Below are 130518 nucleotides of genomic sequence, written 5' to 3' on the forward strand. Positions count from 1 at the left end.
GATTTAATACATTGCCTAAAAATTTGAATTTTTTTTTGCGACAACTTTGCCATCAACTTTCACTACGGGACTTTCCCGTTGTAGATCCACAACGAGGAAGCGATGTTTTCGTACGAAAGTTTGCGTTGTCTTGTTCTTGTTTTCCCACTTGGATTAGTGACCCAAGTAACAAAAAAAAAACGTTTAACGCACCATCAAAAAGCATCTTTTTGTTCTATGTAAGTTATATAATTTGGTTGTGTGATATATGGTGAAAATTCCTGTGGTTATTTGAAAAATTGTGGGAAATGTTTGTGTTTCTTAATCGATGGTGCTATTGTTTACAAAAACACAATACTCTGCTGTAGAAGCAAATATTAGATTTTATCCCTCCTTTGGTTAGTACTTACAAGTGGTGACCCAAAATAGATATATTAGTGTGTTCATGTTCATCTTGTGCATGTTTGTTATAATAACTATAAAGATTAAGTAACAGCAATTAGCTGCCACTTGTTTTGGGATAATCTTTATTTTTGTAAACTTCCATTGCTTCAACATTAAATTTACTAAGTCGGTGGATTGATATAAAAGTAGTTTTTTAAACTGCCAGTCATAAAACACCAGTGAGTTGTGTCAACCACCAACACCAAGTATCTTACTTGTTTCCGCGTTAAAAACAGTCACTGTCAAGGTGTACATACATTTATAAGCAGTAGTTGTGGTATCAATTAGTGTCTGACCAAAATGTCATATTTGACTGGTTGGAAACAGTAAAAAAAATAATTATCCAACATTTAAAGGTGTTTGCATGGACAGATACTAGAGACAAGTATTAAGAAAAATGTATTTTATGCTTGTAATATGCATTACAAATTGCAACTCATGGTAAGTTTAACACATGATGATTTGTAATGAAAGGTTTTCTAAAGCTGATATGTAACCTACTGGTTTAGTGAGTAGTGAGTACCACTGCAACGATTTGTAGAATTTTAATAGTGCTTGTTTCCTACTTTTGTTTTTCTCATTCATTTAAGTGCAATTCCATACTACAATACAATGTCGCAAACACTGGAGTTATAAGCACTTCATCCTGCATTAAGAAAGTTTTCTGACATAACTTATGAATTACTGTATTTTATTTATTTTAATATTTTATGAAGTGCAATGCACTACAATTATTTTTCCTTATTTTCCTTCCATATAACTCTATCCAACATTTGCAGCATGTTTTACATTAACATGCAAATGTACATAACTATACATTTCACTGTATAGTAGTCTATGAATTACAATAGACAATGATGTTGAAACATCATGTTCTATACAAATATATTGTATATATTGGGTTGTTTGTTTTATTGTTAGAATCTTTAAAACCCGGAATTGTGTATGTAAGTAAATTATATTTTTCACATTTATTTTTAAAACACTTTAGATCTGAGAATAAATTTAGAAAAGTCTAAAAATGTATGCATAAATAAGATCTGAAAAAAGATGAACGCATCCACGCAACCTTGTTTCATGCTTACTGGGTTTGAAAAGACTGAAAGACTTGAACTTGTAAATATCATAAAGCAGATGAATGGACTTTTCATATATGATCCTGCTGACCAACAGGTAGGATATATATATATATAATAAGAACAGTTTTGTTAACTGATACATTGCTTGCAATGTTTTGGGGAAACTTTGTCAATAGGAACAGAAAATTGTAGGAAATACTGAATTACTGATGTTTGGTAGTGTTCACAGATTAATATTGTTTAACATTTTCCTTTTTGAGCAGAAAAATCAAAGCCAGTATATTTGTGTAAAACATAACGACGCTTGGACAAGTGCTATTGTCATCACCAGGTGTTAAGAACTCTTTTATTCATGATCAACATGTATTCAGATTATTGAAGCAGATTCCCTATTGATTTTTTGGTATTTGTAGGCATTTCTTCCTGGCTGTACTCATATGATTGCTAAGAAACCATGTAAAAGTTTAAAGTTTCTTTCTGCTCTTGCAACGGGTAAGTACTATTTTGAATGTTTTTTTTGCTGAAATAAATCCACACAATGAAAAGATTTTGCTGCCAGTGTGCAGGGCATTCAATCAATAAATGTGTTGTCAAAAAGCTTTGTGTCAAAGTGAAAAATTACACAAATCTGAAATTTTAAATGATGTGGTAAATTAAAAATATTACCACAAAAATTTGCCTAAAATATTTGCAAAAAAATGATCCTCATTTGTTTTTTATTGATTACCCATGCATATGCCCTTTTAGTCTTGTGTAAATACACCCTGTTTGCCCCCTGTCAAAGTAACATGCATATCCATTGCAAAATATGGCATGTTCTCAGTCTACACAAACATGAAGATTGGATTGGAGACAGACAGGGTCAACATTCTGTCAGCTGTGCAAATAAACCATAAGCATTCACTCAGCAGGCTGTAGGAAGTGCTTTAACATATTTGTCAGGTTTGGGTTCCTCAAAAAGTAGGTGGTGTATTTGAACCAGTGTAGGTATAGGGGCACTTCCCCAGAGGGAACACAGGTCTTATGTCCCTATATGATTTACATTAGTTGTTTGTTTGTTTTTTGGACAAAACTTTATAGGGGTAGATAAGGTCAAGATGGTGTGCCAGTACATAAATTTGATAAAGTTTGATATTAAAAACATTTTTTTTTGTTAGAAATATGTTGGACATTTAATACTTATAGCTGTTTTAATAACTTTGCTAAGATGCATTGACTAACTAGAATTTATATTTCCTGTGTTACATTGCTAATTTGAAGAAATTTGTCTAAGCCACTAAAGAGGCTATTTGTGATTGTTAATTTTTTTCCTTATCCTACATTAAAACAAACAATTATTTCAAAAAACTATGCCACCCTAGCAATGCTCCTATGGCAATAGATAACACTCATTCCAGCAGAGTGACAAATCCCCTGTCTACAGAACAAGGTACTTCAACAGACAGGCTGTAGGGGTTGCTGAAAGGCAAGGTTAATCCCACCCTTGAACCAAAACGCTTAACCATGGCGCTATACCCCATACTTGCCTCTGTCATGGCCAATTAGGATAACTTCCAGTGACTTACTGATGTTGGTTGGCAGGCAAATGGATTCTGAAACAGGAGTTTTTACGCCAGAGTTTAAAGTCTAAGTCTTGGTTGAATGAACAAGATTATGAATGGACAGATAAGGACAGCGGCACCAATGACATGGTTGAACTGTTTAAGGCAAGGGTTTGTGACTTTAGTTTGGTGTTGATGTTTGTAGTTGATTTATTTAAAGAAATAGACAAAATTACTATTGGACGAAGGGCATGTAAAAAGAGGTTGTTTGTCTTTGCAAAAACTTACACACATCAATTTCAGAATATAAGTTTGCTGCTAAATGTTAAAGTTGCTTGTTTTGGATTTAATGTAGCTTCGAGTTTTGCCTTGGTTGTTGTACACTTGTGCGAATTAACCGGTTTTTATCTCATTTTTCACGAACTTTGTGCATTTAGCAAAATCGTTTTTTTTTTTTTGTTTATTTGAAAGGAGATCAATTATGTGCCAAATATATATTACATATTTTTGTCCACAGTTTTAACTAGACAGGTTATAGTGTAACGTCGCCTTTCTAAAAAACAACAGCACAAAGGCGATTAACGCGAACGCCCATTTTTACATTACGTTTTACCTCCTAACTATTGTCGACGAATATGACAATTTACTTTCTTCAGCGACAAATGCATCCATTTTATGTTATTCTAGTTTTTAAAATTCAAGGTTGTGTTTTCAGGCGCCAAGGCGTTGGCGAACCAAGATTGCTACGCAGAACCAGAGGCCGCCATTTTGTGGCTGGAGAGTTGGTTTCGAAGTACCAAAGAAATATTTCTCCACTTACAAAAAGTAGGCAAATTGGTAATTCTTATGCACTGTAAAATCTATGCCAAGTCTCCAACTTATTTATTCCATAATCCAGTTTCGCAGAACTAAAGAGCAATTTCCGTGTTTCTAACATTTTTTTCGGTTTATTTAGTATTCAGCATGAGTCTAGGAATTTCAGGATGACTTGACAACGCGTGAAAATGTTTTTGATCGCTTCATATCGTTTTTCTGTCCTTTGTTGACAGCATTTATGTATTCCCAAAAGTTTAAGTTAATATTTTACGTCGGCTTGACACCAAGTTCAGCTGCAAACTCAAGCTTATGCAGAATGCCTGCGGCCAACCAAAAAAGCAATTTCTGTTGTGTAACGGTAGAGTTAAAACACAGGTCAAGCGCAGGTCACTAGAGTTGCGTTTAAGTGACAAGGGGTTCGCTTTATAATCCCCTCACCTTAAAAGCCTCTTCGTGCTTTGAAACATAGCGCTGTGAGAAGGAAAGTGACTTCGATTTCAAATGTGCACGTTTTTATTCCATCCAAAACCGTGGACAAAAATGGTGGTTCCGCAATTGCCATTTGTGAACTTGCAACACGGCTGATTGGTTCTAAGGGTAACTGTTTTTGTTGAAGTACGATTTTAAATGCTGTTGACCAAACAGGGAGAGTTAGAAAACTTTTTTTGTGGAGATATAGAGCTTTTTTGCATTTGTTTTTTTGCACGTAGAGATAGTAGGTAGACACAAGAAAGGTTATGTTTTAATTTAGGAATGTAGAGCAAATAACAAGGAGTGGAATAAAACACCTGATAACTGGATTGACTCTGTATAGGTCCGGTAGAAGCATGTTTATTGTACTTTTCAGAGAAGAAATATTCTGTAAATGTTAACATTAACTTGCTGACTGACCCGGTATTTACCAAAAGTGTACTACAACCACCGCTAGACCACTAAATATGTGTTCTGGTAATAGCCTTCAAACTCTCATAGAATCCATTGTTAGAAGCTTCGATTGCTAGAGCTCAACAGATCAAGTTAGTTTTTTCAGCTAATCCCACCCAAAGTCAATGACAGACCCAAGTAATCTTAAGCTGATGTGTTGTAAGATAACGGCACAGGCCTAGGTGCAGTTCCAAATGCATGAGTGCCTGTTTGACGAACCGTTGTGTTTTTCCTTAGGTTTTTATATTACAAAACTATTTAGGTTGCATGCATGTTTATAAAATCGATAATAATTTTTTGTATTTTGTAGTTTTATTGCTTGTCGCGGTTTTAAATCGTGACAGTCTTGCTATGCTTGTGTGCAGTTTGATATTTCAGTTTGTAAGGGTGTGATGTGTAGAAAGTGGTAAATTATTACGTTATATCAGCACCAATGTGTTTAATTGGATGCGTGAGAAAAACAGAAAATCGAATATTCCAAGTTATGATGATTTGCAGAAATCTATCTTGCTCTTCTATATTTTAGCCCTTGCTGTTTGTAGATTTTGTAGTGACTGACGGGGCCTTTACAGCTAATGGGCACATATAGGTTTTGAAACATTTTCGTTTAATGCTTTTGAATCCAATGCATTGCTTCTTTTTTATCACTTTGATATCACGGACGGTTAAAAACGATACACTCGATTGTGCCTTAACAAGCATTCGAGTAGGTAATGCACGTTTTACGGTCATGTGCTATTTCGAAGGCAATATGAAAACGTTTTCCAGGTTATTAATCTTTTAGGGATTGGAATTTAAAACCAGTTATTTGCTGCCAAATTCTCAGGTTGAACTTGCCATGTCTAAATACCTTCCTACCGCTGTACAATACCCACTGTGACAAACCTCCAATATCACAGAACTTTGTAGCACCTGCTCGCCTAAATCCTACTTGAATCCGAATTGAGCCAGGGATAATCCGAAATCGACATTCTAGTACCCAGATGTCTGCTTGATGCCGAGCCTCGAGCTTTGGATCGCGTTGTAATTTTTCATCCAACCACTAAGTCCCTGTCAAACGTAGGCTTTGCTCAGCCAATACTTTGACCTCTCGTTAACCTACTCGTTAATCAAAGGCTGGTTTGTACTACACCGGTTCGGCCGCAGCATTCTTGTTTTAGGTCAATTTCGACTTATGTTGCTGTGTGTGGTTTTCCTGTCTGGTCTTTGCGTGCAATCGTTTGTACATTTTTGTTTTACTGTCTTGACGAAGGCCGCCTGCATAGAATGTCGAAGCAATGCAGCTGCCAAAAAGAAATATTATAAGTGTTACAGTATTAGTTTGTTGGTTATGTTCTTTTTACATTTTCGGCATTTTTAGCAGTGGAAAATCATCATGAGTGGTTTGAAAATATTATTCAGAGTAAACCCGTTCTCATTGGTCCGAGAGCAACCAATCATAAAGTATGGATCAAAGTTCAAATATTTCTTGGGATGTTTTCCGATAACGATATTAGCGCTCTGTAGTATTACATCATCAGTGGCCTGGATTCGAGTCATGTCATATTGAACCAAACACACTTTTGAGGTGAAGTGTAAACTTGTCCCATCGTTTCTTATCGTATCTTGTTGGCGTTTACTTGATGTTACTTCGTAGTGGTACATGAATGTAACATACACTCTTGTCTGGTTGTTACGTGTAAGTTATGCATCAGCAACATTTTATGGCCAGCTTCGAAAAACTCATCTGTTCTTTGACAAGTATATTTTAAACTTTTTTTGTTTTGGTTTTGGCTTACAATTTGACAAAATAGTTTTTTTGCCGAACAGACAGTATAAACGATCGCCATGTAGAAAATATTTGAAATGTTATGCTTGGAAATACTGTATAGGACTGTTTCATTACAAACATTTTAATTTTTTGTGTCTTGTTTCTTTTTCATCTGAAATGGTTAACCATATTACAAGAGTTTGAAGCTAACTAATTGTGAATAGACACCTTTTAAATGTGACTATTATTTACAAAAATGATACAAAGAAAACCGTTTTTAAACGTTTTAATTTTATGTATCAGCTGGATTTAAATTCAGCAATTTTAATTTCACCTTAAAATTATTACAATTTTTTTAAATGATTTATTTTGTTAACCAGGTCGAATTGTTCAGTAGTCAAATTGCAAGATGCCAACGTCGATATTTTTCGATCACAGGTTGTTGGAAACTGGCGGAGGCTCTGCGAACCAAGTACAAAACAGCACTTCAGAGTCTTACACTCACATACTCGTTCATCCAAGTACGTCATTTGTTACGTCAGACTTGTGACACGATCATTTAAATCTAGAATTCTACATGTAATGTTGAACCAGTGTGGCAAACACTGTTAGTCTGCCACAGTATAATGGCTAAATGTTTTTGCGTATATTTTCTTATGAGACCCTTTTTCACAGGACTAACAAAGAATGTGCAGCGATTCCACAACCGGGGAATTCCCTGTCTAATCTATGAATATTTGGCGCAGTATTTGATCAAGGTAAATGGAGTTTTTATTCAAATGGCAGTCATTCTTTTTTCCTGGAACAGAATGTAAATCATTTTCTGCTGAGACCCCATGCCATGATTTGTGGCTGTAGAATTTAGTTTTTGCGGGAGGTAGTTTACTTGCAAAGCTGTTGTAAAAGGCAATTGAAATTATGTTGCAGTTGCTATTGCGACAACCGTTTTACACTCAAATGCATATGTGAACCTAACGGTTGTTTTTTTTTGTAACATGCGTCTGAAAGTCATAGCGTACCCAGCTGTTCCAGTGCTATGGATCAAAAGAATCAGTTGGCATTTTGTAAATGTCAAGGAAAAACAACGTTTCACATGCGGTAATCCCCCGATAAGTTAGAGTTGTTAGTTTAAATACCACCGTGGAGAAATTCTTGCTAGTCATAACTGACTACTAAATGTCCAGTGGTAGTTGTAGAGTTTTACTAAATAACGTAAATTAAAAATGCACATTAGAATTTTCTTCAAACTGCTTATTGCGTAATAAAGTAAATGCCATGACAACCGGTTGGTAGTGGAAACGCCGTTAGACCTGACCACGTGATGAATAATTTACTGGCGGGTATTTATCGACAATATTCCGTTAAATAATTTAACGTCACCTTTTTACGACCTATCCCGTTCGATCTGGTTTGTTTAACTCTAATGTACGCAACTTTTTGTCTTGTATTTATGGAGTGCCATTTTTTGGCTCTTATGAGTGCCCAAAATGGTATGTGGACTCGAAACTTTTTCATTATGATATCTTATTTTTTTAATTGTGGGGTTCTTACTAATGTTTTCAGATATTTAACTCACGAGAATGCTTGCTTGTCCTTTTTACGCATTAATAAGAACCATTGCATCTACAAACAAATCTTTTCCAATTTTGAAATAACAACGGTCCTGCAGAAATTTCGTTAACAACAACTGCTTTAATGCGACTTTGTTTTGGGGCAATCTCGAGTTTTGGCATCAGTCCTGTTCTGTTTAGTGTCGAGATATTGTTGTCGCCAGATGGCGCACAGGATAACTTTTTAAATTCAATTGATTTGGATCAATTGTTGTAGCAAGGGGGTTGAAAGTGATCCTCAAACAACCCTTTGTGGTTTTAAACAAAATTAGTTACATTGTCTCAAACACCTACACGTCGATATAAATAATAATTTAAATCGACAGAGAGATTAAATTAAGTTACAATATAAACTCTTTCAGTTTAAAACTTCAAGAAATAATACCTGAAATGAAGAGACTGCACTTAGGCAGGCATCAGAGCCGAACTTGAATTCATTGGTTGCATATCCAACTTTGATTTGCTCAGTTAAATGGGAAGAAAATGATAGAAACAGAATGTTTTCCCATTACATCATTACTTAGAGAGAGCTGTAGTCACAATACAGTACCACAACACCAGTTTCCATTACACTTCTTACATAATGGCGCGAAACTTACAATTGGCGGCATGTAGCTCGTCTAGACCAAGATACGTGACACTGCTGAATGCCTGACCCGTCGATCAGTTTGAAAACTCACTGATCAAGTTTCAATTAAGGCAGATCCACAGACGAGTTTATTAGCAGTCGCTTAAAACGTGCTTTGGCTGTTATTTTTAATTAAACTCACAACGACTGGTCGTGTTATGGTGGCCAAACTGGTCTTTTAACTCGTTTGTTGTTTTTATTGTGTGGCTGTTTACTGCACTCCTTATGCCGTCAAAAATCTGAATTTGCTCAGTCAAAATCCGGGAAATCCCCGAATTTGCGACTATCTAAACCTTTGAGTTGACAGAACGGTCACGTGACCTGTCAACGACTCGGGGTCATAAATCAAAGCTTTCCACCACTTCCAATTCGCCGCAATGTCGCGGTCGTTCTTCACGGGGATTAACTTCCCCTATTGTCCATGATGTCAACACCCGAATTTTGTACTTTTTGTTGTTGCCCCGATGGCGGCTTGAAAAGGGTGTGGGTTTTGGCTCGAATTTGATTGTCGGAACAAATTAAACCCGGGTTCTGGATTTACTGAGATTTTTACCATTTTAGAAATATACATTGGTTAGGTTTTAATGTAGTTCTGTCAAATATAACGCCCTGAAAAAAAAACTGAATGTTTTGAATGTTTTCTGAAAAGCGATCTATAGTATTGGTACATTAGCATAGAATCGTCAAGCTCTAAAGGTTGTCCAATCAATTGACCCACATTAAGTTTAGCACACCGATTTGTGAATGTTGGCAACTTTTTATTCACTTTACATGTATATAGTACATCTTATATTTAGTGTGGAAATCCGTACCTAAAAATTTAAATTTAATATCTTCGTGCAACAGTTAAAAGTTGGTTAAAATTCAGGTTTATTCAACAAAAAAATCATTTTTTTATCCACGTAGAACAAAATATCAGTTACGATGCTACAATTTAATAAATCAAGTTAAACGTTCATTAACTTCACTTTGTAGAACTTTATTTACTCGAGACGCCATTTTATCGGCTTTTAAAGAACTGTAATATTTTTGGCGTTTGTTCGATATATGTTCACCAGCTCTTGATTTTTTCCACTTTTTGAACAATAACCCTGGAAACCTCCTTCGAACTTTCAAATAGTTTATTCGCAACAAACACAATGAAATCGTTTATTTGATAACAATAGGCGTGACACCGAGGCAAGTATTTAAAGAAGGATAATTTGAAAATTAAGTATGTCCCAGCCGACTTTAATAAAGTTAATTTGTTTTACCGATTTAAAGCATTATTTCTATTGCTCCGTCAGTTTAAACCTAACACCTCACTATAAAATGATATTATTGCATGTTAGAATTTACGATTTACTGTCACTTATCCAACCACCTATTTGCCAGCACTTAAGTTTTATTCATAACACATCAGTTATCCTATGATTATCATTTTTGCGCCGTGAAAAAACAATTTAAGCTATCACATAAACACTTTTAGTTTTACACACATAATTTTGGCGATTGATTTAGTTAATTATCCGTGTATACCTCTCAATAATACTGTACAACATAACAAAACCTTGATATGTTTTCCAAGAAAATGTGTTTCACCACTGCTTTGGAGAAATATTGGCTAGTTTCTCTCCACATTTTTTTGGTGAATTGGTTGGGTACCGAGTGTGTCTTTGAATGTTGAGACGGATTGACGTCAATTTAGGGAAATGTATTCGCTTTGACAGACACAGATGACAATAACGAAACGGCAATTGATTTTAAAAAAACTATGTGACATCTGTAAGCTGCAGACAGTGCATACTGTTTCGGCCTATAAGGTCCCATCAGTGCAGCTGGTGACAAGACATAAGCCGTGTTGGCTAGTGTGATCATCTAACGGAACTTCAGTTTGCTGGGACTATGTTTTTCACCCTAACACATTACACACTTTTATTTGAGATCTAATTTGTAGAGGGCAAGAAGCATTGCTAAAGCTGCAGTACTCGCAACATTCGTTAGTGGGGCTTGAGCAGTATTCACTTAAGCACAGCTCGTACTGCTATACAACACTTATCTAAGTCATGTTCCGCTTAAAACCACCAGATAAGCAAGCAAAAGGAGCTGTACGCAGAAGTTTGCGGTTTGATTGCGACTCACCGCTAAATGTAGTTTGCCTTCATGTTACAACTCCCATTTGTTTAAAGTGTTCTCTGGGAGAAATACAGACGTTTCATCGATCTGTTGTTTTTCTTTAAATTTGCACCGACTCCTAAATGATGTTTGTTGTGTCTGTTGTTAAACCCGCCAGTCGTTTGCACGTCATAATACTCATCGATCAATCGTCGAATAGCTCGAAACAAAATGGCTGACTCTTCAAGGAAGTACCAGCACTGTGTGGTCTCCCTTACAATGCAATGGAAACTGTGCTTTAATAGTTTCAAAACGCTAACCCTTTTTATCCGCTTTCGGAAGAGGCTTCCACTACTTCTTGCAGTTTGTTGTTGGAATCTTTTCTGCATTTCTTGCCTAAATAAACCTGTGTTTGTTAGTTAGTAGATAGTCGGTACACCGATTAGATCAAAACAAATACTCTTGACAAGTTATGCTTTGAATATTCACTACAGTGATGAATTCTTTCAGGGTTTAAAGTGGAGAATTAGATGTTGTCAATGTAATCCATGTTACATCTCTGATTTAGGACATCTGTGTTGTAGCTTGAAGTCTTGTGTTTTGGTTAGATTGTGCTTCGTGTCCGTTTGGTTTCATTTGGCAGCTATATTACCGGTATTAACAAGTGGAAAGTATCAAACGGAACGGAATAAAAGCAAGCTTTTCCCAACCAGGTATACCCACCAAAAAAAAAAGATTTTATGGCAATTTTACGACGCAACGCCATTACATCACTTTTAATAAAGGTCACATAAGTTCGTCAATTCAGGCAACTACAAAACAATTTCAACCTTTTCTGAAACCCCCGTGAACTTGTTTTGATTCAAAACCGGTAACAGTTGCTCGCTTGCGGTGTGCGCATGCGTCATAGGCTGTCACGGTTCGTTGATTTTCACTTCAAGGTCGCCCGCCCTGAACCAGCTGGTTGTAACACAGGCATGGATGCATGTCCGTGAGTCTATTGTCCAGGAAACGGGTTTCCACGCTTCGCTCATTGGGTTTTGGGATCTTGTGTGGCAAGAAATGTGAATAATTTATGTTTGTTTGTTATTTACTTTTTAAATCAATTTGTCGATGTGTTTACGCTGTTCAGGATACCAATGCTTCCAACCTAAAGAGTTTTCCTGCCACGAAGCACAGCCTTTTTGCCCGTCAGTCGTGCACAATTCTAAGAAATGTGTAAAACTTTTGCTTTTTGTAAAGCGGCAAAGTTTGTTGAATTAATGAATATACTTGTGTGTCTAACTCTGTACGTCGAACTGTAAAGTGGAGACGGCGATCAGGCTGTCCAAACATTAACATATAATATGGTAAACGCTCGAAAAACGCATTTAGCAGTTGGATTCGAACCCACAACTACAACTTTGGCTACATCGCGCTTCTCGCAGACCTGATGTTCAGAGGTATTTTTCGGGTAACGTTCAAACCAGTCCTCCTTTCACTTTTCTCACAACACTGCGTCGATTGTTGCATCCTACTCAGACCAATAATCATTTCGACAATAGAAAACTCATTGCCAATACCGCAGTCGCCACACAACGGTTCACACTCCTTTCTACACAGTGGCTTATAAGGGGTGAGTGAATCGATGTCGATTTTGCGAGTAACTGATTTCCGATAACCGCTCTTGACCTGCCATGATCTGAAACTGTAGTCTAGCCACCCTGGTCAATTTACTTTTCAAAAATTTATCTGTAGGAGAGTAGATTTCTGATGTGATACACCGTTTATAGGTTAGTAGATAGGGTACTTGTTGCATTTTAGAGGTATTTTTTAGAGCTATGTGAATGAAATGAGTAATATTTGACTTGGGGGTGACTTTGTGAAACAAATCGGATCGACCAGGTTTCAATTAACAAGCGCGTCGATTTTACAATACTGACCTATTTGTGTTTGTCTTTGACGTCGTTTGGATTTATAACCTAAGTTACTTTAGTCACTCGCAGCAAATGTTTTGTTTTGAGTACTTCGATAACAAAGAAATCAGATACTTCCATACAAGATAACAATCGTTTACCATTCTCAAGAAACCAAAAGTAACGTTTTTAATTTTTACTACATTTCTTGATGAAATATTTCATGTTGTAATTGTTATTGGTGGTAAGAGACATTGCTTGTGAATCCTAGTGCCGCCATTTTATGTCTTGTTTCCTGGGTCACATCGTGGATGGTGCAGCATTTGACCTATCATATCATTTGCGTAAGATTTTACAATGCACAAAGCAAATTTAAACACAGCTAAGTGCTAGGAATGAGACTGTAACAATGTTTTTACTTTACTTTGTGCAAGAGACATATTACTAATTCACGCAGTGTGTTTGTGTGGTTTTTATTTTTGTGTTAAAAGGCAAACTAAATAATGAACTAATGTAAATAAAACTTTATTTTTGGAATACATTCTTTTTATTAGAACGTTTATAGGATTCGTATAGATCAGGGGTTCCCAACCGGTGGTACGCGTACCACTAGTGGTACGCGAAGGTTTTTTAAGTGGTACGCGAGTAGCTTTCGTTTTTTTTTCACAAAAATTTGGATTCACAACTTTCTATTTTGTTTATCTGGTTTTGTTTGCAAAAAAAATTCCCCAAGCCTCTTCTTATTGTTACGTAACTATTTCTGTTGTTTCGTATCATTGCGATTTACAAACTACAGGTCATGTCAATTGCCAACAAGAAGCACAGTTGCTTTGAAAAGTTGTACAACGCTGTGGGACAGTGGGCGTTGATTACGGCAAATGATTGCTCAGCCAATTGGTGGACAGTAAACAAAAGCAAAAATATCATTAAATTTGCTTTAGTGTTATTTTAGTAGGCCAATATTATTATTCTTAATAAAATATGATTCGATTAAATAAGTTGTTCTGCAAGAAGTGGTACGCGTGGCAGTACAAAGCGTTGAAGTGGTACGAGATCGAAAAAAGGTTGGGAACCCCTGGTATAGATGATATAGAAAAACTCTTACAGGTGATAAAACCGTTTGTACAGAACTAAAGACAGAAAAAAACCACAAAGCCAAAACTACAGCTTGAGCGTTTAAATTTGTTTCAGCTGATTTATGCGGTTTTCATAAGCACATGTAGTCTATCCACGTGATCTTGTCTTCCAGATCCGATTTAATTTTACTTCTTAAATCAAAATGTGGCTGAGTATGCAACTTTTCTCAAACCAAACCGGCATGAAAATACAATAGGGTAATTTTACTTTCACCAGTAAATGTAACTTCAAAGTCTTGGCATGTGTTTTTGCCGGCATGACCCGGTGTTCACTTTTCGCTGTCTCGCCGTCGGCGATTGTTGACTTGACTTGTGTGTTGTCCGACCCAGCTCAGCAAGGCACCGAGCACTTGTACAACCCTGCAATTATGTCTGTACATTTCAATGTGGCTAAATGACTCATCGTTATGTGGCCGCACAAAATTGCTTTTAAGACATCGACTGCGGTTTATGTGTCAATTTTTTTTAATAAAGTCGTTTGCTGTTTGTTTGTATTGCTACTACATCTTGCTCCTGGTATGGTTTAATTCTTGAAAAATGCATTTGAATACGCTTTGTTTGGTTGTTTATTCTTCAATATTCACCCAAAGGCCTCACCCCCATAGCCAAAAGCGTGTTAACTTTTGAACAAAACGCAATCCGCAAAAACGGAGGAACTGTTGTTTTGCAAGGCGATCTTTCAACAGTAATTGACACATAAAGACGATGTAATGCTAAAAATGAGTGTATAATTATCAATAGTCCTTCCCAGTTAAAACTAATAAATTGTACAATTCTTTCGCAAGGCATTATAACTGTGATTCTTAGAACTGTACCATATAGCAAATTTTCGTTGTGTCGATGTTTTTGTGTTCCTGCAGAAGGTGTTTCGTGGAAAGCGTGATTTGGCAATACAGTATTTTGTTTAGGAACTACGATTCACTTCTGCATTGAGTTGCAATTGTTTTTAATTAGTTTTGAAGTGTGGTATGTACTGCAATACAGGTCTATGAATAAATCGTGGGTTTGGTCCTCGAGTTTAGAGAAAATCGTTATAAAGATGCAACATTTTGTTTATATCCGTTAAAGATGCAACCATTTTTATGAGTGTAGTTCATGTTCTGGTCTTAATGCATGATAAAAAAATTACCAAGAAACAGCTATAGTACGCTTTGCCAATTAATATTCACTGCCCAGTTGGAAGATTATCTCCAAATCACGCACTTGTAATGTTTCAGTACATATTTGTATCACGTACGATTTTCTGGTCACAATCAAAGATAGGCTATATTTGTTCGTTTTTATCGAAAAGTTTATATCGGATCATACGTGACGCTAGGGTAAAGATCTTACATGATTTGTTGAGAATATACTCGCATAACAAGTACATGTAGTCCAGTGTTTTTTTAAGGTGTTTTGGGCAAATTTCTCCAGCGGTTTCCCAAAATTTGGAAATGGCTATTTTTTGGTATTTAAATGAAACACTTGCGGTCTCTTAAAACTACTTAGCGGTCACCCAAACCAAACCTTAAAAAAAACCTGCATGTACCTGTGGTTTTCCGCTATTAAACCATGATAAACCTATCTATGAAACTATGAAAACGGGGCCAATACATTGAATTTTATGAAACGTTTTTGGCTTGTATAGTTTTCGAGATACGTTTTTGCGTTTAGAGTTGTGCACATGGTAGTTCCCTAAAAGTTGTTTACGCACAAATTCTCACGCTCCTTCGGACCAAGACATAACTCAAGTCCAAGCCATGACGACCTTGTCATACGAGACTTACTGATTTCGTCATCACATGTGCATTTGACACTTCCACAGCAAACATGCATTGTCGCAGAGCCCTTATTAACTTGCACAGCTTTACTGTAATCTGATACGTTTGCTTTGCATTCAACTTTCACATTATATACTTACTAAACATGTGTTAAGATTTATCCAGGGCAACATCTGTCCCGATTTGTGAAGTAGAAAGCCTATCTCGGCGTACGAAATAAGTAACTCTTTATACGTGTGCCCCTACCATGACGACATTTAACCTAAACTTAATCCTTGTATGAATTTCCCTTTAAACTGCATTTAAAATGTTCAGTAATTGTAGTGAAAGAATAATTAATTAAACTCTGATTTTCAAACAGTGAGTAATGGTGATTTTAATCAAATGTAATAGCAAGTATAAGTATATTTCCTTGTAAATATCATTTTGGCATTACCCGCAAAAGTTGTTTACACTTTCAAAACACATCTTTACCGCATTCGACAGCTCCTCTAAATGCCATATCAGTATAATAAATGTGCGGTACATCGTATTTATTTCCGGCAGGTTATTCGCTTACAGCCCTAACTACCCCTTTGTAACCACTATCTGAAACAAAGTTGGTAAAACAACATTTTAAAGTGTTGTTCCGACAAAGTGTGTGTGTACACAAAGTGCTATGTTTTTATCTCTGTTGAATTTGATCATTATGCATTTTATTAATTATAGGAGATATGCATTTGACTATGAACTTCGGTGGCGTTTTCATGAGAATCGCATTACTTTAGCAATGCGCCAATGCCCTTTGGCCTATAGTTTTCCAGGGGCGGATACGTTTGACGGAATCATCACAAACTGTGTGACAAATGTACATGAGGCGTAAAACTCAAATTTCCTCGACCTTTCCCACATTACACAAAGCAAATAGGCAAGCTCAATTGAGTCGTGTCATTTGTCAGGTTCGGTGCAATCATTTTTCCTTTATGAGCTACTCACAACACACGTTAGATGTAAACGTTCAACGTTGCATGTTGGCTTTTGTCCCTTGTATTTTGTTTGAATTGGAATTCATATCGGCATTACGCTTAAATAGTTGCGCAATAGGAACTAAATTAAAGTAAATGCCTTAAAAATATGGACAAAATTATCTACCGGAAATACAATAATGCTTTTGCGCTATAGCAAAGGAAATCGAGTAAAGTTAAAACACAATCAATCAAGGTTTTGTGTCGCCTGGTTGAAATAGGAAAACACTTAAACCACAACCCGATTTACGCTTTGCATCGTTGATAAAAGCGGGTGCGACGATACAAGATCCACGGTTCACGTTAATTTGCCCCACACTCAATCTGCACTGTAACACGATCCACGCTTGTGTTTCAACCGTCCTCAGAGCCTTAAGTGTCGTGCGAAGGCGCTCAATTAATCCCCCATGTCCGTGGCGCGACTGTTGCAAGGTGCGTGGCGTTCATTGTGATTTCAAGCACGCCGCCGTCGCCTCGCCTCAGCACGACAAAGCCAACCTGACTTGTGAACCTGAAACGGCCGAGCAATTCATCTTCTGTATTTTGTCTGCAAAAGGGCGTGGGGGACTGGTTGTTTTTTTAGCCCCCTTTTTACGCTCGTCAATGGCGGCTAATGGCGCGAGTTTTGACCCGCTTCAATCGGTGTGCGGATATCGGACCAGACGCCACAACAAAACTGCAGCGGCGCTTAAATTACGTGATCACGTTGAAAAGTATTTGTTTCGTCTGTAGTAAGGCGATACTCGGTACTCTGAGGTTGGTATTGCTTGAAAAGAGCGAGTCAGGAGAGAGTGAGAGAAAAAAAGAGCTAAAAAGAGCAAGTGTGGCTGCGGAACCAGCGGTTATTGACGCTCATTCTAGGAAGCTAACTTCTTCATTAAAGTGACTGTCAGGCGTCGGTGCGACCATTTTTCGTCGCGCTCCGTGGAAGAAGGGAGCAGACTGATAAACCGAGCCGCAAATCGGATTACCACAGCTAGTGTGTGCAGTATTTTGCAGTGTGGAAGGGTGCACCTGCTTGCTAAGTGGCAATAAGACGAGTTGACCAATACGCCGAATTTATTTATGGCGTGGTGCTTTAACTTAGTTAATGCGCGCTGGCAACAAATGAGTTTTTACATGTTGATCGACCAGGCGCCAGAGAGTGTTGATTATTCGCTGTTCGTCAGATAAATGATCCGTTACTTCATTTTGTCACAGACGTAGTAACATGCGGTTTCCCAATTAGGGTTTTTGCAATACTGTGAATGTGTTTGTGCCCCTGAACGAAGACGCCAAGAAGCTTCAAGTATGTTTTGGATCCAAGAAGAATGAACTGCTGAAAAACATGGACGTTTTGCTTGCAACGTGGGAACTCACCACACATTGCTATGCATTGTTTCTGCCGTGATGCTGATTGGGTATTACCTGTATAACGCCTTATTAATTCTTTCACACGTGATAATGGACTATAGAAACTCGGGTAAAGTTATGTTAAAGTCAGTCCGAAATTGGCATGCCTTTTTTACATCTTATAACGCGAAAAAGTTAGTAGAAAAGTAAGTAGACAATTAGTTGATTCAGTGGGACAGAGAAAGAAAAGCAAGGTAAAGTTTATTTTTATTGATGCAAAAAAACGAAGCTAGAGCTAAACCAGTCGTGAGTTATCTGTTTTCGTTGTAGAGATGTTTGGATAGCAGTATAAGGAGTTTTTTTGGTTTCAATGTTTAATGGAATGTTTAAACGTTTGTGGGTGCACTCCGGTTCATTGACATCAAGTAACCCGTACATGGGCGCGAACAGGTCGTCTTTCTGCATATGGTTGTTTACTAGTCGTTACTCATGGAGATAAACAACCAAATGGGGAAGTCGATTCTATTCGAAGCTAAATATCTTCACTACTTTGACGAAGTAATAAGAGTTTAGGATTTAAGGAAAGGATTAGGATTTAAAGCAGGTGTAGTAAGATCTGTGCTCTCAACCGGAGGTAAAATGTTCTAAAAATGCTCAAACGAGGAAAAATTGTGAACAGTATAACCGTTTGTATTATTTGTTGATATTTTTAAGTCTACTTTGGACGATTAGACACCATTTTTATTGCAGTATGGTTTATCAGACAAAGCTGGTTAAAAAACGCGTTTCGTGCGAGTCATATCGAACTTGTGCTGATCGCTACTTCGGTTACGTCACTGTCAACCAGAGAGGCTTTTCATTATTTCTGTACTAGTGTACACCCTTGCGACACTTTATTGCAGACTCTTTATTAATGCAATATGATCCAGTTAATATTGTCAGGCAAATGTGAGAACTAAACCCCGGGAGGCAGATCGGCAAACCACAAGAACCAGGCAATAATTCATCTGCAATATTAATTCCACCAGCCAAAAGTCAGATGAGAGAGACAATTATAGAGCTAGACTTCCATGTTATAGTATAAAAAAGGCGATTTATTTTGAACCCACATTATCGTGTCGCAATGTAAAAAAGTCATGTTCTAAATGTGATTTTCTGTGTACTTATTTATCATTTTCGTGTCCATATTTTACGTATAATGCCACTATGTTTTGTATTCAATAACGTGTGAAATTGGTAGCAATCCCAGCCACGTTTCCCATTCAAGCGCGCCACCAGACCACGTGTTATAATCTCCTTGGCGCAGGGCAAAAAATGGCGGCCTGTTGTCTGGGTGTGATTGGTCTGACACCTGGTGTCTCGGTCACATTTCCGGCCGGTTACCATGCACAGGTCACGTGATTACAAAGTACAAATCGCGTGAAATAAATTTTGCAAAACTTTTTTTCCAATTATTAAGGTATGTGACTTGTTGATATGTTGCAATAAACACACATGAACCGCATCTTATTGTTTTATATTTTTCTGTGTCATTTTTGTGACAGGTTTTGTGCCGTTGTTGGCATAAATGTTTTTTGCTTGCTGTGACATTTGTGGTTGCGACAAATTTCATTATGTTACCGTTGCTGCATTGTAACAAACGACCATCATTCCCAGTTTTTCATAGCCTGTTAAAGCTTTTCTTTGCATTGATTTACTTGCTTTTTGTGTCTTACTTTTGATGCCATGTGTCTTTATCACAATAAAAGATTTTGCATGAATATGAGAGCAACACGTTTTTGGATAAAAGGTTAATAAGTCCTGTATTACAGTGTAACTGCCTTCCTCCATAAACTGAACCGGCACACACAACATGTATGTATAAATGTGACGGAGTATTTACAGGTTACATTCATGTATACATACATAGTAACGATACGAAATACTACTTCAGTATAGATCACACATTAACAATTTTGACATATTGTTACAACACCTACATGTGTATAATTATTTACAAACAATTACAACACAACACGCCAGTGCATTAAAACGATTTCTTGCCCAGTGAGATTTGAAACCCAAAGCAGTTTATCTTGGACGGTACAATTTCTTAAAACGAAATTCGCCAAGGACAAAAAAATGCCTAAACCTTTGTTTGAAAAAGAGTGTTTATTGAAGTGTTTGTTACATTTATAAAGAAAGTCGCCTGTTTGGTTTAATACTCAATGATTACATAATGTGTTGAGTATGTTTTAAGCTTATTGGTCAGGCCTTACAACTTTGCCAATGAACAGAGTTGCCCCGGTAGGCTCATGTCGTATAAAGTACAAAAAAGGTTTGTTGATCACCACCTCGTGTGCAGTATTACGTGACGATACAGTAATGAAAGACGCCGCTACTGCTTTAACTCCGTATTCATCCAACTCCAAAACTGCCTCGTGGCCAGCGTTGCTTACAAATGCGTTTGGAAAAGAGGTCATCGGAGACAAATCGGCCTGTTCAGGAGAGAATATGTCCCTTATTCCCATTTCCTGCAGTGTGTTTTCCATGTCGGCGATTTTGTGTCTTGCAGTGAAGTTAGGCATCCTTATGTCGCACTTCCAGAGACGCGACAGTGGTTTAGCGGCGTATGAGGCACGCAAATACCGCCGAATCTCATCCCGTGCTGCGGGACCCGACAATCGGCTAAAATCACCCGCGACACGAGGCATTATCACGATCATGCTGAGTTGTAGACCTGTAGAAACACATGTTTGCTTGGTAATTTTGTTTCTTTGCAAAACAGTAGGCACAGGGTTTAGGTTCATCTGACAATTGCTTTTTACATACGTCATTTTCACTTCAGTTGTCCAATCCGTTAACCCACAGGCCCCAAAGCGTAGAATTATAAAGACGGATAAAAGCTGCATTTTGTAACTGGTGGTTGGATTACCCGAAGTTAACTCCTTTACCCCAAAATATTGTGATATACCTTCACAAATCGTACGTTATCTTAATCATAACGTATATAATGTACTCTGCGTTGCATGACGTAATATGACGCTTATTTCCGGTGCAATGCGCCATAAACCTGAGGTTGTTGGTGTGTTTTGTAAGTTATGGTGTTATGTAAGCTAGTGGTTGTAACTTGACCATTTCTGCTGTTATTCTTGTGCCTGATGGTGGCGATAGGTAGAACTTTTTTTCAAATAGCAAGAACAAAATGGTTATTATGGATATTTGTTCTTTTGGTTTTGCCACACAACCCAAAATCGTGTTTAAATGGTGACTGTTTTACCAGACAAGACGCATAGAGAGTACACAGCGGCTGCTTTTGGACAGTTGCTTTGCACTTAACCTGGTGTGCTGCTCAGCGAGTGAATACTGGTTTCATTAGGCTGTAAATGCGTAACGATAACCTCTATAACTCTATTGTGTTTTGTGTGTTAAAATGACGACAGGCACATCCTGTAGCGATCGGTAGCAGACGTTTGGAGCGAATACGTCATACATTTGTCGCATTGTTGATAATAATTGCGCTGAGCGGAATCAAACCGTGAAACTCAGTGTTTAACGATTACGTTTTTGTTTGGAAAATATTGCTGTTAGCTGTTGCTGGATTTTAAGAATATTGTGTAGACGTTTATTTTCCATGGCAAAGGAGCGATCAACTAAAAAATACCGACAGCATAAAAGAAAGCTAATTCCAGGAAAGCGGAAAACCCAACTTAAAGTATGTGCTAAACTTTTACTTGTTTACCTAATATTGCTTCATAAAACGTAGCGGAGTCAAATGTATAAAATCCAAAACCTGTGTTTGATGTCCGTTGATGCGGTTTGAATTGAGTTGGGTAAGCCCACGTTTTGCCCTTTAGCATATATTGTCAAACAGGGTATTTTTTTATTCTTTTTGACTATTTCTGCATCACATTGTCAAAAATCGCGTCGTCATGGTCAAACGCGACTTGTTGACGTCAGCGTTTCCTAATGCAGGTGTACGACGTTGGACTGAGACGGATAATTACATTAGCTCGTTTGTCAAATGTGCCTGGTGTTTTTACAGCAAAGTCGCTGTTTGACAGGTCGTGTTTTGTCCGCGCTTGTGTGATTGATATCAAAATTCGCTTTGTTCCATATTACAGGCTGTTTGCCAATATTTAGTGACGACGTGCACTTAAAACGTCTCTCTATTAGTTTTTGTATTTTACAAACCAAACTGTCCCGGTTCTAAGGACTGATTTTTTTTAAGAGCCAGGTTGGTTTTAGAGCGGGTTTACGCACTAACTTTGTACTTTCAGCAAGAATGTATTTTTTATTTTTTCTTAAGGGGTAAATTTGTCGATAAAATGTTGAGCAAAGTGTATACACATTTATATATGTTGCAGTCTTAACACCGAAAAAACTTTCACAGTGGCTAGTATCATGACCAATTACCCCTGTTTTGCTAACAAGCAATGTTGCAAGACCACCAACATTGTTGTCTTATACTTTACCTTTGAAGGGTAGCAAAACCACTTGGGCGTCCAAGGTATCAAGGTCTTCAAATCTGCATTTGCTCGCTCTATGGGGATCAGAACGCATCATCGAAACAGTGACTTGATTGGTTGGTGACACCATGAAAGGGCCCGGCCGGGTTAGGTGCTTTGCAAAGGGCACAGACCACGCTGCCTGAAAGTAAAAAAGGTTGTAGTTGTAAAATTTTAAACTACATATATTTGGAATTAGAATCCCTTATGTGTTATATTCCCAAAAACTTGCTGGTTATGTGTTTTGATCTCTTTGCGGTCTAATTAGGTACACTAAAGTGTTCACTGAAGATGACAAACACAAATATACTTTTTAATAAACACCTGTGTATGTATAAATCATTCATATAAAACAGCGTATTTTACATCCATCAATGGGCAAAAACTGACAACAGTTGATTTATAAAACACACAAAATACAACGGACTTTTTGATTTGGAAACAATCATTTTAAAAGTGCACATGGCCACTTGACAGTTTGCTAACAGACTGGGTGTTTCTTTTATGTAAGAAAAACGTGGCAACGCCGTCTACATACCACTAAAACTTAGCGCTATACAAATATCACAAAACCGCAGTTTGACATTAATCTGTATGAACAGCGCCACCTCAAAATACTTTGCTTTTACTGGCCTCCCAGTCCGACTTTTGTGGTTTGTTTTTAACGTGCCCAGGTTCTTTTTGCTATTTGTCATTTGGTAAGTTTAGTGTGCTGGTGTGTCTGTGACAGGGTTTAAAAGATCCGCCCTTTGGTTAAGCTGATAAGGTTCGTTTAGCGCCCCTGAAACTTGATAGCCATGTGATTTGTGTCATACAGTTTCTTGTGCTAAAATATTATTGTGATTTTAAAGACTGTCGATGGGTGCTCAAACTGTGATTGACATTGGCAAATTATATCGTGGGTTTTCCTAGTTCAATGCATCAGTTTCTTTTAAACTGCGCAATAGTTTGTTTATCAACGTTTTCTACCCTTTTGTTGTTTTATTTATTGTTAGTGGTAACCGTTTTGTTCAGATTTAACCACTCGTTAACGATTTAAACATGCTACCGACACAGACACGTTGGTATTGTTGCCGCTAGACTGCGCTATTTAGTCGAATCGAAATGTATGAAAACTGTAGAATTTTAAATGAGGATTTAAAAACTTGCCCATTTTTCGATTTTGGTTAAAATACACATTAAACTTTAAAAACTGTACTTATACAGAAATCGACCTAAACCAAAGCGCGCTCAATACAGACGAAATTACAGACACATTAAACTAGTTTAAAACATCAAGTTTATAGAGCTCGTTATGCATATAGCTTATATATAGTTTAAAACATACTAACAACCCCCAAAATACTATGGTGTCTTGCATCTTACCTTCATCGATACGGCATTGACCAGAAAAATTTTCGTGAAAGTCGTCACTGCCTCTTCCGGTATAAGCTCGGGAATTTCGTTGTGGGTTTCCTTTGCCACGAATCTGTTCATCTTGCTGCGGGACTGACGAGGTTTGGTCGAGAAGTCAAGTCGCTTCACAGGAGCCTTGTGAAATCTGTTTCAAAAAACAATGTTTGTGTGTGTGCGTTTTGTTTGCCTGGTATGAATTGTTCTATGTGTTTGTTCATGACAGACGAATATTTGAGTTTTGAGTTCAGTTTATTGAAGAATACAACGGCCCAATTAGACTTAAAAGCGACATGCTTTGTTATTCAAACGTTTCAGCAAATGCTTATGCCATCATCGGTGATATGAGGGGCAACATTGGTTTAGTTTAACTACAAAAAGTAAAAGTTACAAAATAAGCATTTTTGCACTTAAAACGTACCTTTTTGTCGATTCCTTAAAAGTTTTTAATATCACCACATGATTATCGGCAAAAATTCGGTTCGCTCTTCTCAAGGTGTAGTGCGAGTTATTGGCGAAAACTCGCAGGCACATTTGTGCCTCTATATCAGCCGGATTTTCGAACTCCGATAGTCGAAGAGCCTTAACAACTTCTTGGTATGAGTTTCCTCCCAAACCTAAAATTAAAAAAAATGTTTTTGTCTATTAATGTAGAAAAAACACGTTAATGTTACAAAGGTAACGTTAATGTTACAAAGGCTCGAAGCTTTGTTCTAATTTTGTATCTCACCTGGGGTTAAAATCGAAAGGACTGCAAACACAGAAATCGGCGACACAACCACGTTTGCATCGGCGTCACTAGATTGCGCTGTTCGGTCAAACACATCAAATCCGAATTCGTAGAGGGATCGGGCTGCTGGCTCCGGAAACGCTGACGTAGGTCGGAAAACTGCACACGTGGCTGCAACGAAAGTTACGCTGTTTTAAGATTTATTATCAAAAATATCAATTTGTAATTTAGAATATTAAAAGTGTTTTCAATATTTTTTAATTACTTTACGAAATGTACCAACCCATTCCAAGTAATGCCAATTCTCACTACTGTATGTTAGTAAAATGATGACGTCACTCACCTGACGTCAACAGATAGGCGACGACAGCGATAACACACGCCACATTGAAAGCGGCCATTTTTGGTTTGTTAACCTTTAAGTAATTGTAACGGCTGAAAAAGGCGGTTTATTAAGGTAAAAAAGCGAGCACGGACATGAAGAGTTTTCTGACAATTCTCTTTACTGCGATTTAACTTTAAAAAACACTGTGTTTTCCCACTTTTTGCATGATGACTCATTATTTCACGCACTGCAAATTCGCCAGTGTAGTTTTTTAGTGTAGACTGTAGTAGCGCAATGACGTCATCCGGCTCCTATTGACGTCATGCTTGGCAATAGCGACGGTGGTCATATATCTGAACTGAAATTATTGTTTTGTGGTTTTTGAGTATTTACCAGTCCACCTAAATTTTCGGTAAGCACACAACTTTAAGCACTAAAATTAAACTACACTGCAACTGTCTGCTTGCACATTTTTATCCAAACGATGCATTTTAAATAAAAACTGTTCGGTCTTCGTCTTGTCGCATTCTAGCTGTCTTCACGAAACTAGTTCTGTTTCCATCCAATGTTAAGTCATCAATTATTCAAAACTGATTCAGAATCGCGGTCGATATTTAGTCACGTGGGTTTTAATTTGGTGGTGTTTTTATTCCCGTGAAGTTTGTGCTTGTATACGCGCCAAGCTGTTCAACATTCATACAGTACACAGATGTTCATCTTGACGGGGCTCATTCTTTTCTCCAAACGTATTCCAGTTTCTGGCTGTTTGAAATCGAAATGCATTAATGCAACCTTTTAAGTCACACAAGCGTCTAAAATGCATTGACTGAAACGCAGTTGAGTCCAATTTTGCAGTGACCTAATTTGGAACTCGAAAAACCTTAAAGTTGTAGCGACTTTTTTATCAATAAATTGCGGTCTCAAGTTCAAATGTTTTCTTACTTTTCCACTATCACTAACTAAGTTGGCAACACGCAAGCAACTTTACGTACAAACGAACATTTATGAACTCCTAACCTTATACCACAATCCTTAAGCTTTTCGACTGGCCTACTTTTGCTGCCACATTTGGTTTGCATTCAATATCGGTTTTAATAACTTCCCTTTCGGCACCGCTGGGCGATACGTTTTTATAACTCCAGGCGGGGATGCAAAGAAGGGCGGTATGAATCGACGGTTCTAGTGACGTTATCGCTAGTTTGTTTGAATTGAAACCGAGGAAATGGTGACTTTTTAACGCACGCGTCAAGGAACCGTGCTTTAGGAGAAACGCCCTATTTGGGTTTTTGCATGTGGCGTTTCGACGTTGCGTCCATATTGGGCGGGTTACACCTGCGTGAAAATTTCGCCGACACGACTTTTTGAAAAGTGATTCTTGAAACACTTGGCTGTTTATTTGTTTGTTTTTTTGTCCCTTGGGGTGGAGGAGCAACGACTGAAGGCACTGTGCTCACAAAGAGTCCGTCTTTGAATTTTCTGATTCATTGTTAGCCCGTCCGATATGTGTTGTTGAAGTTTTTATTACTTTTTTTTAGATTCAACCGACCAGTTTTTTTATAGGTGCACTGTCTCTTAAGTCTCATATTAATGGCAACAGAAATGGTCGGGACAGGATTAGAACCAGCAACCACAGGACCGACATTTTGATATGTATTTCTAATTGTTATTTGCCGTGTTTGTAAGCCTTCCATCTCGTTGACGTATAAACTCTCCTGCGTCATTTTGTTTCCACTTGACGTTGTTGTTTTTATATTGTGTATGCTTCATAAGGAAATCGGGCACTAACGACGTACATCCGAGCTAGGATGTTTCCTGTCAGTCTAAATCCAATTATCGAGCTTTATTTGGAAGACTCAACTTCTTCCCATGCGAAATTTAGATCCCAGATGCAGTGAAGTGGTGTCAAAACTGGATGACCTATACAAGGACTAGGCTTGGTTTAACATGTTGTTGTGAATAAAAGATCAGGATTACGTAATATTAAAAAAAACAGGTTGTTGTGTCTACCGGCAAATACATAACAATTGGTCTGTTTCTATCATTTCTTTTCGTATTACATTTTGTCTTATTTTGGATTGGCAAAACTGTTGCCAAATTCTCCAATCTAATTTCTACCATTAAGTTGTCTGCTCTACCGCAAATCTATTTACAACGGCACTCTTACTTTTCTTTGTTTAATTAGAACCAAAATCGCAGCAAAATTTACAGACACTATCAACATTTTTATTGAGTCTGTACAGAAATAAATAAAACCCACGAAAAATATACAGTTTGTGTTCGGTACAAAATAAAGAACGACATAAAACAGCAACAAAATGGACAACAACTGGAACTTTCAAAATTATCAAGCGTTCGTATTTCCGCGTGGTGGCACTCGGGAGGCAATCTAGTACGCAATGTCCTCTAGCGTGATGTCACAAACCTTTTACAGAATGCTAAAAGTGTTTGCGTTTTAACAGCCAAAATGAAAACTGGAATATCGTGCACACTTAGCATTAAAGAATTGCTTAAGATCACACCATAGGACATGTTCCATGTGAGAGTTTTTATGTAGCGATCGGATTTACGACTTTGCCGGCAAACAGCAATGCTCCTGTGGAATCGTGTCGTATAAAGTACATGAACGGTTTGTTGATGGGCCTAAAGTTGTTAACTGCAGATCGCGTCATAATTCCTATAGACGTAGCAGCCGCAGCCTCGACACCATCTTCTGCCACGTTGAACGATGTTTTGTGACGTACATCGTTGACGTAGAGGCCACCGGAATTAGTCAAGCGTGACAGATCAGCTGATTGGCGGTTGAATATATCTTGGATACCCATGCGGCTTAAAACTGACTTCAGATCGTCGATCGAATGATCAATGTTAAATTTCGGGAGCGTGATTGCGCAGAGTCCGATGTCACGTGATCCTCGGCGTTCTTCTGCAATTAATAAGAAGTAAATGTAACGGAGTTATGTTCACCAAATGGCAGAAACTGTACTGCGGTGTCAAACATTTGCACTATTTAAGATTTTTCGTAGATTTCACTCGATTTCAGTTAAAAGTTTTTATGAAAGCAAATCTCACATAGCAACATTTTTTTTACATGACCAAACTCTTCAAAATTACATAACTCAAATTTGTAATGCGTTTTTTCACGCGTCTCTATGTTAATAATTTGACTGAAAAGTATTTTACAAATTGATAGTTTCCACCAACCTCGCCATATTGATCGTACAATGTTGTCGAGTTTTTCCCTTGTACTTCCTTGCTCGTTGTCATAGAAACGAGTAAAGTTTCCTGCCTGTTTTGGCATCACTAGCAGCATGCTGACGCCCTCTGGAGAGAACAAGTCATATTTGACATTTATGTTTGTTAAAATTTAGTCAAATAAACGCAGACTTTAGTAGCTGTATCAAGTGGGTTTCCCAGTGCGGAGGTATATGTGCGTATATGCGTCTATAACGGCTTTCAGGTAAGCTTATATACACAACTATAGGATGGGTACAACGTTATTGTGACCAATCCGTATGTTTTTTCTCCACTTTACCGATTAAGTTTTGTTTTACGAATGTAAGCAGAACGTAAACGCTCAATTGCTGCGTTTACATTAAAAATGCCTGTCTGCAGTAAAGACTGGTTAATGTGTCCAAAAAACGCATTTCCTTTTCGGTAGTCGTTACACGCTGCTCACAACATTAAATCGACCAGTTCCAGGTACTATAGTCGTACACAAGTCTATGTTGTATTGTTTACACAACATGTCTGCCTTTTGTACAACAGTGCATGTCAGGCCCACACATATACATATTTCCGCATTTCATTCCATTGCGCTGCTTTGTTGGAAATCATTTACATAGACATATGCTCTGTAGTGTGTTTTTAAAGGAAGTAGTACAGTGGTATCTGCTACATATGTTTTGTGTGCACGTCTATCTTATTTGTTTTAGTGGTTAAAAGCATTTTCGATGTGTTGGCGTTGGTACAATAGTGCACCAGCTGCAAAGTATAGCAATGTTTCACATAAGGCGAGATATTACCCCGCCACGTGCAGTCATTTGTGGCGGTTCGCACAAAACAAAGTGATAAAATATGTTTACAAATATTTATAGGTCTTAAAACTAGCTTTACCTTCCAGTGTTAGGACAGTAATGTCGCTATCCGTGATTTCATCGCCGTGCGTTGTGCAGAAATACTGTTTATGGAACATGGTTGGCACTTGAATGGCAGTAGACTCACTCAGCCAGAATTTTCGCATTTTGGTGCCTTCCGGTTCGAACTTGGCTTGCCATGGCGCCTAATGACAAATCAAAAAAGTTTACGATCAGCAAGTTTTGCTTTGTTTCTGGGTTAATTTAACTTGGCTGACAGACGGTCTTTCTTGTAGCGCAGTGTTAGCTGCAAGGTTTTTGCGACTGTCTGCAGATTGAGATAAGGCAGCACGCAAGGTCTGCTTAAAGTTGAACAAGATATAGCCGTCCACGCATTTAAATGCAGTTGAGCGTAGTCTGCTTAAGCTTCTGTTTTACTAACTTACCTTCATGTAAAGTGCGTTGACGAGTATGAGTTTTGTAGACTGGTCAACAGCGCCCTCAGGCAGCATTTCAGGAATCAGGTTTCGTGTTTTCTTCTTAACATAGCGGTTGATCTTTTGCCGACATTGTTCAAGTTTGTTTGTGAAATCCATTCGGCGAACTTGTGTTGTGTTAAGACTGAAAAATTGTTGACGTGATTTTAAACGCTTGCAGCATGTTGGGTGTTTCGAAGAACCACATGATTTGTTATGTAAGATTCCTAGTCTACACCGCAGCATGCTCGAACCGGAAATACAAGCGCATAAGCCCGGTACTCACCTCATTTGTTTCCAGAGTTAGGCCCAAACATTAGATTAACCAATGAAGTTGGGACACTCATGTGACTGAAAGCAAAGTCCCAAACCTAACTTGATAAGGTCAGCCCGATGTACATAAATTTATAAGACAAGATGCTTTTCATATAATGTTTAAGCCATAAAGACTTCGGTGCCTACAGTTACCAAATGCCAATAAGCGAAATACAAAATAGACTTTGGTTACATTGAATCTTGTTGCTTTTTTGTGATAAAGCAAAGTTGTACGAATTAGTTGCAACTTACCTCCGCTTCAGGTCGGTCCTGTATTGCCTTTTCAGCTTAACGCTCTTGTCGGCATAAATCCGGTTCGCATATCTCAATCGAAGTTTCTTGTTGGGTTTGAACACTTTGTCGTACATTTCGCAAATTTCCTCTTCATCCAAACCTTCCGTGTGCATGGCTGCGTTTACTTGCACCAATGACTCGCCTCCAAGACCTGCAAGATAATTTATATTACACAAAATGCAAAAATATTCGAACCCTATAACACAGGCTATAGATTATTCTATCCTACGCTTTGCCACATGGGAAAGCTTGGTGACCGGCTGATTCGGTATAACAACGCCTGTAATAGACCTGGCGTACTATAATTCAAACTGCAAATGTTTTCTGTTTTCTTAAAACGATAAAAAGTAGTTAAACGACGGAAAATTGCTTTAGCCCGATCTCTAAAGTCAAAATAGAAATGTGGAAAAATAACAAAAAAAAGAAATAACAGCAGACATGTGGGCGGTAGGACCAGACGTTTATACATCCAACTAGAATAACCTAACTGAATAAACAACGCTTCCGTTTTATGCAAACGCCATAGGAAACTTTGGAAACACTGTTTACAGTTTACACAATTCAAGAGGAGGTTTTACGTTTGTCGGCATGCTCACCTGGTCTCAGCATAGCCAGTGCTGTATACATAGATAGTGGCGATACGGCTGTGTTGCCTGGCAACTGGTCAGCTGCCATGCTGTTCATGAGGTCACAGGCGAAGTCTTGAACTGATTTAGCGGCTGGCAATGTGATTGGTCGTCTTTTTACGACTGTTTCTGGCTTTTGCTGATGTTGGTGTCCTGGTATCACCTGGGAAAAAATGTTTTTAGTTTTGATGTTAACGAAAAGTTTTTAAATTTGGATTATAGACTAAAAAGTTTTTAGTTTTAATACAAAATTGTGTTAGCTGCGTCTCTGGTTGTTATTCATTGTCAATGCTAAGGAGTGCACTTTTTCTTATCTTTGATCTTTGCGAAATTATGCGAAAAGCTAAATTAAGCATTTGGCTAATGTGTGGTGTCTAGGCTAAGTTGTATTAAATATTTAGATACTCGTGCAGCGATACAGGATCTTGTAGACTAAACACTGAACGTGTTTACGTCCTATCTTATATTTAGATTTTATTCAAAAGGAGCATGAAATTGAATTGACTGTAATGTCTAAAATCAATTTTCGATCGATTTAAAATAGCTTTTATGGAGTAGAGCTAAAAATTCCGCATGTCATAAATGTCCGCGAATCGATTCCATTACACATGTGTATAAATAAGCGTAACATGTCATGTCAGCAAATTCTCCTTACCTGTGGGTCGGTGCTGTAGTCGTAGAGGTCGTAACCTAGTAAACAAACCACGTGATAAAATTTTTGCCAGTCCACTATAATGCAATGCCATTCAAATTTGAACATGGAATAATCGCGAACTAATACCGAGATTGGCTAAAACAAAATTAAAATATAAAAACAAATATGGCAGCTCTAAGAATGTAAGTTATATTATTCAATCACTTGTTCTTACTAGTTTTTCTTGTAAAAAGGCAACTAGCATTTCTTGAAATCTTATTGTAATTTACTTACCACCTTCGGTGTACAAAGTCTCGTAGTCGAATGCGTTGACGAAGGAAAAGACTGTACAGAAAATTGTGAGATGTTTCCAGTCCATTCTTCTTGAAATTTGCAGCAAAAATCTGGTTATAAGACTAAATAATCTACAAATGTATTCTGCAAAAATATAGCATGGTTAGGTTTAGGTTAGACTGTGGAATAATTCTAATCTTATAAAATCTTAACCTTGTTCCCCTGAACTGTTGGATTTTCATTTCAAAACATTAATTTTTATTAGAAAACTTTAACCACAAAGCTTCAAAACTGTTTTAATTTTTTTTTCAATCCTGCTCAGATAAAAACACGATGTCAGGACTTGACTTTTCAAGTGACAATGGCACTGTTTAGAAAAATGTCAACGCAACAAAAAATGTTTCGTCAAACTGCCCGCGAAAATCAATAAATTGGCTGCAAAATATTTCCAGATATATGCAGTCACGCATGGGCCAGAGTTAAGAGAGAAAATTCACGTCTCGCGAATCCGATACCCACCCTCTTGAAACCTTTTCACGCCTTCCGAGGGTTTACATCCGAATCAGATGCGATTCAAGCATCAGGCATTTAAGCACCCAATAATTTAGGCAATGAAGCTACGGAAATACGTACTTTGCTGGCCGCCAATTCAACTTTACATTCAATAGGTTTGTTTTACAATACCTGTCTCTACCCATGATTTGTCAAAATAAACTATATTTGGCTTCGTTTCATGTTCGTTTCCACGAACTGTGGTGTATTGAATCGGGTTGCATGTCCCATGCTACAACGCCTAACCCCAAGCTGACTTTAATGAACTTTTGCTACTGTGCAGAAGTAGGTCACTTTGAACTGCACGTGTGCTAAAATTCCCTATATTTTCTTGTAGGATTAATATTTCTAACTTAAGTTGTAAAATTGTCCAGTTGTTTTTCCTTTTCTTTTACACACAGCAACTTTTCTTCTATACGGTAGACCGTTACCACTTTAAGGTTGTTGGTCAAAACGCAACCGTTAATTTAGTATTTTAGTTGGTAGCATAAGACGCAAACCACTCAAAAATTCAAAAGTCCAGTAGTGTACAATTTCCATTTTAACATCTTGCTCTCCTGTCTGTCTGACTGATTTTAATGGTTGCAAAATTCTTCTACGTTTGTAACAAAATGTTCGCTATTTATATTATCCAGTTGCTGATTTTTTAGGTTAAAAAATGTCGGATTAAGATGTTCTCCACACGCTACATCGTAATTGCCGCCGTACAGACCACACACCTCTTAATAACGACCACCGCAGTTCGCAATGTACGCAACGTTTTTAAGTGGCCCAAGGTGATTTCCTTATTGTCATCTTTATCTCTGCTTACGAGTAATCAACAACCGAACGAGCGCGATTCTCGGTGTTGATGGTTTAAGTCTTAAGTTGACCTTGCTGCTTTTATTCTGCAAGTAACTGCGGTTTACCAACATTAAAACAATTCAATCGGTAAACTCATCGTTTATAAAACTTTATACGCTTTATAAAACTACCTGACGTTGCCTTAAGATTGCATTCAATACTGAAAATCTACAACCTTGTTTGTGCGAGCAAGGACAGATAAAACAAAATATTTTCCATACTTTGCGGCAATATTTTTCGTCTTAAATTAGACTAGAAGAGCGGTTTATCTTCAGAAATCAAATTTATCCGTTGATATGTTTACACCTCGTCGGATATACCGGATATTGAACGAATCAACAGGCGTTAATCTTCGAACACACAAACACATTGAAAGGCTTTTGACATACCTTGGGCAAATTTTGTGGCTTTTGTTTCGAGATAACTGCATAGGAATTTCATTTTCACGTAAATGCGATCGTTTCATACAAACATGTCTGTGAGTTAAGCGCGCGAAGAATTTGACATTTTTGCAATTTGAGTTTACAGTTCTACAATCGTTACCAAAAATGCAAAAACTATGAACGAAAGAACCTGCCAACAAAACAAAAATACCACTGAAGTCATAATGCAAAAGCCCATCCTTTGAGGCGACGTTTTTAAACCAACCACAAAAATTACAAAACTTCCAAGATTTTCCAAGACAACATTTTAAAGAACCTTCGCCTTTACCTACCTGATGCAAATTTGACTGGTTGGTTTACACTGTGCCCCTGTCTTGAATAGCAGTAATACATTTTCCTTACCGCCACTCCCCCTCTCTACCTTTCAACTAAACCGCTTAGGCAAAACACCTGTGCCTTCTTAACAGTCAATCAAATTAATCCCAAAATTACATCCTAATCTTACAAATTGGCAAAAAAAACGTTAGTAGTTATCGCGTTGCGAAGAATACCTACAAATTGACCGTTTAGTGCGCTACTGGGCGATATAATGACTTTAATTTGATTGTCACTAGACCAATTTGGCGAAACTACAACTTTGTGACATAAAACTGCCGTGTACCAGCACCTGTTAAATTTTTGGACGGTTTTCAAACTTTCAAAAATCATCCCAAAATTCACAAAGTTGTTCAAAAATCACCACAATTTTAAAAACATTTTGATTTTAAGGACCGTAGCAACTAGCAACGTTTACATTTGACAAACAACGACATGAAAGCAAGCTGCATGAAACTCATTTGAAACCAACTTTATTCGCATACAAATTGATAACCATCCCAACAAAAACTCCTTCAAGTTTAAGCGCCGACTTTTTTGTTGTCTCAACCCTCTTGTCTGTTGCAGTTTATATGGCTCAGCTTATCATACCACCCCACGCCGCTTTTGCGTCACCAGTCAACACTAGAAAATCTCGACAAATAACTTAAATTTCATTCACTCCCACACGCCGAGCTCCTATGAAGTTCCCTCGAAACCTGGTGAAGTTCTCCCTGCGTCATGAGGCCTTGTGACGTCACATTGGGTTTGCAAACAACTTTTATGAATGAAGACATGCGCGGTGGCTGACGTCTTGACGATAGCGGGACACATTTTTCGCTTCCTAATCTTTGCTGAATTTGTCTAACTTATCTTGTGCACCTTAAGCAAAGGCCTGACCTTCCTACAATCAAGATAAGACACGAAATACTTTACTCTAATACACAAGTGTTGACATTGTAAGACCGGTTTCTAAGTCGGATTCAAGAACAGCTTTTCAGAATTTTTAAATATTTATAGTACACTTATCTTACAGTGACGTCATAAGTTTGCTATGATGTCACAGACGGGCAAAATCCAATACTTTTTTAAACTGAAAGAAAGTAAACCTTATTAGAACAATAACAGCACGAAGTTATTAAAACCTATTGCGGTCATAAATGTCACTATATTCTAAGAAACCTCCCACGGAGTTCATTACGGATCGTAAGGGGAAATGTGACCTTAAGTACCCCGCTTTATGACGCATTGTATTCTCACGGTTAGCGTCAAAGTCTAAAATAAATTTGAATTCACACGGTTATCTTTCCGCGTTTGAAGCACTATACAGTTGAAATAGAGGTTTTCTTTAGGTTTTTGATTTTTTTATTGCTGTAATTCTTTGGGGAGATGTAGTGCAAATTTGCTAACCGGCTATTTTTGTATAAATTGAGATGGCTTTATTGTTTTCCTTCCAGCGATGTGCCATATTTTCGTTCTGTCTTCAATTCGGCCGAGATTGGGCATTTTTATAGTTTTTCGGTTTCGTTGCAAAAGCCGAAAAACTACCCTTTAAATAACATAGCGTTACATGAGTGGTTTGTAGGAATTCCAGCACAACTCTTTTTTACTAAATTGTTTTACGTAGTCCCTGTCTATGCAACACCAAGACGATTCTAAAAATACGCACAAAATAATATAATATAGTTGTAAGTCGTAGCTACAGTTATGATATTTCGGAATATAAAAACAAATGTACGCTGTCAAAACATCTACATAAAAATATCCTAATTTAATTATATCTGTCCACATACACTCAAGCATTTTTTTAGCTAGATGCATAGCTCATGTCAATGCTCTGTTTTAAAAGCATAACTATGCCTACTGTCTAAAGTTTTTCCAACATCGGTTTACAATTTAGACTACTCTGTGATGGTCGCGTAAACATGCTGGACACAAACAGAGAACCAGGGCAATGACGTGGCACTCTGTCTACATCACGTGTACGACACTTATTTATTGCACCCAGTGTTATAGGAACAAACTGTTTACAAGCTAATGCAATTGCTCGTGGGTAGAAATGCTAAGTTGGGACCACCATGCGTTCACGCTTGTGATCACCTTGATGATGGCAGCATAGACCTAAGGAGGAAACCGTTTTCACCCACAAAACAACAGACAGACTTAGTTTACCAGCTGTTGTTTTTGGCCCAACACTTGATCTCCCGTAAGTAGCATACCAAGATAAAACGATGCTATCTGTCACCAGCACATATGGCGGCCTGAACTTAAAACCTCCTGGGAGGCGGACGCATATGGATGATATTGATTTTAAGCTGTCGATTTCTGCCGACTTTTTACGGCTGTTTATCATCTTTTACCACACTAGATGCGTCTGTTAAATTTCAATTCAAGTTTGACCTTTTTAAGTTCAAGTAGAAGACTTGTGCACAAAACCCGCGTGACTTTACGAAAACATATTTGTGCGTTTCAAGTTTAAGTTTTAAAATTGGTTGGATTTTGCTTTATTTATTTGCTACAGATTGCTTTTTAATTAATTTAATATTTGCTCTGATGTACATTTGAGTCCTGGAGACAAATTCTTATCTACACAGACAATCCTAGCCCGGCGTTTTAAATGTTTAACATTTTTTTCGAAACAGTGGTGGTGCGTTGCTAATTAATGTGTACATGCGTATGTGGAGCGCCAGGCCTCACAGAAGATGTCGTCATAAGTGTTTATGTCGTCTTGAGATGCGTTTTTGTGTCTTGTCGATACGTTTACGAAGCCCTATGCCTTGTAGTATATAGAAGAGTAGTGGTTAAATTAAGTTGGTTCTTTGTATGTGCAACCGTCTTTTTCTTTCCCCAAAATTGATTCCATACAAATCTTGACTTCGTTTTGACTTGATTCAACATACCAAATAATCACGCTATTTTTTTAGGATCCACCTCCTTCTATTGGCGAGTATAGCGCATTTCCATCTGCGACCCAAGCATCTGCACCCGCTCCCACCTTGTCTGTTGACACAAAGTGTTTTGTTCAACTGAGTAAATGTGACGATCTTTTAAGTCCAAACTCCTACAACTCTCTTATTTCGGGGAAAAGATCCCAGAAGGAAGCATTCCAATCTGCAGAGAAAAAAGAGCAACTGGAAAAGATTTCCCCACACCAGAATGAGGACCGCCTATCTCCGAATAGCGAAATCTACCCCAGTCAGGAGATACTTACTCCGCTAAGAAAACCCACATTACAAATTAAACGCCTGGAGGAAACTTTTGGGGACGGAGAAATTGAACCACCTGTCCGTGTTATCCCAGTTGACCCCGATAGTTCGTCGGATTCTGAAAAAAGTTTAGATTCGCCAAATTCACCGAGTGACAAGAAAGAGGGGATGACGTCATATATGAAAATGACGTCATCTGACGCGACGCCTAATCTGTTTGAGAAGCTGCGTTCGACACATCCGACGGTTGAGGTTTCGAATCCCGTCCCAGCCGAGACTTCGTCGGCAATTCGTCAGCTTTTTCCCGAACCAATTGAGACAAAATTCGAAATCCTAGCTGATGACGTGCACATGACGTACCGCCATGTCACAACTAAGCCAACACGCATGTCCGAAATCACCGTTCCTGCTGCGCTGAAGGCCAAACACGAACAAATTAAACGGTTTTTAAAGTTATTGAGGTAATAAATAATTTTAGAAGTTGTCAACTAAAAACGTTACGGTTGACCGCACAAAGCTCGTTATGCTAAACCGCTTTGAATTTTAAACACAAATTTCCACAGCCCCGTTACTGACAAGAGAAAGCCAAAAAATGATGACGTCGTAATCGATTGTGACGCAATTGATGACGAAGAAGTTGCCTCCCGATTTGGTAAGACGGAAATGTCGATGGTGGAAAGGTTTGCAGAAGCGGAGCACACAAGATCAGTCATCTTTATCTGTAACAACTTCCTTTCAGCTGAATCTTATCCTCCACCTGACCTTATCTATCTGCTCATGAAAAAATATATCCTGGTAAAAAAAACTTTTTTAAATAAACTTCTCAATCAGGATTCATATATTTTAACAAATAACGACTGATATTATTTGTGCAACACAGGTGACCAAGACGATTGGCAAACTTGTTTTTAACGCATTGTCTACAGTCAAATTATAATCGCCTAAATTAAAACAACCTGACTAACAGCATACAACACTGCAAAACAAAACTATAGTGTCGCGACAAACTTTTCTAACCTATGAAGATTTTTCAGCAGCGCTAATGCAACTTTGCCAAGAAACTGGCTTCAAACCCTCATTCATCTAAATATTTTGCTCCTTAGGATTCCAACGACCTCAATGAATCTTTTCAGGCACTGGCCTTCCTTCACACAACCTTACTTCTTCACCCACCCTCTGCACCCTACATTCGTCATGATGACGTATATCAAAAGGTATGTGCATGACGTCATCATGTCTTTCTGATGTCTGCAGACTAGACACGCCCTTAGACTATATTGTTTGCATTTTTGATTTCAGTCTCGTTTTTGGCATCGGAGTTTGATAAATCTAATTGAAATAGACGTAGTGATTCAACGTTATAACAACAGCGGTTTATTCACTGCCCAGGGAGTAATGAGTAGGTGGTTATTAAACCTAGTTGAAACCTGCACTCGTATTGTTCCACCGGTCAAGCACGTCCGGTCGTATGTCGTGATTCATTTTCATTGAATAGAACTTTTTACGCCCAAAAGAGTGGGTTTGTTTCTTTTTCTTGAAAAATGATACATCGCTGTATGTTGCCGTTTTTCAGATTGAAATAAAAGCAACTGCGTTCGTTTGTTTTTACTATTGCGCACTTGCTAAAATCCAAAACTGTGTGACTTTAAATGAACGTTAGGGTCATTATAGCATTTTAGATGTACTGCATATATTTTTGCGTGATATTTGACACTAAATCTTCACAAATTATACACAGGGACATAGGAGTTTGACTGCAAAAAGAAAATGCTTCTTGCCACTTAGAGCAATTTTAAACGAGTAAAAATTAAAAGCAAGTGTAATTTTAACTGTTTAGTTATCAGATTTACTAATTGCACGCGGTTTTTTAAAGGCATTGGGTATGTCATCTTCAACTGATTCAAGTCTCCTCAGCGCCACCAAGTTGAACCTGCACGGGTCAAAGTTCATATGGAATCAGCCGCGGGAAGAATCTCATGAGTGGAGCTTTGTTTCTACGACCATAAAGTATAAACAGTTCTTCTTTCCCTGACGCAGAAAATAAACTTACGACTTTTATATGTTTAGACAAGCTATAAACTGCAGTGATCCTAAGCGTCGGAAGATAGCAGTAAGTTTGTTTTCGTATCTCGCCAACGTTTTGGAACAGGACAGTCGATTATTACGTCAAATGCTATGGCCGCGGTCTCGATCTGTCCGTCAGTCGACTGCTTTGCGAGAATTGTTGAATTTGTACCGTGACGTCATCGATATCACGGCTCCTACGACACCATCGTTAGAGGTAACTTCAAATATGCTGTTGTAGTTTTTTCTATCTCAAGTTGCCTGTTGTCGTTGCAGAATTTTACCCAAGCTGAAGATGACGATATTATTGTACAAGACATCCCCGACGATGATTTTGAGGATAAAACACAAGGTATAATAAGTAAGGTGTATATTTAGTTTTATGAGGAACACATCTAGTGTATTTTCTTGCACCTCAGGAAGTATCCGCCCTAAACGTATTTGGCGATTGATTACTCTTCTCATTAACCGTTAAACATCAGTTAGTGTACACAAAATGGAAATTTTTTGTTCGTTTACCTGTTATATCAGAATGTCGTCTAAAAACATTCATGCAACCTGTTGATAAATTAAAATTATCGCCACGTCAACAACCTATACAAGCTGTCGTCATTGCGTCTGGATAGATAACGTAGCTTCAGGAGATGATTTTGAGGACACAAGTTCACTGTCCACGGAAACTTGCTTTAGCTTGGGAAAGGTAGTGAATGCGATTTGCGACATGGTCTTACAAGGTAACTGTTTATCCTCTTTGTGGTTTCGGGCCCGCTGTTTGCAATTTTTTCATTAAATTACTTTTTGTTACGTATCAATCGTTGCCAACTGCAAATCATTTGTTAACAAAGCTTATCATGTAAAAAAGTTTTTTAGTCGTTTTCTGATACAAACACTGATTCGAACTGAAGGAGCAGAAACTTGCCATTTATGACTCATGTAGTTGTTTTCCAAGATAAAATCTGTGCCTGTATTGTTTTACTGAATGTTGAACGCCTATACACATGTTTGTCACTTTTTTCAGTTAATTTAAATAAATGCTGCTTTACATAAAGGAAGTCGAGAAACATTTTATTTCAATTTATCTAGAAAACCCCGAATCTATCGACGTTATAATTCAGTGTTTGTCCGAATCGTTTAAGGAGGCGAACCCTTTAACCCTGGGTTGGTTATTTCGTGAACTTCAGCCGTTGATTTTCGTCCGCATGGCCCGTTTAATGTTGTATCAGATGTGTAAAGAAGAAAGGACACAATCCACCCGAAATGGTAAAAGGTGTTTGTAAATAAGAGGTGTTTGTAATTATTATATTTACTTATTTTTCTGTGTCGTTTTGGTGTGTTTTGTAGCTTTAGAAACACTTAATGGTGTCTTTTAACCAATTGAAACGATGTCCCTAGAAATTGCATTTTGACTTAAGCTTTGTATTAAAAGGCATGCACTATAATTGAACCATTTTCACGTTACTTTTTTTCATCACAGTGTTACCTATATTATTTCAGATCAATTATCGCTTCAACAAATTGTCAACGAATTTATGATTTCGGTCCCGAAACCACCTAAACTGATTGCTAAAGAATGGACACCATCAAAGCAAAACTCGTGAGTATCATTACTCGTCAGGTTGAGAGTTCAAATGCCGGCTTGGATTCCTTTGAAACCATTAAGAAACTCATAAATGGAATTATAGCCTAAATACATTAAAAGCAAAACCTACAAAACAAACAGCTGTTGGAATGTTAGTGAGTCCTAATTCTAGTTTGATTACATGTGTTTTGGAAGGCATCTTAACATTCACTAAACCCATACCGGGAAATGTTAAATACTGTAATGAACATATATTAAAATTAAGTTTGTTTAATATTGGTGAATAATTTTTCGCTGTATTTGCAGTGTGCAATCTTTGCCAGCAGCCTCGCATTTTTCCGACCACAATTCTTCAGACAAAGAAAACTTCCAAGTTGACCAGGTTAGTGTTTGGCAAAGGAATAAGTCAAGTTAAAACTATTTTTCGTATCTTTTCGTAGCTCAATCACATACATATCTATTTAACTGGTGTCACCGTCCAAGATGTACTAACCGGCGACCACAATTTTTTCTACCTTGATACGCTTTTCCTTGTTCTATACCCAGCAGTCATCCTCTCCGCCGACCGGCAATAATTCTGGTCACCACGTGACAAGTACGAACGTCAACAAACGCAACCCAAAAGGCGAAACCCTTTTACACCGGGCCTGCATTCAAAACCAGCCTGCACGTGTTGTCCAACTTCTGAGTGTGGTTGGAGTTGACCCGAATGCACGTGATCACGCCGGTTGGACGCCGCTCAGTGAAGCTTGTAATCTCGGCCACTTGGAATGCACCAAAGAGCTACTAAAACTTCCTGTCGCTACGCGCTCTGTGGCGACGCCAAGCGGGGGTAAGATAATATCTATTTCTGTGGGAAGATTGGGTTAATTTTGTATTTGCTACTTTAGCCTTGTTTAGTTAAAGTTTAAGTTTAATCGTTTAACATTTGAAATCTTGGTTGTTATTTTTCCTTGTTGAGCGATCTCACTGACTGGGTCATACATAAATCCATCTTCTATTAATTTGCGTATAGCTCTGTGAGATCATCACAAAACAAGACTTTACAGTTAAGCAAGTACAAGACAGCGGAACTAAACAATCATCTGCCGTAGTTGACCATGGGGTTGTACGTTTCTTTTTTGATAATGCACTTAGTTACAGAGTCTGAAGGTGAAGTGAGCAGCCGGATACCAGCGCTTGAAATCGACCTCTTGGCATGTCCAGAAGAGGGAATTACCCCTTTACACGACGCACTGAGTAATGCTCATATCGAGGTGGCCCGTCTCCTACTTGAAAAGGGAGGAATTGAACTTCTGTATGTCGTTGATAAACAGGTATCATTGCACATACAAGTCCGCTTCCCTGGTGTTTTACGTTTGAATTTATGCAAGATGAAGAATTCCTATTTGACACAAGCCATTTGAGTTTTTGCTACAATATTTTTGCATTGCTGAATTGTTTCAAGTTGACCACGTTGAGCACTTGCATGTACCGCACCGTTCAAACCTGAAATTTATGATCAGGGAACAACACCACTTGACGTATGCATGAACGATGATGTACGTAGTTTAGTTTTGGAGATCGCCTGCCACATTGCTGCTAATAATTGTGGAACTCAGGAACTCAAAAATCCACGATCTCCTCAACCCTCCCCTGTTGATACAACTGATCAGAAATTGTTGTGTCTTCCAACTGATGAAGAATATATGAAGGTATTCTTTGATTTGTTAAGGTAGATTTTAAACTGATGCGTTTCCTTGCAACTTTTATGCACACATGGCGTACCTGGCTGGTATTGCGATAAGAATCCTGTAAGAATTTCGAAAACGTGGTTTTATTTTTGATGAATCACATTTTGTGGAATAATATGTAACGAAATTTGTGACTTAGGTTTTGCCGCCGGCTTCACTCATGGCAACCGATGCTTGGCAACAAACTTGTTCCAGCTGGTTGGCATTATTACGTCATTTGATCATTGCTTACGTCACCGAAATGGGACTTACAAGTGTCATGGCGCATGTTGCGGAAATCCACAATCATTGTGGACATAATGGAAGCGAGTTTACGTTCCAAGATACGTTTATGACGTCATGTTTTCATGGCGATGACGTCACGGATAGGCACGTCATGCGAGTACTATCGGACCTTGCTTGTGTGCTAAAATGGGCTGAGATTGAAAAGTTCTTTTTGCAACATGTGCGCAAGGTTTTTGGGAGAAGTGACTTTACATTAAACGTAGAATACGAAGTTTTTGGCGAAGAACAGTTGAAGCGGTTTAACGAAGCCTTAGGAGCGACGTAAAGACAATTTTTTTATGGATATCATATTTAACTGCGTGCCTTCGTTTGTTTCAAGCTTCGATTTGTTGCGCCAGCGCATTTCTTTTGAAATCGTTTCACAAACGTTGTGTTTATGTTTCGTAGTAGTAAACAAATTTATAATTTCTTGGCAACTTTCTTTCCATTAGCCTATCCGAAGTGAACTATACTCTGAGTTAACTTGGATATTTCCTTAGAATGTTAACATAATAACACACAAAGACAACTTAAATATTCGAATCAAGGCTTTTATTACACAATATTTGTTTACACTTTTCACTACAATTAAAACGGTCTTTTGCGATATTGAACTGGCATTGAAGAGAGGAGACTCATTACGACAATTCATTCATTCTTGCGAATCACTTAAAAGCTCTCACCGATATTTTGGTGTGCCCACAGTCGTATTCAAATCGACAATAGATGCAAAGAACTGAAAAATAAAAAGTTCAACTTGATACAGAAATGTTATGTTCTGGTTTTACCACCACTTGTTACATACCAAGGCTTAAGGCATACGTTTTTTCACAAACGGGCTTGAATTTACATTCTGTGTCCGTAATTTTTTTAATGTAAATTACCTAGCTAGGTGCTGGACTTAACCTAATGCCCAAAAGCACTAAAATGTCGGGTTTAAGTTATTGTTTTTTATTTTTAAGACATCATTGTGTATGTCTTTACATAATATATAGGCCTGTCAAACAAACATTCGGGCCTAAACTGTCTTCGCAAAAACAATTTGGGTTTCGGGTCTATACTTTCAGGCCGGCTTTGGCCTCGAAATTGTGTACCGCTTACAACTCTGTACCAGGCACTTTCATGCTGATTGGTGTAAGTGAGTAATTAAATTAATTTTACCAAAATTTATTGTTGTTTACTCACGTGGACGTTTCTCTAGGATGCATAATTTGTGCCTCGAATCTGTACAAAAGCTGTGGCAAATGTAACTTAATATAAGTTAACATTTAGAAAAAAAAAACATAATAATATAAGCAGTATACTATACTTCCATAGAAACACATATAGGCTATGTTGAATTTATTATTAGTCCAACAATATGCATATTTAAAGCTGTAGCTGCTGCGTTTCAACATTGACACATTTAATGCAAGTAAAATGCCACGTGACAAATTTCCGTCCCTAATTTTTAAAACTGCAGAAGACTGTATGCTGTTTGTTAAAAGAAGAAACTAAAATTAAAGTTCCTACCGCATTGACTGAAATCCTTAGAACAGGTTCCCTAGACTTTCCCGCAAACGTGGTAGCATTTGTGGCTAATGTAGCATTTTCCACTGCGGTGGCATTCCTTTCAAAATTTGTGGCACCCTGTAACATTTCTGTACCTGCCACTATCTGTCATCGAGAAGGAATTATTACCACCGTCTTTTCCGTGAGCTTAAATACTATTTGGGGCAGTATAGGATGGTGTGACATCAGTACTTTTTTTCTGTGTGACATTAGCACCTTCGGTGAAGTTACTGCCGTCTGGCACAGTGCCAGTATGGTCGACACCTGTCACCGACAAACCTTCGTTGACAATTTCAACCACATCACCTTTTAAATATAACGAACACGTCTAAAATAACATAGGCAAGCTGAACTACTTTTTGAAAGTAATGTAAAAACTTACTTGTCCAAACCGCTCCAAATAATCCAAAAAGCACAAGACATAACATGGAATATTTATGCGACATGGCAAACGTTTTGTTGAACTTACGTCTACGAGGTCACATAATCTTTCACTGAAGTCAGTGTTGGGTAAAGGCTACACTTTTATGAACGGCTCATTTTTCCTTTCGATTTCCCGACTAGATAAATCTGTTCGCCCAGCCCCATATGTTTGATGAAATTTGTGTTTTCCACGTTTTTTACAGATCCCACTTTCAAAACACATGACCGATAAAAAAGGATTTTTCCTTCTTGAAAGTAATACAATTTCGCGAGGATTGAGCGTTTAGCAGGTCTTGCTGTTGTTTGAACCACTAACCACGTAGAAACCAGGGCTCGGTGCATATACCCTGCGAAAAATGTAACTAGCCCATTCTATCCAAAAACTGAATCAAGACACCCTGAGATAATTGTATTTTAGGTTTCCTGGCATAAACATTTCAAACACAGCGAAACAAACAATTGTTGACAATGTTGCTGTTTTGAAGTCTTGAAACGAATATTGCGGGGGCGAAGTGTCTTACCCAGCCATCACTTGTCGTCTTCGGGCTGTAAAAAATGACACAATCATAGAGCAGAAAAATTATCGTAAACAAAGAGCAGGAATTCGGCATTGGGTTATACCTTTTCTTGTATTTAAGTCTTCCAAAAATATTCTTTCAACAGAAAATACATCTTAATGTTTAAATGTTGTTCAATCAACAATAAAATTTTTTGTTTAATAATAGCAGCATTTCTTGTCATTATTTTATAACCCGATACTGTTATTTTACGATTTACGATATTTTATTGGTATTTTATATTTGATTTTGGATTTACGATAGTATTGAAATATGTTCTCAACCAGATTGCTTTACCTGTTCAAGCCCAAATTTTATTTTTTTTACCTGCAGGTGATGGCTAAAAGTAATGTTAATATTTCAGTACTCGCCTCTTTCGCATTGTTGGCGAAATAGTCGTAAATCTGAACGTTCCTTTTCATTCAAGTTTAACAAAATCTTTGCTCCTTTGCGATTCAGGCAATCAAATATTTTTTTGTTTTCCGACACGTAAGTTGTGGCTACAATATCATATCCCCCTCTGTTCTTGCACTTCACTTGTCTCACGTGGCTGTAGAAATTTCCTGCAAAAGGTTATAATTTAAGCGTCAAAAAACAAAATTATACATTACCAACTTATGGTGCGTGTAACACTTTCAATTAAAGGTTGCAAAAACTGAAACAATACATTACCTTTAGCCTCGTTTTTTCTTAAATCTGTCACATAAGCAGTATACTCGTTAAAGCAAGATGGTATTGTCACATTTACACTGCAAAATAAAAACAGCTTTACAGTATCTCAGATTTTTTTACATACAGGTCCAGAGTTGCAAAAAGGGCCCGAAATTGGAGCCCGAACCCGAAAACACAAGCACGAAACCCCGCCCGAACCCAAATCGTTTTTGAGAAGCCCGTTTAGGCCTGAAAGTTTGATTAACAGGCCTATACATTAAAGAGTCAGGAAAAACCAGTAGACAATTGGTGTTGAATGAGGCGTGTAAGGGCTGTTTGACATTAGGTCAGGTCCAACAACTGGTAACTTATAGCTATCTAAATTACTTCAAAAAAATACTGACTCAGAGTGTAAAGTCAGCCCCGAATCAAGCCCGTTTTTTTCAAGAAACCCAAGCCCAAACCTGGCCCAGCCCCAGCCTGGCCCGACTTACAACTCTGCATAGGCCTACATCATTATTTCTATTTCCTGTTTCACCAATCCAAACAATTTTAAACTAAAACGGTAATGTCTCCAATTGCCCGTCGCACTCTTTGATTTAGAGTACCTTGGCACGTTGTAGGGACAGAACAGTTTATCGCGTTGACCGTGATAGCAATCAATTTTGTCATCGCAAATCTTTTCTCTCCTTAGGCATTTGTCTTTACCTCTAATTCTGCAAAACATTCCATCGCAATCTGTGCAAAAAAACACAACATACAACCCTGATAAGTGGATAAGATACATCAATACGATACATTTCAGCACGATCTGTGTTAGATAAAACATTTTGGGCCTTTATACACATTACAGCAAAACGAGATCGAGGCAATTTTAGTTAGATTTGACCTTTTTTATTCACCTTTGGCGACAAAAGATGTAACCCCGCTTTCAATTCGAGTCTCGTTGCTAAACGATGTAACTTGAACTTGATATTTTCTGGAAGTTTCCATTTCAGGGAACGCAACCTTCAACTCTGCCATGTCAGGCTCTCCAGTGAAGCTAACATATTTAACTCTCTGAAGGGAAGGGGATTAGGAATGTTAGAACATTAAATATATTTTTTAAAAGAGGTTATTTAATTGGTTATCGGCCGTTACCTCAAGTGTTAGGCCAAAAACTTTGCTGATTTCAACATAGTATCTTTGGGCTTGAGAAACTTCGTTAAATTTAATTGTAAAGTCGTTTCGTCCAATCTGAAAATGAAAACGCAAAATGGTAAAATTTCACATGCGAGCAGTAGAAATATGAATGGAGTGTATTACAAAACTTGATTTAAATCTAATTCAAAATGGCCTTCATTTGCTTGGTTTAGATAATTTTCGGACACTCACATTTTAAACGCCTAAAGATTTAAAATTTATCAAAAAGGTTTCAAAATTATCAACAGAATTTAGGAACTACAGTCCACTTACGTGAGGAACAGTTACTGCCAAATCAGAATAACCCCTGGAAAGACAGCAACTTAACGTCACCAATGAAAGAACAAATCTCGTTGAACCGATCATCTTTTCTGAAACACCTTGTTCTAGTTATGGATACTACATCCAGTTGTTAACTCGCTTTATATAGAGCAGCTTTTTTCTCGAATCTGCATTCTATTGCTTTAAATGCATACAGATTCGTGCATTGCACAAGCCGGTGTCATTTTACAGGAATTGATCAGCTTTTGTAGTCAAACATAGGCCTATAACATGCACATAGATGCATGCCTTAACCTGATTACGACACTCTTATCTGCAAATTTAAAGTGACCTATATTTTCTGTTTTACCACAAAGCGACTTCGAACATAAGCATGACATTTGGAAAGTTTATTGCTGGATCTTACACAACTAGACGCACTACAGAATAAATAAAAAAGTAAAATGTATTGATCAAGGTAATGGCTAAAAAGCTTTAAATCAAGTCTGTATTTGGAGTTTTGGTCAATTCATTGCACTCATAAATTGTTGACTCTGTTGTTTCAAAGAATACATGGGCTTTGTATTGAGTCACATCATCGGTTGAATCTCAAGTGATGATTAAACAATTAAATCACAAGCCATAACGATATATCATAGTATCTTTTACTTTCTTTCAAAATTTATGAAGTGGTCTGGTAACTTTTGTGTACGTCATTCACGTGTGTACGTCATTTGTTTTTTAGGTTTCGCTTCTATATGTTCTGATGTCAGGCCATGATTAATTCAATGATGAATTAGATATCACATTTTGCAATGCTTGTTTGTGTGCATTTTCGGCCTTGACCACTTTCCTTCGAATGCTGGTTCGTCTCATATTGCGGTCCCTGGCTTCCAGTTTTACATCAACGCCATTCTGCTTTTCCTCAACATCGCACTCGTCTGATGAGTCGTACATAACGTCGGTGGCACGCAATCCTAAAGGTCCTGGCAAAATATGAAACAGAATTGAAATAAGATCTTCTTGATTAAGGGTCCAGAGAACAAATAGTGACCACAGCTTGGTTCATAGCATTTAGGTTGCTGCAGAAACACTTCAGCGTGAAAATCGGGGCAACTAACCTGGACGATGCAAACGTAACTCGGCTTTCACTGTCTTATCAGGGTGGTTGAATGCGTCCGTGAGATAACGAGTCTCCTCTGATCTTGGTTTTCGTGGTTGACAGTCTTCAACATCAATTGCAGCTGCAACGAAAATTTATTTGCACGAAATATTGTTTGCAAATCATACATGTATCTGGTCATAAGCTTAATGAGGAAAATAACAGCAAGGGCAGATGCTAGTTATTGTTTTGTTACATATTTTGTTTTCAGACGATTCACAATATACAGTTAAACCTAAATTGTGAGTTGCACCATATTCATGATCACACCAAATGTGTTACCTTTAAGCCCTGATATAATGGCTTGTCCCACGCACACTTTGTCTTGGCGTGTTTTTCCCATTACCACAAACTTAATGTACTTGTTTGCCATCTCTTCAGCACTGTATCCACGAAACACAAAAGTGGTTTCCCACCTGGAAAAATATCCAAGCGAATTACAACAGAAGAAATATGTTTTGGGCTATACATAGACCTATACTATCTGCTTCCACACTATAAGTCGGTGTATCGTTTAGTTTTATTGTGACGTTATGAATTCAGTTTTCAGAGCTTTGACTGCTTGAATGACTCTTTGCATGAATCCGAAAAACACCAGGGATGCAGTGGTAAACTTTTTCCTGCCAAATCGCGCCCATTACCAACTTGAAAATTATAATGTATTTTTACCCTTAGGAGTCCCTATTTTTTCGAACGTATTTATGCAATCCATGCTTAATCCAGAAAACATCTCTTTGTTATAAACTTACCTCACTTGACCTAAAAGGTTCATGTTCGAATTTTCGCTTTTCATTTGGGTCACGGTAGGTTTTGTCCCTGCACTAGGAAGCAGTGTTGCCGAGACCCAACTTTTTTCATATCTTTCTGCCGTATCACCCAAACCGTTGAAAAGGCAATCTCCCGATACGACGTGCGCAATAAGTTCGCATGTATTCGAACTTCGACGTGGATTGGAGATTGTTAGAAAATGATTGTCAGCTTTTGGTTGCATTGCCCCGAAACTGACACTAGAACAGATTTTAACAAATATATCTTTCAGTTTTTTAAATGGTTTTAGCCAGGCACGGCTTGCCTATAGTTAGCGTAGTCAAATCGAAAGTACCAAAAGGCTTGCGTATACTGTTTACATTGAATGTCTATAGATGTATATCTATAGATAAAGCTTGATTTAACTGTTTGACGCTTCCTACTGTTGGGGACGAGAGCATTTGTTGCAACCATAAGCTATTTGGCAGTTTTGTTTTGTAATATATAAAAAAAAAATCCATATTTGTCATGTAAAGGCTTGCTATTGGAGGCACGTGCCTCATTTAACATATAACGTGTAGAGCCGGACATTAAACTGAATGTATCAAAGTCGTAGGCAAGATAACAACTAGTATATTTCTAAAAAAAAACAATCTTTACAGTGCAATGCCATTTTTCCACTTAAAAGAACATGCGCATGTTTAAAGTACCTCCTGGGCTTGTGAATTACTTCTGTAGCAGTTTTACTCTCCTGTTCGAACTTAATTTCGACTGATATGATTCGGGGCTGCAATAAATGTTTACATGTTGATCATTATTTATTAAAAGTTGTGTATAAACAATTCTTGGACGTGGTATTGTGCGGTATATTTGCATAACTATAGTTACATAAAGAAGTTTTAAGCTGGTTTCGACCAAGTTTTGTGCAGCAAATCGTATGTCAAAATAGATTTGTTAAAAAGCTCAAAACATTCGCTTATGTTTTGTTGCGAAAACTTTCGAAACCATAACTGAGCACACTAGATTTTGACATACTTTGCTGGTCATAAAAGTTTGTACCTTCTTTTTTCGCTCCTTCTCATCCTTTGCAACCTCCTCCCGGATATGTTCAATGCGTTTGTAATGTTGCTCCAAAAAAGATGAACACTTAAAAATCCCAATTAGCTCGTCATTTCTTTCCTTAATCTCTAACTGCCTCGCTTGAAACTTTTCAGGAAACCTAGTCCGAAAAATGTGCGCCTTTTCCAACAAAGTAAGTGATTCAAAGTCTTTTGACAAAATTTTGTCAGTGGCGGTTTTGTCAAACAGAGGCCCACAAGTACTTCGCGTTCGTCGACGTTTTCGAGATATCGGTCTCAAACGTTTCACACCTGCTGCTTCAGGCTTAATTTCCATTACTTCTGACTTCAGTTACTTCACCTAACGAATGCTTGGATTTCATAATGTTGTTTTGCCTGAATCGAACTCTGTAATGTAAACAAATATGATTTCATTTCGTTTCCAAGCTTATCTTCTCCGGTGTGTAACTGTGACTCATGCTAATTAATGCTTCGACCCACGTCATTTGTTATGTTTGGCTTTTACACAGAAGGTCAAGCAAACTCTAACATTAATTTAGGACAGTTACGCACAAACAAAAGCAAACTTTTTTTGTATTGAGCAGGGATGCACCAGAGTTGCAAGCGGGCCCGAAATCTGAGCCCGAACCCGGCCCGAAAGTATAAGCCCGAAGCCCGGCCCGAACCCGAAACGTTTTTGAGAAGCCCGTTTAGGCCCGAAATTTTGATTGACAGGCTTATCCACGAAAGCCTTGCGACAAAGTATGAGAAAGAAAAACAGAGAAAAGATAACAAACACAATGAACAATGGGGTAAACAATACGTTTTAGAGTAGGGTGGGCATTAGGTCAAAGCCAGAGAATTGTTACTAAAAAATGGCGGAAACGGAACGTAAAGTCAGGCCCGTTTTCTGACAAATACCTAAGCCCGAACCCGGCCCGAAAAGCCCGGCCCGACTTGCAACTCTGGGATGCACAACCGTTTCGCTATAACGGCCGCATCGCAGATACTTTTTTCACCAACGGCAGCCAACGTCTTCTTGTTTTTGTTTATAAAATACTGATGAAAAAAGTAGGTTTACCTCGTATATATATGCTATCTAATGGCGCCTGAAGCGCCAAGATTAATTTCTGACTTGATGCACAGATTGAGCTTGAACAGTCTAACGATCAGTCTTATTGTTGATGACGTCACTATCTATATTGTGACGCGTGTGGTGCCTTTTTTTCGCATTGTTTGCACACAAGAAAGGCGTACAAAAAGTCGGACACATATGCCTACTAGGGCTCGGCTGATAATACTCTTTTATGTCCCACAAAATATGTTTGGAACAGATTTAAAATCCAAACAAATAATAATTGCAGTATTACTTATGTCACGATCGCATAAACTCGTCCCTGTCGCCACAGGTTGTGGTAACCCCTGGTTTAGAGCAATAGCCATACTGTTAATTTACACACTGCAACGTCGATACAACTTTATCATAAAATGTTGTTTTAAACCCAAAACGTAATCATCATCAAGAACCTGTATCTAAATTATCAGTGTCGGGTTACGACGCATTTTATAGTCAGTAATAGTGCACCAATCAACTTCAATTGAAAAACTGGTTCAAGAGACAGAATCTACAGAGCCAACCATAGGCGCCGAGTGGGCGGTGGCGGGGTGGCGCCGCTACCTTGGGTTTGCAAAGCACGGTGGCGGCCACCGTGGATATTTTGATTTGTTTGTCGCGGTATAGTAGGAAACATCGTAAAATCTGAAGAAATTTATATATGTATATATGTAAACAAATTTCTTTACATCAGTAATTTTAAAACAAAAATAAGCAGGTAAATAGCAGCCGTTGGTGAAATGAGAATCTGCGATGCGGCAGTCGTATAAAAAAGGTTGTGCACCCCTCATGTAATAGTTTGAATTTCAAGCAATTAAATACTAGCAGTTGGTCATGTGACTCGGAGCCGATAGGCGCGTGCAAAATACTATTATCAACCAATAATATGGACTAAACTTTGGTAAGAACCTATGCAAGTGCATCCTAAAACGTTAAACCGGGTAAGACTTTAGATCACTCGCGTAAAATCCCCTCGCGGTGTTTCGTTCACCTGATTGTTTTAACTTTGAAAGAAACCAATACGTGACCTATTGGTCGTGTTTCTGTCAAATCGTGCACTAGTTTATAAAGCAGTAGTGCAACTATATACCTTACATACGGCGCACACATTTTTCAGCAGAAACATTGCTTTACTCACGAAGTAAAGCTGTATTATCATTACATTATAATGTGTAATAGACTATGTTTTCCATAACTTCCGGCACTTATCCCACGTAATGAACGCCCTCTGTTTTGCAAAACAGTGGGGTTCATTCAGCAACTTTTTGCAGCACAACCTGTCAAAAACATAATACGCAGTACATAACTTAACAAGCTGTCGTTATTGTATACAATTTCTTGTTTAACTTGTAAGTCCTGAAACTTCAAACCTAAGCCAATTAATTTATGTTCTATTTATATATATATATATTTCAGTAATGTTCTGTTGGTTTAGCTCAGGGGTGCCCAACCTTTTTTGACTCAAGATCGACTTTTGAGGTAGTCCAACCCTCGAGATCTACCATTCCAATGCAAATTAGAAAAGACATAGCGAGTACCAGAACAAGTAACAATTACTACTGCAACTATTACTTTTGTAACGTAACAAAGAGCCTACTTATGAACTTATTAACATATCCTTATGATTAATTCACACAATAAAGTCATCTATGTACAGCAACGCGTTACAAAGCAACTATTTAAAAAAAAATCTGCAACCCTCGCGATCGACTTGAGATCAGTCCGAGATCGACCAGTCGATCGCGATCGACGGGTTGGGCACACTGATCTCTATAAACCCTTTATAGAGATCAGTGGTTGGGCACCCCTGGTTTTGCTGATTCATTTTTCTTACAACTTCGCAGTGCTCATCCGATTAAACTGTTTTTCCCAAGTCTGGTGAAAGTTGCACGTTTTCTACTTTTTCGCGTTTTGAGAAAAAACATACGCTGTTTTGTATCAACTTTGGTAAAGCTGAAATTCGCCCATAATTTCTGACACAACATTTTATTGAAAATTCGTCCTTCCGAGGTGTAAGCAAAGAAGAATGGCTGCGGTAAGTAAAAAGACTAACCTAAACCTATTCTGGCATTCAGCCAGTCTGCAGAACATGGCAGTTCCCGACAAGATTTAAGACGTTTATAAGTTCGCGTGCAAGGCCAACTTTAGCGGACGCAAAACAAGCAGGTCAAGGCAGGACAATTAAATGCCTTTGATGCAAAATTTTCATGTGCAACCTAAAAAAACTTGGCGTGCAATTTTTTTCACAAACAGACGTGCGTGCAGCTGTCATCTGCAGACTAGTCATTCAGAACGTTTTTTCTGTGGCAAGGTAGTTAGCCTCTGCGAATTTCAGTTACTTAAAAATTTGTATTGTCAAAAATTGTATGATCAACTCCATCAAAAAACTTTTTTTCTTGATTATTTCTAAACTCTACATCTTTTCCTTATCAAACTGGCATTTACTCCAGTCCAGACCAGTGCTTGTCAACCTTTTTTGAAATGGTACACCCTTTTAACATTTACTCACACATTGTACACCCTCCAAAACTGTAACTTGAGATTACTTTTTAATGCAATTTAAAGAATCATGACTAACAGGAGAAATATTATAGTATGACGTCACAAATATAATAGTAATAAAAGTATGACATCACAAATGTAATAATAATCCGCAAGCTGCGTACAATTGACACAGGTGTACCATGTATTGTACACTCCGCTCTAAAACACAAACCTGCCTGGTATGATACTTGGTCGTAGGTGTTTTGTATATGGTACACCCCAGTACACCCCATCAAAGTTGTACACCCTTTAAAAATTATTGTACACCCTGGGGTGTACGATACACCCGGTTGAAAAGCACTGCTCCAGACCATAAAAATTTATAAACGAGCTCTTGTGGTTGTTGTTTTTTCAATTATTTTTGATCACTTGATTTGTTTTTTAGAAATTGAGTTTGAGTGTTGATTTTCTCTTCCGAGATTTTGAACCTGTTTTTTTTCTTTTCTATGTCAGGTTGAAACTGTCGAAGTACATGATCCACATTACGAACCAATTATTTCACTACCTGAACAAGTTACACCAACGTTGGAAGAAGATGAAGATATTTTATTCAAAATGTGAGTTTCTTGCCGTCCTAAAACCATCCAAAAAGTTGGCTAAAAGACATCTTTTTGGCTGGTCAAATATAACTTCTTAAAAATCATGGCCACTCAAAACAGCAACAAACCTATTATAGTCCCAATTAAATGCTCAGTATAGATTTAGTATAGATCTACATATTTTGTCTGTCTTTTGACAGGGCTTTAGCCTCCAAAAATTAATACCTCTCTTATTAAATCTGTCAATGGGCTGTAGTTTTACACATTTCTTGTTAAATTATTTTGTGTACATGTTACGCAATCTTTTCTGAGAGGACTTACTTGTGTTTTGCAGGCGAGCAAAGTTATTTCGATGGGCCCGAGAGTCAGACCCTCCAGAATGGAAGGAAAGGGGAACTGGAGATGTGAAGTTACTCAAGCATCGCGAAAATTCGAAAATACGACTTGTTATGAGACGTGACAAAACTTATAAAACCTGTGCAAACCATTACTGTAAGAAATGTTTTATGTCTGCTTGTATGGATGTATTATTTATATCAGGGGTGTCAAACGAAGCCCTCCAATGCGGCCCACGAACACTCAACGACAAATGTAGTATTTTGTCAGATTTTTATCTAATTATAATGAAGTTTTCTTACTTTTCAAAGTGAAAGCTATTATTTAAACAGACATTTAGAGAAATTTAATTTATAAATAATAATTCATATGTTATGAATAGAAACAATAGTAATTAAACCGTTCCTCAAACCGTACGGCCACATGCGGCCGCAGAAACGAGTTTATGCCGCCGAAACATATGTTCATTAAAAAAATGTACTAGCGGCCGTGATGGAATTAAAATCCTTGGCAAAACTTTTGATTTTCAAACTGCTCTAAAGAGATTTTGTGTTACTGAAAAGAGTATTACTAGCCTAGCAGCAATATGCGTCAGACTTTTTGTAGGCCTATTGTGTGCGAGCAATGCGAAAAAGCAGGCACCAATAGCGTCACAATATAGATTATGACGTAATAAACAGTTAAAACTGATCTTCATGCTGTGCAGCTCAATCTGTGCATTAAGTTGGAAATTAATCTGGGCTTTTGGGGCGTCAATAGATGGTATATATATGATATAAACCTATTTCTTTACTTCTGTAATTTTAAACCAAAAACCAGCAGGTAATTGGCGCCTGTTGGTGAAATAAGGATCTGCAATGCGACCGTCGTTGCGAAAAGGTTGTTTGAGTGTATAAAACTTGATTAAAAATCACATGCGGCCCTCGGCATAATTTTCAAACTGCAATGTGGCCCTCGGACCCCACGAGTTTGACACCCCTGATTTATATGACTTGCATAGGTGTAGTAAAATGTTGTGTTGTGTTTGCTTACATCAAAAACTATTGTTTAAATATCTTTCATTTTGTTTATAGACAGTCATTTGAGTTTTCTAATTTATAAGCTTTTAATCATGTCTCCATTCTGGCTATGTTCTGCAAAAATGAGTTAATATTAGTGATGGGACGATACCAGGTTTTGAAGCGAGTACCGATACCGAGTACGAGTATCACATGTATATACCTTCGATACCGAGTACGATTACCGAGTACTTAAGTGTAGTCTTGTACTTAGTTGTATATCAATGGCTAATTTATCTGCCATGGTCGGGGTACAGGCGTGCACACACGCCGAAAAATGTAATCACCACGTGATAGCAAAAAAAATATACGTAACCTGGCGGAACTTTTCCCCGATTTTGTGCTGTCCGAAGCAAATATTGGCATAAAGTTGCCCGTATTCTTACGGTGTAAATCGGCCTTCGGTACTCGCACGTTGGTATCGAAAACTGAGACAAAATATTTCGATACCGAGTACGAGCATCGATACCACTGAAATCGTTCGATACCATCGATACCAAGTACCGAGTACCCGTCCCATCACTAGTTAATATATATATAACCGTAATGTATTATGTTTAAAAGTACAAATTTTGAAATGTGTGATGCAAAGCCAAGGGTATCAGGGGCATATGTGAGATGACATTTCAAGTTTATATTATACCAGGTACATGTGTATCGGCTACATAAAAAGCTACATTTTTCAAACATTATTGTTTGTAATCAAACCCTGTACAAATTTAATTTAGTGGATACAAGCATGGAATTGGTACCAAATTGCGGGAGTGAACGAGCGTGGGTGTGGACAACATTTGCAGATTTTGCTGAAGGTGAAGCAAGGGAGGAATTGCTAGCAATACGATTTCTTAATTCTACTAGTAAGTGATAGAGTTTACTTCTCATTTCTGGTTTACTTTTTTGTTCATTTTAAACCTATAGTTATTGCTGAAGCAACAGTGCTTCATGATCAAAGATCCTGTAATAAACACTAAAATTTACTCCAACGTGTAGCGTCACTTTTATAGTTGATAAAGTTTCAAGTGTTTTGTGTTCAGATGCCAATGAATTTAAGGAGAAGTTTTGTGAATGCCAACAGATGTTGAAGGACCAAAAAGCAAAAGAATCAGGTTAATTAAAGGATCAGTTAAATTTTGTTTGTACATGAAGTAGTTAGTGTCACTTGTGTAATATCCACAGTGGTTTACATAGCATAGATTTCTAGCTGCTATTTTTGTTACGTTTGAAAAAGTAGGCTTGTTCCGTCTTGTTTTCAGTAGTAATATGTTTAATTCTTAACACCTGAAACAAATTGTCTTTATACCTTGACTTCTTACTGTTTAGAAATAAAAACTCCTACTAACAATGAAGAAAAGTCGTCCAAAGAATCGGAGGAATCATCTTCAACTGAAAAAAATAATGATGATGCAGAAAAAACTGTTGAGATAACAAAAAAGCTTGAAAACTTAAATGTTGAGTCATCGGAACCTGACCAAGCAACGACTTCTGAGGAAAGCAAAAATACTGGGGATGCTAAAGAACAAACAAAATCCAATGTAGAAGATTCACCTGAAAAATAGACTACCTTATGTTTGTATTTAGGTAATAATACCCAAACATCTATTAAACAACCTAATTTGTATTATTTTAGTCTGATCTGTAATGTATTCAAAGTTCAAAAACAAAACCCAATACTTCCCAGTACAAAGAGCCACCCATTTTTTTCAGTATATCCCATCTGCAGAATTTTTATGTTAGTGTTTTTAATGCCCAGTCTCCTGCCTTTCAAGTTTTAACTATTCCCCACGAGATTTCATTGTGTGATTTTGTTCATCAACTTTCAAGCGACCAAACCTCACTTTCGTGAAGTGTTAATCCACAATAAAGTACAAAATACCTTTCACTGCAATGCATTTGCTGGTGAGTTTTTGAAATATTTCGAGTTTAATGCTTGATGCAGGGATTCATATCCAGGAGTGCATGCACCCCCAAGGAGTACGAGAATTGTTCCTAGGGGGTGCGGGGATGCTGAATCATAAGGTTGGTTAGGCCTATTCTATATAAATACAAAAACCCAAGGGGGTGCGAAATTGGTTGGTTTGAAAGGGGTGCAGCAAGGAAAAAGGTTAAGAAACAATGCTTAATGGATTTGCTGCTCAGTTCAGCAAAATGTCAACTCTAAAATAATTACAACTACTGCTTTTAGGATGGATGCATGAAGCAAACAATTCTGGTTGTGTACCATGTTGTCCAATTGCCATTTTCAGGAAGTTAACTGCTAGCGTATTGACATCAAACAAACTATTACAAAACCTCTTTATAATAAACAAGTTTGCAAAACAGTTTATTATTTGTATTATCTACTTCAGGGACACAAAAATTTGTACACTATTAACAAGAAAAAAGTTTCTGACAGTAAATTTTTGGCACAAAATCACAACAATTGTAGGTTGATTCACACAAATATGAATATGCATAATAGAATAAATTCAAAAAACAGGAATGTTAAAATTGCTTTGGAGTTTAAAACACAGTTGGAATTAAATGAAGTTAGTAGATATGAGGTATTGTAAAATGTATTTGACATGCACCATTAAGTTCAATCTAAATAAAACAGGATTGTTCAAACGCTAAAGGAAAACAATGAAGAACAACACCACAAGACTGATTTTTGTTTAAACCACCTGCGGCGATAATACAAAACACATTTGTTACTTACATGTTTTATTTGTGGCAAATGTGTTTGTGTTAGTGCCATTGTGCCATTTAATGCAAAAAGTTTGGTGGTTTTAAAAAAAGTCTAATACTAAAAAATAAAGAAAAAAATTGTTACTGACCTTTTAAGTGCACACAAAATTATCAACACAATCTAAAACCAAACAAAACTTGTAAAACATCGCTTGATCAGACATGCATAGGTTAATAACCATCTGGTGCTCCCCCTTTTCTGGAATCACAGGCAGCTTCAATGCTTCCATCTGCCTTGACAACAATAGCTTGAACCACAGAACCAGCTGTAGCCGACATTGCAATGTTGTGTTGCTTTTCCGCCATTCCCTTTATAACTTCCTAAAAATATGGAGTTTTTTGTACAGCCGGAAATTTCTGTTCTGCAATACTGCACTTTTCGTTTTTGTTTTTAAGGACTTAAATTTGGCCCCAGTGCTAATGTTGTAATTTTTTCTAACTTACTTCGTCAAATCCGTCTTCGAAAACCGTTTCATTCGGCATCAATTGATCATGTATTCGTTTCTGTTCAACACTTGTAACAACGTCTGCACCAAACCACAGGCAGTCCATCATAGTCTACAAACAATATTGGTTAGGCATCGGCCAGATTGTGTCCTCAAATTAAAATGTGCTTAAAACTGAAATCACCAGGTGCCTACAGCCGATTGCATCGCTCTCGATTTTGTTGTTTTTGTAAAACACGAAACGCCCTATATAAATCATTAACGTAACAGCCCGATAAATTGTGAATACAGCTTATTGAAAATGTTTTAACACCTTTATATGTGTTCCTGTTACTGACAAATGATTAGCCTTTTACTCGTTTCAAAATTTCGAAACTTAGTCGATGGAAAAGTTACTTGCGAAAATTCCGCAGTGAGCCAAAAAATCAGTTTGTACAGCCGTCAATAGTGTCAATACATTCAGAAAAAAAAAAAAGTTTTGGTATAAACCTGGGTTGTAAGTTTGGCCCCCTTTACCGGTCGGTTTAACATTCACGGGTCAATTCGGGCCTTCCTTTACTCTTGCATTTGTGCCTTAATTTCCCATTACATTAGAATTTATAACTTTAGTTCAGGCTTTACGAAAATTGGGTCTTGGTTCTGGCTTAAATCTCTGACTTGAAGAGTTACAATACGCAAGTCAGTGAGGATCAGTTGGCCTACTCTTTTCATATATGACTTTTGTCATGTTCAAAGTTGAATTTAAAACATTTTCTATTTGAATAAGGAACAGAAGATGCCATTAGGCGAAATATATATATTTCAAGAATATTAGCGGCAGTTTTCGTAACTTGGAAAATACTTCCATTTTTAGTTAAAACATTTTGACCTATTTTTAACCTGCTAGTCTCGGTGCGCAACGTAGTTTATCACCTACCATAGCAGTGGATGTTGTAATTTTAGTTCCACCAGCAGCCCCATCAATCATGAATACATCGTTGGCGCCGGTTTTCATGTTTGCTCGTACAACGACGATTGGCGTCATGCTTGACATGGGACGATTGCCGGGTTTGATAAAGTTCGATGGAGATGGCGGAACTCCTACCAAAACAAAAATATATGTCAGTGTTTGTATTGTTGCAAATACACATACACAAGGATCACGTTTATAACAAAAGCGAAGGGGTGGCATTTATCCATATCAGCACTGTCAACTCCGAAAGCTTGTGCATGTTTGCATATATATTTTATATTAGGCATCGGGCCCTAAACAGTACATAGCTTCCTTCCTTATTCGTATTCCGTTTATTCGGCACTGGATTGTCCGGTTGCCCAATGAACGGTTTTACGAGGTGGAAATTAGAAAAAAAAACTGTGAAGCCTCATTGCTGAAAAACGATCCAATTTCTTACATTTTTGTGATAGTCTTATATTTTAAAGGTGTAACGTAAAACAATTGTTCTATTTGTTGCAAATAAAATAAGTTGCGTTTTTTGCTTACCGTATTTCACAAAACAATAGACCAGATAATGGACGAAACACTGTATTTTTCAACATTTTATGGCTAAATTGCTTTTGAAAACAGGAGAACGATTTTCACAAGGCATGGTATTACATTGGAGACTGTTGGTTTAGACGCAACTTTTAACACGTGCCAATGAATTTTTTTTAAACTGTCAAAGATCTGCGAACTGCTTGAACTTTGTTGAGAATTACATGGTGGTACCCAATTTAACGAGTACGTGTAGTAACCAACTAAGCAAAAGTGACCCAAATTATTCAGGCGCTTAACGATGACACACTTAGGTTATACACACCCGTTATTCTTAACATTCAGCTATGACTTTTCATTTATTTGAAAACAGCAGTTCGTTGACATATCTAGCCCAGATTTTCCTACACAAAATAGCCAGCATTTACACAGAACCTTTGCATTTTCCAACACATTCTTGCGCACGAAGTTAGTGGAACGTAAAGCGAAACAATCTTATGAACAAAACTTTTGCATGGTTAAGAAGCACATATTGTGCAGTGTAAAGGAACCATTCAGGTCACATTATCCTTGTGCCTACAAGGCACACCTATGGTAAATACTAACCAAAGGAATTCGTGACGTTTGGTGAAGAAAAATCATCCATTTCATTGTTGAAAATGATTCCTGTCCGGCTACCGCGCACCTTGCTTCCAAAACTGAAATAAAAATCATTGATATGTTAGTTAATCTGTGTTAGTTTAGCACTGCTTAAAAAATAAAAATATATCAAAAATGTCCAAGCTTTACTACATGTGTGTTCCTACTTTACCGCATTTTATAGGAAGTTATATATTGGAGAAAAATTACAGTTGCGTTTTATGTATCTTATTCCTCACTTGCTTTAAAGAGGTAATGATTTACAAATATTTGGTATAACACGCCTATACCAAGAATGCAAATGTGTTGAGTATTTTTTGCCCGGTGACAAAGTAGTTTACAAATCTGAAAGTATGTCGGCCAGGATTACTATCAGAGACGCCTTGCACCAACACAAGTACAACCACTTGTAAACACAACAATCTTCCACTTACTAGAGATTAATTGTGCTTGTTAGCGCTACTGCGTCGCCGTTTTCACCATACAAACTCATATGAGAAGTGCCAGAGTCGTCTGGAAGTTGAAAGTCGGGCTCATAGTATGACACAGGCATAGTATGAGCATCAACTATTTTCTCACGGATTGTGTCTGCATACCAATCTGACGTCATGTTCTGAACAATCTGATAAAAGTAGGTGTGTGTTAATGAAGAAATTCCTAAGTTGAAATGATCTTTGCTGATACTTGTTGAGTAACATTTTGCTCACAATAATAAAACCAACAAAATGATGGAACATTTTTATCATATCATATAGGTTTTCATGTCAACTTACAGCAGTAATAGTTTTGTTGAGTCTATCATCACCAAGAGAAGATCTTTTAGCATAAGCAAATCTAAATGCTTCCACTATCCGGTGGTATGTGAGGACCTTGTTTTCAGGTTTCATGTCGTCTGGTGTGAAATCATAACCTATGTTTAAAAAGATAAGGTTGTTACCTGATCCAGACGTTCTTTCTTTCGCCAAAACTTACCATCCAAAATGTTGACCATTAAACTTAATACGGCTCCGCTTGCTGGAGGTCCAGCTGAGAATATTGTCACTTGGTCTACTGTGATGTTGAGTGCTGGTTTTACATCAACTCTAAATTAAAAATTTGGTCAGAAAAACACAATGGTAAATTATGACCTTTTGAAAGATGAATGTTACCAGTATATGAAAGGAAGCCATTGATTTAATTGTTTTTAACACAAACATACAAAATGAATGTTTATGAAGTTATATTTTTATTTGATCATATGTAAGCTATAAAACATCTACTAACACAAGAACTGAATACAAAATGCTATCTATTTAATCTATGAAAGTCCCTGAAGTGATATAAAACTACTGACTCATAATTCCTTAAATCGTCTTCAGTTAACATATTTTTTCCATAAGCATCTTCCAAATCTTGAATAATGTCTTTAGTCAAAGAGCCATTATAAAATGCTGATGCTCCCTCAGTAGCAATGGCCTTCATGGTTTTTGCCAATTGAGGGAGTTTAATAATGTCTCCTTCTTTCTTTAAACTTCCATCATCATTTTCATAGATAGGCCTATATAAATGTGTTTTAAAGGCATTGCGACAGATAAAACATTTAAAAATGCTACGGACATGTAGTTGCTGCAAGTTGATTTCTGACATCGGTTAATTATAAAAAGAGTTCAGTTATGAGTACTTGATTATCATTTAAATTAAATATATTATCAGGATACTTCCAGATTTACAATCTTACAAATCTTAAAGTCATACCACAAGTTGTAAGTACGGTTTTGTATTACATCTTTTTGTTGTTCAATTGCGATTGCCAGAGCTTTAGGAGTTTCGTAACCAAACTCAGCAAGATCAATAGATGGTTGAAACAAATCCGCCCATGGCAATTTTCCATATTTTTGGTGTGCTTTCCAATACCCAGCAATTTCACCAGGTACAGCAACAGCCATTGCACCTAAAACAGAGCATTAATTATATTACAGAAGGGAAAGGGAAAACAACTTTTTACGAAGTTTTTGACATTTTCATCACTGCATTACAAACACTGACAGTCAAAACAATAAATCTGACAACAAAGTTTGCTTTTAAGAGAACTAAATAATGAACTGTTAAGTTGTCCCTTTAAATCTAAATTAGCAACCCACCTCTTGTAGACAAGTAACCATCTCCATTATACATGTTTTCAGTAGCATCTGCTGGCGCAGTTTCTCGAGCATTAACAAATGTCGCTTCATTGGTTGTTCTGTTGTACAGCACCATAAAAAATCCACCCCCAATACCACAACTGAAATATATTTTTCAATAAAAATGCTGCATAGGTCCTTAGCGCTAAACAAGCTTAGCCATGTACGATGTACCTGTGAGCACTGAAAAGTCCTACACAGAGCATTGTGCCTATGGCTGCATCAACCACAGATCCTCCCTGCAATAACAAGTCTTTGCCAATGGTTGAGCATGGCCCTGCATCTGCTGCCACAGCTGCATGGGAAAATTCACCAGAATGATTGGGTGGTGAAGTTGTAGTGGTTGGGGACAAGGTTGTCGACTCAGTGACAACTCTTGGTGGAAGGCCAAAATACAAACCAAAAAATAATGCCAGACCAACTAACCCACCGACAATCACTCCAATTCCAAATGTTCCTGCATTGAACTTGGACTGAAACAAAAAAAGCTCACACATGAGTATGCTATTTGTACTGTTTCACATTTAAAATACAAATGCAAACTTTGTTGAAAACAATAATAAAAACCATGCCAAAATGTTTCTGTTAAATCTACTACAATTGTGAGACATGCCAAAAGCAACATTACTTATTGAATGAATTGTTGGACATGACAAAATGCAATAACAAATAAATCTTAGTATTTTACCTTTTGAAAGCGATAAGGCTTTTCAAAAAATGTTTCTCTTTCACCATTTGTCATTGCAAATGTTAGAGTCCCAACATAAAAATGTATACTGTAGTGTGTAAAGAGGTAGCTAAAATTTTAAAAATTGCTGAAAAAGAATCATTCAGCACTGATTTTCATTGATGGAAATGAACAGTATATATCATTTCAATTATTTACACATGGCATGGGCATGGTATGTTTATAGCACACCCATCGGCATCGCCACCACTAACTGCTTCGTGCTGCTTAACATGACTGAACAATACCTTATTTTTCATATCAATTGACAACGAGAACAACTATGAGTAATGTACTGTTATGCAAAAAAGGTCAACTGTCTGACTCTGGACGAAGAAAACAACAGAAAGTTTTGATTTTGTGCTGATTCACTGTTTTTCTTGTTTCGCTTACAGAATCGTCACGCATGACCAACCACAGCGCCTTAGTCATCATGACTAGCAGGTTTTTAAACATTAGAACAGTAGTTCTCAAACTGTACGTCGCGACGCCCTGGTGCGTCGTTTCAATTTTCCAAGGGCGTCGCAGAATAGTTCCGTTTCGTGGCTTTTTGTTGTTATATCAATAAACTCCACTTCAATAATAAGTCTCCTCATTAACTTTTATTTGCTGATGCGTCGCAAGCCCAGAAAACTTTTCCAAAGGCGTCAAAGAAAAAAGTTAGAGAACTACCGCATTAGAAAATAGGGAACTTACTTTTTTCGGTGTCTGATTGGCTTCCATATTGTAAACATTGCCGTTCGTCATTTTGGAGTGCGAATTGAGCAGAAATTGATAAGTTACAAAAAAATAAGAACTCCTTCAAATCTAAGAAAACAATTTTACACTAGATTGAGAGAATTTTTGCAAACAATTTGTTTGCAACAAACAAACGAAAGTAAATGTCGTTACGTATGTGTCACATTTCTTTTAGTGAATGCCAGGGAAATCTGTTTACTTGCTTTGTGCCTGTGCTAGCGATTTTACAGCGTAATCTTTTCCGTCTGTATATGTGTTTGACGGATATTAGTGTGTAAAGTTCTATGAACTGGTGTTGGTACCACATCCTACGTAAACTATGAAATACAACTCAAACTCGGCGCACACAGCCCACTGAAACATACAGTTTCAGCCGCAACTCCATGTTGTTGTGCGCTCATTATGCTATATAGCTTGGTGGTGCGTTTAAACAACCGATAACGATGTATCGACATTAAACAAATGCAATAAAAACCCAACAGTGTTCAACTTGTGTGTCTCTTTTTCCTGTAAATTTATTTGAAAACGTGAACGCCTTATATTATAAAGCAGGGGTCACCAAACCACTGCCCGCGAGGTCATTTGATCCGGCCCGCGAACACATTTTTGGTTTGCCAAATCGTATTGATAACTTTGTAACACATTCAAAAATTAATCCAGTCCTTACTGTACAATTTAACAGTCGCATTACCAGATTTTAAATGGGATTGTAGAAAGACCATCCCATGGCCCCTTATAAAAATCGCCTCGAGGGCTTAGTTTGGAAAGAGGGCGCTGGGGCGTGCAAACTATGCGGCCCGCGCGAATCATTATTAAACTTATCCGGCCCGCAGTGAAAAAAGTTTGGTGACCCCTGCATTAAAGCATAAATCGTTTGTTGGTGTCGCGTACTAGTATGCAAATATTCACACAAGTGCGACGTGCGTACCTTTTCTGAAGTCAGCGCTTAGAGATAACCAAAAAAACAGTACTTTTCTGTTCAACTGTATTCATAGAATAATTCACCACGCCCAAAACCTGTTGCAATACCACACAAACGCATTGTTACGACAGACACTTATGACGTCATATAGCATTGCCCAACCTTGGGTTTACTGGTTGTGACAGTTGGCACCGAGTACTTTTTACTAGTTTATCGAAAAAAATTCAAAAAAAACTATCGCCACGAATTATGCCTAAGCTGATCACTTGCTACCTCAAATTTTTAAATCGGTTTATGTTTTATAGTTTATACAATGCTGCTATGATAAAAAAAAGTCGACGTTTAACCGTTAATCTTTGTTTGTATGTATATAGGCCAGACGTTTCAGGCTGTATGTAGCTTATACGTTCCAAAAACTCAATTTTCCTGAGATTTAACTGATAAAGTGAATGCATGCTAAACATACAACAAAACAATTGTTTTGTAACAATCCATTTCCTTGTAACCCGATCTTATTTTAAACTACGCTATTTTTTTCTGCTGCGTCATGTTTTGTCAATCTAGAAACATTTCTGCTGAACAACGACGAGATGCACAAAGTTCCCTAACATCAATGATTAACTGCTGTAAAACGGCACAAATAACAATCGTCGTTGAACAATTGAAAGGGAATGGCAAACATGAACCGTTTACTTTTTCATGCAGGCCGTGCTTGAGAAAAGGAAATAAGTACTGCGTATCTGCCACGAATTTCTCGCTTGAGACGTTAAAGTTTAAACATTTGCACAAAAGAATAAGGAAAAGGAAAATGCGTATGTTTAACACAAACTGTGGATACAAATGCAAACATCACTTTTTGAACTAAAATGATTAGGTATTTGTTACGAAAAATTATTTGACGAAGCTAAACACACAACTTTGTTTCTCCACTGAGGTTACCTTACCAATCTAGCAAATGTTGTAAATGTCTTAAAAGTCTCGCAAAGTTAAAAAAGCATGAAACAAAGGCTATAAAAGCTTGATTTTTACAGTTTTACAAATTCCGAAGGCACCAACACTTTTAGGCCTACATACAAAACTTTTTAAAGCATCAGAGAATCAACTGTATAAAACCTGTCCTGAAAAACACAAGTATATTTCTAGCATGACTAAGTTTTATGTATCACCAATAATCATGATTGGCCACAGCAAAGTGGATGCAGTCCGACTGCTAGTTACACATTAACTAATTTCGTCATAAAAATCAATTCGCAAGCATGTCCAATATTTAACCCCTACATATGTCTTTGGCATGGCGGCGGATAACTTATACCCATGAGCCTCACTTTTTATATAGTCCCATGCAAGCTGACTGAATCACAAATCGATTCGCAGCACACTCGTTTTGCTGGGCAAATTCACTACGTGAGCCATCTTAGTAAGTTAGGCCAGAGTTATAAACGGGCCTGAAACGAGCCCGAACCCGTCCCGAACCCGAATCGTTTTTGAGAAGCCCATTTAACCCCCAAAGTTCGATTGACAGGTTCATACATTGAACCCTCAGCAAAGACCAAAACAACATACACAAAAAACAATTGGACTTGAACAGGGTCTTTCAGGGCTGTTTTGGGTCATTAGGTCAGGTCCAGCAACTGGCTACTTAGCTAGTTAAATTTATTTAAAAAATGACTAAAGCGAAGTGTAAAGTCAGGCCCGAATCAACTTAAATGGCGTGTTCTTGTAACTGTCACCAAATATTGTTGTTTTATTGTATTAAAAATAAAATTAACAAACTAACAAAAAATTTGTTGACAAAACAACCTATAACCATTAACCCATTTTAATTTCGGAAATACCATACGATATCAAATAGAAAGAATAAAACAAAGTAAGCAATTTTAAAGCAAAGTAACAAACCTCCTGAAATGTTAAACATCTTCTTGCTAAACAGTTTGCAGCCACGTAGTGGCGAAAACATTTATTGGATAAAAGTTCACACCACCTGCTAGCCTAGCAGGGCATGCACAATGTTAGACAAATTGTGTGTTCATTAACACCACTGCTAATATGTCCCGCTATGCTCCTGCAATTCGACATCATCAATAGTTACGTCAAATGATTTTTTTCAAAAAATTTTGCGCCAGCACTACGACAAAGGCCGTTCTGCGTTTTTTTATAAGTATTTCCTGTACGATCGCTATTATTATGACAAAATTATCTTATAAAGGTTACTAACACTATTTCTATTTACTGCATTTGACTCAAGTGTCGGGACCCTTGCGGGCGGATTAGATGTAGGCTACCCTCGTCCTCAAGGTCAAAGATTACAGTTAATGACAATCATTCGTGACACATAATACGTGTCCCATTTGCAAGGCAATTGTCATTGGCTACTGTTAAATTTTACTGCATAATAGCGAGTAGCCTATAGCCCTAAACAGAGTTACTTAATCGTAAAAATAATATCGCGTTGTTTTATCTCCACATTTGGTTGCTATGGGATATTTATTTTCAAATTATAAGTTTGTTTTTACGTTACACATAATTAAGTGATTGTCAACCTATTCCCGCTTTTGGCATAAGATCCTATTTTAAAACGAAGTAATCCACAATAAATTTATTTTTGTTACAACTTGTAGCGACACCAAGTGACACACAGGTACCGGATACTTCTATGGCAGGTGTCTGTTTATTGAGCCGTGTTGTTTAAACTTAAACCATGGCTACGCTTATTACAGGCGGCGTGTTCGCAATTCGCGTGGTTTTACCTATGGTATGTTTGATATAGTAGGCATCAGATTGCGTTAAATTGCGGCAACTAAAATCCCCAATAAACAATATGTAAGGTTTTCTAAGTTTTTAATAAATTTGAAAGTTGAAACATGGAATCTAAAATAAATTTAATTTAATCAAAACTTTCGAATTTTTAAATGAACGTAAACCCGAAGTATGAAAGGCGGGTTTGCTTTAGAAGATGTAGCAATGTACTGTGAATATTAAATATTTTGCTACAGAATTACCATTATGCAGATAAATGGATGATTTTTTTAATGAAGTTTACCTTAAAATCCATTTCAAATTTAAAACTCTGTTTTACCATTTATGTACGAAAGCTGGTTTACTTAAAAAACAAACAAGTTATATAAGCTACTCCGGGTCACGTCTAAAACTGCGGGCCCACTTGGTCCACTTGGCCCGCTAGGCCCAGCACTTGGCACGCCCCATGCAATAGAAAAAACTGCGGGCCAACAGTTTATATATTTGCGAGAGACGCGACAAGCACTGGATATAATAGGCCCGCGGTTTTTCCCTGTGAGAGACGCGACAAGCACTGGATATAGTGGGTTAGCGGTTTTTCCCTGCGAGAGGCAGACCAAGCACTAGATACAGTGGGCCCGCAGTTTTTATACTTGCGAGAAGCGTGCCAAGCGGGCCCCCTTAGTTTAACTTATCGTGGGGTAAATACTAAATCAGAAAATTAAAATACTGATTAATGGTGAAAATAACGGCCCAAATAGACGTAAAAAGCGATGTGGCCTTCATATCACTGATGATGGCATGAGCATTTGCCGAAACGTTTGAACAATAAAGCATGTCGCTTTTTACGTCTATTTGGGCCGTTATTTTCACCATTAAACTTATGAACAGATCCGTATATAGTGTTCTAAAATACTAATGGTATTACATTTGCTTGGGATAAAGCTACAAAATACTGTTTTAAGTTAAAGTACAAAGAAATAAGCACTATTAAAAAAACATGTTCCAAACACTTTCGATCACATATCACGAGTTATTTCACTCCATATCTTGTGCTGATTGTTAAGTAAACTTGGTATGTACCACTGGTAAACATTTGATGTGATCTGTTTGTTTTTCAGTGTTTATCATAGGTTGGTCTGACAAGCTGCCTGTAGTATGGATTTGTATTTGGAATGGATAAAGTTTTATGAATGGACGTTGGAGTTTGCTGATCCTCGGGTGGCGGATTGGCCACTTATATATTCTCCTTTCCCAACTATTGCAATTGTTGCCTTGTACTTTCTTGTCATTTTCTATATTGGTCCCAAGTTTATGAAAAACCGGTAAAATATTATACATTGTTTATACCTTTTTTACTGTGCAGACATGCAAATTGTAAATTAGTTTAACTGGTCAGAATTGCATAGAATAACTATATATAGTTTACCTCTATCTGCATAGTTTTTGCTTTACTGCTTCATATATACCATTTTTTATGACTGAAAACATGCACTATTATATTGAATGCGCGGGCCAGGAAGTAGTGATATTGCATAGGTGGGTCTTGCTTTCTCAAACATTAACCTTGAACAGGTTTGCTTGGAATAACAATCAGGCTATAGGTTGCCCACCCTTGATAGGTATAATGTGTCATAATAGTGTATTCAGCAGTTCTTAACCTTTTTTTGTCCATGCCCCCCTAAGAGGTTTGTCTGGCACTTCACGCCCCCTGAAACAGGCAAAAAACGGCTGTTTCTTCTAACACTTGCCGCAATAGAACTACAAGAAGTCTCTCATGCCTATGTTGTAAACCAGGGGTCACCAAATTGCAGCGGGGGTCTTAAGTGTCATAAGTAGGGCAAATATTTTTTGACTTGTCAAAAAAAGTCAAAAATTTGTCAAAATTTTTAGAATAGGTAAAAAATTGTCAAAATTGTTTACAAAGTCAAATTTTTTTACAAAGTTAAAATTGTTTACAAACTGCATTGTCGTGGTGTTGTAGAGGTTGCACTGCCAGCAAACTATTTGTTTTACACCTTGTAGCCTACTTTATACTGTTGTAATTGGCCCATTGCCCCAATTATTGTGAATCATAAACCAATAAGTGAGTAAAACAATTAGGTTGATATGGCGTGATGCTCAACACACCTCAAAACGTGCAAAATTTTGGTAGGTCCCAAGTCATTTTACGGCAGCTGCAGGTTAGGTGCAGCTCTTGCTTCGGTTTTGCTTTAGATACTTCATGTATCTTTCGTTTATACAAATGTATTGAATAATTTTCGTTGTGTCTTAGCTGCAGTTTTTTGGCAGTGATTTTTAATTAGCTCATTCCCTTTTCAGAATAGGTTAGGTCTATGTTCAGATTTTTGCCCTTCTGTTAGACTTTTGCACATTCTTTTGCTCTAGTTAGATTAGCCTAGCCATATTTTAACTTTTTGAACGATAATGCGTTATTTAACTACTTGAATTCTTCATAGCTCAAAATTTTGTCAAAAAAAAGTTTTTTGAGGTCAAAATTTGTCAAAATTTTCAATTTGTAGGTCAAAATTTTTCGTTTTTTAGGTCAAAAAATAATTGCCCTAGTCATAAGGTATTGCATCATAATATTCGCTTCTTTTTAAATACCGTTTGTTGTTTGCTCTCAAACAACGCACAACATTTGCAAAATAAATTTTTGGGGGGACGTAATTGGATCTCAATAATCCAAATTTATACAAAAAAAACATGAGTAAAATAAATTGAATGTAAACTGGGATTTATTTCATCTGATTTAATTGTGCAAAGTACCTTTGAAAAACATTACCATTATATAATTAAAATTAATCTGTTTTGTTGCTTTGTTTTCCTGTTTAGGTCTCCAGTTGACTTTGGTCTTTTCTTGCCAGCCTACAACTTTGCACTTGTTGCATTAAACTACTACATTGTGCAGCAAGCACTTACTGGTAGTTACAATGCTGGATACAGTTATGTGTGTACACCTCTTCGAAAAGACTCATATGATCCGAATGAAATGAAGGTAATAAATGAATATTAAACTTGTGTGTTGTATTATACTTCTGTGTTAATGACCAAAATAGTTGCATAATAACAACTTTTGTGTGAAATAAGTTTAAACATGCCACAGACCAAAACAGCTGTGTTGTGTATGCCATTTTTTTCACTGTATTACAGGTTGCTAATGCTATATGGTGGTACTACTGTTCCAAAATTATTGAGCTTCTTGACACTGTTCTTTTCGTGCTTCGGAAAAACACTCGGCAACTAACATTCTTGCACGTCTATCACCATTCCACAATGCCTCTGTTATGGTGGATTGGTGCAAAATGGGTCCCTGGAGGACAATGTAAGGAGAAAACTCTGTTCTATATTGGTTTAATATTATAATCATTGCCAGCTGTCTGTGATGAATAGAACACCAAATAATGCCAACTATAATGTTGTTTGGATAGTTGTGTTATTTTAACATGGACAAGCAACTTTATCTATAACTCTGTGATTTTTAAACTTTTAAACCACCATACATTTTTTATTATATTACAAAATTTTGTTTGTCCTTTCCTGAAAAAACTTTTTAAAAATAGTTTCTGACAAATCTGTTTTTGTTCTTCTTAGCATTTGTTGGTGTCATGCTAAACTCCAGTGTCCATGTGGTAATGTATTCATACTATGGATTGGCTGCTCTGGGTCCAAAAGTTCAAAAATATCTTTGGTGGAAACGATACATCACAATGTTACAACTGGTATGTTTTCAGTTTATTTCATCATGATGTAGAACTCACTTAAAGCTATGCTTATGTAGTTATCAAATGTGAAATAATTACAAAAATGATGGTCAATTATTTACTAAAACTCAAGGTCAAACGTTTTAAATCTTCATAGTTTTTATGCTCATTTGGTTTCTTACCTTTGGAGTATACATTTTGATTCCCATTTTGACTTTCATTTCTGTAAATTATAAACAGTAAATTTCATCTGTTATTTGAGTACTTTTGGCATGAAATGTTCAAATTGGATAAAAAACACTTAAAATTATATTCCGCTTTGTGCCTAAATTGACTTTCATAAAGTTTTTGCTTCAAAACTTACCAACAGTATCAATGCACTGGTTTCCTGTTCGTGATATTGTTGAGCAGAAACTTCCTGTGAAAATCATCGACTTCCCATTGTCTGCTTCTTTGGCTATGAAACTACATACACTTTCGTTCAATATAACTGGACAGTAGTCCTATTTTAAACTACTGTACCTAAAGATTAGGTTTTTTTTTACCCAAACAAGACCACATTGTAACCCTGATTTTTTTAGCATAATTATTTCTTTGATGTAAGTATCCTGTTATATGTGTAATTTTTTAATGCAGCACAGTTCACATGCTTTTACACATTTCTAAATTTAACTTTTTTATTTTTTTCAGTCTCAGTTTTGTGTAGCAATATACCATACCTCAATGTCCCTCTATGTCAAATGCCCCTCGCCAGTGTGGATGCATTGGGCACTGATTGCATATGCTATTTCCTTGATCGTACTATTTGGCAACTTCTACATGAAAGCCTACATAAAAAGGAGCAAAAAACCTGACATGAAAAAGTCAAATGAACTAAAGGTAAATGGAGATTCTCGCAAGTTGTCATGGAGCAACATTGTAGAACAAGAGATGGAAAATGATGAATCATCACTAAGAAAGCGCACAAAAAATGGAAAAGTGATTTCTAATGGCAATACACCATGAGAAAAGTTGGCTTACACCAATGTAAATATAGGCGGTTTTGATGGCCATAAAACTATACATTACTTAGAATTGCACTAAAATATACTGTAACAAGTGTTTCGTACACATTATGTAATAAATTATCATTGTTTAACAAAAAACAAAATGAAGCATTTTCTGATGAATATTATATATCGTTGATGTGATATTTCTTTTTAGGGTTTGCAGTGTTTTAGCTTGTTATCTAGTTTTCATTTTTATCATGCTGATGTAAATGAAAACATTTTGTAGTTGTAAGTTTGCCCCTTTTTGCAGCTGGCTGTGGCACAACTTTTTTCCTAAACGTTTAAATTTAACTTAAAAAGTGCACATCTGTCAACACAATTTGCAACAACCATATGCGTTACTCGTTTTTAACACAACTTTAAGGTACTGATTTGTCAACATTTTATCTTTGATTCTTCACTTAAGTGCTTTTACGGTGAAATAAAAGCCGTATTTGTGTGAGCAGTTGCACACTGCTAGTTAGGTCACTGTGTCAAAATTTTCTACTTACAAAATTAGGTGACTTTGTTTTTGGCTATGAAAAATATTGTTGTTTGTTACACTCACCTTTTTACTAACGGCATGTATTTTTTTGTACTGATGCAAATAAATAGTTTTAACCAGAATCTCTGTGTTGAAGTTTTCTTTAGTTCCTTAAAAGCATTTTGAAACCAAGAGTTATATGGAAAGGGGACACATTTTGATTTTACTCGATTAGTTTGTTTTGTTTTTTTCTTCGCTGCAGTTTGTCCACCTGCTTTTGCTATGAAATGTTGATGGATTGGGATGAAACTTTTACATATTGTCATGTAGATGTGTTATCCGTTTTGTTTGACTTGATGACCCCAGTATTTAACCCACTAGCCCAGTGGTTCTCCAACCGACCCCCACCCCCCCCCCCCCCCAGGGGGGGCACAGGTGTAGCCTCACCAAAAACACCCACTAAAAATCAGTGAGTCATTTTCTTTTAATGGTATTTCTATTCGATTTGTTTAAATCCAAAATTAATAACGAATTTCAACAAGAGTTTGCCATTCAATTTTTTTGCAGGGGGGCACAGAACTTACATTGTTATTTAAAGGGACACATGAGGCCCAAAATATACTTTAAGGGGGGCACAGTTCATGAAAGTTTGAGAACCACTGCACTGTAAAGTGAAAAAAGTTTTTCATATGTCTTGTATGCTACTGGGCGTCACAAATTAAAGTAGTTTTTGCAGTCTTAAAGTGGCAAATGAACCTATGTTGCTTGAGTTTGTGATCTACTCGCAGTATATGGTAGCTGTTTTTGCAGATGGCTCTTCCCCTAAGGCAGTAGTGTCAAAAGGGCGGCCCGCGGCTGTTGTTTCCAATTGTGTTGCGTATGACCTGCCATAGTTTGGATTAGGTTTTTCGGTTGTGGCGACATCACGGAAAAGCTCTGCATGGAACTTTATTTACCGGTAAAAAGGAAATATACAAGGTGCTGACGCAACATATCCCATAACCCTGTCTATTAGGATCAATAATAAGTGGCAACAACCACCTAAGTGACGTTTTACGCATCTTAACCACTGCCCTTTTTTAAGCCCGACCTGGAATTTGTGATGAAATCCAAATCACAATATCACTACTCACGTTGATTGGTAAAACTGAAAGTAGCAGTAAAAAAAATTCTGTCTAATGTCGTAAAAATGCTACTTGTTAAACACTGGGTTAAAATGTCTGTTAAAGCGTATTAGCTGTTTTGTACCAGTGTTGATTATTCTAGTGCAGTGTTCCCAACCTATAAGTCTCGCGGCCTGATATCTTTACTTGGCGTGATAATGGTTATAGTTCTGTTTGTGACGTCAGAAGTTAGAGCGTTGTCTGGCTGATAATGCTTTGAACCACCTCTAAAGTTCGGGCTAAATGGAAATGTTTGGTCGAAAAACAAACGATATTTGTTGGATTTTCCAAACTGGTGGAGTGATTTTCGAAAGCTTTCTTGATTTGAAGACAAAAGTACGACCAGAATAGTAAGAATGCAATGCTCCATGGGTCGCAAGAAACCACAAACAAAATTTTGGGATGTATTTGGATCGCGTCCAATTAAGTTGGAAACCACTGTTCTATGGCATTTGTTAGTAGCGAACGATAAAAATTGGAATTTTAGCTGATAAAAATTGGCCCCGATTAATAAAGTTTGGACACCCCTGTCCTCAGGGTTGCTGCTCAAAATACCTCTAGTAGATTGGGACAAAGTTTTACAGGACTGTTGATTGAGTTATTGTTGTTTGGTATTTGATTAGTTTGGGTGTAGAAACCCACCCATCAGCCTCCTAAAATGGGCGATTTTTTTAACAATGTCAGAATTGAATAAAACTGGGATTTTATAACCTTAGTTTGTCTTCAGTAATGTAGGACCCAACATAAAAATAGTAAAGGGAGTATCTAGTAACATAATATAGATCCAAAGGTATGCAGTAGCGAAATGTGCGAAGCCACCCTTCCAGTCAACATCAACTTATGTTTTAGTTTACTCATTTAGCTTAGGTCCGATTTTATTAGTTTTTTTTAACTAAATGGCCTTAAATTTAGACTGCGGGCAGTACATGTAAAGTTGGGATTTGAAAACTTACTTGCCATTGTTTCATGGTAAAACCTGAGTAATTTATTAATCTAATCCTGCCAGAGCGACAAATTTATTTATTGATCCTAAACATCAAGATTTATAAAAGTATACTCATACTTTTATCATGCAATACAAAACAGTAGTTGACATTTCATACTGCAAAGATGTTAATAAACTTGTGGAATGAAAAAATCTTGCATAATACATATGTGGTTCAAACAATAGGCAACTTAAGTTAATTATGTTGGTGCTTCATTTAGTTGCAGGGAACATTCGATGTTGATGCACTGATAAATTGAATTGTAATGAAGCCTAAAGTTCTTCTTTTCGGTCAATCTTTAGTAGTTCAACTTCAAAAACCAAGGTTGCTCCTGCTGGAATTTTTGGGGGTGCACCACGATCACCATAACCTTTCAACAACAAAATATTTGCTATATCTCATCAATGTGACATTTAGTATCATACATACCCAAATGTGGAGGAATGACCAGTTTTCTCTTCTCACCAATGCACATGCTATGAACAAAACAAATAGTTGTAACAAATAATAACATTTGTAAACAAATCATGTCAATAGTAACAACAAAAGCAGAATGAAAATGGTGCAGTTTAGCAGCACTAGATTTGATAAAATACCAAAATTTTTTTCAACACAAAATACCAGACTTGGCTCATACTTTAAAAGACCCTGGTCCCATCCTTTGATAACTTGACCTGTTCCAAGTGTAAATTTGAAAGGATCATTTCTGTCAAGACTGCTGTCAAATTTTGAGCCATCAGATTTCAAAGTGCCCTAAATTGATATGATTTTGGTCAAAACAACTAACATTTTCTTTTGAGAATCTCTGTATACATCAATGAAAATCACAAGTAAATTATGGCATAACGCAACACTTACTGTATAATGCATTTCCACCATGTCTCCCTTCTTGGTCATGATCTTACAATCTTCTTTTGGAATCCTCTTTTTTACGCCGATTTGTAATTTGTCTTCACAAGTCACAAAAGTAAATAAAACGGCAAACGCCAAAATCATTAACGAATTCATGTCTATTCGCAAACAAATCCAAAACCCACCACTGTTCGTCAGTTTTTCGGCTATACTGAAGTCTTAACTGGTGACGTTTTGATTTCAATCTGAATGTACGGACAGCCTATCTCTTCGTCACACGTCAATGCCACATTATACCGGCACTTATCCGCGTCGTTGGGATTATTATCTTTGGAAAGATTAAATTTGTACACAAAAAAATCAACGGGATTATAAGTAGCAACATTTAAAAACAAAACATGCAATAGACCTGTTAAATAGTTGTGACAAATTTGAAATTAGTTGATCACTTATCACATAACGGGTACCTTATCAGGGCGGATTAAAAAAGTTTCCAGTTAGGGACATTCCCGACATAGTTCAATTGTTGAATCGTAAAGGTGCTTCCTAACGAGCTGGTTAAATATCATTCCGTTGATATTAACCGATCCATTTTTGACAGCGCAAAGGCAAGTTGAATCACAAGTGCACATATTGGTAAAGAAAGACACCAAAATCGTACGGACCAAATGTATGTTGTGTCACTGCGACATTGTCCTTTTTACGAAAACAGTTATCAAGCATCAAGGTAGGCCTACGGTACGATGGTAGGCTACCCTCCCTTACCAAAGCATAACAGCGTGCCACAGGCCCACGGTACTGGTGCGCAAACTGAATGGTCATTTTTAGATAGTTATAATCACATAAATGCTTCGAAATCACTAAAACTTGTATTTATAGCTGCTTATGTCGAAATGTGAACTTGTACACGAGCTCCCGTGCCGGGTACCCGCCTGAAAACTGTAGTTTTAATTGCATGTGACAAATACACATTACATCAGACACTCCATTTTACATTCAATTAAAAAACATACGTTGGGTAAAATTATGCAGTCATTGTCGCTGCACGAGCATATCGTAGAAAATATATAAACCCTCTACTGTGCAAACGGGCAGGTAGTGAAGTAGCCTAGCTTGTTTAGACACCATCACTCAGCACTTAAGTACAAATCATTGTAAAATACCGTACTGCCATCCTTACAACAACTTCACAGTGCAAGACTTTTGAACATTTGAATCACGACACTAGATGTACGGCCTATTTAAAATCAAGCTTCCAGCGAAACTGTTCGATAGAAATATAGACATTAAAACAACGCGTGTGTAGCGGTCATGTTATTATTGCGTACAAAGTTTACATTAAAGTTTCCATATTCGTGTACAAGAGCGTTTCATACAACAACAGGAAATGTGTTTAACTCGTCACAATAAGCTTTCTAAGATAACATTGCCGCATCGTTCAAAGCCTAAGAAACTTTGAGTCATTTTGTGCTTCTAGAATGTTCTGGAGGTAAACAAGTGTTCGTTCTTCATGACGCATGTTACCGTTGCTATTTCTGTCGCTTCCGCTCCGCATTGAGTTGCAAGTAGAACATAGCCGCTCGTACCTGAGAAAAAGCATATAGCAGCTCGGTTAGAGGGCGCTATGACTTTATAATATTGCACTTTTGCTATGAAATAAATTCTATAACTTAAAAGTTTCACTGTAAAACCATAAATTTTGCTCCACTATAAATAGCTTGTTTTCAACTTTGTCGTGAGTCTTCTATTAGTCTATTTTCTTCTATTTTTCTTCCTTTTGGGAATGTGGAAGCTTATTTAATCGTTCGCTTTTTAACATTTTGAAACGAAACGTTTACTCAAGAATTCAAAGAAAGAAAAGACACTCTGTGCGGCTGTTAATCAGTCAGCTGTTATTGCGAAGTAAAGAACAGATCTACCAAACAATTTGTAATGATCATTATAGTTTACACTGTAGCCGCCCTCGACAAGTCATCATCGAGACAGGGGTGGTTGAATTAGTGTACTGTATTGCTGTGGATCAAATCATTCTTAACAAGGGAAATCCCCTAGTCAAGAAGCGCATTGGTATTCCATCTTGTGGTTGCGGTCAAGTGTCTTCAATTAAATTACGATTGGCGGTAAAATGTAATACATCGTAGAAATACCACATCAAGTAAAATGCTTAATATATTTTATTTGTCACCACATGCCTATGCAGTCTCGTTTTTTAGGGTGGGGCAAAATAGTTGAAAGACTGAAAGCCACTTTAGAGGTAGTACAAGTCTTCAATTATCGTCACTTTATTTGGTAACTTCAACCTCTTTCCATGACTAGGGTGGTTAGCTATAGATCCCAACTTGACTGGTTCCACCAACATAGCCCCACATTACTACCTCTTTTAAAAGTTTGATGCCACTGGACTTTAAGATCTTTGTTGAAAAACATTGTTGTTTAGGTGACCTTGTTTTCAGCATGACATGCAACTGTTACAGGATAAGGAAAGTATGGAAAAACATTGGCAAACGAAATCTTTTCTTTTTACCATTGTCATGTCAATCTGTTCGCTGGAATTATTCTACTACTGTTGCATTGCCACAAACCAAGTTTCCACAAAAAATTGTACAGGAATCAATCAGTGATCATGAAAAAAATATACAAATTGTGAGTTGTTTTGGCTAGTTGTACTGCATATATGGTTGATTTTTTACATGTGCTTTGTAGTCTTGTGGATTTGAAAATCTTTATGCTCAACAATGGAACAAAAATAGAGATCAACCTTCATTTGTGATGCATGATGGTCCACCATATGCAAATGGAGATGTACATGTAGGCCATGCACTTAACAAGGTTTGTGTGTTTTTATATATTTTACAGTTCCTTTCACTTGCTCGCATATGCCATGTTATTTTATACGTATAGAGTATGAACTAAGTCTTATGTGAATACATATTTATGTGATTTTATTTCCCAACACTTCGATTTTGTTGTATGTTTTTAACAAAATATTTTGTTGGCAAATGTTTTGTTATTGCTGATTGTAACTGGCAAAAGCTTGTGTGGCTTGCATAAATATGTATTGTTCTTTCCACTCAGAATGTTGATACTCAGAGTGACTGTCTCAAGGACAGAAGGAAATCTAAAAATGTACATATAGTTTCTGTTACGACTCAAAGTTTTTAAGGTATTATTTTTAGATCCTAAAAGACATCACAAACCGATACAAACTTTTGACCAATCACAAAGTCGACTTCAAACCTGGTTGGGACTGTCATGGGCTACCTATTGAGATAAAAGCAATAAAAACAAATGATTATAAAGAGATGACTCCATCAAAGATTAGAAAAACTGCCAGCCAATTTTCTAAAACAGCAATCGCATCCCAAATGAATGCCTTCAGAAGGTGGGGAATTATGGCTGATTGGTCCAATCCTTCCAATTGTTATTTTACATTTAATAAACAGTATGAAGCTTCAGAACTTTCAGCATTTTACAAATTGTATCAAAAACGTTTGGTGTATCGGGACCTTAAACCTGTGTTTTGGTCTCCGAGTAGTAAAACAGCTTTGGCCGAAGCTGAGTTGGAATATAAGGACAATCATGTTAGTAGGTAAGTTTAAGAAATTTTTCACATTCATTGATTTAAATATTTGTTTGAAAGTGTTTTAAATGAGCCTCACATTATTTATTTATTAGTAGAAATATGTTTGTAAATAAATATTTAGGTCTTTTAAATCATCTATGTGTTTTATTGGGAAATAAGATAACTTACCCTAATATTTATAATGTAGTAAATATTTTTAAGGTCTGTTTATGTTGGATTCAAAGTTTGTAATCCCCACGAAATATTGCCTGATTTTATTGACACTACCAATGTATATGCTTTGTCGTGGACAACACAGCCCTGGACTATTCCATCAAACCAGGCCTTGTGTTTTTCATCAAATTCACAGTAAGTTTGAGCAATAATTGTGCAAAATCGGTAATGTAATTTGTCTTATGTGAGTTCAGAGTTGCTTTATATTCACAGGTTTCCAGTGTAGCTATCTGCAGGTATTAGTGAATATGTTTTTGCAGTATAGTGCATTGTGGACTTGTTATTTAACACCAAAACAAAACTATAGGTATGAATCCTTTCTTGGCAATGTAACATATACTTGTACAATGTTTAGATACTGCTTGGTAAAATCTTCATCATCCAGTCAGAATGACACAGCGCCAATGTATTTGATTGCACACCAATGCCTTGAAAATGTTACAAAGCATACTGGATGTTCTTTTGACATTATAAAGACATTTGAAGGCAAATTGTTAAATGGCGTGACTTGTGTTCACCCTATGGATATCGAACGTACAACAAAAATGATTCCTGCATCTCATGTGACAACTGACACTGGAACAGGAATTGTGCACACATCTCCTGCACATGGAGTGGATGACTTTATGGTGGCGCAAAATCACAGCTTATATTCAGTAGGTTGAATAAACTCAACTCAACTCAACCATCCTGTAATCACTTTATGTGATAAAGCCAGTGGTGCGATTTAATTTTTTTTGTTAGCTGGTTCTATTACAAAAGTCATATTTTTCAACTGGTTCTGTCACAAAAAGTCCATTGACAGTAACCAGAAAATTTTATGAGACAGTTCTATAGAACTGGTTGAACCGACTGAATCCCACCACTGGATATGGTTGTTTTTTATAAAGATTGTTTTTATGTACAAAAACTTCAAACAAGTTTATTGTAATGGGTGAAATAATCTGGTTTATTAAAAAAAAATCAGAAATTTAGGCCTTTGTTGTATGAACTGTATTTTTTGAATTCATTGCTGGAAATACAGAACTAACCTGGAAAAAAGTGTAGAATATTGGCAGTCATATCTATTTTTTAAATTTAGTTAAGGTAAACAACAATTTCATGGTTTTAATGTTTAGAAAAGTGATGTTGATGACAATGGATGTTTCACTGCTGATGCTGGATATGATCTCCATGGCAAGTTTGTGTTTACAGGTGGAAATGATGCAGTCATAGACAAACTAAAAGAAAATTTGACTCTTTTTCATGAACATAAATACACTCACAGTTATCCTTATGACTGGCGAACAAAGAAGCCAATATTTGTCAAAACTAGCAGGTAACACAAACAGACCTATTTTACTAGGAAGTATTACAGCCACAGTAGCACTATTTATTTTTTGAGCTTTTACAGAGTTAAGTTTTAATTCAAACAACTCTTTTACTTGATTTGTTTTTTTTTTCTTTTTTCCGAATGTTGTCCAACTCGTTTTACCATAAAATATTTGTTGGATTTGGATGAAACTTACACAGTTCAGATTCGTATCAATACATCTATACTTTACAGACAGTGGTTTATTGACACAAGTTCACTGTGGAAAAAATCACAACAAGCCTTAAATGAAGTCAAATTTCATCCATCTATTGGCAAAGCAACAATGAAGCAACAACTGAAGCAACGTCCATATTGGTGCATTTCCCGCCAAAGGGTCTGGGGTCTTCCAATTCCAGTGTTCTATCAAAAGTATGCAAGACGGCATGTTTATTGTACCTTCACTTTTGTGCCTATTTTACATGTTGGCCACCATTTAAAAGACAAATTTAAAAAATAGTACAAAGTGTTAATGGAAACTTATGCAGTTGTATCACCTACCAGTTTGACAAACATGTAATCCTATATGATAAGAAGGTTAGGTTGGTTAAACCCCTTACAAAGAAAAACAACTTTGTAACTATTTCTAACTGTACTCCTTTGCATTAAACAAAATCAACACTGTGCATTCTTTGTTAGGTTTGTTTCATTGGTTGACACCATTGAAGCCTCTACATACTAATGAAAAAGCTTTGATAGGCGAAATTGCATTTGTAAAAATGTACAAAGACCTGTTATACACTGGGCATTTCATTGCTATTTCACATTTTTTTAATGGTTTTAATATACATTTTGAATTCAAATGGATAGAGAATCTGGTGAGGTCCTTCTGACTGATCAAACATTTGGTCATTTAATTTCTATGGTAAAAAAGCATGGGTCAGATGTGTGGTGGGATATGTCAATGGAACAGCTTCTTCCACAATCAGTAATTGAAAAATCTGGAGCAAAGGGAATCACTGAAGATTATAAGCGTGGAAATGACATTCTTGATATTTGGTTTGACAGTGGAGTTTCTTGGGCTGCAGTGCTTGGGTAAGTGAACTTCATTCTAACTTTAAATCGCCAATAAGTTGTTCGTTACCTAAAAATCACACTTAAAAGTTTTAAAAATCTCATATCCTCCGAGACACCCAAACAAGTAATACAGAATTTGAATACCAGATTAAGTCCATGATTGTAATTTGTAAACAATCCAATGTTAGGCCAATTTTCATTATTTAATCCAAAATATCATACTAACACAGTGAACATAAGTTAGATGGTGAGAAGCAAGTGGCTGATTTTTATCTGGAAGGCAAGGACCAGTTTGGTGGTTGGTTCTATTCATCCCTTCTTACCAGTGTGGGATTACAAGGTTGTGCCCCATATAAAAACATCATGGTTCATGGATTCACAGTGTCTGCTTCGGGACAGAAAATGTCAAAATCACTTGGAAATGTAGTTGACCCTATGATGATAATTGATGGAGGAAAGGTGGGTTTAAATTAAAGTGTTTTTAAAGTCCATGAAGCGAAATAATCATATAAACCCACCTGCACTAAAATATTCACCTTGCCGGAGACAGCTGTGCAATGTTGCGACGTTATACAGCGAGATAAAGTAGAGCGCACTTTAAAGATCTGTTTTGGAAATTACACTTAAATTAACTGTCGCAAATGATTAAAATAGAATGCATCTAAACTAATCTAAACACTTCGCACACTTGCATTCGAGACTTACTCAAACTGTAACGAAAATTCCGAATCCAATCAGGATACAGCACATCATCAAGGAACACGAATACTTTGAAACGAAAACGGTTGTTAACGTAGTAATTTTTAGCCTGGGCATACATCGGTGCTGGCTAAATCAGCTTCTGGCTTCTGATGTCCTTTAAATTTGTTTACTGTACGCAGCGATTAATACAGAAATGCCTTTCGTTTCTTACGTTTTGGCTTTTCTGTAGTGTAAAACATCATTCGGATTGTTAGGGGGAAGTTCTACTGATTGACATAAAGTCGTTTATTACGTTTCTTCCGTGGTGATGGATTTTTTCGATGTTTCGAATATGTAGCTGCCTGTGCAGCGGGCTAATACGGTTGATCCTCGTTTTCCGTTTTTGTTGTAAATTTTCTTTTTTCTATCATGTTTTGCTTAAGAACATTTTCTAGGCGACGCTACGTGGACTGTCTTGAAATCTATTCTGGTTAAGTTCGACAGCAGGATTATTATCGTACGAAACCACAAATAATTCTGCAGAAATTTCATCTTTATCACTGAGTGTTAAATAGGTCTGGGGAGTCGAAGTTGCTTTTAGATCGGAGAAACTTTAAAGCAATTAAAGTCTTCAAAGCAACAGTGTTTCACCATACAACTCGATAATGTTTTATGTTTAGGATAAAAACAAAGATCCAAGCTTTGGAGCTGACACACTTCGATGGTGGGTGGCATCGGCGAATGTGCACCAAGAAGTTCAAATTAGTAAAAGTATAATTACAAAATCAAGTGACTCAGTTCTAAAGGTAAATTGTCGTGTTATACAAACGATTGTTATGATGAAAACTAGTTCCTTAACCAGCGTTGTATTGTAAACCTTAGATCATGTTTGCAACAATGGTGTTTTTTTAGATTCGAAATTGCATTCGCTATTTGCTTTCCAATCTTAACCACTTTGACCCTCACGCTGTTGACTTTGCCAAACCGCCACTGTGTGCTGTTGATCAGCATCAACGACATCGCTTACATAATTACACGTCAGAGGTACGTTAGATTTGAAAAAAATGAATCGGTTGAAATTGCTGCTAGGTCGTTGTGTGGTTTCCTCTAGTCGTAGGAGTCGCTTTTATTTGTCTGTTATCTAGCTACTCTGTTTTACATTTGCAGATCACCCGTGCCTATGAGAGCTACAGTTACTCTAGAGTGGCCTTGCTCACTTTAACCTATATCACTCAGCTCAGCAGCTACTTTAGCTGTGTAAAAGACCGGTTAGTAAAACCAGGAATCACACACTTTTGTTCTACCCTTTGTCACTGTTTCTTTGTAACAAAGGCTTTGTTAAAAATTTGCTCGGAGTTGTAGTTTTTTATTTCGCATTTAGTTTGTACTGTGAAGAACAACGTGGAGATTTGAGAAAATCCTGTCAATCCGTTTTGTTTTTGATTCTTGAAGTTTTACTCAAATCAGTGGCACCTATCTTGCCCCATTTAGCGGAAGAAGCCATGGTCCATCACCCATGCAGAGGTTTCAATATATTATATTTCGAGTTTGTTGTTACTCTACCTCTACAGATTATGGCACAAGGCTGTCATTCGTTACATATGATTTTACGTCAAAAACAGCTTCAATAGTGCCACTTCAACAAGGGCATTCTGCACATTTTAAACCTAAAAATAATCTTTGTTTATAAATTGTTAGACGATAAAATACATTGTCTAATCCATTTTCTGAGCTCATGCTTTCAACAGATGACGAAACGCCATTGTTTCTGAGTGGCTGGTTTCGTGATGACGTCAGCAAAGCAAGTTACCATGCTGGTGTTATATCCGCCGTGGACACGGCCCACAAATTTCGAGATATTTTGAACACATTTCTTCAGGGAAAACAACCGACGCTATATGACGTAACGATTGTTGCCCCTAAAGATGACGTCATGAACCAGCTCCGGGTAAAGCAAACATTGGTCCACATTTCTGGCTTTTTTATAAGGTAAAAATCTGAAGTAATGAAATGAAACGTTTGTGTTCTTAACAGTTACTACAAGACACCGAAACCAGCAGTTCGTCCGACCTTTGTGAAATTATTATGACATCACATTGCACGCTTGCCTCAAGTGTTACATCACTGTCAACGGAAGAAGTTTGTCGATTGCCGGTTAAAATCGACGACAGCGATTGTTACATCGTAGCTCAGCAGTCATCGCGTCACAAATGTCCGAGGTGTCGCAGAAAAACTGCGCCACGTAGTGGACAGTTGTGTGACAGATGTACAAATGTTTTAACCTGTAACTGGGAAACTTAACGTCATAAAAATGATGTTTTTTGTCATTTTCGTGCATAGTATTTTATTCGTATATAGTTTCAGTGAAGGTCGGCAACATCGTTTCGCGGTCCGTGAGTGAGTTGTTAAAAGGTCGCTTAAAACACTTAACTATGCTGACTGGGCATAATGTGAGTATCATATTGTCAGTTAGTTTTTTGTGTCTGTTGGCCTTTATAGGAAATATTTGGCCACTTTTATACACTCTCAGGTACTTTGTGCCTCTTATATCTAGTCTAATGTAAGTGGAACTTCTTATTTCACCCATTAAGCGTTATGTGGACCGAAAGGGTTGCATGCTCCCGATTATTTCCGTAAAAACCGGTCCACAAAATGACTTTTGCCTTGAACCGCTCTGCAAAGCTTTCGGCTTTTTCCAGTTTGGAAATTGTATTATATATGTTGTTGAATGTAGTTGACATGCGTCAGAGCTTTTCACCCGCAAAAGCAGCCTCTGACGACCAATGCCCATAAAATCTGTTTACTATAACAATTGATACAGTCTTCGTTTCTTACGTTTCAAACTTTCTGCTCTCTGAAATTTTATGCAATATACAATATGAAGGCAGGATTTTGTTCCAAAGCAAGTTCCAATGACTGACTTGATAAGGAACCTTCCCTGGGCCGCAAAAGTTTGTTTTGCATGAAAAAAACCCATTATTTTGCTTTCTTCTGCCTGACGTGTGCGATATGCAGTCACCTGTGTATTGCACCAATTGGTTGCAAACTTTCCTCTTTCTGTTTTGGTTTGCTTCCAAACATTTTCAGTTTTCACTGCCATTGTAATTACAAAGGCCTCTTGATCTATTTCTGTATTTTCATTCCAGGTTTCGTCACCAATTTCTTGTGTTTTACCTCGATCATTTAATTAATATATTTTCGACGTCGTGGAAGGACTTTCCAAGTGGGTGTCCAAGCAAACACAAAAACCTCTGTAGTTTTTGTGCGATTAACTTGCGTCTGGATGGTTTTGATGGCGAAGTTTGTGTGCTGGAATTTCTCACTTCAGTTGCATTCATGTCTGACGAAATCAGAGTGCGACAAAGTTGTCTCTTGACCTCTACTTTTTGCTTCTCCGTCAGTTTGGTTACTGTACGTGCATCAGGGTTGCTCCTCCTAACGCTTCCGGAACAGCTATAGTGACTGTCGATTGATTGTGTACGGGGTCATAGGCGCCGAGTGGGCGGTGGCGGGGTGGCGCCGCCACCTTGGGTTTGTAAAGCACGTTGGCGGCCACCGTGGATATTTTGATTTGTTTGTAGCGGGATAGTAGGAAACATCGTAAAATCTGAAGAAATTTGGGAATGATGCTGGCATAAAAGCAACGAAACGTGTCGAAACTGCAACCTGTTTTTGTTTTGTTTATGACGTCAAACACACAATTGTTGGCAGTAAATGTATGTCCAGTATTGTGTACAATTGGATTGTACTGTAATAAATGGTTATTTTAGGTGATACAAGAGCAACAACTTGACGAAACATTTCATAAACGTTGCTAAACCAATAATAACGTTAAAGCAAAGTGTTTCTTTTTTCAACATTAGTTTAAAAAAATGTAAAAAAATTTTGAAGAATTTGACGAACGTTGCATTCTATTAAAAGTGTATTGTGCTTTGAGTTGGGGCTCGTGTGGTTGCACGCATTAGTGACGTCACTAATTTACGTCCGCCACCTCGCATTTTTGCATAACTCGGCACCTATGTACAGGGTATTTTGGAATGCATTGTATTTCTGATTTTAATTTGGTAACTTGTTTTGGATGTGGCAGCGTATAATTACCACGTGGCCTCATACACGGTTCACTCGGTAACGGTATTGCTGTCAATGGAACAACTTCTCCTTTTAAAACCAACCTCTTGTGGCTTTGGCTAGTTAAATCCCAATAGCTAACTTTGTTGGGGTGTGAGGGTTATTGGTTTCCTTCGCTGCAAAGCGAAGAATTTACGTGCTCCAGGTCCATTCAATCAGAAAGGTCTGAAACCATTTCGGTTTGTACGTACTTCGACATACGACAACGTACGTATAAAGTCGGTGTGACATTTGTGTCAAATTTTTGTTGACAAATGTTTGTAAGTATGGATGTTGTTTATCCATAGGGAGTTATTTGTGGACATCTGTATCTTGGGTATATGCCTGGTGATTATGTTTCTCTCAAAGACCCGAACGAGTAAGGATGGGCCCAATGTCACTAGCGTTGCTCCTCTTAAAGCTTTCGGATTAGCGACTGTTATACGTCGTATTTTTTGTTTTTGGCTAGTCAATGCTTTGGTCGTGATAGTGTATAATTTCCACGGGACCTTAACACACTGCGATACGTTTTGCTTGGCTATTTAATGTCACTAGAACAACATCACTTTTTTGGAGATTACGCCTTTGTGGCTGGGTTTTGGTAGTTAAAACGTTTTTTAAGACTTGAAAAAGTAACCCCGTGTTGAGCTTTGCATGGCCAGTTTTTTGAAAAAATGAGGGCACCAGTGCCAAGACAAATCGGTTTCTTGGTTCGGGGAGATTTCTTTCCATCCCGGCTTCTGCACAAGGACTAGACTAGGCCATAACATTATAACTTGCACAAAACACAACAATCAACTTACCAACTGTTTTGCCATAGCGGGTTTCGTATTTATATCGTACTTGAAAGGCCGAACCAGTTCCACACGACAATTAAATATTCCCCAAATTTAGTTTGGAAATAAAACACATTAAAGTTAAAGCCAAACTCCAGTACAATGCAAATGTGGCCGCTTAAGTCAAATCAGTTGAAGAACTCAGCAATTTGTTGCTTACCAGTTGCTACTGATTACCCAAGTATTCAAATGAAATTCCTTGCCCTGAAATGTTGTTACATTTACACTACGCCTCTTAGCAGCAAGAACGCACCAGAAGGTATGAAGTTACGAAACAATTGCAACATACATAGCAAGCAGGCAATTGCGGTCACCCAGTGGAATACCAATTGTCTTTTCGATTATGACGTTTAAAACAATTGTTACGTTCCATAATTTTTTAGTTTATGCAGCCTGATGGTTGGTAATAGTGATGCACCGAACCCGGCTAAAAAGGTTCGGGCCGAAACCGAATGTTCGGCCATGAGGCCGAATAGTTTCGGCCGAATCAAGCCGAACCTAAAATCTATGTTTCAATGGATGTTTTCAACTGAACCTTGTGTTGTTGATGCGAGTGAAGTGAATTATGACAAATCAAAATAGCTTTCACAATACGTGAGCTTTTCTAAACATCAAATATTTTGCAGAGAACGTGGCTCGTATTTTATTGATACAACAAATAGATAATTTATCATGTTTCGTATGGACGAAAATGAAATTTAGGGCCTTAATTCCATGCAATAAAAAAGTTCGGTTTCGGCCGAATTTTCAAAAAAGTTCGGGCGGAAACTGAAACATTGGAAAACAACGGATTCGGCCGAAATGTTTCGGCCAACCGAAACTTCGGTGCATCACTAAGTTGGTAATATAACGCAGCGCAGAGCTCTTCTACCTGTAACATATATTCAAAATGTTTCTGAATTCGAACAACAAGATTTTCGTCTTTATACCAGCAGAACGCAAACCTTTTTAGGCCCTGCCTAAATCCCCAACACCGCCACGCTCGTACTAAACTGCGAGAGAGAGAAACAACCAGCAAGGCAATTCACAACAGTAGGCCTAGGCCACTGTGTATTGTACGAAGGCAGGTTTATTTTTGTTTTTGCTCTGATAACAGTTGGTGCTAAATATGTTGTTGATTGAAGTTCCGCAAAATTTGTCAACATACCTTAGGGCAGGGGTTCCCAATCGGGGGAGAAATTTCATAATTTAGGCGGAGGAATTTCCACTTAATCTGTAAGTTATTCATTACAAGGGTAATATTTTTTAGTATATATTGGCTCTTTCAATTAATTAGATCGCCTTATATTTAAAATTAGCGGCAAACATGTGTTACGTTATTAACGCCATCAATTGACAAGACGTTTTCTTGGTAGAATTTGTTTACTTTTATTGGCCTAAGAGTTCTATAACACCTAAAAGGTTGAATAGCACTCATAAAAATGGTTTACATCAGGGGTGGGCAACCTGCGGGGCGATTAATGCGCCTGATGCTAGTTTTCTGCGATCTGGCAAAATGTGACTAGAATCAAATACGAATTATACTTGTAGTTAAGCATATTTGGCAAGAAACAAAGCAAAATCACTTTGTGTTATGCACATGTGCGGCCCGCGATCCAATTTTAACATTTATGATTGGTCCTACAACAACAAAGGTTGCCCACCCCTGGTTTAGGCCTACATAAACTTACAGAGAATGAAAACGTAACAAATTTGAGCGGCCAAATTCGTTTACTGCAACATACGGGGCTATATTTGATGCCCATAAAAGCGAACAATTAAATCAGAAAGTGCAGATTATACCCAATGAACCAGTTAAACTAAAAGGCTTGCAAAAAAAACATAATTCATGGCCCAACAGCACAACAACTCATTAAGTGCCCTTTCGCACATTCGATCGTGACAAAACGAAACTTACGAAGTTTGATGCGACTTTATTTCTATCTTCAACCTAAACCTGGCCCGAAAATTCCGCCCAAACTTACAACTCGGGTTAAGAGGCACTTCATATTTGCGTGTTCAAGTTCTTTGTTTCGAATAAATTTTGCGCTACTTTTGTAGCATGGAAATAACTTCAAACCTGCATAATGTAAAGAGTTCCTGCGATTATTTGATGCTTAATATTGCCTCGCGGAATTCTATTTAACACATTTACTCGTCTAGGAATGTTTTACCCTTAATTATTGTCTGGGTACTGTTATTGTAATAGTATAATTGCGAAATTGCCCGAAGCGTATCTAAGAAAACATTTAATGACGAAACGGAGTTTAAATTGACTGCTCCTCCTAAACAGCACTTCTTCGCAGCCAGTTTTTGAGTTTATGTGTCATTGATTCACCATTCAGTTGGTGATCTCACTGCAAATGATGAAGGATTGGTCACTAAATCTAGGGTTTGTCACGATAGACTGTGTGACGTAACAATCACGCCTTGAACCAAAACATGACCTTATAAGTTCGAACGGACTGGCAGTTAGCAGAAATCGAACTTGGCACTGATGATCAAACTGACGTCATTTATGTGCGTAATTTTAGCCTCGGGCATTCATACATAAAACCTATTTGTTGATCGCTTAAGGTAACTGGCACAACTTGTGCAAAAACTTTGTTAGGAATGTCATAATTAGTAACAATACCTGTTTGAGATTTTGTGAGGAAAAAATGCGCTTTGAAACATGATTAAAGTGGTAACCGAACGGTTATGGTTTAAACCAGTCCTGAAGTGAGACGATTTGACAGTTAAAAGGGTGCGACATAATTGGTAAACCAGAAGGTGGAGACCCATGCAATCGTTTTATTTGTGCTGGTAAAATTCCTATAGGCTACCAACTAATAACTAAATTTGTTGTTGTGAATTTGTCTCTTGCAGAATATAGGGTCGTCAATAATTCAGCATAAATTAATTGCTTGCCCTTTTTGTTAATTTTCACAACTTCAAACCAATTTTACCAGTTTTATCTTAATTTACAATTTTCCAAAAATCTCTGCGTTCAAGAATCTTCTGATTAAAGTAATTGACAAATTAATTCACATTACGAAAAGGAAGCTCGTCAAGATAAGTTTTGGAAGCAACAATTTATACGTGGCTTATTAAGCAACTTAATCAAGAGTGGCAATTAAGAATTAGAAATCAAAAGATCCGCCCATATTTCATATTCAATCCGGTTTTTTTGAAGCAATGCCTTAATTGGGTTTGTGCTTAAGCGTGCTACATATGTAACTTTACCGTTGATGCGGATACCGGGATAACGATTTGTTTTGTAACTTTTTATTTAATACACTTTTTCAATCTAGGATTTCCTTAGCGAAGATTCCAATGTTTTGAAACCCAAAAATACCACATTAAAGCAGTGATTAACATTGAACGAATCATTGTCATTTTCCAATGTGTCATTTGTAGTATGGGACGGTTCTAATTTTACCAAAATAAAATTTATGAATAATATACAAGCTTTCTCCACAGCAACACAATTATTCAGACAAATTTCCAACGTAGTCATTCTTTTAACAAAGGAGAAATCGCATGTTTGAGTCGTAACTTTGATGGTTTAAACATTTCATTAGACACAGTCACAAAAATAAGGTAGTATGCGTGCATTACTTATCTGGCACGCCTAAAGTGTTTGTCTGAGAATTTAATTTTCGTCCTATGGCGAAGCACTTAATTGAAGTCAAGTGTCAGAAATTCTCAATTAATTCTCTCTCTCAAAGCTGAAAAAGAAAAAGGCAGCGAGTGGTATATGAAGCAACGCTTTGTTCTGACCCTGAAGAAACATTGAAAGCGTTCAGTTACACTCAGTATTCGGAAATTTAAAACTAATCATGCATTTAGGCATTGCAATTATCTTATTGGCCTTTTTGGCATTGTTCAACGAAACTTTGGGTAAGTTGTACTTACATCGAATTGTTGTGATGTTTTGACCAAACCGTTTAAAACTGCATAGAAGATGAAAATTATCACGTTTAAACTTTAAAATTAGAGAGAAAATTGAATTAAATCGTTTTTGCTTACATGTATAACTATGTTTTAAACTAACGATATTTCAAACTCTATAAATGTTCTGCTATGTTTAATTTTTATTCTTGGTTAAAACAAGACGCAGCAAAACTAAGTATGATTGATTTTTAACCTTCAAATACGTATAGGGCTGTTGTTTTCTTAGCATGTACTTAAAAGCGTTATGTTTGAACTGATAAGACTCTTTACCTCCATTTGAGTTTAAGCTAATAGGCTACATCTGAAAAACGCTTTTACGTGGTTTTAGTCATTCGTTTTGGTTACTATGTCATAGTTTTGCACATCTAAAAATAACTTACATTTAAACAGAAACAAATGCATTTTACATTTCCACAACTGTGTTATTGTGAATTCAGTCCTTAAAAAAATGTTATCATATTTTAGGATCAGTGGTTGAACGCCACGAACAAACTACGACACGTGGAAGCGCTGACACCCTGTCTGAATCCGTGACTACTGGCACCTCAACAACAGTGACACCCACAACGAATGCCGTGACACCGGTTACCAAACCGGTGGTAAAAGTTTCCTTTGAAACTGTACGAATAGTTACATAACGTGATATATCAGTAGAGTGTAGGGGTCTTTATTTCATTATTTTTTTGTTTCAGTTTTTGAAGTATATTTGTGATGGATTGTGCAGAGTAAACGACCAGAATATTACATGTGCAAAAACGGAACAACCTTGTAAGTTGAAAAATAAACAATTGCTTTTGTAAACAATAAATTAAACAAATGAAGGGAAGAATCAATTAAACAACTAAATTTTAAATAACGTATGTATTTATGATCCACAGGGAACGGGATAAAATATAAATGAAGAACCCGTCCAAAAAGCTAAATTTAACAAGTGCCGGCCTTGACAGATATGGGTGCATGTCATAGCACTTTAACCATGAAAAATTCTCTGCAAAAAGTTTTTGACCCTTCCTCATGCCACGCTTTAGTCCTTTTTTGTCGAATGTTTGTAATGTTCATGTTGGTATTTGCCAAACTGATTTGTTCATAGGCCCACACAACTTAAGTTAGGCTTTTGATATTTACATTCAACTCTTTTAGACCGACACAAATTGGTTGGGGACAAAAATCCCACAAGATTTTTACAAACATAAAACCTGTAAATAATGTTTAAAAATAAGTATATTTAGTTTTGGAGTTGATGTTGTTTAACATTTTTTTCTTTCTACTTTAGTTCTTTGCCTGTACTGCAAGATTGGATACAATTGCCAAACCAAAAGCCTAAAGGCCTTTGGATAATGAAGCAGATACAGTTCACCTATAAAATAAATTCTTCAAATCCACTTGCCATAGATTTATCATTAAAGTTCTAAAAGCTAGAAATCTGTATGTTTTTGCATTTGAAGCTGTACCTTGTCGCTTGGGTGCTTTTAACTTGCGTAGAATCATATTTTTGTAATAAACGATATTTGCTGTTTTTTGCCTGTGTTCGCGCCAAATCACGTAAAGCTCAGTGTTTTTTTCCGAAAGTTGGTCCAAGTGGCAAGTCGATGAGCCAAAACTGACTTTCAAAGCGCAGCAACGACTTTTTATTGCAGCCGAACAATCTTTACAAACAACACCACACATACACAAAATCAGCATCAGGCAACCATGTGACAAACGCTGCAACATTAACTAATCTGGCCTGATTCTTACTTACTTGTTGACTAACTGGTTGCAACGTTGGCATAGCAAAATTTATGGCCTTTTTACGCTAATTATACTCCGATTTTTTTCCAGCCAATTTAACATGACACAAAGTATCTATTCATAAGATTTTGGTTTATTTTTCCCCCTTTTGAATTAAACTACAGTAATACTGCATCTTTCAGGATTTGAATGATTAGAAATCTTTATTTATCATCACATCTTCCATATTTGACGATTTCCATCTTTATTCTCCTGCAACAAATTTTTTGTGTGTAACAATTTTTTTGGGATCCCTTGATTCAAACTTTTACACGATACTTACAGTTTGCATGCAACAGCTTGGAAAGCACATTCGTTACCGTAAGTCTTACCATTGCTCGCGCACACGGGAGCAAGAATCAAGGGGCAGACTCTGCAAATAAAAATTAGTTCAATGTTTTTCTAAATAGGGATGCAGACATTTAACTCACAATGGACACGGTGGATTGGCCTGAATCGTTGTGAAACAAAGCACAGCAACTACCAAAAACACGGCAGCAAGTTTCATCTTAAATATTTTATCTTTTTCCGCTTGAAAGGATTGGTATGCTTGGCTTATTATCTGTGATAGTAAAAATATAATGAAAATCGTTAAACTGTTTGGAACAAAAGGGACCATAGACTTTCTTCGTCATATCCAGTTGCGCCTAACCTCTTTATCGGCCGTACCTCAAAATCCGTTTTTATTATAATGATCATCAGCTTAATAACTATTCGCAAATAAAAACTGTGGTAGCTAGACGTTTGAAACAAGTAGCTTACGGTTACGTGTCTTCTAAATCATAAATTCTTCACGTTTCTAAGCCAAACAGAACTTTTAGACTAGAAGCCCACGAATGAGAAAAATAGATTTATCAACGCACAGCAGTTAGAACATTGATTTTAATTAAAGTGGGCGGTCTTTGTATATTTAAAGGTTGTGCATCCCCGAGATAAATCAAAAACTGATGTTAAAATACTCTTTTTTACAACAATTCGTTTTACATTCCGCAAAAATTCTTTCTTTCGGCTTTTGTACAACCAGCAAAAATTAGTTTTCTTTCGCAAATCGCAAATGATCAATCGCAATAAACCCGCAACTAGCCTCAACGTATCTGTCAATGTGCAACTGTAAACGTTCCAGTCAGCAAAAATGGTCGCACAGCTGGGGTAAGCATTTTACATTTGCTGGACACAATTCGGTTACACATTAACATTCCAGTCAACACAGCAATAAACCACACAGTCCATCGTGTTTACCGAAATCAGTGCTTCGACACATTGCTTGTTTGCATTGTTTATTCAACAACCCAAAAATTTTACTTTTTGACAGCATTAAATCTTATCACTTTTCTATGGGATGCGCCTAACTTTTTAACTTCAAACCCAGCTTTTCGTAGGACTGTGATCTGTTTAGGTTTTTAATAATAAATCAAATACCCTAATAAGAAATTGATACAAACTAATTTACAGCCAACGGTTTACTCCAACGATCATACAATATAACACACAATTGAATGCGTTTGTTCAGTCACATCTTTAGCCCGCCTTCCACATATACAACATATAATTTGCGTTTAAGGTTGCCTTCTGACTATGAAACTATTTTGTAACTGTAAGTTACTTGAAGTTGAAACATGTACAAGGCTGTGAATTTACATGCAAAGCTCTGAAGTGGTTCCTCTGTTTCCGTACATGATGACATGGAGCCTTTAGGCCTCGTTTTTTTCCACGTTTTTCAAAAACGGCCCACATTGGTAACATTTTTATACCACAGTTGGGCTTACATCTTTACATTCCAAAATTGATTCAAAGTACTGTATACAAATCATGGTTTGAAATGTTTGGATTCAAAATAAGTTTTTGATCGAAACGAAAGTTATTCGAAATGATTTTCTGATGTTCGTATTTGACTTTTAAATCAATAAGCTAGGTCCGCGGCTTGGCGATATTTGAACTTTTAGCATTAATTTCATACAATCAAAAATATTTTTTTAGGGTAGTCACTATAGTTACAATGAATAAAATCGCATAGTGACAAAACAAGTTTAGTGATGAAAAGCGACATTAAAACATCTGTTTTTTCGTTCATTGTGTTGGCGCGTGATGGATGTTCCAAGACTCGAGAGGAAACTTTGCGCTTGTTGTAATCGGTTTCCTTCACCAACACTTCAGCAGAAGAAAAGTTAATGCTGCGGTTGTGGGTGGTTGCATGGTTTGCCAATGCTGATTTCTTAGCATCATTTTTACCCACATAGGAAAACATGGGTAGCCACTTTTTCAAGTCAGCAAATTCATTTTGCTTGTTGTTTGCGATTTTTACTCTTTAAAGACGGCAGTCTATTTTGTTGTATGCTGTGATACGCTTAATTACACCGTAAAGTACATGATTCTACGTTTTTAAGTTTCTGGTACGTTGCAACTAATATTTGTGATTATTTGCAACATTTTTCAAACAAGAATGTTTGTGTAGACTTTATTGCACATAAAGGATCGCGCTGTTAAACAACCCAAAGGTTGTGTCCTGAACTGTGTCATCATGCCTGTCGTAGTCTGTAGGCCTATGTCATCCTATGTTGCTTATACACCTCCATTTTTTTTTGCGTAAATAGCCTATTTCCTTAATACTGCATTATAGTCTGTTAAGACGCACCCTGTACATACAAAACGATCCACCCATCCAAAGGATTAAACCAGTTTATTGTAATTACGACATGAGTACAAGGGTTATACTAATTGCAAGGATTACACAGCCAATTGGAGGTCAGTGCACATTAGTCGGACGTTGCTTGTTAGTTACGCCTCATTCGTAGGGCACTTTCCCTCATTTGCATGCCTGAGAGGAAAAACAGTTGTTAAGTTTGCCATGATAACTTGTCTGTATAGGAAACACAGAATTCGGTAAAGCTTAATTTTGCAAAATTTTCAGAATGTTAAGTACTAACATTTGGACTTTTCTTTAACTTTGCTTGTTATGTTATTCTCCAGCAATGGGATACTTACCAATTACACGCCTGACATTTGTACTGTTCAAAGAGGCAGAGGTTGTCATATGTTTGACCGTTGCTGGCACAAACTGGAGCATATTCACGAGTGCATCCCCTGCAATATATTAAGGACAAATTTTATTGGCATTGAAATACTTCAACAGATGTAATCTTCAAACCTTCAACCGGAGTTATAGCTGATTTGGCTTACGCCCACGTCGACTTTGTATACAATATCACATTTAAAAAGTGGTTAGTTTTAGTTAACTAGTTAGCAAATCCGCTTAGTACAGGTTAGCCGTTGAAGTTTTATTTTGGTTTGTGCTTTTTACAATATGAAGTACAAATTTGACTTCATGATTTTACTTCAAACCACCGTTGACGTTAAAGGGTCGATCATCAGCGATTCCAGATTCGTAAAAAAATGCAAAACAATTTTCGACGATTAAGAAATAGACACAATTTTGCGATGAAACAACATGACTTAAAGCGTTTAACGCAATGAAGTTATTTGCTTTACTTACTTCGGACATGGATCTTCTTGTGCTTTGCACAGATTAAGGCATACAAGAACGAATGCCAAAAATAGTGCGACGGTCTTCATGATTGCCAAATGATTTTGCTCCTACTACTATCTTTAAATATTTTCTGCAAAAAACACAAAAACGTCACACAGGGAAATACATACATGCTAAGGTGAGCTTAAACTTGCGGTGTTTAGCACCACATGGAAGAATTGACTGATATATCGACTAAGAACTTCCATTTATAGACTTGCTTTTATTTCATCGCAATGACCTGAGCGAAATTATGAATAGTAAAACTGAATGACATGGCGACATAGAGTTCACACAATTCGAAATTAATTTCACTGAAAAAGCGATCACACAATATAGAAAAGTTTTGAAAACGGCAAGTGATTTCATTTATACAATCATAAACTTCGGCATTCATCAAGGCCGGAATTAAATATAAATTTATAACTTATTGACCAAGTTTCACCTGACAAATAGTTGTAAATATTACCTGGTTGACAGCTATAAAAAGTAATAAAAAATAAATGAAAATCAAATTTCTCATAAAATTCATAAAATTTAGTCATAGAATTTATTCGGTTGACTGCGTTTTATGCGAAACTAATCGTCTTTTATAACTTCAAGGAATAGGCATTAAACTTTTTTGGAAAATTCGAGCATTGTGGATTTAAGTCTAACTAACGTCACCATGACAAGATAAAATCAAAATTAAGTCATCATTTTTCGAAGTAGTTTATTTGCGAAAACCGAAAACAATTTTGGAATTTGAACCATACGACAGTGCTCTTCAACCTTTTTAGTGGCACGGAACCCTCAAGGTGTTTTGTCAAACTTTGCGGAACCCCCCATAAAATAATTTTAATGTAATACAAGTATCATAGAAAAAACATGCATTTTTACTTAACACACCCCAAGCGCAATAGTTGACTTCAATTAAACGACTCACTAAAACGCATTGCCATGTTGCTTGGATCGGTCGTTTCTACATTCTTGCAACTTAGCCAAAGTGTATCAAGACTGTGTTTATTACGTCACAATTGATCAATGGTGTAACCAAGGTTAACTAGATCGTACAGGCGAGCATTGCTGTTCACAACAATGACATTATGAATCATTCTTGTTTGAATTGCTACACCAAACCGCTGTGAACCCCTGTGCGACTCTTAAAGTTCACGGAACCCCTGTAAGGGTTGTACGGAACCCCCGGTTGAAGAGCACTGCCATACGAGATAAGGTGGAAAATAGCAGTAAAGGTCCAATACTTGTTTATGACAAAAATAGCGAATTATGCAGCAACTCGTCTGCTTGGTAACCACTTGATTAACACATAAGTTATTCAAATAGTCATATTGCACGACAAATTTCGAGGTATAGTTGCAATATTTCTGTCCCTGTATGGCAGTGGTTCCCAAACTTCATCTACTCGTGTACCATTTTTTGGTTCATGCAGCGTTCTCGTACCACCTACAATAATTGTTAGAAATGAATAAAAATGTTACTAAACTTTACTAACTAACTTTACCTTAGAAACTTTAGGCTTTAGTAACCAAAGGCTCGTAAATATTAAACAAAAATTAGTCAAACTTTTACCGCCCTCGCTACGGTGCTACTGTCAACACAACTAGTAGCTTATTATAAAATCTGACTTTAAGGACTTATTACGTTGTAATAACAGATTCATTACGTCATAATAAACCTATTTTGTCACAAAGAAACCCTGCTTTACAGTTCAATGCGTCAATACACCACAAGGAATTAGAATTTAGTAGGGAATAGAGTATGAAATTTCACGCTCTACGTAAATTGTGTGAATTAAAATAATGCTAATCAATAGAAGATCATTTGCGATCGTTTGGGGTGAACTTAATAAGTTGCTCGCGTACCACCTTGGAGACCTTCGCGTACCACTAGTGGTACGCGTACCATAGTTTGGGAACCACTGCTGTATGGCAATGCGCAGAAACTGCAAAAGTTAGTAAAATCCTTAAAGATTTTATTTTTCACGATTTATTGTTGGAAACACTAGCTAGAAAACCAGGTGACACATCAGGTTGCTGATTGATATGTATTACAACGTTATTACGAGACAATTTAGGTTTTGAAATCATTGCTGAATGATGTGCTTTTTTAGGAATCTGTTACTTTTTCCTGGTTTGAGAATATCTACATTATCTAGCAGACCCAGTATGTGACGTGATGTTTTCGAATTCCCCCCCCTAATGTTGCATATTTGTAGGTAAACAACAACAACCTGCAACTCTAATGACACGAACTTTAGGTTCAGTGCAAAGAAGTTATTGGTCTTTAAGAATAAAATAAACAAGCAAACGAGTTTTGAAATAAGCTACTTCGGGACAGTAAAATTGGGTTAGAGCAATACGACAATTATTTTCAGTTTTAAAGGGGTTTTAGCTGAGGTGTTTTTTTGCCTGTCCAAAAGTTCATTGAACTTTAGTTTACTTCCTAAACGACTAACAAACACTTGTAAGTGATTTATCGTGATTTTCTCGAAACATCGCAAGCGAAAACAAGTCCCCACTTTGCCCCAATGTTTTCCTATCTTTAACATGACGTACATCAACACAGTAACATGACGTCCGAGGGGTGACTAAAGCGGTCAGTCAATCGGGCAGAACGCGTTAACAGTACGGTTCGTTGTTCTCTGGTAAATATTGATGTTTTTCCGCTGCGCTTATCTCTATTGGCTGTATCGCTTTATTTTTGCTGAGATTGCAACATCAACCATCGGACTATAGGCTATAAAAGCGCAACTTGTAGTGTTTGACCACAGAGAAGGTTTAGTTTAGTTGCAGTTTACAATGTTGACATATTTTAAGGCATGCTTAAGGTTCGTTTGTTGCGAGACGGCTACAATAGTAGAATCTAGTGTATAGTATTTTAAAATGGGATTATGTTAAAGGGTGTTTTATAACCTTTGTTTTATTTTATATCATAGCGTATTTAAAACTTACAAGGTTTTTGTGACTACCCAAACACATCTATAATGAAGGCATCATTCGCAATCTTGGTTATGGCCCTCCTTTGTCTCACAACGATTCAAGCTCTACCTACTAGCGAGTGTATGAGGTAGGTTGGCGCTATTTTGCGATAAACTCTGAAAGAAACATGTTTAACCAGTTTATCACACCTTGTTTTTTGTTTTTCTTGTGGCTTTTTGTAAAACAAACTCAATGTTGTTTATTTTAGACGTTGCACTTTCATATACTGGCCTGTATGTGGAAGTGACGGGGTCACATACTCAAATGACTGCGTTTTCGAAGTTGCAAACTGCCAAGCGTGAGTGTAAAACTTTTTATCAAAACTGTTAATTTGTTTCAGATTGGGTCTTTTTAAACTGTTTTAAGTAGTTTTGTATTTGTGATAAATTTGGGATGTGGATCCACAATAAACTTTCAGACGTCGCTGAGGACGAATGCTAAATATGCATTTCAAATAATAGCCTATTATCGGATCAAATTATTTTTTTGCAAAATGCATTTAGTCATGACTTCTACATTAACGGCGCTTATTTTAAAATATTTTACAGAGATGGCCTTCTTACAATGACTGATGGGCCGTGTCCATGAACAAACTCAGCATTCTTTCCAGATCTTTTACACAAGTTGTAACATTAATTGTCGTTAATTGTTGATGTTTTGTTGTCAATAAACTGAACTAATAGAAGTAATGTTATTCCTGTACACTAATTTAGAATTTTATCACATTAAACCTAACATGCGGAGCATTTGTTGCGAGATTTTTAGTTTGTGTGGAACGTAAAATGTCAGTTCGAGTACAAAATAAAAAAAAGGAATTCTCCAAAATATAACGAGTAACTTGTGTTGAAAAGCACCTTTAAATCATGTTTAATAAAATATCTTGCGGATTCTAAATTTTCAGTCGTCAAATGTATCATAATTTTGTGGTTGATAAGCCATGGTGAATTAAACCGAGCAAATGTCGCGGCCGGGTGGTTAATTCAACCGCCTTTTGTTCACAAGGTTGTGGGTTCTAATCTTACACCAGTCGCTTGTGTTTTCCTAAGCAGGACACAGGAGCGGCATAACTCCGACTCAGTAGTTCTTGATAGGGTGAACTAAATAGAAGTCACCAACTGACTAAGTCAAAGTAAAAAAATGATTCAACAAAATTGTAAAAAATAGGCAGCTCGGTGGCGGACTCATTTTGAGCATAACGCATTAAGGCGTTGCCTGCCCACCCAACATAAAAATCACATAGTCTCTAATTACTTCATTTTTAATAGGCCTATACTTAGTTCAGTATGGCATAGCCTACTGCTCTTTTATTTGATGTCAAAAGGGGACACCGAAATTATCAAGTACAAAGAAAAATTGTTAAAGCGAAAAACTTATTGTGACTACCCTTGCACTTTTGCTGAAATTGTGCTTAGGGGCTGTGGCTAGCTAGATCAAACTACCCTTTGATGACGTTAACGATAAAAATAGTTTAGAGAAGTATAAATTGGTGATGCACCGAACCCGCCTAAAAAGGTTCGGGCCGAAACCGAATATTCGGCCACGAGGCCGAATAATTTCGGCCGAACCAGGCCAAACCTAAAATCTCTGTTCTTATGGATGTTTTCAACTGAACCTTGTGTCGTTGATTCGAAATTCGAGTGAAGTGAATTATGACAAATCAAAAACACTTTCACCATTTGGAAGCTTTCTAAACTTGTAATATTTTGTAGACAACGTGGTTTGTATTTTATAGATACAACAACTAGGTAATTTATGGTTTCGTATTGGTGAAAATGATAGTTCAGGCAATAATTCCATGCGCTTAAAAAGTTCGGTTTCGGCCGAATTTTCAAAAAAGTTCGGGCCGAAACCGAAACATCGAAAAACAGCGTATTCGGCTGAATTGTTCCAACCCAACCTTCGGTGCATCACTAGTATAAATGGAATTTTACTGGTTGTGATGCCTGTTTGAATTCTATGATAGACGGTTATCGACTACGTCAGTAAATCTAAAAGTATGTGCCAACTCACGTTTGTTATCATATCAGGGGTGGAATAGATAAAATGGCGGATTGTTAAGTGCAGAGGTAAAAAGGAAAATTATAGCGTATCACACTGCAAAGAGACATATTTGTCGGACACCTTCTGTTCGTACAAATGAAAATCGGCTTATGAGCATCGTTTTTTTCTGCTTAACATTTCCTGCAGCAAAGCACAACCATCAGCGTAAACTATTAACACACCGACAAAGTATATATAAAACATATACTTTTATACAGACTTTGCATACAGCATGGAGCTGTTAAAAACTCCACCAAATTTCCGTTGTTTATAAGCTGTCGAATACAAGATCGTTTTGTCAGGGTTTGTCAATAAAGTATGATGCAATATGCACCACTTGGTCCAAAGATCATTCAAACAAGCGCCAGTTTACAAAATACTGGTGGCAAGGTTTCAGCAATCAGTCAATAAGTGATGCAGCTACTTTACATCTTACTTTAAACATATCAGCTATGGGGCATCTTCAATATTGGTAATAATTGTTGCTGGCCCTGAAGAATCAAGTATGATCTACCCGAGATATGTAGTTTTTGTTTCAGATTTTTTTTTTACATAACCGCAGTGGCGGCTCGTGCCTAAAATTTGTGGGGGTGCTGCCTCCACAAATTTTAGCCTTTACTGAACATATATAAGTTGGCAATATATTGAAAAGCTACATTTCTAGTTTTCTAGCCATTTGTTTTGTGTAGAAAAACAAGTAATACAAATCTTAACTAGCAACTCCATTGTGACGTAATTTATGTTACGCAATAATGTACACGAGTGTAAACAGCAGACGGCATCATTTGTGTATTTTGTTTACTTGCACAGCGACGGGCCAAACACAATAACGTTCAGTAATACTGTGAAAAACAAAAACACACGTGGCACAGCTTCGAAACGAAGCGGTTGTAAATACGGTAAAACACAACAGGAATATAGAAAAAAATAGATATAAATGAGTCGAAAAAGGTCGAAGTATTTCAGTTCGACAACAAAAATTGTCATGTTTCATTTAAGTAAATTTAGTCACAGTCAGCGTTTTCAACATATTCTATGACACTTCACAGATTATTGTCACACAAAAAAACTAGCCATACAGCTTTTTATTGGTATCATAACTAACAAATTTAACAACCACATTACATTGGTTTCAGAACTTGTTCATTTAAACATCTTTCTTGAATTTTTGTGTACAGACTATTAATTGTTTTTTAGTTTCTTAACTGCTATAATTGCTGCTTGCTGGCAAATAGCTTATAAAACACTTATTATAAAAAGTGCAAAACGCCTTCAAGCTTTAAAATTTACAACACTCTCACTTAAATTTAAACCATATTTTTAAATCTTGTGTTTCCTTTTTTCAACCAAAATGAATTATGAAGTTATAGTTTGGGCATGATAATTGATAGCTTTTTCCTTGATTTCCAAATGACAATTAAGAAACTTTTTTCTATTTAGAGCTAGCACTGCAAGTGCAAGTCTTTTGGAAATATTGGTGTTCCTCAGAAAAATTGGCATCTTTTTCAGTGTTATAAAGAACTGTTTTGCCTTTGAAGAAATCATGGAAAGAGCAAAAAAGGATTTTTCATCCTAGTAATTTAATTTGTCAAAACATCATCTCTAGATTAATTATTTTCAAAGTAATCATAAACATCAGATCTACAGAAACATTTTCATTTGAGTAACTAGCTTTTCTTTGTCAACAATAGGATGTGCTTGGTGTCACTACTATCTTGTCTGTAGAATGTTCATTCTTAAGAAACACTTCCTGTGAAGCAATTTAGCAGCTACTGGTTAGACAAACAGTACATGTCCATTATATCAATACACATGATTGCACTTGATTGCAAATACTGTCCACATGGTGTGTTAAGAAATCCACACTTTAAATTGTCTTCACTCTTTTTTTGTCTTCATTTCAAAATTCCTGTTGCTTGCAGTTGTTTGTTCTGCATTTGATATTGCCTGAATTTCAGTGAGGCATTTAACTTCACAGTCACAAATTTAATTTTTCTTTGGTAGCATTATAGGAACTAAAACTGAGTATTTCTTGGTGTTGCTTATTCATGCATGACATTGGAGTAGCAGATGTTTTGTCCCATACTTTCACAAATCTTTTTAATTCAGGTATTTATTATAAAGCTTAATTGTGACTTTTAAAGGTGTTAGATGACCTTTTTTTCTGTTTCAAGGTGTTAGATACACTTTTTTAATTCAATGATAACTGTAAAAACTGAAACTCACTTACAGTCATCTTAAAAAGTCACGACTAACAGTCAAACAATAAATTTAATGATAGCAAAATAATTATTTAACTGCACTCACTGTCGAATTAAAAACGCAGTACACGGGTTTGGCTTTGGAGCTCACTGACGCGAAGCAGACCACACAACTAGCGCTACGTCACGGGAGGGGCTGCGCGAGCCACAGCCCCCTCTCGCCTATTACGCCCGGCATGTAGCTTTTCCAAGTGCGCATGCGCACAACTGAAAACGTCACGAAACTGGAGCTGCAGCTCCGCCATAGATAACTTATCATTATTTTGATTTTTTTTTAAATAATACAAAATTTTTACTAATTTTGTTTTAATAAATGCCGATTAATGCCATAAAAGTTATTCTTAGTATACACTGATCAAACATAAAAACTATATGTAAAGATTGTTTTGTATAACAACTTGGAATAGGAATGTCAAGTAAAAATACTGGGGGTGCTGCAGCTCCGCAGCCCCCTCGCACGAGCCGCCCCTGCATAACCGTTTTATTATGGAGGGCTCTGATAACAATCAGTGGTATTTATAATAATTTATAATAAACAACACTATTCAAGTACCTGATGTCTTTTTAGTTGCAAACATCACAAAACATAAGAAATTTTCGTCAAAAGGGTAAACTTTAACCTTTATTGAAGCAAAAACCAAAATAAAAAAGGTAGGGCAACTACAATACCACACAACATATTTGGTTATAACTATGCATCAGTGAGTAATCCTTGTTTAGAATTTGTAACTTTCCAACATGCCCAGTGTAGTGAATATAACAAAAATTATAGGATTCAATATGCTGCTGGTTGCAGCCCACCTTGTACTGCATCATTACTATCTTCTAATTGTGGAGGTTGTTGTTTATACATGTCTGCTTGGAAGCGATTAAGCGCAATACCGACACCTTCAATCATAGCAAGAAGAATGCCTCCGATTGCAGCTGAACCAACTGCAGGCCACATTCCTTGTCTGATAGCAAGAATAAAACCAGTTCCTGCCCCACTCATTATAGAATTCCATGGGTCTTCTTTTTGCCTTAATGCAACTAAGGAACAGTCACATAAAGAGAAGGTTAATCCCCATACTCCAAAGCTGCCAGCAGTTCTTGGGGCTTTGATCCGAGCATTTGCCATGCCCCCCATTAATCGATTTGTGATCCCTTTAGGGGCATTCCTGGCTCCAGCAACCATGGAAAAAAGTCCCCCTCCCACAAATCCTAGGGAGTACGCTCCACCGCAATCATCCAGTATTCGCCATGGACAAGGGTCTCTTGTATAATCCATGGTGGCTGCACTTCAGTTTCAGTTATGCTATAACATTTGTTTGTTACCTTAAAATTTGTAATAAATAGCTAGTTGTCATGTAACACACACTAAGGGACAAAAATATCATGTTGGATGAGCATAGGCTAAACACAATTGTACACAAGTCCAATTAATTAATAATTTTAGTTTTTTCAGTCTTCAATGTGCAACAATTATTATTGTACCCAATTTTGGCTAACAGTTTGCCAACATGGTGTCTTAATTAGGTTTCCTCTGTTTCCTAACTCATTTTATTCTCGAGAAATAAGAAATTAAAAATCCAATTTTCAAGAATCTCGAGAGCCTCAAAATTTTAAATGAAGCAGATTTTCTAACAAAGACAAACAAAAAATTCTGTTTGTAGGCTTTTTCCCTTCTGGTAGCAATCGCGAGTAGTGATTCCGCCAAAAAAAAAACGAAGTGACTGTAGGTCTGTGTTATAAGCATGACTACTGCCTGATAAAGGTGAAAGTTTAGTGGCAATGCATATTAAAAGTCACTGTTTCAGCAGCAAAGGGAAAAAGTAATGTGTCCAGTGCGTTAGGGGGCAAGACAAAAAATACACATAATAAAGGAGTCACATTTACTTTTGTTTATGATATGTGACATAATTTCTCTTGAGAATTTTTTATGTATTTCTTGAGAATCAATTTTTTTGAGAAGGAACTTCTTAATGTTATACATAAACTGGTTCAGAAAAACTGTTAATTGGCTGTTTGCCGCCATGCAGCACTGACATGGTCAGAAATGGTTTATATGTAATATGATTACATTGCTTCAATGTGCAAGGAAGTCTTCCCATAATCTCTCATCATCCTAAAATGGTCATTTTTAGACGAAATATTTCTCACTGCAAAATAAGGTTTTCTGCATATAAAGGGGTAATATTTTGTACAGCATTGGTGCAAAGACTTTAATTGAATTTTCAGGTATTAAATTAAAAGTCTGTGTTGACAAAAGTTTCTTCATAGCGTTCAAGTTCATGGACTACAACTACAACAGACTTTCCACACTTTTTACTGCAGTTGTTGTATAGTATACTATTACGGCAATGGAATGCACAAGTAAAAAGCACAACAATTGTAGAGAAAACCTAACAAACATTTTATTTGAAAAAATGAAATGTTTATTTCTACTTACAAAGCTTCAGAAAATAGTAAAATACACCAACTGCTAACCTTGCCAGAACAATCTTGTTCCCTTTTGACCTCACAAACTGACGCAAGAACGTGGTAATCGTCCGTAAGGTGTCGTAGTGTGATTCAACCATAGAATACTAGTATTCGTATTCTATAATTCAACAAAAATTGTTTTCTTTTCATTGTCTGCATTAAGTCACTTGTTTTACTAAATTTCTTTTTTGTAACTTAAAATTGTTATGATTATAACTAATAGGTATTTTTGCTACATGAAGCACACAAGACACAACACTCAAGCAATGTCGGGATCGTTTGAAGGACGAATGTTGTGAGTGAAAATTGAAACAAAACACTGTTTATTTTATGTAAAAGCAGCGAGTACGACTGTTTATTCTGTTTTTATAACAATACCAAAGCAATCAGTTTTTTTGGAACTGCATTGTTTTGAAAGGAAAATTTGTTTTTAGAATTCTTCATGGTTGAGTGCTTATTGTGCAGTTGTTTTAAAAAAGTTTACCATTGTAAATCCTCAATCGTTGGATTCGTTGCCACAATTATGGACGAAATCGCTTTTTATGACAAGCAAGTTCAGTTTCAGGAGAAACTGGGAAACATGTAAGTTTGCTACCGGATTACTGTTACGATTGATTTTTTAAATGCTATTTTACATTGCAATTTAAGACAACATGAAAGATCAAAACTAGAACGAGAATTCTACAAAATTGTTCGGTCTGATAAGCGATTGCAAAGCCTTCGTACCACGAAGCTTCGGGCTTATTGGAAGGTATAGTAACCTCAAACAAAGCACTGCAAATTATGTAGAATAGGACCTCTATTTCCAGCTGTTTTCTTTTTATTTCACAATAGGAAATAATAAATGAATTTCTTCGTTTTGATGCCGACAAAATCAATCATTGTAAGGACTATAACTTAATGTTAGCTTAAGACAAATTTTCATGATAAGTTTTGATCAAGCCTACTAACATAACATGACTTTGTCACAAAAAATATCTGTTTGGTCTCGTCATCATCATTTGAATTTCTTGTAGCAAGTTTGTGAAAGAGAAAAGCATGCTCAGGAAAGGAATGAAGAGCTTTTACGGGATTTTGAAAGTCTGGAGACTAAGTACAACATTCTTCATAATAAAACAGAAAGTCTTCGCAAAATGAAGGTATTTACAGCAAGGCTTAAAAATTTAGCCGAAGTGTTATTTAATAGTCAATTCCATTTTATACATTATAAACTGATACAAAACTATATTTTTTAACAGAAACAGTATGAAGAAGAAATCACCAAACAGTATCCTCAGTGGAAACAAGAGATGGATTATGCAAGAGCTAAACGACAACTGGAGAAACGGGGAATTGATGTAAAAACAAAACCTGACATGCCAATACCACAAGCGAACATTCATCCAATATTAGATCACTCTAGTTCCCAAATTCAAGGCCCACTCTTCAAACTGGTCCCCGTGTCAGACACCAGTGTATCATTGCAGCCAGCACATGTTGCAGAAAAAGATGAAGACCTGGTCTCGCGATCTGAAGCTGGTTCTCCCTTGCCAGACACAGGTGTTAGGGGTGCACAACAAGCTGCTAGCTCGGCCAGTTTGCAGCACAAGCCAAAAAATACTGAAGTCCCACCATTGGATCTTCCAACAAGTGTTGATGGTGACCAATCTGATACTGGAAAATCTGGACAAAACCTTGTTCAAAAAATGCCACTGGCTTTATCTCCTTCTTCTACTGTTTCCAGTTTGGGTATAAAATCACCTCTGGATCTTCCACAAGGCTCCTTTAGTTACACAGCACCTGTAAATAAAGTTAAAACAGTTCAGGTTTCAAGCACCAACAATATCCCCCAAAGGCCTGAACCCCAGCAATATGAAAATATACTTGACATTATATCGGATGATTTCACATCTGATGATAGTGATGATTTTATTGACAACAATGATTTTATCCCTGAAAAGACCAGACCTGACACAGTTGGAACAGAATCAACCCAACAGCCTGTATCAACTAGTAAAAGTGAGAATGTGTTGTTATCTGGTGCCTCAAGTATCACATCTGCTGCTTCACATACTTCACCCAACAAAATTGTTGTTCCAATTCCAGGTAAATCTGACATAAAGTTTTGCAGAAAGACTCAACTACTTTTCTTATCCCATTTCAAATCATTTGCACCTCAAGTTTTGTCCTAATTTTATGAAGATCCGGAATAATCGAATCCGGCTTAACTAATGTTTACTGTGCTTTCAGATTTATGTCCTGACTTCTAATGTTTACTGCCTTGTATATTAATTTTATTTAGTGTAGAAATAATAGCCTGTTGAATGGCATAAGATAAGAGTATTATTCTTTAATCAAAAATTATAACATAGTGAAACAAGAATACAAATATGTATTCACAAGCACACTGGTCCATAAATATTTGCACCTTTGGGTTGTCAACATACTGTACCTACCTGCATTCTTGTTATGTGTCCACTGTCATGTCTAGTAATGAATCAATGTTCTCACAGGAATCAAAGACCTTGGTCACCAGGACAACGCTGAAAGCAATCTCAGTGAAAGTTTAACAACTGAAACTTCACCAAGGACTGATGCTCCTCTTACATGTATGTTAACTAATGTGTTGCTATCTTGACTGAAATGATTGGCACTTGGCAGTCATGTTTTTGTTAAAATACAGTCATGTGTATTTTCTATGTGTTGTTTAACAGCAAGTGCAGCATACCAGGCGTTGTTGAAAGGCCATGAAATGAATTTATCAAGCACTTATGGAGCAAGTGGCTTTTTTGAAGATGATGACCTGGAAGAAGTTTTGTCACCGAAGCATCATGATGAAAGGTATTAACAATATTGTATGTATCTGTATTCTGTTGTATGTAATAAACAACTTTCATTAATTTTCATGTTAAGCAATGTTTCATATTATTTAAGGTTAAGGAGGAAAAGGGTACATAGGATCATATGCATCGTTTTTTGCAAGTCTGCTAACACTTGATTTGAGTAATAAATTTAGAAAACCAAGGTTATAATATATTTTTCAGGGAGTCGAACCGCTTGTCATATGGGTTCAGGTTCGGTTCGTGTTCACTTCGTTTTGTTTTTAAGGGTTTGGGTTCGGTTTAGGTTTTTAAACATGTATATTTTCGGGTTCGGGTTTTGTTCCGATTTGGGCAAATTATCCGGTCCGAACCGGTTTGCAGTTTTTAAACCAGTTCAAATTTTTTGTTTCAATTTAATCTACCGATCATCTACCTGGCATTATAAAACTGCAGAAGAATTTCGATAGTGCACTGTTATTTTTGACACACCCTATAAGTGTTATCTCGCTCGCCTGAGAGAACACAAAATATAAAACAGACTGCATTTTTTACTGGTTCAGTTCCGGTTCGGGTCCAACGCCAAACAAAATATGGGGTTCAACTCCGGTTCGGGTTTTTGGAAAATCGTAATTAGCGGTTCGGGTTTAATAAAATTAACTGCTCAACCGGTTCGCGGGTTTGGGTTCGGTTCCGGTTCGACTCCTTGATATTTTTTGCCAGATTGTTGAAGCTTACAACATTATCATTTTACTGTTTGTATGTAGGTAGAACTTTGCTTACAAATTTTGATATGTAGCAAAACAGTTGCCAATGAAATAAAATATATATAATTGTGTTTGTAGAGATTCTGATGAAGATGAATCAGAGCCAGGTAACTTCAGCAGGGTGATTTGCCCATTTCATACTGTTAGCATAAGTTTCTGAAACTTGTATAGAATTTCATGCCAAAATATTTTTGCAGATTCAGTGGTGAAGTTAAGTCCTGTTGTACACATTCCAACAGCTTCCCACCATAGGTAAGTTTCAAAAACAGACTATGAGATTAAGCATCGCAAACAGAAAAAAACAGAAAAGTTAAAAAGCATCAGTGTCCCACTTGATTGAACATTTGCTGTTTTGGTGCACTCCTGGTACACATTAACATTTGTTTAATGTAAGTTTTTAAATTTGATAAAAAAAAACTTGGATCTAATTGACATGAAGGGAAACGCCAAAACCTTTGTTACCTTATTTAATCTTTTGTCCAATTATAAAATTTTTGATTTAGTGAAAGTAATCGAGAGCAAAATACCAGAAAAGAAGAGCCAAAAAAGAAGAAGAGCACCAAAGGTATAAAATAAATGTCTTGGTTGATTGTAAATTGGCAACTTTGTGTTTTTAATCAAAAAATTTACCACAAATCGTGCAGTTATTCCTTACCTACAGTTACATAAAAAATGATAATGTAAGTATGGTGTAACGGTGTATTGGAGTGACAAATGGAATTACCCATGAACATGCAAAATATTTTGCAAATGTGAATTCCTCGTTTTGCTGACATTTCAATATAAACCTTGATCCACTTTTTTAGCACCCTGGGACACAGACACTGAAGATGAAAGTTTTGACTCACGCCACCAAGTGGTCGGAGGCGGCCCTCTTGACGACGATGATTTTGATTTTTATGACTGATTTAACATCCTAGGTAAAGAAGGCACTATGTCACTAACGCAAAACAGTAATCTTGTGACCGAAACAATCAAATATTCAAACAACTGATTAGGTGCGCTAAAGTTTCTGTCCAAATCTAAGCATCTTTTTGTAGCGTTTATTGTACACTCTTTTTGTACTTTCCACTGTGAATACTTTAAACCAGTGATATGGTAAAGCTTCCGTTTGTTGAACCAATCGGCCTAATCAGCGATTTAATCGAAGAGAATTTGTTGCGCAAAATAGGTTTTTGTCAAATGCGTAGCGTACGACTTTGCGTAACGTCACAAGATTCGGCCAAACTTTTGCAGAAAAAAACTGTGCCGAATGTTCTGTTCGGCACAAACCTAACTTAGACGATTTGTTACATCACTACTCAAAATACTCGTTAACTGTTCAGTGGGGTGTACTTTACATATGACCTATGTGTATATTTTTGTATTCCGAAAATAAATAAAAGTATATCTATCGTAGAAAACACACTTGAGAGGAATCTAACCAGGTCTAAATCAGCTTAAATCTCGATTACTATACTCTGTGGACCCTTCTAGTAAACTACATGGTGAGCACAAATGTTTTTTCACCATACCTAAAGCTTAAGTTAAATGCAACATTTGCCTGCTTAGTAACTCCTGACCGAACCACTTTCTTAATTCCCAGTGGGCATTTTTCGTTTGTGACGTAACAAAGATTGACATTCTGTAGGTTGTCATTGCCATTTGTGACGTAGCTCCTGTCGCCGCATAAATTATTTAATACCCGGGGGATTACCCTTCTTTTTGCTAATGGTCCGGATTAAGAAAGAGCAGATTTTGCCGCTGTGTGGAAACCGTGATCAATGAGTGGAAAAATCGCGAGGCCGAAAGCAAAACATTGGAAGATAGTTTAAATTTTCGAGAAAGTCTTAATCCCACCACAACCATGTTCCACACCACAAAAAGTCTGAAAAACAAAATCACGAAAAAAGATATTCACAATGAACTGGCAGATATATGCAACATGTCAACCGTGTTAAAAAACCTGTGGTATAATGAGATGATTGAAAATTGAAAATTCTGAAGTCGAAATGTTTTTTTCTGAAAGTCTAAACGTGCTGCAAACCTGACATTGCGCACAAATTTGTTTGGCTTAGTACTCGCAAACTTACACAAGACTCGTTTTTCGCATTCAGCTTGGCGGTTTACAAAGTAGGTGATAGCGCCCCCTGGGGGCGTTTGCAAATGCGTAGGAGCAATAAAATAAATGCGTGCAGAATAACAGAATAGAGGGACAAAATGACCATATATTGTTGGAAAAAACACATCACTGCCAGAGAGCGTGTGTATATAGAATACATCTTGTGTAGACGTTTCAACATTCGCAGTTGTCATCATCAGCGCAGGTCTATATACACAAGCTATCTGTTAATGTTTTCAATAAAACTACTTTTTAGGTCCGTATATAGTGTTCCTTGGTTAAATGTGTTTTCGTAATACTGACTAGTGAATACTCTAAGCCAGTGGTTCCCTAACTTTTTTCTTTTAAGGCGCATTTTAGAAAAAACAAAAATTATTTGGCGAACATTTGAATAAAAAATATATTTGAACAGTTTGAAATGGCACAGCAACTTAGCTGACAAAGACACTAACTATGAGGCCATAAAGCCGCTATACAGGTCACTCTCATAGTTAAATAGCCTAGTTGAACATCTCAGAGACGTGGAGCATGTTGGCCTAGTGGTCTAAGCACCTGGTACGACGACTCTACTTAGTTTTTTTACGGGTTCGAACCCAGGACACTCCCGGGGACGAATCCCGATCAGTTTTTTTAATGTTTGTATATGGGTCAGGCGCGCCAGGCCATTCAGCCAAGTTCCTGCCCTACTTAATTGATTTTAATTACAATATTTTTTGCGGCACACCTAATGACATCTTTGGGAACCACTGCAGTCTAAGCATTAAATCCAAGGCTGATGAACTACATAATGGTCGGATGTACGAGTTTAAAGTGATCTGTTTTAGCCCTTAAAGGTTTATCTGCTGTATAGTGATTTGTGACTTGATCGGAGCTCTAATCGTTGCTCAGTGGCAGCGTTTGACAACTCCAGGACACCGACGCGGCCGTGGCTAACATCGCGCTTACAAAGGAACACCTAATATTTCCAAAAATATAAACTGTGGTTTAACCATATATAAACTGGGGTTATATGTCGCTTTGTCAATGTCGTTTATTGGTGTCCATTTTTCCGCTTCTGTTCAAACAAAGCAAAGTGTGTCAGACTAGCTTTTTTGCTCTGGATCCAACCTTTGTTACTTTCCAATGTGATAAACTTCTGAAAGCGGTTCAGGCAGCTCTATGTTCTGTTATGTTGGTTTTTACACATGCGTCCAGGACTCCAATGCATGCGTTTTCGTTGCATAACATGCATGTGCGTAGTGGAATCGAGCAATGTGCTGTAATCACTCATGTGGATTCTGAAAACCAATGTAACGTCAAATAAGCTGATAATGACGCCATCGATCAGTAGCATTGAGTATTGACCATTAATTGCATATTTTTCGTAAAAATTGTATCAGTCACAGATGGCAAGATTCTGACTCTATTAACGAACAATCAACACATTAATTGCAACGTCTCTTAGAAAAAATCTCTCTTAAAGTTTTTGTCAAATACACTGGGGAAAACTTGAAATTGAATCGTATTGCGACTGCAAACAGTTGCAAATTCTGGCAAGCATAGCGTTCATGGCGTCTGCTGTATCTGATAACCTGACGAAACCTCTGGGACCATCAATTACGATCCGTCATGCCTGGAGTAACCTTTGCTTCTATATCACATTTTCACAAGCCTGTCAGTCATGAATATTTAATGATATGTCATGGTTGTATCATGTAAACTTTTCCATTGTGCTCCTAAACTGTTAGGTTTCATACAATAGGAATATTTATAATTTGAAAATTGCAAATAAAATTTTAAAAATTCATTTTGTTAACTAATTGCGAAATATAATAGCAAACTAATTGCAAAAAGGCACAATAATTTTGAAATAAAATTAAAAAAAAATCTTTTTTAATATATTGGTGTGCAGTCAAAGTGTTAGAAAAAGTGCTCAAAAATGAAAAATAAATAATTAGCCTTACAATTGAAATGTTTCGCGAAGCAAAGTTTTAAATAACAACCCGCTTCTGGTTCGATGCGGAGTAACCCGCGGATCGATGTTGAGGTTTTAACGACTCCAAAAGGGACGAAGAAAAAGTGACGGGAAATTCCCCACAGGCCAAGCAAATCTGGCTACGAATGGACTGCATTGGAGTTTTAGCTTAGAGAGCAGGTTTACTATTTTGCGGATACTGGAATCTTTGACTTATTTTAGATCTTAGTGAGGAGAAAAAATATATTTAAACTAAGGTCCAATAAGTTACTTGATATTGGTTTATCAGTTAGCGGTCAGTTTATCGCAAAGTTAAAATCATTGGAATAAAATTCGTAATTAGGCCACCTAATGCATGGTGTTCCTGGTGTTATAAATTATTTTGTTTAGCCCGTAATTCGGTATTATTTGTTCAAAAGCGTTATTCGGCATTTAATAGAGTAACTACCATGGTTGACAGCAACAAGTGTGCAACTATTAAGATTTAAAACGTCTTTCCTCTAATTGTTTTATTTAACTACACAGTGGGCGTGTATCCTTCATTTTTTCAAATTTAAGTAAATTTATCTTTTTTTGTTTGTACATGGATAGGTGTTGCAAAACGTAGGCTAATTGTTTTCATTTGACAATTTTTGCCGCCTTGAGATTACCATTTCGTATGTGATGATAAATACAATGCTTCGGAACCCGAAGCTGCTTAGAGTCCAGTCTTTGCTTATTGCTTGCATGCTGACAACTTATACAAGTGCACAACTATACAGACCTGCTATCGGAGCATACAGTAAGAAATCTTTTAATAATGCCATTTTCGCTGTGCTACGTCGGAGTCTAAGTCAAAGAGTTGCGCGATCAGACCTGGTGAAACTGTTCTGACTTGTGTAAGGCAGTTTTACACAAAATGTCTTTGTTTTTAGAAAGCCTTAGCATTAAAACCTTAAGAAATAGGTAATATACAAACTGGTTTCAGTTTTCTCAGGTACAACAGAATAAGTTTTTACGAACACTAACCAGCAGAGAGTAACGAATGGCTGATCGATATCTGGGCAGATATCATCAACAAATTTGCATCTAAATATTACGAAAAGGCTTGCGTATTCGGTCTTAAATTCTTAGTTTCTAGTTTTTTTTACCTTATGTTCGCATTAATACGGGCTCAAATCCCGAGTCCCAAATTTTGTACTGCGACGGCCTTTAAAATGCAAACATGCGAAAAGAGGAAATAATGGTGTTTAGTTATAACCTGGCTATAGATTGCATGTAACTTCAAGTTCCTTACATTCATTAGGAAGTCTGTGCGCCAACTTCGTATCATTCGACGTTAAACAAAATTACTAGCGAACCACGCGGTTCTAATTAGACGCACCTTACGGATAGAGAAGGCAAAACTAATTAGGGTCGATCCGTAAACTCGGGTGGCGGTGCATGGGTTTAAAAACTTTATAACGGCTATTTATTGACATAATCTGCAAAATGCTGCACGGTTTAGATTCTACTGAATAAAATGAAATTTACTGACACTGAAATAAACTAGGCCTATATTGCTTGTGTGATATTGTGCAAGTCTTAAACTCTTATTTTATTAGCTGCATGGATTTGTGTATTGTCATGGAACCCTCTTAACGTAGATTGTTAGTATATGGTTCCGCCTTTCTTGCGGACTTTTGTTTTTTGGACCAGTATTTAAGCAAGTTGTTCTATCTGCGATGGATTGCCTTGATTCATATCATTGCAGTCCCAAGATCAATCTCAACCCTTATTATGGCCTATTACCAACGTTTGGGAGATACGCTTTTTTTTTAATGAACCGTAATTTAGACATGACTACCAGAAATGAACATTGCCCGTTTGAGCGTGTCGATTTCAATAACCACCCTCCCTAATGCACACAATCCATCAACCTCTTGCAAGTAATCAATGGTGACCAGACACTAATGAGCAAAACGGACTGACCGCCTCACAGGACCGTAGTGGACAGTCAGATGAGCTAATGAAGAAATTCCCTTGACCACTAAGTCCCAAAGCTCTTCTTACAAGAGTTAAACCTGAAGATCACAAGGCATTAAAGCTGCCTAACACAAGTCGATAAAACATGCGTTGCTCGATTTTCGATCAAAATGGGGAGGAATGGTTGCGTTTTGGGGAGTGCAGAGCACATGTTTTATTAATGTCCGTGTTGGCGATGCGTCTCGTTAATTAGTGAGTTATTTAGCTGTTGAAACGCGATGCATGAGGTCGTCGATCGATCGTGCGTTGTCTTTACGGATAAGTACGTTAACGTTGTTTTCATGTCGACTACAGCCTAACCATCCGGTAATAGTGTACAAACTCTACTGGTGTTAATTGGCTTTTAAGTGTCAAAATTGCTCAACAATGTTTGACATTATGCGTTAATATTCCACGGGAAAACCTTTATAATTTTAATGACCCTATATATGACAATTGTAAAAAAATACTGTTTACCTATATTACAAAAAAATTCTGTATCGTGTTGCCAAACGGCCTTTACCTTTTTATTTTTTGTAGTTATTTTGAGTTTTAAAAAAGTTTTACCTTTTTTGTTTGTTTTTTCTGGCCTACTATAACTTCATCCGTCACCAAAATTAAAACCGCCGACTTTTCAACACTTATTCTTTACTCCCTTCAGAGACTCCACGCGTGCAAATCCAGCCTACATCTACCGATTACATCATAGTTAAGGAGTTTGATGACGTAACAATGACGTGTACAGCAAGCGGCCATCCGACACCAACGGTCAGGTGGTCGTTTGTTGCTGGAGCGCTTTCGAGGTAGGAACAAAAAATCCTAAACGAAATTTTTAATGCGACCATTTATTCAAAAAATTTACTAACTTAATAACACAATTTTATGTGTCATTGCCAGAAATTATAAATGTATGTGCAATTTTAATTTCAAACTTTGATCATATTAGTGTATTTTCTTAGAGCAGTGGTTCTCAACCTTTCGTAGATCGTGGTCCCTTCAAGTAACCTTTGGGGCCCGTGTTCCCTAGTCTAGAATCTCTCAGGATAGGTACTAATTTAAAAAAAAAAACGGACGAACGGTATAACTATTAAGACATGAAACTGGCCTTGCGAACCTCAACACAGATAGTGCCCTCGTTAGACGATATGCAATGGCCATGAGCTTAAGTAAAATGCTGAATCACAAATATAGGTAATGGCAAATAAGCTTTAGTTCCTGAGTCGAATTAAGTATATAAGTAACGGTACTCGGTAGCCCCAATGTGGACACAAAGTTTGAATGGGAAATTGTCGATTAAATCAGTAAAACGAATGAATGTTCATCAACTCGCAATGAATCCAAATTAGAAATTTGCTTAACGCCCTTAATTCTGTGCATTACGAAAAAAAAATGGTTACGACACAATGGAAAAATGACCTACTGTCTCTTGGCGAATGTTTCTAGTGACCGTGCGTAAAATAACATTTAAAATGTTTCTATATCCGTGCCTAAAATAACATTTAAATTTTTGAGTAATTTTTAAACCTCCCTTCAACAAAGCTTAAATCTCCCTAAATTCTTGAAGATTGTCCAAGAAAAAGGTTTTTAAAAGCAAGATTTCTAAATAGAGAAATATTGATTGGTTAAAACTCTAGTCAGTCCGGTATATTGATTTTAGACCTAACGCACTTGCACATGTTCAGAACGTCAGAGATCGTAAAAACCTGTGAGTTTTTTGACATATATACGCTTTTGATTTACAAGCGCAATGTGTTTGTTGTTGCTTACGTTTTTCAGTAGTGGCGTCACTTTTGCATAAATGTCAGAAAATAAACACACAAAAGTTCTAGGAGGAAAATCTTCTAGCACTTTTTTATTTTTCGGAAAAGGTGCGTAAAAACGTCCGCAATGCTTAGCATTGTTTCCCAGGGCAACTGATTTCAGAAGAAAGGGGGCAAAATGCCTACTCATTGCCAAGTTTTATCAACAACAAATGCGTACGTCAAGAGCTTTATAGTAGAACATACTTTATGAATGATTCATTATTCAAGCGCCACTAAGTATATTATCACTGTATGGGTACCTTTCATTTACACGTGCAAGTGTATGCTTTTGTTTGGCCAGTGCACTTCAGACTGATACATGCTGTAGCTTTAACCGTGAAATTTATTATTTTTTATTCTTACAGGAGAAACTTAGATCCTACAAATCCTCAACTCTTCATCCGGAAGATAACGAGATTCGAGAGCGGAAGGGTGACTTGTAGAGCTGAAAATGGGATTGGAAACCCGTCGTTCACCACTAAAACTATCAAAGTTTATTGTAAGTTTACTAAAATTTCCCAAATCTTTCGGTCGTTTTCGGGCATTGTTTCAAGTTCCTCAAAAGTACTTTAGCTCAGAAACGGTATTACGGTCACACAATTGCTTTCAATGCCAAGGAGATTGAAAAAAACATTCTCCTAGAAACATGTATACGGACACATAATATCAAAATACATTAGTGTGTTGTGCAATCATGTTTGCAATTGATCATATAGGTAAAATACTCGTTCGTTTGCGTAAAACACGCATTTACAAGCAAATATATTTTTCACGCCAACCGTGATATACTGTTTAGATTTGGATACTCCGACCTTTTCAATTCACCCATCCAAGTTAGAGGCATCAAAGACGAGTATTTGGTACGAGAACACGGTGTATTTAACTTGTGAAGTTCGAAGTTATCCACCGGCTACGTTTATTTGGTGGAAAAATAGAAGACGTATACGCCCTGACAAACTTGGAAGAGGTAAATTTCAAAAACAACCGATTTAAACTGACCTTGTTTGATTTTTGTTTTCCACATTTTATCTGCGCCCAATTTGGTCAAAAATCGTCTTAGTGTTGCAAAAAAATGAACACAGTTTTGCATGATATTAAACAGTAAATTGCAGTAATGCTATCAAAAAAATGATTTAAATCTGACCATGTCATGATCAAAAGGCAACCCAATTTCAACAGTTTGCTTTCAACCAGGAGCTTCACAAAGTACGCCCCGCGGGTTGGATCAACCAAGCAAATTTTTCAATCCAACCCGCCGAGGCCTAGCAACTGTTTAAAATTACAAAAAATAAAATTCGAACAAGCCAAAATGCTCTAAAAATGGATTTTATTATTTTTTGTTTTAATTATAACTCTCGTCCCAATTCCATAAACGCCCAAAGATCAAACAATTGTACATTGCCACCAATTCGAAAGTGTTACGTGTTAAGAAGTATCTGCAAACCTTGAAGCAAACCTTTTCCCAGACGCTAAAAGATTCAGTAGTATGGCCTTTCGTTGAAAAAGCAAATATGTTCCTCTGTTGTCTTAGAGACCCTTGCTATAAACCAATGCCTTTCTTGTTTTATCATAAGATGTGACAATTCGACGAGTTGATCCCTACAAACCGGAAGTGTCGTCAGTTGTGATGAAGATTGATGACGCCAAAGTGGGAGATTACGGCGCCTACAAATGTCAAGCTTCCATTGATGACGGGAGGGGACCAAGTATTAAAGACAAATCTGCTAATTTCACATACACCTCGCGTATAGGTGAGTCTCAAATAATTGAATGTTTAAACTGACAGGCCTTATACGAAACCATTTTGTACACGCAGTATACTGCATATGTTTAATTATTGTGCGTTCTTTTTATGAAGCAAATTTATCCAACGAATGCAAAAGTATTTTTAAATTTTTGAATATGTACTATTATGTAAGAACAAAGATGGCCGACAAGTGACCAACAGCTCGACCGTCATATTCGATTTTTTACATTTTAATTTGCTTGTATATTTTAAACCTAAACCAAATTTCGCATAAGCTTGATTAAGAAACTGAACTGAATTCAAAAAAATCGGTGACCGACATTTGTTTTGTTTTTTGGAAATCGATGAGCAGCTCCGCCGGAAATCGCGCTTCGAAACTCCGCCAATCTCGTCGTCAACAAAGGTGATCGCGTCCACATCGCTTGTGATGTAATAAACGGTTTCCCGCGACCGACGATTACGTGGATTCGTAAAGACGGAATCCTTCCAGTCCAGTCGGAAGTAGTCAAGAAAAGGTAACAAAATACACGAAAATACACAGAAGAAAGCAGCACAACGGGCAATTGTACCTCTTTAACCTGTCATAGTTTTTCAGTCATGCAATAACATATTTTAGATTAATGCAAACTAATTCTCATTTTTTACCAAACTGACCCCGATTAAACGGTTGTAAAATGGTTTGTCATCTAAACCTTATTTCTTGTTTCTGTTCTTCAGAAACTTGTTGAGGCTTAATAATGTCCAAATTAAAGACAGTGGAACATACTATTGTGTGGGAAATAACAACGTCGGTCTGCCTGTCAGTAAATCAACACAAATCATCGTCAGATGTAAGTATAGGCTGTAACCATGAAATCAAAGTTGACGCTTTTGATAACACCACCGAAAAAGTTTATGATCCCAAATAGAAATAAATAAATTATAATTACTTTAAGATGTAAAAGAATTTCATCATGAAGTTGATTTTTGTGTTCTTCATCTTGCTTGTTGACTGTCCGGTAATTTCTTTGCAGTTATGTAATCATTCAATATCACAGTGCATTTTCTATCATGACATTTCCAGTAAATCAATTTGACGTAGCGAACACGTCTGGCTTAGGTTATATTGCAAAGTAATTACAATGTGACGATTTACCACGGTGAATTTAATGCAATAAACGTTTACTGAACCCACATTTTCATGCATTTAAATACAAAGAACGACAGATTTGAGTTACGTCTTTTGTTGCCCTTTTTTCTGTTACCAGTTCGTAATAACTTGTTTCGTATTAAGACATCAAACCTATCGTGTACTGGATAACACCGGACCCTCTACAAGACGACCGACAACTTGCTCTTGGCAGTGACATGAAAATGACGTGCCATGCTGACGCGTCACCCTACTCAGAGCTTCAATATTCGTGGTTTAAATTGGTAAGATTTCTGCATGTTTAAAATCTCGATGAGCAGATTGATATTATGTTGATAAAAAATGATCATAAATCAGATTTTCCAATAGATATTAGGTGTGAAGCAAAGAAATCATTACGTGCGACCCAGCAGACAAAGTCACACCAACAAAATTGATGTCATGGTTCTCACATCATTTTTTGTCGAAGAAAACATTTAGGATTTAACCACACATTTATATGTCCACTTGGAAGTTTCTTGGTGTTATTTTTTATATTCCTCTGCGTTTGCGGGATATATTTCAATCGCATACCACATCAGTCTTGTCAAACACGTTTGTAGCTTGGTTTAAATGGTCTGCATTTCTTCCATTTTTTTAGAATTCCGACGCCGAAAGGGTTGAAGTTTTGAATGGAATCGATCCAGACATATCAATTACGTCACTCGACACTGAGGAAGTTAAAAGGGGATTTACCTATCCCGAAAAGTCCAGGTCTTAAGCCTAATCTATGAATTTTATTTCACCGTAGATGTTACGTGACTCCGAAACCACAACAGAAAGGCATTTGGTCGTGACCGTTACTTGTAACTTTTAGCATTTAGTTATGACAAGAAGCATGCTGAACATACACAGAAAAAATGTTGTTACGTAAATAAGGTAAAGTAAAAACGCAATTCAAAACGCTGTAACTGTTTGTATGTAAGGTCAATCTTACTATATATTCCAAACTCTTGAAAACAAAACTCCGGCATGACACTACTATTACCTGATTAGTGTTCATTTTTATGATTTTTTACGTTAACGCAGCCGCCTGAAGATCCAGACTCTTACACGTGACGACTATGGACAGTACGTTTGTATGGCGCAGTTACGCGGTCAGAAAAACATGAGCGTGTCAGCTACAATTACGATTACATCAGACTCAGGTATGTCGAAAGTTTTTCTTAAGAGCAATCACATACGAAATCAAGTATGTGCTGCCAGGTACCGAAAACGACTGACATTTATAGTATTTTTGATCTTTGAGACGTGTTGACTAATTCTGATTCGGTTGCACTTCATGATTAATATTACTTTTTATCCAAAACTGTTTTTCCATACATACACGTATAAGAACCTCAGCAACAACACGCATTGTTCGAGCTCCTGTGGACTTTACTGTAAAGTGGCGTAGTTGTGGTATAACTTGGCAGAAACAGAAGGCTCATTCGTCTTGGTGAACTCTGTCATGTTACCCGTTGTTTTTGCGTTTCTTAATCAACCGCGCTTTGCTCGATACGAAACCACAGAAACCTGATGACGAACACTTATAACTTATTCATGACTTTGAAAGCAGTACCACCTCCTTTCTTGTGCTGCTTTCGACGCATAATGTAACAACACAGTTTTAGCTGACCAGTGGACCACAGTAAAAACATCAGAGGTCAATGCTGTTTTGAATGTTAATAACTTGTAAGATGTGATACAACTTTTTAGACATTTTTTTGCTTACACTTGTTGGTTAGTCTAAATTCAATTTCAAAAACAGTAGAATTTTCCTGTAGCTTAAGTACAACTGGGCGTTCTTGGTTTATTACTTTGTTGACCCGGTTTAACACAAAACATAAACTGGTCAGCAACACTTACAAGCAGTGTTTCCTTTAATCTACAAACAAAATCCAACAATGCCATCATTAGGATCCGCCCACACAGTTTTAGCACAAACAAAAGAATATCCAACATTCGCTGTCAATCTTGTACACATGTAATGTAGCTTATAGTGTACTAAGATAACTTGTATGAATGTCCTAAGACAAAAAGATGGTTTTGGTTACAAATATTATTTTTAGCTCCAGCTCAAATTCGCCGCGAGGTGTCGCCTGTGCTTGTCCGCGAGGGGGAGCTAGCAAAACTCAAATGCTTTTCGCGGGGAAAACCCAAACCACTAATTTTGTGGCGACGTGACGAAAATATGACGATGCCCAGCGGGAATGTGGAGGAATTAACAAACGTCAGTTATGTCTTTAACTTCAAACATAAAAAAACAAGGGCCTGTTGACACACTATATACCAGGGGTGGCCAGACCTGCTTCATGCTCGAGCCGCCTCTCACAAAACTTAGTATTAAAAGAGACGCAACGCAAAAAATCAAAAACGAATTTATTGACTCGGAATGAAGTCTACGCTATCAAATAATGATTATTGTTGTGTGGTGATACTGTGTGTCTCCACCTAGGCTGCAAGGTGTTTGAAATTAGGCTTAGATGATGGGAAAGTTTTGTGTTTAGCTTCGTAACGACGTTTCAAGTTACTAGTTTTGTAATGACTGAGCGAAACTGGACAAATAAGACACACAGGTTTGCCTTCATTATCAATGAATGGAAACTCCTCCTCCCATTCTGTTTTAAAAGTTATATTTTCCTGTTTATCTTTCTTTTTTGCAGTTATTTCTCAACAACGTTTTCTGACTAAACTTTGCAATTATTGTATGTGCAACATTAAAGAGCCGCAATCAAAGGCTCAAAGAGCCGCATGCGGCTCGGGAGCCGCAGTTTGGCCACCCCTGCTATATACGAATCTGTTCAAGGGGCCTTTGGTTCCTATGTATTTACGAGCAGCTTCAAAACTTTTCTGAGCAGACAATTTTGTCTAAAAGATTGTCATTATTTCTAGGACAGTAAATCAGTGTTAATGTGTTCTAATGATAGATCCATAGATACAGGTTATTTATAAAATGTAACCTTGTGCGTTTAATTGTGGTCAAATCCCATGACAGGACGGCATACTAACGATTCCGAGCGTAAGTCGCGACGACGCTGGACTTTACACTTGCACATCAGCGAGATATAATGGATTCAGCAAATTACGGAAACAGGATTACGACGATGATGTGGAATTGATTGTTTTATGTAAGAACCTGACTTCTTCACAAGAAGTGATTGAAAATGGCGTTCGTAATTGTGACAAAAACGGTTGTTAATTGAAATTGATTAAGAAAGCTGCAGACAGTTGACACTGGTTTGACCTTTACGGCCTCGTTAGTTTGTTGGGAGAAACACGCTAAAAAGCGGTGCCCTTTTAAATTCGTTCCGTGCCGCATCTGGACATGAACCACGGAGGAGTTGGTGTCAAATAATTTTGTTACATTTTTTGGTTAGTTTTATAGCAGTCATTTCAAAATCAAAGACATTTTTTCACAAAAATCACAAAACATTTCGCAGAAATGTAAACAGTCATGTAAAACCTATTAAAATAACTTTAAAATTTTCCTTTTTTGACATAAAGCTTATGTTTTTCACTTGTGCAACAAGCGTTTTGTTTTTTTAAGACCCACCCACAGTAGAACGAACGAGCTTCACCATAAGAACGAGAGTCGATGCGCGCCAGGTCGTTCTATCCTGCAACGTTATCGATGCCAGTCCCATAAAGTAAGTCAGCCGTCCATCCTCTTTATTTGTTTTTTTGGTACAACCCCTTGTTTACTGAAACAACAGACCTGTGAAGTTTGGTTTATAAACATTTGGTGCGTAATGTTACATAAATGATGTAGCTAAATGAGACCTAGAGGGTGAGAAAAAAAGTTGGTCCACGTGTTGTTCATGCTAACTGGTTAATTCGTTGTTTAATCGGTTTTAGTTAAAACATTTACGAAAAGTTTGTTATAGCTGCAGTCCATGCACACTGTTTCGAGTTATTAGATCTTATCAGTGCTGGTGATAAGATATATGCCGTATTGGCTAGTGTAGCCATGTAGCCTTAAAGTTTGTTATTATTAAAGTTTATTGCGGAACTTCAAAACGACGAGACAATATACTGTTTGATTTACTGATCCTTAAATTACACTTTTCGTTTTATATCTCTTGCCCATAGCAACCTGACGTACATCTGGAAGAAAGACGGCGTCAAAATCGCGACTTCCACAACGTCAGAGACAATGACCCTCTCCGTCATCAGTCCGAGCAGTTACGCAACATACGCCTGTGATGTCATCAACTCGGTTGGCACGGCAACCTGCGTTATCAACGTCACGGGGCAGGCATACGCGCCCGAGTTTCTGTCTAGGGCTGAGAAAGTTTCGTTTTCACAAAAATCGCCGCCAGGAACTTTCAGTTATCTGATATCGTGGACACAGAAATTTCCGGGTGATGCCGACGCGGTTTCTGAATACAGGTGAGTTTTGTAATTTAATACAAACCTAGTGTGGTGCATTTGAGTTTCACCTTCCCTTTGTTTTTTGTTTTTCTTTCTTGCGCGGTTTACCTGAATTCTGTGCATTGGTTGCTGTGGATATAGTAGTTAATAGTTACCTACTTTTGTAATCCATAAACTTTCATCTGCACTGAAAACAAAGCTAACTTCGATACAACCGCGGTCACCTTTTTTCCGTATAAATTATGTAATAGAATAAAAGCACCCGTTAAACTTACAGAATAGAAGCACCCTTTAAAAAATACCTACTTTTGTAATCCATAAACTCCTACCAAGTTTCGTAGTTTCATTCGAAAATCTGACAAAATTTGAGGCATGTTACTAATTAGTAGTATAAGCTACTGCAAATTAGCACTGTCAGTTACAAAAGAACAGAATATTCGTTTATATTTAGTCTATTGTATTTTTCAGGGTAAGATGGCGTCAACTAGGAGGGGCAACGAGACGAGACACTGTAGCGGGGGATGATTTAGCTCCTGTCGCATGGAAGGAGAAACAAAAGGTGCCATGTAAGTTTCCCCGCTCAAGTACAAGAAGTTATACTTATACTATGTCGCACAAATACTACATCGTGTGTGAAAACCTATAACTATTATTAAATAAAAGTTATTCATCTTAGTTGCCAACCGAATGTTTAGTCTTTATAAAGACTATAGCCTTTTGCATACGCCGCATTGCTATACGGCTATAGCCTTTTGCATACGCCGCATTGCTACGTTTACATAACAAATACGAGTAAAAAGTTTAAGATTGCGTAATTTAATGTTGTCATACGTTAAGTAATATACGGATACATAACGCAACCAAAAATCATTCTTGCATACTGTAAGCTTTTAATTTATTATTTAGATACAGTTGCGTATGGGGAAGTGATCACTTGCAAGCTGGATGACCTCGTGAGTGGGAATTACGAAGTGGAAGTTACACCAAAGACCAACTATGGTTATGGCGATCCGAGTTCAACTGTAATACAAGTTCGGTCTGAAAGTAAGTTACAATTGGAACTTTCAGGTTCAATTATGTTACGAAATAACTTGTCACGAAGGTGACCCTATTAGTAAAGTACTTTTTTTACACAGGATCTGCAAACGGAATTGGACCTACGCTTCAACCAAGCAGTAAGTTTGCAGTTATTGAGTTTGACTACTTGTCTAAAGCTCCAAAGAACTATTTGAGATTTCAGTAACATATATGTTATAACTATAGCTCTGCTTTCAACATATCACGTACTGGCAACTTTTCAGTTTGTCAAAGAACAAGCTGCAAAAATTGCAAACGTTTTACTGTTTACAGAGCAATCATTTTTCTGCTCTTTTGATCAGTCGAATATCTGTGGCTTTACACAAGACACGGTGACCGACCAACTTAACTGGAGATGGAACAATGCTAGAAACCAAGCGAGAAGAACTCCCAACACAGGACCAGAGAGTGACCACTCATACTCGGACGTTAATGGTAAGATCGTTGGAATCCTTTCTGGGGTAATAAATTGTGTGCATCCTGCAAAAAACTACTATGGAGCGATATTTTTTTGCCCGAAAAAACTGTTTAAATGATTTTTCACTCGGTTTACTCTTGTGACCAAATGACCATTCTCTTACCTATTGGATTTTTTTTGTTTTAACCCACTAGAATTAATAAAGTGTGGGGTGGGGTTACCAAGTATTTTACTGATAATGGATCGAATACTAAGTTATTGATTGATCTCACGCAATTTTCAAACAATGTTTTTTTTTTGCACTAACCACCATGGTATGTGCTGATGATTATAGGTAAACTCTTTGAATTTTTAAATGATTTATTCCTTCCAGCTGAGCTGCTGAGCTGCAGTGCGACAAGATTCAAAACTGCTTGCCAGTGTTGCATGTTTTATAGCATGGTACGAAAAATGGTGCTCTTTGCTTTACCAGGCGGTTACATGTACATTGAAGCGTCGTCGACAAGAGGCGGAGACATAGCGCGATTGCTAACCCCGTTTGTGTACAACGAAAAGTCATCACAAAATTGCTTCAAATTTTTTTATAATATGCGTGGAAGTCACATAGGTAAGTTAGTAATCTTTTATCTGCACTGAAAACAAAGCTAACTTCGATACAACCGCGGTCACCTTTTTTCCGTATAAATTATGTAATAGAATAGAAGCACCCTTTAAACTTACAGAATAGACGCACCCTTCACAAAATATCATTTTAGTGTTTAACATGAATGACAGAAATAAAGAACATTTTTGTGATTTTGAAATGAAATTCGAAACCGTTTTACCCATTTAACGGCATAGTTGTGAAAATGTTATTCAAGAAACATACTTAACCATTAATGAAACTACTTTTTGTAATTGGTACTTTGTACGCCAAGGGGGTAGACGAACCCAGGTTAAGAAACTTTGATTTAGACTAAACTAATTTACAGGTGTACTTCGGATTCTTCAGTTTTCAGACGCTTGGCAGAATGAAACTGAGTTATGGAGGAGAGAAGGGGAGCAGGGCGACTCGTGGTTGTTTGCGAGATTTACAGTTTCTGCAAAAGTTCCCTACAGGGTAAGTTAAAGCGCCGACATTACAAACGTTGAGTAAAAATGCTAAGTACGCTATTGTACAAAGTTAAAAGCGGGCCCGAACCCAGAAGTACAAACCTAAGACGCCTATTTAAAAAAAGATAGTGAGATTGCAGCACAAACGTGGCTGAGTGTGAAATCAGGCCGTAATCAGTTTGGTTTTATTTAAACTTCACCCTAAACTTAAACATCCCGACCCGCATTTTTCTGCTGTGGCAAGCAATCGCTCGAATAATCTCAGGCGTTTGAAACATACACTGACGCAATAACCTGAGCGGGATTACTCCTGAAACGGTTGCGGTGTTTTTGAATATATTGTAAAGTAAAGGATTCAGATATCAGTATCGTTTACCTCCTTTTTACAATAAACCAAGCATGCAATCTGTTTCAAAAACTTCTAGGTCAGTTACTTGCTATTGATATTGTTAAAGCATGTCGCTATCGTGTGGCGCAACACACTAGAGAACAACTTGTCCATGTTATCCCATATCCATCCCCGAAGCATATCAATTTTTTCGTTAAGGGTAGATTTGCTCTTGGTCAAAAATCTTTTGTTGTTTTTCAATGCTGTTCACGTTTACCTGTCTGCTTGTAAACGATTTGCATACACTAATGCGTTTCGTCTTGTTGCATAATGACACGACAAAAAGCAATTTTCAGTTTCGGACTGTCGCCTGATTGTCGAAAAGTATAATAAAAAAAATCTATTATTTTATGTCTCTTACCTTATCGAATTTACAAACCGTTACGGAAAACCGGCACATCTAAGCGTCATAACTGTTCACAGATAATATTTGAAGCGGAAATGACGCGCGACAACGGATATGAGGGCGACATAGCAGTTGATGACGTACTCTTCACTTCAGGAGGATGTCCCATGGCTCCTACCCAAGCTTCACGTATGTTCACTTGCTAATGTTATCTTTGTTTATGATTGTTATATTTTTGCCTTATTTTTGCAGCTCAAAAACTCACCTCCACGGCGGGAAACTCAGCCAAAAGTCACATGACCTTCAAGAACATTGATTGGTCGCCTGTGGCAAATGCGATTTACGCCAAAAACAATCCGATACAAACACTAGTTCTTGTGTGTGTGACTGGCATTTATGGTGTTTTTATAGTTTTCAAGCACTTGTAAAATTTTGTACTGAATAAATTGACCGGATAAAGGGTGAAACTTATCGTCCCCTTTTTCTTCCAAGCTGACGTATCATATCAGCGTTTTGTGCAGTGTTTGCCGACCACTTGTGTTTAGAAAACACCATATCAATATCAAGAACCGTAAAATAACCTTTCCGTCTTTTCGGGGGTCGAAATATTGTAAAAAGTCCGGTTAAGGCTGGGTTTTTACCGGATATTCCAGCTTTGAACTGGTTCAATCCGGTTTCTGCCTCCGGCCGTACCTTCAAACCGGTTTAAACCGGAATTGGAAAGATAAAATTTAAACCCGTTCATCGCAAAATCTATAACATATCCTTTCCGTTTTTTCGGTTTTCGGGGTTCGAAAAATTGAACAAAACTCCGGTATTGAGTGGTAACACGTTTGAACCGGTTTCTGCCTCCCACCAAACCTCCAAATCGGTCAAAAAACCGGAAATTTTCAAAATTTATAAGGTTATATCTTTTCAGCCTGTTCAGGTTTTCGAGGGTCGAAAAATTAAGCAAAAGTCCGGTGTTGAGTGGGTTTTCACCTAAATATTCCAGTTTCCAACTGGTTCCAACCGGTTCTACCCTCCTACTGAACCTCCAAACCGGTTTAAACCGGAATCGAAAACCAGAAATCTTGACACGAATTTCGATAAATCCCTAAGGCTATAGTCATTCCCTTTTTTCGATTTTTGGTGTGAAAATATGGAGGAAAAATCCGGTTTTGTGTGGGTTTTCGCCGTGTGGCGCTCATCATGAAACCCCGCTTCAGAAC

General features: G+C 37.1%; 16 protein-coding genes across 21 annotated transcripts; 8 read left to right on the top strand and 8 right to left on the bottom strand.

Annotated features, from left to right (window-relative positions):
- The first annotated feature begins 1418 nt into the window (after nucleotides 1–1418).
- Nucleotides 1419–43046, top strand: LOC145218214 (SMC5-SMC6 complex localization factor protein 1-like). Of its 5 annotated transcripts, none has more exons than XM_080085618.1 (20): nucleotides 1419–1596; nucleotides 1916–1994; nucleotides 3084–3208; nucleotides 3759–3868; nucleotides 6972–7054; nucleotides 7209–7291; nucleotides 36695–37437; nucleotides 37540–37771; nucleotides 38080–38190; nucleotides 38850–38983; nucleotides 39044–39257; nucleotides 39317–39392; nucleotides 39667–39774; nucleotides 40124–40300; nucleotides 40535–40634; nucleotides 40926–41001; nucleotides 41166–41451; nucleotides 41757–41935; nucleotides 42125–42313; nucleotides 42492–43046. In XM_080085618.1, exons 1-20 carry the CDS (start codon nucleotides 1474–1476, stop codon nucleotides 42900–42902), a joined length of 3639 nt encoding a protein of 1212 aa, XP_079941744.1. In that variant the 5' UTR covers nucleotides 1419–1473; the 3' UTR covers nucleotides 42903–43046. The 5 variants fall into 5 exon arrangements, with proteins under 5 accessions (XP_079941744.1, XP_079941771.1, XP_079941757.1 ...); XM_080085645.1 differs by having other exon boundaries at nucleotides 42221–42313; XM_080085631.1 differs by having other exon boundaries at nucleotides 41763–41935.
- LOC145218311 (serpin B6-like) lies at nucleotides 19848–25694 on the bottom strand. The gene is made up of 6 exons (XM_080085722.1): nucleotides 24945–25694; nucleotides 24602–24772; nucleotides 24293–24488; nucleotides 23845–24019; nucleotides 22447–22621; nucleotides 19848–20711 (listed from the first exon to the last, which is right to left on the bottom strand). The coding sequence occupies exons 1-6, from the start codon at nucleotides 25000–25002 to the stop codon at nucleotides 20233–20235; spliced, it is 1254 nt and encodes a 417-aa protein (XP_079941848.1). The 5' UTR covers nucleotides 25003–25694; the 3' UTR covers nucleotides 19848–20232.
- On the bottom strand, nucleotides 27087–31778 carry LOC145218291 (leukocyte elastase inhibitor-like). Its single transcript, XM_080085704.1, has 8 exons — nucleotides 31639–31778; nucleotides 31366–31400; nucleotides 30681–30873; nucleotides 30043–30235; nucleotides 29446–29620; nucleotides 29040–29205; nucleotides 28128–28247; nucleotides 27087–27849 (listed from the first exon to the last, which is right to left on the bottom strand). Exons 1-8 carry the CDS (start codon nucleotides 31721–31723, stop codon nucleotides 27473–27475), a joined length of 1344 nt encoding a protein of 447 aa, XP_079941830.1. The 5' UTR covers nucleotides 31724–31778; the 3' UTR covers nucleotides 27087–27472.
- A 2348-nt stretch (nucleotides 43047–45394) lies between the features above and the next one.
- On the bottom strand, nucleotides 45395–47346 carry LOC145232232 (uncharacterized). Its single transcript, XM_080096823.1, has 6 exons — nucleotides 47254–47346; nucleotides 46939–47034; nucleotides 46701–46857; nucleotides 46407–46536; nucleotides 45820–45896; nucleotides 45395–45710 (listed from the first exon to the last, which is right to left on the bottom strand). Exons 1-6 carry the CDS (start codon nucleotides 47344–47346, stop codon nucleotides 45508–45510), a joined length of 756 nt encoding a protein of 251 aa, XP_079952949.1. The 3' UTR covers nucleotides 45395–45507.
- A 284-nt stretch (nucleotides 47347–47630) lies between these two features.
- LOC145218322 (uncharacterized) lies at nucleotides 47631–51010 on the bottom strand. Its single transcript, XM_080085731.1, has 6 exons — nucleotides 50210–51010; nucleotides 49861–49937; nucleotides 49153–49410; nucleotides 48686–48819; nucleotides 48363–48485; nucleotides 47631–48227 (listed from the first exon to the last, which is right to left on the bottom strand). Exons 1-6 carry the CDS (start codon nucleotides 50543–50545, stop codon nucleotides 48022–48024), a joined length of 1134 nt encoding a protein of 377 aa, XP_079941857.1. The 5' UTR covers nucleotides 50546–51010; the 3' UTR covers nucleotides 47631–48021.
- A 2112-nt stretch (nucleotides 51011–53122) lies between these two features.
- Nucleotides 53123–57678, top strand: LOC145226107 (ran-specific GTPase-activating protein-like). The gene is made up of 6 exons (XM_080092264.1): nucleotides 53123–53357; nucleotides 54320–54423; nucleotides 54740–54897; nucleotides 56528–56656; nucleotides 56834–56905; nucleotides 57120–57678. Exons 1-6 carry the CDS (start codon nucleotides 53349–53351, stop codon nucleotides 57353–57355), a joined length of 708 nt encoding a protein of 235 aa, XP_079948390.1. The 5' UTR covers nucleotides 53123–53348; the 3' UTR covers nucleotides 57356–57678.
- A 435-nt stretch (nucleotides 57679–58113) lies between these two features.
- LOC145226080 (glutathione hydrolase 1 proenzyme-like) lies at nucleotides 58114–64774 on the bottom strand. Of its 2 annotated transcripts, none has more exons than XM_080092263.1 (12): nucleotides 64662–64774; nucleotides 63413–63711; nucleotides 63200–63339; nucleotides 62814–63009; nucleotides 62413–62616; nucleotides 62052–62161; nucleotides 61853–61989; nucleotides 61514–61701; nucleotides 61047–61138; nucleotides 59886–60049; nucleotides 58968–59081; nucleotides 58114–58844 (listed from the first exon to the last, which is right to left on the bottom strand). In XM_080092263.1, exons 1-12 carry the CDS (start codon nucleotides 64710–64712, stop codon nucleotides 58695–58697), a joined length of 1845 nt encoding a protein of 614 aa, XP_079948389.1. In that variant the 5' UTR covers nucleotides 64713–64774; the 3' UTR covers nucleotides 58114–58694. The 2 variants fall into 2 exon arrangements, with proteins under 2 accessions (XP_079948389.1, XP_079948388.1); XM_080092262.1 differs by lacking the exon at nucleotides 64662–64774 and adding an exon at nucleotides 63927–64073.
- Nucleotides 64775–69463: 4689 nt separating this feature from the next.
- LOC145205221 (very long chain fatty acid elongase 4-like) lies at nucleotides 69464–73720 on the top strand. Its single transcript, XM_080077895.1, has 5 exons — nucleotides 69464–69686; nucleotides 71197–71359; nucleotides 71515–71686; nucleotides 71956–72083; nucleotides 72756–73720. Exons 1-5 carry the CDS (start codon nucleotides 69520–69522, stop codon nucleotides 73068–73070), a joined length of 945 nt encoding a protein of 314 aa, XP_079934021.1. The 5' UTR covers nucleotides 69464–69519; the 3' UTR covers nucleotides 73071–73720.
- A 2022-nt stretch (nucleotides 73721–75742) lies between these two features.
- On the bottom strand, nucleotides 75743–76858 carry LOC145227563 (peptidyl-prolyl cis-trans isomerase FKBP2-like). The gene is made up of 4 exons (XM_080092424.1): nucleotides 76585–76858; nucleotides 76364–76479; nucleotides 76156–76202; nucleotides 75743–76096 (listed from the first exon to the last, which is right to left on the bottom strand). Exons 1-4 carry the CDS (start codon nucleotides 76732–76734, stop codon nucleotides 75999–76001), a joined length of 411 nt encoding a protein of 136 aa, XP_079948550.1. The 5' UTR covers nucleotides 76735–76858; the 3' UTR covers nucleotides 75743–75998.
- A 1767-nt stretch (nucleotides 76859–78625) lies between these two features.
- On the top strand, nucleotides 78626–87202 carry LOC145238349 (isoleucine--tRNA ligase, mitochondrial-like). Its single transcript, XM_080101495.1, has 16 exons — nucleotides 78626–78698; nucleotides 79016–79221; nucleotides 79282–79407; nucleotides 79755–80167; nucleotides 80363–80509; nucleotides 80730–81030; nucleotides 81493–81692; nucleotides 81921–82097; nucleotides 82536–82760; nucleotides 82973–83201; nucleotides 84104–84229; nucleotides 84336–84467; nucleotides 84591–84691; nucleotides 84805–84947; nucleotides 85172–85371; nucleotides 85458–87202. Exons 2-16 carry the CDS (start codon nucleotides 79033–79035, stop codon nucleotides 85722–85724), a joined length of 2976 nt encoding a protein of 991 aa, XP_079957621.1. The 5' UTR covers nucleotides 78626–78698; nucleotides 79016–79032; the 3' UTR covers nucleotides 85725–87202.
- Nucleotides 87203–90842: 3640 nt separating this feature from the next.
- Nucleotides 90843–93798, top strand: LOC145233652 (uncharacterized). The gene is made up of 4 exons (XM_080098430.1): nucleotides 90843–92227; nucleotides 92747–92901; nucleotides 92974–93049; nucleotides 93555–93798. Exons 1-4 carry the CDS (start codon nucleotides 92167–92169, stop codon nucleotides 93617–93619), a joined length of 357 nt encoding a protein of 118 aa, XP_079954556.1. The 5' UTR covers nucleotides 90843–92166; the 3' UTR covers nucleotides 93620–93798.
- A 364-nt stretch (nucleotides 93799–94162) lies between these two features.
- LOC145214207 (PI-actitoxin-Avd5a-like) lies at nucleotides 94163–94606 on the bottom strand. Its single transcript, XM_080082699.1, has 3 exons — nucleotides 94483–94606; nucleotides 94335–94424; nucleotides 94163–94264 (listed from the first exon to the last, which is right to left on the bottom strand). The coding sequence occupies exons 1-3, from the start codon at nucleotides 94557–94559 to the stop codon at nucleotides 94216–94218; spliced, it is 216 nt and encodes a 71-aa protein (XP_079938825.1). The 5' UTR covers nucleotides 94560–94606; the 3' UTR covers nucleotides 94163–94215.
- Nucleotides 94607–100515: 5909 nt separating this feature from the next.
- On the top strand, nucleotides 100516–101162 carry LOC145213327 (turripeptide OL11-like). Its single transcript, XM_080081559.1, has 3 exons — nucleotides 100516–100640; nucleotides 100761–100850; nucleotides 101101–101162. The coding sequence occupies exons 1-3, from the start codon at nucleotides 100558–100560 to the stop codon at nucleotides 101138–101140; spliced, it is 213 nt and encodes a 70-aa protein (XP_079937685.1). The 5' UTR covers nucleotides 100516–100557; the 3' UTR covers nucleotides 101141–101162.
- A 4300-nt stretch (nucleotides 101163–105462) lies between these two features.
- Nucleotides 105463–106230, bottom strand: LOC145219753 (mitochondrial import inner membrane translocase subunit Tim17-B-like). Its single transcript, XM_080087072.1, has one exon. The coding sequence runs from the start codon at nucleotides 106118–106120 to the stop codon at nucleotides 105629–105631; it is 492 nt and encodes a 163-aa protein (XP_079943198.1). The 5' UTR covers nucleotides 106121–106230; the 3' UTR covers nucleotides 105463–105628.
- Nucleotides 106231–107527: 1297 nt separating this feature from the next.
- Nucleotides 107528–112281, top strand: LOC145219745 (uncharacterized). The gene is made up of 11 exons (XM_080087067.1): nucleotides 107528–107608; nucleotides 107748–107895; nucleotides 107962–108064; nucleotides 108330–108452; nucleotides 108552–109398; nucleotides 109806–109901; nucleotides 110007–110133; nucleotides 110957–110985; nucleotides 111076–111130; nucleotides 111382–111443; nucleotides 111685–112281. The coding sequence occupies exons 2-11, from the start codon at nucleotides 107756–107758 to the stop codon at nucleotides 111783–111785; spliced, it is 1683 nt and encodes a 560-aa protein (XP_079943193.1). The 5' UTR covers nucleotides 107528–107608; nucleotides 107748–107755; the 3' UTR covers nucleotides 111786–112281.
- Nucleotides 112282–115528: 3247 nt separating this feature from the next.
- LOC145219738 (MAM domain-containing glycosylphosphatidylinositol anchor protein 2-like) lies at nucleotides 115529–129803 on the top strand. The gene is made up of 22 exons (XM_080087061.1): nucleotides 115529–115714; nucleotides 117578–117719; nucleotides 119084–119217; nucleotides 119515–119685; nucleotides 120293–120469; nucleotides 120818–120980; nucleotides 121183–121295; nucleotides 121739–121878; nucleotides 122235–122347; nucleotides 122663–122781; nucleotides 123685–123845; nucleotides 124611–124743; nucleotides 125163–125262; nucleotides 125705–126004; nucleotides 126455–126552; nucleotides 126893–127030; nucleotides 127123–127161; nucleotides 127337–127498; nucleotides 127954–128088; nucleotides 128453–128580; nucleotides 129385–129496; nucleotides 129560–129803. Exons 1-22 carry the CDS (start codon nucleotides 115597–115599, stop codon nucleotides 129733–129735), a joined length of 3072 nt encoding a protein of 1023 aa, XP_079943187.1. The 5' UTR covers nucleotides 115529–115596; the 3' UTR covers nucleotides 129736–129803.
- Nucleotides 129804–130518: the final 715 nt, after the last annotated feature.

Source organism: Phallusia mammillata, chromosome 1 (assembly GCF_965637545.1).
Source record: "Phallusia mammillata chromosome 1, kaPhaMamm4.hap1.1, whole genome shotgun sequence".
Lineage (NCBI taxonomy): Eukaryota > Metazoa > Chordata > Ascidiacea > Phlebobranchia > Ascidiidae > Phallusia > Phallusia mammillata.

Coding starts and splice junctions, on each gene's coding strand:
- LOC145233652 (XM_080098430.1), top strand. CDS start 92,167: ATGCATTTAGGCATTGCAATTATCTTATTGGCCTTTTTGGCATTGTTC. Junction 92,228..92,746: donor ATTGTTCAACGAAACTTTGG/GTAAGTTGTACT, acceptor ATCATATTTTAG/GATCAGTGGTTGAACGCCAC. Junction 92,902..92,973: donor TAAAAGTTTCCTTTGAAACT/GTACGAATAGTT, acceptor TTTTTGTTTCAG/TTTTTGAAGTATATTTGTGA.
- LOC145219738 (XM_080087061.1), top strand. CDS start 115,597: ATGATAAATACAATGCTTCGGAACCCGAAGCTGCTTAGAGTCCAGTCT. Junction 123,846..124,610: donor ATGTGGAGGAATTAACAAAC/GTCAGTTATGTC, acceptor ATCCCATGACAG/GACGGCATACTAACGATTCC. Junction 125,263..125,704: donor ATCGATGCCAGTCCCATAAA/GTAAGTCAGCCG, acceptor TCTTGCCCATAG/CAACCTGACGTACATCTGGA.
- LOC145213327 (XM_080081559.1), top strand. CDS start 100,558: ATGAAGGCATCATTCGCAATCTTGGTTATGGCCCTCCTTTGTCTCACA. Junction 100,641..100,760: donor CCTACTAGCGAGTGTATGAG/GTAGGTTGGCGC, acceptor TGTTTATTTTAG/ACGTTGCACTTTCATATACT. Junction 100,851..101,100: donor GAAGTTGCAAACTGCCAAGC/GTGAGTGTAAAA, acceptor AATATTTTACAG/AGATGGCCTTCTTACAATGA.
- LOC145218311 (XM_080085722.1), bottom strand. CDS start 25,002: ATGGCCGCTTTCAATGTGGCGTGTGTTATCGCTGTCGTCGCCTATCTG. Junction 24,489..24,601: donor CCTTTCGATTTTAACCCCAG/GTGAGATACAAA, acceptor TTTTAATTTTAG/GTTTGGGAGGAAACTCATAC. Junction 22,622..23,844: donor TCAATGCCGTATCGATGAAG/GTAAGATGCAAG, acceptor TTTTACTTTCAG/GCAGCGTGGTCTGTGCCCTT.
- LOC145238349 (XM_080101495.1), top strand. CDS start 79,033: ATGACATGCAACTGTTACAGGATAAGGAAAGTATGGAAAAACATTGGC. Junction 80,510..80,729: donor TGTTTTTCATCAAATTCACA/GTAAGTTTGAGC, acceptor TACAATGTTTAG/ATACTGCTTGGTAAAATCTT. Junction 81,693..81,920: donor ATATTTGTCAAAACTAGCAG/GTAACACAAACA, acceptor TATACTTTACAG/ACAGTGGTTTATTGACACAA.
- LOC145214207 (XM_080082699.1), bottom strand. CDS start 94,559: ATGAAACTTGCTGCCGTGTTTTTGGTAGTTGCTGTGCTTTGTTTCACA. Junction 94,425..94,482: donor GCCAATCCACCGTGTCCATT/GTGAGTTAAATG, acceptor TTTTATTTGCAG/AGTCTGCCCCTTGATTCTTG. Junction 94,265..94,334: donor CAAGCTGTTGCATGCAAACT/GTAAGTATCGTG, acceptor AATTTGTTGCAG/GAGAATAAAGATGGAAATCG.
- LOC145227563 (XM_080092424.1), bottom strand. CDS start 76,734: ATGAATTCGTTAATGATTTTGGCGTTTGCCGTTTTATTTACTTTTGTG. Junction 76,480..76,584: donor TGGTGGAAATGCATTATACA/GTAAGTGTTGCG, acceptor ATATCAATTTAG/GGCACTTTGAAATCTGATGG. Junction 76,203..76,363: donor TGGGACCAGGGTCTTTTAAA/GTATGAGCCAAG, acceptor TTTTGTTCATAG/CATGTGCATTGGTGAGAAGA.
- LOC145226080 (XM_080092262.1), bottom strand. CDS start 63,980: ATGACAAATGGTGAAAGAGAAACATTTTTTGAAAAGCCTTATCGCTTT. Junction 62,617..62,813: donor AACCGTACTTACAACTTGTG/GTATGACTTTAA, acceptor ACATTTATATAG/GCCTATCTATGAAAATGATG. Junction 61,139..61,513: donor ACAAGCACAATTAATCTCTA/GTAAGTGGAAGA, acceptor TTTTTATTTCAG/TTTTGGAAGCAAGGTGCGCG.
- LOC145219753 (XM_080087072.1), bottom strand. CDS start 106,120: ATGGATTATACAAGAGACCCTTGTCCATGGCGAATACTGGATGATTGC.
- LOC145219745 (XM_080087067.1), top strand. CDS start 107,756: ATGGTTGAGTGCTTATTGTGCAGTTGTTTTAAAAAAGTTTACCATTGT. Junction 108,065..108,329: donor AGCTTCGGGCTTATTGGAAG/GTATAGTAACCT, acceptor AATTTCTTGTAG/CAAGTTTGTGAAAGAGAAAA. Junction 108,453..108,551: donor AAAGTCTTCGCAAAATGAAG/GTATTTACAGCA, acceptor ATTTTTTAACAG/AAACAGTATGAAGAAGAAAT.
- LOC145218291 (XM_080085704.1), bottom strand. CDS start 31,723: ATGGACTGGAAACATCTCACAATTTTCTGTACAGTCTTTTCCTTCGTC. Junction 29,621..30,042: donor AGGACCGACCTGAAGCGGAG/GTAAGTTGCAAC, acceptor ACAATTTTTCAG/TCTTAACACAACACAAGTTC. Junction 28,248..29,039: donor TACTGTCCTAACACTGGAAG/GTAAAGCTAGTT, acceptor TGTTCTCTCCAG/AGGGCGTCAGCATGCTGCTA.
- LOC145226107 (XM_080092264.1), top strand. Junction 54,424..54,739: donor GAAGATATTTTATTCAAAAT/GTGAGTTTCTTG, acceptor TGTGTTTTGCAG/GCGAGCAAAGTTATTTCGAT. Junction 56,657..56,833: donor ACGATTTCTTAATTCTACTA/GTAAGTGATAGA, acceptor TTTTGTGTTCAG/ATGCCAATGAATTTAAGGAG.
- LOC145205221 (XM_080077895.1), top strand. CDS start 69,520: ATGGATTTGTATTTGGAATGGATAAAGTTTTATGAATGGACGTTGGAG. Junction 69,687..71,196: donor CCCAAGTTTATGAAAAACCG/GTAAAATATTAT, acceptor TTTCCTGTTTAG/GTCTCCAGTTGACTTTGGTC. Junction 71,687..71,955: donor ATGGGTCCCTGGAGGACAAT/GTAAGGAGAAAA, acceptor TGTTCTTCTTAG/CATTTGTTGGTGTCATGCTA.
- LOC145232232 (XM_080096823.1), bottom strand. CDS start 47,346: ATGATCGGTTCAACGAGATTTGTTCTTTCATTGGTGACGTTAAGTTGC. Junction 47,035..47,253: donor TGGCAGTAACTGTTCCTCAC/GTAAGTGGACTG, acceptor TTTCATTTTCAG/ATTGGACGAAACGACTTTAC. Junction 46,858..46,938: donor TTTTTGGCCTAACACTTGAG/GTAACGGCCGAT, acceptor CCTTCCCTTCAG/AGAGTTAAATATGTTAGCTT.
- LOC145218214 (XM_080085618.1), top strand. CDS start 1,474: ATGAACGCATCCACGCAACCTTGTTTCATGCTTACTGGGTTTGAAAAG. Junction 38,191..38,849: donor ATGATGACGTATATCAAAAG/GTATGTGCATGA, acceptor GGTTTTTTAAAG/GCATTGGGTATGTCATCTTC. Junction 40,301..40,534: donor GACACAATCCACCCGAAATG/GTAAAAGGTGTT, acceptor ATATTATTTCAG/ATCAATTATCGCTTCAACAA.
- LOC145218322 (XM_080085731.1), bottom strand. CDS start 50,545: ATGGAAATTAAGCCTGAAGCAGCAGGTGTGAAACGTTTGAGACCGATA. Junction 49,411..49,860: donor GTAATTCACAAGCCCAGGAG/GTACTTTAAACA, acceptor AATCTGTTCTAG/TGTCAGTTTCGGGGCAATGC. Junction 48,228..48,362: donor GTTACGTTTGCATCGTCCAG/GTTAGTTGCCCC, acceptor ATATTTTGCCAG/GACCTTTAGGATTGCGTGCC.